The sequence below is a fragment of the Coffea arabica genome, chromosome 8e (assembly GCF_036785885.1).
Source record: "Coffea arabica cultivar ET-39 chromosome 8e, Coffea Arabica ET-39 HiFi, whole genome shotgun sequence".
NCBI classification, from domain to species: domain Eukaryota; kingdom Viridiplantae; phylum Streptophyta; class Magnoliopsida; order Gentianales; family Rubiaceae; genus Coffea; species Coffea arabica.
The window spans coordinates 50,784,077-50,892,350 of record NC_092324.1 but is presented as its reverse complement, the minus strand read 5'-3'; the positions used below and the strand labels follow the sequence as shown (position 1 = coordinate 50,892,350).

The 108,274-nt window shown below is 35.9% G+C and overlaps 14 protein-coding genes across 25 annotated transcripts; 9 read left to right on the top strand and 5 right to left on the bottom strand.

Moving 5' to 3' along the window:
• The first annotated feature begins 7,208 nt into the window (after positions 1–7,208).
• LOC140012577 (uncharacterized) lies at positions 7,209–11,164 on the top strand. Of its 4 annotated transcripts, XR_011819757.1 has the most exons (6): positions 7,209–7,496; positions 7,585–7,636; positions 8,282–8,377; positions 9,259–9,424; positions 10,037–10,133; positions 10,720–11,164. XR_011819757.1 is itself a non-coding variant. In XM_072060812.1 (4 exons), the coding sequence occupies exons 1-4, from the start codon at positions 7,310–7,312 to the stop codon at positions 10,933–10,935; spliced, it is 552 nt and encodes a 183-aa protein (XP_071916913.1). In that variant the 5' UTR covers positions 7,209–7,309; the 3' UTR covers positions 10,936–11,164. The 4 variants fall into 4 exon arrangements, 1 of the variants encoding a protein (XP_071916913.1); XR_011819758.1 differs by lacking the exon at positions 8,282–8,377; XR_011819756.1 differs by lacking the exon at positions 9,259–9,424.
• A 5,883-nt stretch (positions 11,165–17,047) lies between these two features.
• Positions 17,048–20,910, top strand: LOC113703941 (glutathione S-transferase T1-like). Its single transcript, XM_027225473.2, has 7 exons — positions 17,048–17,295; positions 17,429–17,502; positions 17,614–17,677; positions 18,398–18,451; positions 18,903–18,982; positions 19,683–19,888; positions 20,446–20,910. Exons 1-7 carry the CDS (start codon positions 17,231–17,233, stop codon positions 20,629–20,631), a joined length of 729 nt encoding a protein of 242 aa, XP_027081274.1. The 5' UTR covers positions 17,048–17,230; the 3' UTR covers positions 20,632–20,910.
• An 833-nt stretch (positions 20,911–21,743) lies between these two features.
• On the top strand, positions 21,744–24,015 carry LOC113702948 (glutathione S-transferase T1). Of its 2 annotated transcripts, none has more exons than XM_027224135.2 (7): positions 21,744–21,900; positions 21,997–22,070; positions 22,155–22,218; positions 22,653–22,706; positions 22,864–22,943; positions 23,186–23,394; positions 23,537–24,015. In XM_027224135.2, exons 1-7 carry the CDS (start codon positions 21,836–21,838, stop codon positions 23,720–23,722), a joined length of 732 nt encoding a protein of 243 aa, XP_027079936.1. In that variant the 5' UTR covers positions 21,744–21,835; the 3' UTR covers positions 23,723–24,015. The 2 variants fall into 2 exon arrangements, with proteins under 2 accessions (XP_027079936.1, XP_071916716.1); XM_072060615.1 differs by having other exon boundaries at positions 21,748–21,896.
• Positions 24,016–25,470: 1,455 nt separating this feature from the next.
• On the top strand, positions 25,471–31,303 carry LOC113703638 (glutathione S-transferase T1). The gene is made up of 9 exons (XM_027225071.2): positions 25,471–25,847; positions 25,947–26,022; positions 28,539–28,766; positions 28,905–28,978; positions 29,098–29,161; positions 29,576–29,629; positions 29,950–30,029; positions 30,244–30,449; positions 30,894–31,303. Exons 3-9 carry the CDS (start codon positions 28,702–28,704, stop codon positions 31,053–31,055), a joined length of 705 nt encoding a protein of 234 aa, XP_027080872.1. The 5' UTR covers positions 25,471–25,847; positions 25,947–26,022; positions 28,539–28,701; the 3' UTR covers positions 31,056–31,303.
• Positions 31,304–35,705: 4,402 nt separating this feature from the next.
• On the top strand, positions 35,706–38,636 carry LOC113703637 (glutathione S-transferase T1-like). Its single transcript, XM_027225070.2, has 7 exons — positions 35,706–35,871; positions 36,006–36,079; positions 36,204–36,267; positions 36,636–36,689; positions 37,050–37,129; positions 37,312–37,517; positions 38,233–38,636. Exons 1-7 carry the CDS (start codon positions 35,807–35,809, stop codon positions 38,392–38,394), a joined length of 705 nt encoding a protein of 234 aa, XP_027080871.1. The 5' UTR covers positions 35,706–35,806; the 3' UTR covers positions 38,395–38,636.
• A 1,800-nt stretch (positions 38,637–40,436) lies between these two features.
• On the top strand, positions 40,437–44,413 carry LOC113703636 (glutathione S-transferase T1). Of its 3 annotated transcripts, none has more exons than XM_072061461.1 (7): positions 40,437–40,888; positions 41,001–41,108; positions 41,225–41,285; positions 41,746–41,799; positions 42,269–42,348; positions 42,936–43,141; positions 43,930–44,413. In XM_072061461.1, the coding sequence occupies exons 3-7, from the start codon at positions 41,236–41,238 to the stop codon at positions 44,140–44,142; spliced, it is 603 nt and encodes a 200-aa protein (XP_071917562.1). In that variant the 5' UTR covers positions 40,437–40,888; positions 41,001–41,108; positions 41,225–41,235; the 3' UTR covers positions 44,143–44,413. The 3 variants fall into 3 exon arrangements, with proteins under 3 accessions (XP_071917562.1, XP_027080870.1, XP_071917561.1); XM_027225069.2 differs by having other exon boundaries at positions 40,437–40,928; positions 41,035–41,108; XM_072061460.1 differs by lacking the exons at positions 41,001–41,108; positions 41,225–41,285 and having other exon boundaries at positions 40,437–40,928.
• Positions 44,414–44,476: 63 nt separating this feature from the next.
• On the bottom strand, positions 44,477–51,928 carry LOC113703635 (probable copper-transporting ATPase HMA5). 3 transcript variants are annotated; one of them, XM_027225067.2, is made up of 8 exons: positions 51,794–51,928; positions 51,412–51,684; positions 48,711–48,991; positions 46,445–47,836; positions 46,065–46,319; positions 45,820–45,942; positions 45,217–45,696; positions 44,477–45,039 (listed from the first exon to the last, which is right to left on the bottom strand). In XM_027225067.2, exons 3-8 carry the CDS (start codon positions 48,963–48,965, stop codon positions 44,623–44,625), a joined length of 2,922 nt encoding a protein of 973 aa, XP_027080868.1. In that variant the 5' UTR covers positions 48,966–48,991; positions 51,412–51,684; positions 51,794–51,928; the 3' UTR covers positions 44,477–44,622. The 3 variants fall into 3 exon arrangements, with proteins under 3 accessions (XP_027080868.1, XP_027080869.1, XP_071917560.1); XM_027225068.2 differs by having other exon boundaries at positions 48,738–48,991; XM_072061459.1 differs by lacking the exons at positions 51,412–51,684; positions 51,794–51,928 and having other exon boundaries at positions 48,711–49,502.
• Positions 51,929–54,543: 2,615 nt separating this feature from the next.
• LOC113702673 (probable copper-transporting ATPase HMA5) lies at positions 54,544–60,316 on the bottom strand. Its single transcript, XM_027223789.2, has 6 exons — positions 59,857–60,316; positions 56,927–58,318; positions 56,571–56,825; positions 56,315–56,437; positions 55,439–55,918; positions 54,544–55,240 (listed from the first exon to the last, which is right to left on the bottom strand). The coding sequence occupies exons 1-6, from the start codon at positions 60,145–60,147 to the stop codon at positions 54,824–54,826; spliced, it is 2,958 nt and encodes a 985-aa protein (XP_027079590.1). The 5' UTR covers positions 60,148–60,316; the 3' UTR covers positions 54,544–54,823.
• A 6,056-nt stretch (positions 60,317–66,372) lies between these two features.
• On the top strand, positions 66,373–69,523 carry LOC113702796 (serine racemase). 3 transcript variants are annotated; one of them, XM_027223943.2, is made up of 8 exons: positions 66,383–66,517; positions 67,120–67,165; positions 67,456–67,632; positions 67,770–67,856; positions 67,942–68,172; positions 68,406–68,479; positions 68,562–68,748; positions 69,114–69,523. In XM_027223943.2, exons 3-8 carry the CDS (start codon positions 67,457–67,459, stop codon positions 69,367–69,369), a joined length of 1,011 nt encoding a protein of 336 aa, XP_027079744.1. In that variant the 5' UTR covers positions 66,383–66,517; positions 67,120–67,165; position 67,456; the 3' UTR covers positions 69,370–69,523. The 3 variants fall into 3 exon arrangements, with proteins under 3 accessions (XP_027079741.1, XP_027079744.1, XP_027079742.1); XM_027223941.2 differs by having other exon boundaries at positions 67,299–67,632; XM_027223940.2 differs by lacking the exon at positions 67,120–67,165 and having other exon boundaries at positions 66,373–66,517.
• An 8,724-nt stretch (positions 69,524–78,247) lies between these two features.
• Positions 78,248–78,637, bottom strand: LOC140012840 (uncharacterized). Its single transcript, XM_072061175.1, has one exon. The coding sequence runs from the start codon at positions 78,635–78,637 to the stop codon at positions 78,248–78,250; it is 390 nt and encodes a 129-aa protein (XP_071917276.1).
• A 3,572-nt stretch (positions 78,638–82,209) lies between these two features.
• Positions 82,210–86,523, top strand: LOC113703387 (RNA-binding NOB1-like protein). The gene is made up of 5 exons (XM_027224731.2): positions 82,210–82,609; positions 83,673–84,789; positions 85,002–85,170; positions 85,821–85,937; positions 86,058–86,523. The coding sequence occupies exons 1-5, from the start codon at positions 82,270–82,272 to the stop codon at positions 86,202–86,204; spliced, it is 1,890 nt and encodes a 629-aa protein (XP_027080532.1). The 5' UTR covers positions 82,210–82,269; the 3' UTR covers positions 86,205–86,523.
• A 306-nt stretch (positions 86,524–86,829) lies between these two features.
• LOC113703386 (probable LRR receptor-like serine/threonine-protein kinase At1g63430) lies at positions 86,830–92,070 on the bottom strand. The gene is made up of 13 exons (XM_027224730.2): positions 91,417–92,070; positions 91,035–91,173; positions 90,758–90,829; positions 90,520–90,663; positions 90,275–90,424; positions 89,627–89,743; positions 89,473–89,537; positions 88,888–89,148; positions 88,555–88,760; positions 88,329–88,461; positions 88,067–88,224; positions 87,518–87,733; positions 86,830–87,399 (listed from the first exon to the last, which is right to left on the bottom strand). Exons 1-13 carry the CDS (start codon positions 91,499–91,501, stop codon positions 87,154–87,156), a joined length of 1,992 nt encoding a protein of 663 aa, XP_027080531.1. The 5' UTR covers positions 91,502–92,070; the 3' UTR covers positions 86,830–87,153.
• Positions 92,071–99,434: 7,364 nt separating this feature from the next.
• Positions 99,435–102,818, bottom strand: LOC113703483 (uncharacterized). Of its 2 annotated transcripts, none has more exons than XM_027224860.2 (6): positions 102,314–102,818; positions 101,576–102,165; positions 100,636–100,828; positions 100,359–100,423; positions 100,058–100,268; positions 99,435–99,930 (listed from the first exon to the last, which is right to left on the bottom strand). In XM_027224860.2, exons 1-6 carry the CDS (start codon positions 102,458–102,460, stop codon positions 99,553–99,555), a joined length of 1,584 nt encoding a protein of 527 aa, XP_027080661.1. In that variant the 5' UTR covers positions 102,461–102,818; the 3' UTR covers positions 99,435–99,552. The 2 variants fall into 2 exon arrangements, with proteins under 2 accessions (XP_027080661.1, XP_027080662.1); XM_027224861.2 differs by having other exon boundaries at positions 101,576–102,144; positions 102,314–102,805.
• Positions 102,819–105,126: 2,308 nt separating this feature from the next.
• LOC113703484 (heavy metal-associated isoprenylated plant protein 39-like) lies at positions 105,127–106,334 on the top strand. The gene is made up of 3 exons (XM_027224862.2): positions 105,127–105,487; positions 105,665–105,746; positions 105,888–106,334. The coding sequence occupies exons 1-3, from the start codon at positions 105,479–105,481 to the stop codon at positions 106,079–106,081; spliced, it is 285 nt and encodes a 94-aa protein (XP_027080663.1). The 5' UTR covers positions 105,127–105,478; the 3' UTR covers positions 106,082–106,334.
• Positions 106,335–108,274: the final 1,940 nt, after the last annotated feature.

The window sequence follows — 108,274 nt, the reverse complement described above, 5'->3', positions numbered from 1 at the left end:
ATGCATAATGTAAGTGAAGGAAAAAATTCAGCTTCATTGTTCGATGATGATGAATTTGAGTTTTTAGATTTATTTGGTGTGAAATCCACGCTACACATTAACTGGTGTGATTGGCCAAAAGCAGCGTTGTCATGACTCTAAACAAATTGGGACATCATGATAGAATGCTGCAGAACATGCGGATGGATGTTCCTTCTTTCTTAAAGTTCTGTGAAATCTTACAAATAGGCAATTACATTAAACAAAATTATCGCAAAAGGGTTCAAACTGAAGAGGCTATAGACATGGCTTTACATTGTGTTGGCCATGATGAACGGCACCGAAATCTTGCCGAGAGATTTCAGCACTCCACTGAAACGATTCACAGGAATATTATGAAGGCATTGCAAGCTATTGTGCGGTTAGCCCCAATTGTCATAAGACCGATGAACGAGACTACTGTGCTTCCCAAAATATACAATAGCAACAAACTTCGATCCATGGTTTAAGGTATACTCTTCTATTTGTTCCAGCATTCCAACCTCTTGTCATGTCTGCAATTTCTGTAGAAAGAGATGCGATTGGTGTTTGATATCTAGCTTTTAGTACTAACATATACTTAAAACTGCCTACATAATAGGACTGTGTTGGTGTCCTAGATGGCACTCTGATTTCAGCTTCTGCGCCACTGAAACAACAACGTGTTTTTCGTAGTAGAAAGGGTGAAATTTCACAGAATATACTAGTTGCTTGTGACCACGACATGTGTTTCACTTATATTTATACTGGGATTGAAGGTAGTGCACATGACGCTAGAGTTTTTCAACATGCTGTCCTGTCCCTTGATTCTTCATTTTCAATGCCGCATGCAGGTTAAGTTAGCCTTCACCAATATGTTTATATTACCTTTCTCAAATTTGGATGATTCTACTCTATCATATCGTGCTATTAATTAACATTGTATGCTTTGATCTGTGTTAATTTCTAGATAAATACTATCTTGTCGACTCGACGTATAAGAATATGCCTGATTTTTTGGCCCCACATAAGGGCCACAGATACCAAAGATATCAGTTTGATGGCGGAGCAGGAGGACCAAGAGGTAAGTATGAGCTATTCAATCATCGGCACTTCGCAATGTCATTGAGCGGAGCTTCGGAGTGCTAAAGGCGATATTCCCGATCTTGAAAGAGCCAATGCCAAACTATATGATGAATAAACAAGTAGAATTGGTAATTACCTGTTGTGCATTACATAACTTCATTAGAGATGAGCATCCATAGGATGATTTGTTTGCAAGGGAGTCAGGCGAATATAAAAACATAAATATGGATCCCGATGCACAACCTCAACAAATAGACTTATCTACTACGGCACAACGGGATTAAAATGCTTCAGGATCGCCATAACTGATCATATGTACGACCACTGGAATGGGAGACTATAGTTAGGACTCAACATTTGAATGGTGGTGTGCCTACAATGTAGTCCCACTTTGTTATTTTTGTTGTTATATATAACAAATTTTGGCCATTTTTATGTGTTTAACGGGGAATAGATCTCCTGCTTTTCTGCTAGAATATGCCTAGTCCTTTTTTGGACAGAAATTACGATGTAAATTTGGTTCAAAAAATACTGTTGATGTATGAAAGTTTCTGATACATCATGTTTTTGCAAGATATATATGTATTGTACTCTAATGCTCGAACGGTGTGAATAGTTAAACGATCTTTGTTGTGTTGGCCATTTTGCTCGACCAGTGCTCAATTGCTGATATATATGTATCATGTTGGTCGTAACTGATTTGTTTAAAAAAGTCACAGATGTTTGTGTATAGAACATTATCGTAGCCAACTATTCAAATTAGCTTGTACCAACCCCGACACCAGTAATGGCGGGTGGATTTGCGCCGGTCTTTTTCTAGTTCGTAAAGGCTACCAACTATATAGAAGAACACCGGCGCCGATTTTGAACAACTTGCTTTACGCCGGTGTTCGTCTGCTGAGTAAAGACTGACAGTACTGGAATACGAGCCCCGGCGCCGATTTTGGGAGTGGTCATATGTTGATGAACTGTTATCCGCAAGTTCTCGGTACTTACCCCACACCTGTTTGTCACCACGACAGTAGTTGAGACGCTAAACTAATTTATGATGAATAAAGGCCCACAATTGTAACGTCTAATCCATGTTAATTTTTCATTTACCATTGCAATAAAAAAAATTAACAATAAAAAATTATTAAAAATTGTTATATTAGTTGCACCACATTTTTAGATACAAGCGTTAGGGACCGCCAAGGGTAGCTACAATTATGAAACAACCATGGATGAATAGCCAATTGTGAAAGTAAAAAAATCTTTTAATGCTAGAATCAACATTTCAAATCGAAAAGAGTCCAATATTTTAAAATTGTTGAGAATAGAAAAATTGAGAACTGTACTAGGGGGATAAAGAGCTGGTATTATATAGGGCCACTGCAGATCAAAAAACTGTGTTGCGTTGCTACTTCACCAATATTTTGCAACAGAGGGACATCGGTGATAACATCGACTTTAAAATTGGCGCCGGAGATTGACTGAAACCGGATATATGCATTTTTCACCATTTTATACCTCGACTCCCATTTGAAACTAGGCCGGCGTCTCTGCCACTACTCTATACTGCAGAACTCCATCGCTTAAGTACCACTTCACCATTCAATTCTTACCTCAACTGCATGGTCAAAATATAGCGTATCTTGATTGACAGAAAAGTTGTGATCAATTGATAGAGTGCCAATACTGCAGAACTGCGTACCTACCGAGCCCTAAGATTGCATTCCTTCGAACCAGACTGAATAAATTGGCGAGGCGATTTAGGAGAATTCGACGCTGACCAAGCTCTTCTCTCTAGTAAGTCGTCATATTTTCGTAGTTCTACTGTAATTACAAAGCCCTTTGGATTAAAATTTTCATGATTGGTTGCTGGAATGTGTGTTGCATATGTTGCTACATTATTTCAAGTTTTTACAGTTTCTAGACCTTAATGTATTATGTTTAGTAGTTGGTACTCTGTTTGGATTATGATGCATGTTCAAGGTCTTTGTACTTATGATCTGAGCCACATCGGTAATTAAACCTAGGCCTCTTGAAACTAGTTTGGTACTTCAGAATTTCTCATGACCACAGACCTAAGTAATGCATTCGGAGTGTTTTATTGGATTTGAAACAGAAATTGTGGTATTATAACCAGTTTAAACAGAAAAAGGAGAACAAGTTCGTAGCAGTAGTGTTCTTGGGCTGTTGAAACTAAATGTCTTGGATGTATCAATAGAAATGCTTAACAAGTAAGGCCGACTGTATTTTGGAATTTATGTAAATCAGGTAACAATGCCACTTAAGAGTAGAAATAGAAACGGTAGTAAAAGGAGTCAGGAACTAAACAGTAGTGATAGCACAAGTCAATTCCCAAACTTTGATGCATCTAGGTTCAGTTGTATTGAAAATCAAAATTGGTACGTCATTCGTGCTAATAATACGGTTCTAGCTGAAGTCGACCTTGATCCTAGCTTTGATGACCTATATCGTTTTCGAGAGAAGTTTGCTAGGATGGGGTGGGACTGTATGTTGAATTTATTTTGACTGTATTACCCGACTTTGGTGCGGCAATTCTATGCCAACATTTCGAACAAAGAAATTGCCAGTTCCGTCGAACGAGAGAGTTATGTTAAAGGTGTACATATAGTTCTAACAAGACAGTCTTTGTCTGAGATTTTGGGAGCAATGGATGAGGGTCCCGTGTTTAAACATAGAAAGTGCATTGTCCAAGGGGATCCAACATGACAATTCGAGTTGACTCTCCCTAAGTATAGCACTAGCTTTAATGCTTTTAAACAGATAGCGGATCCTGTGATTGAGGACGTAAGAATGGAATCAGCACATATTCCTACTAAGAGTCTAATTCTTCTGATTTCAAGCAGCAAGAATGAAGTCCGAATAATGGATGTGTACTTCTTAGACAAATTAGAGGCTGGATTAGGCAATATATTAGGGTTTTCGATATCTACAATCATACTCGGGACTATGTCAAGAACTGTAGCTTTTAAGGGGGCTAAAAAAGCACTACCCTATGCTAGGACTTTGACGCGTATTTTTGAGTACTTCAATGTAGATTTGACAGGTGAATCATATAGCACTGCTTCAACTATTGTGAACCAAGCCACAATCAATCGAATCGCCTATCGACAAGAACAGGAATTGGGAGACGAAAAGCAAGAAGATGAAGAGGAACACATACATTCCGGCGATGCAGCAGGCTCATCTCAGGCTACCACTCGCCCGACCGTTTACGACCTGCTTCAAATTGTGATTAGCGAGGTTCGTGGCATGCGTGAAGTACTTGATAGGTTGGATGGGAGAGTGAATGCTGTTGAAGGTCGATTGTCTACCATTGAAGACAATTTGGCGGCATGGATTCGAGGCCAAAACACTTTTAATTAACATGAGAAATCAACATAGATGTTAGGGGTTTGAGTAGGCTGATCCTTTTATCATTTGTTGCATAGAATTTGCTACCCAACTGTTACTTATGGACCGCAAGGGTGGTCCAGTTATTCTACCGATCAATGACACTAATTTTGTACATGTTGTGCTTGATCTGCTGCCTATCCATTGACAAATTGTAAACTGCCCTATTTGCTGCTCTACCCTGTGAAACAGACATATAATTGCTTCGAACATGTTTAACGATTATGCATTCAAACGTGGTGGCATTCACAGCAAACTTTCAAGTTAATTTTTGCTTATGCAGTAGATTGGATGCCCATAAAATTACACGTCATGAAATCATATAAGGATGGTCCAAGCACACTAATTGACTATTTGTGATTAGCTATATGTTCAATCCAGATGCTAGTTGCTAGCTCCTAAGCACTTGGCACTGTTAGATGCTGCAGAAAGACATTATTTGCAAAAGGTGATTAGCTATGTAACCAACTAGACTACAGTTTGTACAACGTTGAGTTGTTTTGGAAACTGGGGTCTGGCTAGTAATATTACCAAGTTTGAATTGCCATAATGTATTGAATGTTAATTAGCCATGAATGTTTATAGGTAGCTTTGATCTGTCGCAAATTTCTCACCACCGAAATCGTGTTTGCAAAACATATCATTGTTTGAGGATACTGTTATGCAAGGTATTCACAACACAATTTGGATGATGATTTTTATTGAGGGGCCTCATAGCCTTCATCCCATTGTATATTATACATGCGTTTGGGGGCCTTATTATGGAACCAAACCGAAGCGAACTCGAATCTTTAGTAAAGAACGAAAGACCATATATAGGACTAGCATATGGTTGGCCCTGTATAAAATGAAAAGAAAGGCAATTGGTTGCCTAACTAACAATCAAAAATTATGGCGCGCGTACTTTTTGGTGAAAAATCATGCATTCTAAACAACATATTTGAACAATCGCAATCCAAACAAGTTTCTGCATTTTTCGTCGGAAAACTACAGTGATTTTCCATTAAAAAATCGCAATCCAAACGCAACGTAAAATCGTTAAACTCCTATGGGATTAAATCACTCTAAAGCGGCTAATTTCTCAGATTATAGCAAAAAAAATAAAAAGTCGGTAAATTATTGCTCTGACAAAACCCATGTGTAAACTATACCTGCCGTGCTGGCCAAGGCTACCGTACTTACTAAGCACGGCGGCCAATATTTAGGACGCAACCAAGAAATAAGAACGCAGCCAATAATTAGGACGCACGGCAATCAAATAATTTTTTTTAAAAAAATGACTAAGCATGACTGCCAATAATTAGAACCAAGGCTGTTTTGTGGATGTAGAAAAGGACGCAACTAAGAAACTGTGGTTGAATTTTGGTCTGGTCTAGTCTAGTCTAATAGTACTAGGCAGCAAAGCCGAGAAGATGGGAGTAAGTAATTACAATGGATAATTTCAGAAGCCTTCCCTGACATTTTCATTATTTTATTTAGTTTTCTTGAAATTTTAAAAATTATACTTGTCTTCTTTAATTTGATACTTTGGTAATCAAACCTTGAAATAGAGTAAAAAATTTAATAAATACCCTTATCTTATAAAGTTTAAATTTGTTTTTCTAAATAATTGTAAAGTAATTTGACACAATTGTTAAAGAAAAAAGTCTCAAGTTTTTCACGCCAATATTTATTATTTGATAATTAACTATAACAATAAATCTTTTGCTATAATAGACTATTTTATAGTGCTTTATTGGGGATGTAGATTTTTTTAAAATAGAAAAAAAGGTCATATCTTTTTTTAAAAAGTTTATAGACTATTTTTTTAATAAAAGTTTATGAACTACCATAATTTGATAGTAATTTTGGGCCATTTAGTTTTAATTATTATTGATTTATTCTTAATTTTGATACAAAAAATGAGTTACAAAGAAATTGGATGATATTAAAGTTATCAAAAAAATATTACTCGTTTAGCATTTGATCTGGATAGATATTTGGAATTAAAAGTTGTAAAAACATTGGATAATATTAAAAATTATTAAAAAACCAGTTTTATTAAAATATTAAAGTTGGTATTGTTATTTTAAATTGGTAATGAAAGTTAATGTAATTTTTAAAATTTTAAGTGAGTCAAGTGGAATTATTAAAAACCTCAAGGGAGGTTTCTAAAATTATCCTTAATTATAAGCCAAAAAGGAGGAAGAAAGATAATGCCAGATTAAATTCTTTGTGCGGTTTGAAGAAAGGATGCATGCTCGATTAATCTCCACAACAACAACCATATCTTTAATCTTTACCAAATCCCAAAGGTTCTTCTCTTATCATCTCAATACTTGTAGCTCTTGTATTACTACTTTCGTTAACTTTTTCCCTCTACTTCTTCAACTATTGTCCTTTTGGCCCATTGCTTATAGTGGCTGTGGGCTTAGGCTACCGTGCAGCCAATGCCTCATTATTGGCTGCCGTGTTTAGGAAGTACGGTAGCATTTGGCATTTAAAAAAAAAATAGCTACCTTGCCGTGCTGACAAAGCAACAATTTACCGACTTTTTATTTTTTTGGCTATAATTAACATATATATAAAAGGGCGAATGCAATGGCCGAATTGAGTGCTTGTGTTGGTGATGTGGCCAATTGTGATTGGCTAAAGAGTGTTCGTCCAAATTTTTTATTCCCATGGTATTGTTCACCGCATGCTCTGCAGGTGACTTTTTTTGGCCTTTTATACCACAGATTTGATTGACTGGGAGAATTAGGTTAGAATTTGGGAGAAGTAGGTTACTTGCTCTCGGCTTTTTCAGTGACAGTAGCAATGGGAATGGGCTCGAGATTTTTCTGATATGACAAACATAAAAAATTTTCCTCCCCCATTTCTCTCTCCAACCATCTTCTACGCTTCCATTTCCCCAAATCCTTCTACCTCTCCTTCCCTGCCAGTCTCATCATCTGAATCTTGGGTAAACTGGGCTATCCACCATCATAAAAGAAAAAAAATTGCTAAGATTGCTTCTCCTTTTAAACTCCCAGGTACTCCCCTTCTCAAAAATTCTCAGAGCATTATCATCATTGAGTTTTTTTTTTTAATTACTTGATTGTACTTTTTATGGTGTTGTAGGTGGAAGGTTGTGTATTTCTCTAATGCTTCCCAAAGATGACTCCAAATCAGAGTGAGCGTTTTCCATGATTATCCCTATCTCTGAGACTCTCAATTATTTTTCTCATCTGCCTTTGCATTTTTTATTTGTTTAGTTCATGTTTTCAATTTCCTTTTTTTTATCTATTTTTTTGCCTCTTATGTCTCTTTTTTTTTTTTTGTCTGAGACATTTTTGTTTTTGTACGTCTTTATGTTTCAATTTGAAACTTTTTTTTAGGGGAAAAGAAGTAGAAAAAAACATGTTTGTCATTCTGGGGGGTTAAAAAGTAAATAAACTTTTGAAGTAAAATAAAAATCGCAGGTAATTTGCTAAATTGATTGGTGCAGAATGTGACAAAATAAACTTTCAAAATTGATTAGTGCACTTTTTTTCTGTCGAGGTTGAAAATTTTTTTCTTCGTTGTTTCTTTTTCCAATGTGATATCTGCCATGATTGGTCAACTAATGATGGAATTTTTTTTCTTTGATTTCTCAATTTATTCAAATTCCAATTTGCTAAGAGCTTATTGAAAAGTCATAGCATTATTCAGGATAAGATCTATGTGAAGAATTGTTAAAATTCATAGCTTGTTTGTTTTTTATTTTTATCTCTGATGCCTTTAAATGATTTTTTCCCCTCGGCTCTGTTGTCTAAGGTATAATTTTTTGGTATTACAGATCCGATATTTGGAATTTTTTTTCAGTCCTTTTTGAGAACTACTCCAGATTATAGCAGGATTCAACACCGTATCCAACCTACTTTGTGTAAAATTAGTGAGTAGTTTGATTGTGCCTTCTTCTATTCATGTGTATTTTATTGCAGTTTGTACTCTAGTGTTGTACCCCTTTTCCTTTGTTCTTTGCAGAAGAGGTTACCTCGAACTTTATTACTTTTTGCTTTCCTATTATTACAGGTCTTTTGCTTTCTTTTTCTTTTCATAATTTCAATTGTTATTCATTAAATTGTTCATTTGTGGTGACTAAAATTGTTTCAGTGAGCAGAGTTCTACTTGTTTTCCTGAAATTATGGAATTCAAAAAAATTAATATTTTATGTACTGTATTTATAGTATGTAATCATTGAGACAAATCGTGTTTATTCATTAGTGATATTGGTATCTTCTTGATTTTGAATGTGAGTGAATATGGTGTAGTTTGATGGTTTCTTGACCATGAATACTAAAATTTTTCAGCTCCTGTTCAGTTGCCGGAGCTTCTATTTTGTTCCCTCTACGTTTCAGTTAGTTCTGAAATGATTAACTCTCTTGGTTCTTGATCTGGCTTTCACTTGTTAGACTATTGCATGATCCATTTTTCTTTCTACCTTTTTGATCATTCTTCCCTCGTGATGGCTACTAAAGCACTTACGAGTGAGGCAATTTTTCTCACAGGAAAGAAAATGGATATGACTTCAATGCTACCCCATAGTGTCATGTAGTTGTTTGATCAAATGTGTACAAGGGATCCGAATGTTATTAACCTTCATATCAGATATGTAAAAGTTAGTACTAGAAAATTGCAATTTATATTCCTCTATTTCCTTACTAAAAGATTAATATTAGTAAGTTTTCTAGCATGTATCATGTAACTTATGCTTGTCGGGTTTTCTTGTTGAGTTTTATTGCAATGATTGTTTAATTCTAAATATGTTATCAGGTTTGACAAAATATGTAGTATGGAAATTAATTGGCCAATGGAGTGAGACGAATCTTCACATGGGAAAGAACACACATATAAGGCATGTTGATCATTGCAAATTGATAGAGCAACTTTGGCAGGTCTTGGGGTCTGGGAGTTATTCACCTTTTCTACCAAATATTTGGCAAGTCTGGGGTTCCTTCATACTACCAAATATTTCAATTTTGTTCACTACCAAGTATTATAAGGGATAGGATTTTCATTTTTGTGTTCTACTTCCCAATGCATAATGTTGCTTCCCGAATAAGGTCTGTTAGAAATGTAATCACAAAAATTTCTTATTATTCGGTGGTGTCCTAGGTTGTGCTAAGACTACCCTTAGCAATTGTGGGCTTTACATGGTTTTAGAGTCTGTATTCTCCTTAATTATGGCATTGCCTATAAGGCAATATAAGCTTTTCCTTTGACGAACTTAAGCTTATAGATTACCTCAAATAATTTTGCGAGTTGAATCATCTAGGAAATTTTTTTCCCATGATGTTGTTCTGTTGTAGATAGTTTATGGTATTCTTACCTTTATCTGAGACTCCGGTAAGATGGAAGTCTCAAAACTTGAGTGCTCTCGTAAATTATTTCACCTACTTATGTACCTATAATTTACTGAAGAAAATGACCATCTGTTTTCTCATATGATGTCTTACGTATTCAACTTAACCTAAGCTTTTGTCTTTTTATTTCGTTTGCTTAACATTAAAATGTTCTAATGTTTTGCACTAATTTTTTTCCAATTTCACAGAATGTTAGTGCATGGTGATATTACACTTGATAATCTCTTGGTAGCTACTTCTGGGATTGTGAAGATTGGTGATTTTAGTGTTAGTCAACTTGTTGAGGTAATGCACTGCGATTTTCCCAATATTTTTACATTAAGATGGATTCTTACTTGGTAGAAGAACTATGTGCCTGTGCCTGCACACTGACATCTGGATGTTGTTGTATATTCCTCTCCATAAGATCTTTGTCTCACTAAATTGACTGTAGCTTTTTTCATCTTGTATATCATACTCAGTTATTACCAGAAAGACAGAATTTAAAAAGGTTATTTTTGTTGTGTGGTTGTTGAAGAATTTCCAGAATGTCTGATCATGGTCCACTGAGGTGGTTTTGTGCACACCTAGAAATGCCTTTCAGTTAAGGCATATAAGAAAGATTAAATAAGACAAAAATTTTTCTCTAGACAAAAAAATGCCAAACAATAAAGCAAAAACAGTTTTTCTTTTTGCAATAGCACGTCCTTGTTACCCTTTCATTGTTAGAAATAACCCTCCATTTTGTTGGATTGTGAGGATCTCCTATTAAGCAATATGGCATGCACCTTCTAATGGGTCTGTTTTTGTGACCAGTGATTGTTGTTTTATTTTATATCTTTGCATTCTAATTTTGGTTTGTCATGTTCTCTTAACCTGCTTTTACTTTTAGGATGATAACGATGAACTTTGCTGCTCTACTGGGATTCCTATTTTTACCACATTAGAGTGCCGTATAGGTGGTTGTACGATTGATACTGAAAGTATGCTAGACTTGAGGCTTCACTTTTGCATACTTACAGAAGTACTTGGCCCAATGTATTTACATCTCTTTTTTGCGTATAATTATGTTCAACCTATCATAGCAAAGTTGCTGCCGTGTGGGTAGTTGGGTTCACACGCATGATAATGTATTCCCACTGCCTCCTCACTTACGTGCAAATGTCCTGTAAAGAACAAGAATGCTTGTTAGTTTTTTTGTGCCTTGTTCATTTACTGGTTTCTATAGTTGTTTATAATTGGAGATTTGCACTTTTCACACTGTTAATAACCCCTTGTATATTCCTAATGGAATGAATCCCCTGCTAAAGGACTTGATTGAGGGGTTTTTCTACAAAGGTTTGTCTCTAGACTATTAGTGCTCCACGTCTTTGATTAGCTGATGATGCTTCGCAATTGATTTCCACACATATACTGTTATTCCATTCTTGTGCTCTCTTTTCCTTCTCATATGGTTTTAGTTCATGTGAATCATTGAGAAGGAGATTACAAACTTCGAAAACAATCTCTTTTCTACAAAAATTTTAAAAGTTGATAATTTTAATATTTGTCCCTGACTTTTTGGTGGTGTATGGCAAGGTCTATACTTGTTGGTTAGATGAAATTTGGCCAGGACCCTTGAGAAGCAAAAAATAGGCTAAAGAAGGAAAAAATAGGAAATTAAAAAGAAGGGAAAAAAAACACACAAGGCCAGAGAAAAAAAAAGGAAAAAGAGATTTTGAACTGAAGCAAAAAATCCAAACCATATCTTTGGTTTTGTTGTTGTCGATCAGAGTAAGCGAAGGATAAGAGAGGAAAAGGGACTTCAAAAGGGGAAAAAACCTTACAAAATAGCATGAGGACGATGGCGAAAATCTCTGATTGGACATTGCGATGTGAGAGAGGCTTGTATCTCCAATAACTACTGCTTTGAGCAATATTAAGCTTTTAAATAAAAGTAAATCTGCATTGCCTGCTTGGCAGTGGCAGCATTCCTTTTATTTTTGTCTCGTATACAATAATTTCTGCTCTCAGAACAAATGTTACCAACTAGCGGTTGGGGGAACATTAGCTGTAGATTGGATTGTGATCAAAGTTAATGAGGTTTCTGAGATTAAATTGCTCTATTACTGCCCAAGTACACAACAAATGTCAGTTTGCAATTTTGAATTAGTGTTATACACTTGGAGAGTGGATATGATTTACTTTGACATGAAACGGGTAACTTTCTGTTAGTAGTTTCATACATGTTGTTTCAACCTTTTTTGCTGCTAAGATAACATTCTGCTAGAGGGTTTCAGGAGCCATGTAACTGCCACATCCTAATAGTATTTAGAAATCATGTAACGAGTGTTTAGAGAAGCAACAATAAGAAATAGATAAGAAGCCGAAAGAGGGGATGGTATGGAGCATTTCTATCCTTGATAAGGGTCTGTAGTGGTTTTGCAAAAAGGTCCAAGATCTCTATAGGACTTGTTACCTGACATATTTTAGTATTGCTTACAGAATGTTGAGCTTTCTCTTGAATTTGTTCACGAGTGACTCAAAACAAAGACATTTCTGTGCATATCAAATCAGTGCAAACACAATTAGCAGATGCAAGGCAGCACTACACAGTGATATAGTATTCTGAAACTAATGACATTGCCACTTTTGTCCAGTTAGCAGGTAGCGCAAAAAAAGACCCTTTGTCACTTAGCCATCAAGCTGAGATTGTGGAGTTCTTGACTCCGAGTAGATGAACACTCAATTGAACTTGTAATACACACTTGTCTTTTCCTAAAGGCAAATTGCAGGAGAAGCCAATGGTTCTTCAAAAGCTTCCCTTGACTCGCTGAAAAGTTCGATAATACGGATAATGTCGAAGGGGATGACTCTTAAAATACGGACAGTTGCTCCACCAAGAAAACAAGATTAAGTTGAATTCATACTATTCAACTTCTGTACAACTCAAACTTGATACTTTTTGCCTTCTTGGTCTGTCATTCTAGATTTGACAGATTGCTTAGAACTTTTGAAAGGATTATTGCTATATGGGAAAATGGCCATTTTCGTCCCTAAACTTTTTTCTAGAGTCGATTTAGTCATTAACTTTTATTTCTGGCCAATTTAATACATAAACTTAATTTTCGGATCCAATTAAGGACTTCTGCGGCGGCGCCACCACCTGAAAGCAATTTATCTCCTAATTTAATATTAAACAAGGGCATTTTTGGAAACTTCAAATTATCTCCTCTCCACTGTCAACCTCCGTCGCCAGTCACCCACCTCCTCCTCCTCCTCCTCCTCTTATCCTTCTCTTTTCATCCACCTTTGAGTTTACATTGTAATTGAGAAAGTAGAAGAGGAAATCTGTAAATGTAGACGAGTGGGTTTCTCAATATTCCAGCCCTCCATTTCTGAAGAACAAAAGTTGCACGATGTTCAACCCCCAAAACTCCCAGCACCAGCACCATCAGCACCGGCAAAACTCCCAAAATGATCTTCATCCTCAACAACCCAAGCTTGCTAGATCACCTTCTATTCTCCAACGTTTGAGGTCCATAAATTTCTACCACTACAGATCCCATGATTATAGTTCAATTGAAAACCATTTCAAAACCACCCCAGATTCAGACGCTTATTACGATTTTGAACGAACCCATCAATCCCAAAACCTCGGAGAGTCTCACTCCCAGTACATTTTTGAACAAGCCCATCAACCACAAGACCTTGGAGAATCTCACTCCCAATACATTTTTGAACAAACCCGTCAAGAGCAGCCAGCGTTGTTCTTGTCTTGCTTCGACATTCGGCATTCGAAAAGACTTGATTCGGCATGAAGACTTGATTCGGCATTTGGCATTCGGAAAGACTTGTCTTGCTTCGGCTTCGGCACCTTCTTGTCTTGATTCGGCATTCGGAAAATTGTGATTCAGCACCTTCTTCTTGTCTTGCTTCTGCTGAAGCCTCTGTAGCAGGCAAGCAATGAAAGACTAAGAAGGAACAACCCCACAACCACAGGCCAATCGACTGGGAAAGGCAGCCAACAAAAGCAGTAGCAGCTTCCAGTCAAGAGCAATGTTTTCAAACCCGGACCGTCAATCGAACCGGTGAGATGAAAGGGTCGAGGTTCAACCGATCGGACCGGTTCAACCGGGGTTCAATAAATAAATAAGTAAATAAATAAATAAATATATATATATATATAGAGACACACACCTATGCATAGAATAAGATATAAATGCTGAACCACAATAAATATAAGAGCAATAATAGCACAGAGATTTAAAGACATCAAATATACTTTTAAATAATAGCACAGAGATTTAAAGACATCAAATATACTTTTAAATAATAGCATAGAGATTTAAAGACATCAAATAACTTTCAAAGACATCAAATAAGTATACGATATGAGTCACTACAATGATGTATGAACTTAAAGCGGCAAATCCACACACAATATTAACTAGTCAAAAAACTCTTCCAAAATGAGTAGGCCTGCAAAAATAATGTCAAAAACTGATGCATCTTGTTAAAGAGGACAAACTAATTTATAGAGAAAACTTGCTAAATCAAGATTGTTACTGACAAGGCAAAAGGTTTTTAAAGTCTTTGAACTAATGATGGGCCAGTTGAATCACAATAAAAAAGTAGGCTTGTAGCAACTTGAAAAATGAAATAGAATTGTAGCAACTCAAAAACGGACCGATTCAATTTGTTTGTGATTAAGTTTCAAAGAAGCAAACCACCTAAAGAAATTGTGTAAACCACACATATAGATTATTATAAGAAACTAAAACCTCTAAAAGCAGATAACAAAACACCAATCACAGCTATACAGTCACTTAATTAAGGGAAAATCGCCAAATCCTGAGTTGAAAAGCTCGCTGCAGAATTGCTTTTGGAACACATTTTCTTCCTAGTAAACTTTCGGTTGCTGCACAGATTTTTTTTTCCCTCAGCCAAGGGTCCATTTTCCTAGCTAAATTCACAGGCAGCTTAAGTATCATGTATATTAGACGCGTAAGAGGTTATTACAGAATTTTACCTTCCCTTTTCCTCCTAGAATTTGAAAGTTGCAGCCTGCACTTTTAGTTCCTGCTTCAGTTCTTCCTAAGCCGCACCAGTCACTCATTTTTTCCTCACTTTTGGGTCACGGTTTCCAGGTTACAAGCGGGAGAAATAAAGCTAGCAAATTTTTAATTCTCTCCCTCACTCTCTCGGTTGCAAACTGGAAGCAAGGAGGAACCAGAAATGTTTTCTTTCTTCTTCAATTTTATGTTCCAGCTAAGCATTATAATTGCTACAATCTTCAAGCCAGGCAACAGAGCCAACTAACGAGTAAAAAAAAAATTTGCAGGACAAACAGACTTATCTAATTTGAGGACAAACCAGATTTTTTCCATTGATGAAGGAACTTAATAAAACTAGTGACGACGGTTCAAGAAGCAAGATACATATAGATCTCATTAAACCTTCAACCTAAAAGAACCCAGTTTCTGGAACACTCTCGTCAATGATTAGAAGAACGGCAGGCCGTCTGCGAGGAGAGAGCTACAGGGCCCACGTCCAGCTCCACTAAAGTAAGCAAAGACTCCCACAAAATCAAGAAACCACCAGTTGCACCGCTGCTGCACCACCTCAATCACCCTGCTCAGCCGCACCTTCAGCCCACAGTCGACAACGAGCACCGCCAACCAATGGTCATCTACGCCGTTTCTCCAAAAGTGATCCACACCACACTTTGGAGAAGGGATTAGAGATTTAGAGTAAGGGACTAAGGGGAGAAGGAAATAGAGATGGCGGCATGGCGCAGGCAAGGCAATTGTAGAGAGAGGAACCAGGACGACCGAAGCGGCGAAATGAAGTGCGAAGAGAAACTGAGGAAGACTGGAGCGGCGAACTAGCGAAGTGCCGAAGTGAGAAATGAAGAATGAAGATTAGGGTTCGGTCAAAATTGAAGTTTTTGTCAATTTTGACTCAAAAATTAGAAAACCGCGGTTCACGGTCCGACCCGATTTTGAAGATTTGAACGGTTTTTAACGGTTTTGACCGATTTTTTATAAAAGTCAACATAGGTTATAGACCGGACCGGACACATGGCCGGGTCGCGGTTGAACCGGTCGACCCGGCCGGTCCGGTCCGGGTTTGAAAACATTGGTCAAGAGGACAAGTTGGGCCCAACACTAACTGCTATGCAGGGTGATCGCCGCTCTCTTGAACTGTGCATCCATTTGATGTTAGATGAAAGTACTTGATCTCCTTAGACATCACATCTTTGGAGGGTTAACAGGAAAGAGGGGTGGCTGAGAAAATTAGTCGACAAGAAAGGAAAGGAAAGAAGGGGAGGCGGTGGCGGTGGCGGCAAGAAAGAAGAAGGGGTGAGGCAGAGGAAGAATTAAGAAGTTAATTAAAAATATTAAAAATCCCTTCAAAAAGTTTTAAATTTAAAAATACCCCAAATACTAATAATTTTTTTAATTTACTCAGTTTGATTACAATTCATACTTGAAGTTCCAAAAATACCCTTGTTTAATGTTAAATTAGGAGATAAATTGCTTTTAGGTGGTGGCCCCGCCGCAGAAGTCCTTAATTGGATTCGAAAATTAAGTTTATGTATTAAATTGGCCAGAAATAAAAGTTAGGGACTAAATCGACTCTAGAAAAAAGTTTAGGGACGAAAATGGCCATTTTCCCTTGCTATATCTACGAACTGTATACATTTGTGTGTAGTTATCCCTTAGGCAACTTTTGTGGCCTTGGTTGAACCATGTTTGGTCTCTAACTCTATCAATTTTAGATCTTCGTTCAGAAGACTGTGCTCCACCTCGATTATATGTCTTTTTTGTTTGTTCTATTTTCATTGTATGCAAAAACAAGTTACATCTCACATTTAACGCAGAAACAAGGAACATTTTACATTGTATTTAGAAACATGGAACGTCTTAATAATCTCAGTAATCTTCTTATTATATTGTCTTGCATTATCCTAACAAATTACTTATTTTCACTGCTTAATAAAATTACAAAAACATAATTACAAAAATATTAATATACCTTTATATAACTTTTCATACTTAATATTTGAATTTGAATAAATGGGTATTTTTGGTCGAGCCTAAAAATTACATCGCGCATCGTGCAGTGTACTCCTCCTAGTCTGAGAAATTAGCCAAAGGCTTAAACTTGTGTTTGAGCCACGTGGGCCCCAAGTGACGGACGTCCATTTAATTGTGGCGCTCTTTCGGCTGTCCCGGTCTTTCGGGTCTTTCAACGTTTTAAACAACTTTCATACTTGCTTTTCTCCGGATAAATTTCTATTGCTATGTTTATGTTTATATAAAGGCGAGTCCTCATTACTCATCAGATCTCAATTGCTATCTGCGAGAGCTCGAACCTCATCTCTAATCCCTCATTACTGACCACCCCTGAAGAGCAAGATGAAGTTAAAAGTGTTTGCTGATCGCGGCTCTCAGCCATCACGGGCAGTTCTCATATTCTGCAAGTAAGGATTTTTTAATGGATTTGTTCTTTTTTCTTGATTTCTAACTTCTCTCTCTCTGTCTCTCTCTCTCTTCTCATTTTGAGATTAATCAGTCTAAATTGTTTCCATGGCTCTTGGACTTGTCTGTGAAAAGGGCTAATGGGATTGAGTTTGAAGAAGTCCAAATCCAGCTGGCTAAAGGGGAGCACAAATCTCCTGAATACGAAGGTGAGTAAGTATGTTGCTGTACAGTCTTCTTGTATGTTGGGTCAAAATATAAAGACAGGATTTTTGCCTTTTCCTTTCTGGAATATAATCATGAATTTGATCTTGTTTCAGCAATCAATCCCATGAAGCAAGTCCCAGCAATAGAAGTTGATGGAAAATTCAGGCTCTTTGAGAGGTAATTTAAGTGTGAAGCTGGAAGATATGTATAGGACTCTTTAGTTTCTAATCATCAGATGGGAGAAAGAACCGTGATATGTTTTTATTCTTATGGTTTTGTGCGTTAATTTTTGCTTCTGGGCCAGCATCTAGTGCGATATAAAGGAAATTATAGTTTTCAAATTGCTAATTGTTATGTTTTAGAAAGATTTCTTTTGAAAAATTCTCAAAATTTTGAAGGGGTAAAACTAAATCTTTTGAATATTGGATAGCGGGTGCCCCTCTTATTCTCTCTGTGGGAAGTGTGATGATCCCGTGTGTCAAATGAAGGTTCTTCGTCATGCAAATTGTTATAGTTGATATAGGATGAAATTATAGTTATTGTTATAGTTGATATAGGATGAAATTATGTTGATTGAGACCGATCCAATGATGTCAATTTAGGTTCTTTTCTGTCTTACTGACATTGATTTGTAGTAATATACTAATAAGTTGAGACTTAGTTCCATTTCCATTTCTGGTACTGATGGCCTGCCTTCGTCTTCCCTGAAAGAAAGGAAAAATGAAAAGAAATGAAGGGAAAATAATGAACCACAAGCGGCTGCTCTGGTTTTTTCTGGATTTTTTTCCTAGTCTCCATTTATTTGATCTCATTTTCTCCTACCCGTGTTAGCTAACTGATCCCTTGACTTTCTGTGCGCAATATTAATGGAATTCACAAATCTAATGTCCTCTGCAGTCATGCTATTCTTCGATTTCTGGCAACTGCTTTTCCTGGAATTGCAGAACATTGGTAAGTCTCATCATTGTACTTGCTAGTTTAGAAGGTGTTTCACATTAAATAAACGCATGCTAGTTTCTAAGACAAATATGAATTCAGTCGTCCCCTGAATTTTATTTCAATATGCTAATGGACACCCAAAAGCAAGCACCGTTACAAGTGCCTCTATTTTTTGGCCAGTTATAGATCCTACATATGCTTTCACATCTGTTATTTTCTTTGGATATCCGTTCTAATCTTTCTTGATGCCCTAATTATGGACAATGGGAAAGGGTACAAAATCGGAAGTCAAGGTTTTCATGTATTTATATAAGTGGGCATGCTTCTAGAATACACGGATATTCCATACAAACTGGCTGTCCTAATCCTAGTTCTACATTCAGCCTTTCCACTAGCTTATGCTGGAATGTGCTCTAATTATTGATTTCACAGTTCTTATTACTCTGAACATTCATGTTCCAAGGTATCCTGCAGACGTGTTCAAAAGAGCACAGATTGACTCAGCTTTAGATTGGCATCACTCCACTATACGACGGGGTTCAGGTGCTAATCTTTGGTTTTGAAGCACTATATTATAACTATTCTTGTTCTATCTGTGGTCTGGTGTTATTGGAAAGCTATTTGTCACCAAATTACAAAAAAAATTAAACAGGGAATTGTAGGGTGAATCTTGATAATAATATAAGAAAGATCTGGGATGGTTTTGAATGAGCTCAATTTTCCTTGTGGGAATTCTGGGTTTTGACATCTACCTCTCATTTTTTGAACAAAAAGACATGAGATGAATGCGTGGTACATTGTTCTCGTCTCCTTGCTAGAGTCACTTAACAGACTGCAAAAAGATGAGTATATATGAGGGTCACTTAACACTTAAACGTCCATGACCAATTGGGCAAAAATGTCAAAACAAGCAAATACTTTGAACTTATTATCGAAACCCAAGTGCAGCATGTGAAGAAGTCTAAGAATCATGGTAGAGTTACTGGATATAGTAGAAATCTTAGTCTGAGTAAGCTGGCCTGTTCCCAAAATTTGGCAATTGGAGCAGTAAATGTTTGTTGGCCGCCCATCCCTTATTGAAGAACTGCAGAAGGAAAAATTAATCTTTTTGAATAACTGGATTTTTGTCTAAAAATGACCCAGTTACATATAGAGCAGTCTCATTTTTATTTTCCGTCTTCATGATCAGCACTGTTTACCTGTTAATGTTATACCACATTCTGAAGTATGCTTATCTTGACAGTTGGGGTAGTCCTCAATACTACGCTTGCACCTTTATTTGGCCGGCCTTTGGATCCTCAAGCAGCAGCAGAAGCTGAAAAGCTCCTGTCAGCTTCTTTAGCAAAGATTGAATCCTTTTGGCTCAAGGGTGATGGACCATTTCTGCTGGGAAATTCTGAACCTTCCATAGCAGACCTGAGTTTGGTCTGTGAAATTATGCAACTTGAGGTAAAAAAAGAAGGTGTCTTTCCTCTTGTTAGTTGTATTTCTTTGCAAACATTTTGATAGTTTCTATATCAACCTTGTGACAAGTGATTTAGATATTAAAAAAGCTGTACCTCTGAATGCCCAAGTGAAATAGTCATCATGTTGTTTCTGCTCGTCTTTAGCTAGGTTTCTCCTAGGATAGTAGTATCACTTGCTGGGATGCACATTTTAATAGAAAATTTTGAGTCCTTGTCGACTTCTAGAATAAAGTGATTACCCAATCTATGGCCATGATTCTGGTTCGCACCTTTTGTTTGTCGAGATGAGTCATGTTGATTGAGGTGGCTTATTGTCAATGCATGAAGAGCCATGGCTAAACTGGAACAACCGTCTTGATAGAGTTTTCTTGTTTCTGATCTTGGTTTCCTACTTTTTCACTTTTCTGGCGGTTAAACTTGAAGGCAAGGGCCCTTTTACGCCTTCTCTCGTTTCTTATATTTACCTTGACTACGAGAAGAAATCTTGTATGAACCGCTTTATTGTGACAAACTCTCATTTCAGCTTGGTTTTGAATGTAGCTTGTGGATGAGAAGCTTCAGAAACGGATATTGGACCCATATGCGAAAGTTCGGAAATGGGTTGAAGATACAAAGAAGGCAATACAACCTCATTTTGATGAAATTCATGTTGCCTTCTTCCAGATGAAAGAGATGATAAAGAAGGCGCGGGCTGGTGCGGGCAGTGGTGAGACAAAAACTGGCTGACAAGCTGCTTAGGATTCAAAATATGTGGGATTGCTGCTATGTGTTGAAGCCCTATAGAATTTCCAGAATCTTTTCCAATCATGATCTCAGATGTTGGTGTAAGAAATAAGGCAGTTTGGCAATAAGGGCAGTTTATGTTTGTAGTGTAAAAAAAACTGGAAACCGAGTATGTAGTGGGAATATGCATGTTAGAAGAGAGATTGTTACTGTTGCAGCTAATTTCAAGTAAAAGAATGTGAGAAATATCTGGTACAATAAGCTCCAGCCATACTTTTCCAACGCTGTTTCATGTCCGTCTAATTTGTTCAAATTTGCTCCATTTGTCTCTTTTCCAATGCTGTACTGAAAACGGGGGATTAGGGGTTGGGGAGTGAGGAGTCAACTACATGCAATGCAAAAATATAAAAAATAAAAAAAGGTTCCAAAGTTTTCATCGATTTACCTTTGATAATAAAGATTGGGAAAATGTTAATAGCATTTCATTTTTTTCATATTGGTCTTCTCACTATCTTTTTTTTATTATGTAGTTTAGTAAATAAAAATTATATAATAAAGATAATAGTGGGAGTGTCGTCATAAAATGTGAAGTATGATTAATATTTGTCAAAAGACTGTCATTCCCTACAAAACATACAAAAGAAGGCAATAACATCCAATTTGACAATACAACATAATGGTGATGATAATGCTGCAACCCATTTTTTGGTCCTACAATCATATGTGCACAAAAAGTCAAATCCAAATGCAATGTTTGGACTAATAAGGAGGGATAATTTTATTATTTCAATATAAATTTGTGGTGGAAATAAAATATGAATTGTGACATTAAATTTAATCCCCGGGCTCGGGGCATAGTTATCTGCCTTTGGAAATTTTGAGGAAATAAATGTTGCTAGAAAAAAGAATAGAAGCAGCATTGGTGCGGGATGGGCAGGCCCCAGAGATTGAGGGGAAAACTGAAAAGGAGTTCTCCTTTTTTTTTTTTTTCTCTCATATACAGTAAGAATCATAGCGTGCCACCTCGATTACTCGATAATTTCCACCGCTTGGGACCTCAATCATTGATTCTTCATTGACTTAACCGGTGCATATGTTTGACCCGAAAGATAATGCCAGAATGGTGCTACTGTCCTAGCACTAGTGCCTATTTATACGTAAAGCACTGGCACGCTTCAAAGGCTACGTTGCCACTGACCAAAGAGATATGAAGCTGAAACTATTTGTAGATCGTCTGTCTCAGCCATGTCGTGCAATTCTCATCTTCTGCAAGTAACAATTCATGATAATTGTAGTCTTATTTCTTGATGTCTAATCATTGGCTTTTCATTTCTAATTTTTTGGGTACTTGGAATTGTTTGTGGAAAGGTTAAACGGGATAGAGTTCGAGGAAGTCACGATTGATTTTTGCAAACGCGAAAACTTATCTCCTGAATATCAGAGTGAGTCGCGACTTTTGTTTTGAACTTGATAGTAATGAAAAAGGTTTCTCTTGAGATATAAACACCTCTCTGATTGTGCCTCAGAAATCAATCCTATGCAGCTAGTGCCAGCAATAGAAGTGGATGGAGAATTTAAGCTCTTTGAAAGGTACTACAAGGGTGTGAAGTTGGATCACTTTTATGTCTTTGCTCACAGAAAGGCAGAAGAAATCAGATGAAATGCTTTATTTGTTGTGTTTTTCGATGTCATATTATTTGCTTCGAGGAGGGAAAGTTTATACTGACATCGACAAAGTAGTGCAACTTGAATTCTGTTGCTAATCCAAAAGTGCAGATCTTTATTTTTCAGAAAGTATTTAAAACGAAAACCTCCATATTTTGAAGGGGCAAAAATCTTTCCTTTTGTTTCTTTGAGTGATGATCCTGTATAGGGATGCTCTTTCTGTTTTTTTATCATATTTCACTGAGGATGAACTAAATCTATCCTTAAATTTCCTTTTCTCGTCCTCATATTAGCTAGGTGATTTCTAAACCAGCTTTTCATGCATGGTATGGTGTTAACACATTTGGTGTCCACTGCAGTCATGCAATTCTGCGATTTCTGGCTTGTGCTTTCCCTGGAGTTGCTGATCATTGGTGAGTCTGTCCTGTACTAGATGATAGTTGAACTGCATTTTTCCATCCCAGGTCCATTCTGAGGCTTCATCTGGTAGTAATTTCCAAGCAATATGTGGAGTAGTATTTGATAATTGATATTGATAAGTCTTTTCCCTTACATTTTTCATACTTCAAGGTATCCTGCAGACCTGTTCGAAAGAGCACAGATCGACTCAGTTTTAGATTGGCATCATTCCAATCTGCGACATGGTACAAGTATGTATCTTTCCTTTGCTTTTATTTACTGGGAGGGAATTTTTGACAAAATTTGACATTGATACAAGAAATTAATTGCATTCGTCCCTTAACAAATATGTCCATCAGACCACACAAATGACAAAAAGTGAAGAAACAGGAAGAAGCCATCTTTGAATAATCCCTGATGACAAGTTAAATTTGTTGAGATTATCATATCTGTATTTATAGGATGGTACTCTGAACAATGCTTATGTTTACAGCTGGATTAGTCTTCAACAGTACCGTTGGACCTTTACTCGCTGGCCTGCCTCCGAATTTAGAAGCAGCAGCTGAAGCTAGAAAAGTCCTCCTAGCTTCTCTTCCAATGGTCGAATCCTTCTGGCTCAAGGGTGATGGACACTTTCTGCTGGGAAGATCTCAACCATCCATAGCAGACCTGATTTTAGTCTGTGAAATTATGCAACTTGAGGTGAAGATAGATGTCTTCTGCATCTCGTTTATTTGTTTATGAACCTATTTCTCTTGAGTGCAGAGATCCTACCTGCATTTTATCTTTTGAGTATATATGACAAAGGAATTATCCTCATTTCAAGACTATGGTTGAATTTTAGGTCTTAGATGAGAAGGTTCGCAAACAAATATTAGACCCATATAAAAAGATTGGGAAGTGGATTGACGATACAAGAAATGCAACTCAACCTTATTTTGATGAATTTCATGCCGTCCTCTTCCGAGCCAAAGAGAAGCTAATCAAGATACGGTCTACTGGAAGCAGTGATGAGACAAAAATCAAGTGAAATTCTGCTTGATACTCAGAGATGGAGGAATGCTGCTGCTGCTTGTTGAAATCCCACATGATTTTCAAGCTCCTCTCCAAACAGGATATGGGATCTTGGCGTATTAATAGTTAGTGAGAATCCAAAATAAAGACGATTCGTCTTGGTTGTGTTGTGAAAGTAGTAGTAATTTGTATTTTCTGGTTTGGTTGCTGGCCAGGCGATGTGATACAAAACAGCATATGAAACGAATTTGACACTGCTGTATTAAGCCAAGGCCAAATAAATCAATGTGAAAAATCTTTTGTGTATTATCCTATTAGATTCGCAATTTTTTTTTTTTTTTTTTTTTTTGGACAATAAGGTTGGAGGATAGGGAGGGTGCAAACCATACTTCTAGATTTTTTTTTGAGGCATTGTTTTTAATGGGAGATTTTGTTCCACCTCTCAACAAATGACTAGTGTCATCTTCTTTAAAGAAAAGCATTGAATGGTTAAGGTGCATTGCATTGAGATTGGAATGGAGTTTGTCATCAAGCACAAGTCAAAAAGAAAATCACCTACACCAACTACTTTTTGTGTCTTTTGCTTCTTTTATCCAACATTGCTTTATAGTTTATTGATAGTGGAGTATCTGTCTGTTTCCTCTCCTCCGGTTAGAAGTCATCTACAAGCCATGCAGTAAGAAGTCAAGAAATTATGGCCTAGTTCCTATAACAAGATTTGCTCCTTATAATTGAAAGGAAAATAAATTTCCTATTGAAAAAAATTTTGTATCACTATGTGATTAAATCGACATAGGCTTCTACTTGGAAAAAAAAAAAAAAAAAGAGACTTTGTCCAGTTATAAGTTACAACATTAAAGGGGGGCAAAGAGAGGAACAGCACAAAACTTAAATTTAAAGTTTAGAAATTTGTAACACACAAAAACTTCCCAAAAAAAAAATCGAGAAGAAAATGTTTGTGCTTATAGTTTCTTTTATTATTATAATTATTTTTTGAAACTCACCGTTTATTTTATCATATAGTATAATAAATGAAAATACAATAATAAAAATGATTGTTGGGGTGTGATTAATATAAATGAAGTGCAAATTAAGTGTGTTTGGATAGAGTATTATTTGAAATAATTACTGTAGTACATTTTGTGATATGATGTATGTGAGATAAAAAAATAATTAAGAAAATAAAAAGATGAATTGAAAAATGTGTTTATAATGCAAGCGAAATATTATATGAAATAATTCAACAATCCAAACACGTTTAAAGTTGTAGCGTTTACATGCATCTCGCCCAGGAAGTTTAGAGGCCCAAGTTTAAACAAGCCATGGTCTGAAAGATTCCGCTGCTAAATAGTTATCACTATCGAGGCCCAATATTTTAAGGCCTGACGGGTCCCACCTTAGCTACTGCTCCTCATCCGTAAAATTACTCCGCATTTTTTTGTTTGGGAGTAGAAGTGTGAGGTCCTGGACAACACCACCTGCCACTCAGGGAAAGGGTCAATGCGGTTGAGATCGGCTATGGTTGAATCCGATTGTTGTATTTTTTAAAAATATTATTTAGTGTATAATTACATTTCATTATTATATTCGAAATAAAAGTGATATATATAAATAAAATATCTGACATATATTTAGTACAATATTATAACATATTTGTACACAAAAAACTTAAATATATATAACGATAGGATGAAATAGTAGAAAACACAATTATATTGAGGGTATGTTTGGTACCCCATAGAATTGGGGTTTAGAATTGGAATTGGAACCCCAATTCTAATTCTTGTGTTTGGATGCTGCCTTTTCCATAGAATTAGCATTGAATTCTAATTCCAAGAGGTTCCAATTCCATGAATTGAATTCTTTACCAGATCAAAAGAATTCTAATTCCAATTCCACAATTAAACGGGTCCAAACGCGGATCTAATATGGATCAAAAATTAAAATCGGGTCAAGGGTATCGGCACCCCTCTCTTTCTATCTAACTCACCATTTTTCCTCAGCCGCAGGTGCTCTGCTCTCCACCATCGCTTCCACCTGCAACCCTTTCCCACCACCGTCTCCCCCCTGCCTTCCGTTTCTCTGGCCACTCATTTGGTCTAGATCCAAATGAATCTGACAACGATGGGAGAACTGCCCTGGTGTGTATATATATACTACTCTCATTTGACTCCTTAAAAATTATTTCTAGAATGCAATTCTGTCTTTTTGTTCATTCTACATCCTTTTTTTGTACTCAGCATATAGCTGCATCAAAAGGAAACGAGAATTGTGTGCTACTGCTTCTGGATTTTGGAGCGGACCCCAACAGCAGAGGTATCTCCAACTTTCATACTGCTTTAAGTTATGACGTCCAAATACTGCTATGGGAACCCAACTTTGTGATGATATAGAAGCAGGAAAACAATTTAAACAATTCACCTCATTATCAAGAGGGCTGTCCTCCTTGCACCCCCCACATCATTTGTCGCAAACTAATGACAATTATAATTTGCATGCCCCTTCTTCATGTTTTATAACTACAGTAATGGCAGCAATAGTAAAAACTTAGCGAAATGTGGCCCCTAATACTCTCCAGGCGTCAGTTTTATTTATTAATTTGAGCCGTCTTTGATTTAATTGCTAGTACTGTATGATTTACCCCTCATCCTGTCCGAGTGCGGACTGTATGGGCTGGCCCTCTTGCATCAGTGAGAAGTGAAAAATACCCTTTTGGTCATTCCGTACAAGTTGAAAATGGCTGAATCTGCATCTCCTAGACAACTGTAACACCAGTCTCATTTACTCTTTTAAAAGGTGTCTATATTTACTGCGATTGTCCATTTCATTTTGGTTTGCCTGTTGATCTGTATTTTTTTCATTTTGTATTTTGTTATTGCTGTTTTTGGGGGTTGTTGTACTCAAATCTTTTATAACTCCCTTCTCATATGGTTTGAGTTTTGGCTTTTTTAAGTGTAGAATTCTCCTTACTCATTAAAGAGACTAACATGCTCTCTACAAAATAATTGGTATCTTTGAGGCATAAATATCACTTCTGAATCTTGATGCCTTCTCTTAGTGAAAGTTCATTCGACATTTAAGGCAAATCATTTTTTTCTAGTTTTGTTTGAAGACAGCATAAGCAAAGAATTGGAATGTCCAGCCATAGTCATAGAACTTAAAATACAGGAATTCTGTTTACCTTTGATGGACGTTTCCCTTTATTTACTCTTCAATGATATGAAATCAATGTCCAGCCCAACACGTTTTTAAGTTTAGAGATCGATTGCCTTTCATGACTAGGTGCATATTTGCCTTTCATTTTTAGTTCTATAATGCAGTAGCTATTAAATATGTTCTTAAGAACATGACATTGTGATGTTTTTCTGGTGCATATCTGCCTCAGATATGGCATCTGAAGCAACATCTCAGTCAAAAGGGAAAGGCAAAGGGTATTTCACTTGGACTCCTGAAATGGATCGTGTAATGGGCACCTGTTTTATTGACCAAATGAACCAAGGAAACAAATTGGATGGTAAATGTGCATTGGTAATTGATTTTTTTTGGTAATCTCCAGTTGAAGTTGTTTTGTAGAAGAAGTTGAGCTGATTGCTGGAAGCCCAAGTAGAGCAAGTAGAAGTTGTTACTACTCCATCGTGTATCCATGACTTTTTAAATTCTGATGAGTTCTTTGTTTTTTATGTAATGGATCAAAACAAGATTATAGAAAGATTCTAGAGAGTATTTCAGCTATTTTCTCTGTTTTTGAGATGATAAGAATGGAACATTGGATCTTTTGTCTGATGAACTAGCATTTTAGATATTGAGATTAACATAGCTGCCTGTGTTGATGCCCTGACTTGTCCTTGAGTTACATGAACCTTTGCATTCTTTTTCAAAGTTAAGGAGATTTTGTATAAGTGCTCTTCCTGTATTCTGTTGGTTTTTATCTTCCACAAGTCTGCACACTCACTAAAGAATTGATGACAGATATTATTCTATTTAGCAAGTACTTGACTGTGTGTGAATTGGTCATCTGACAAAAGTAGGGTTTTAGCATTTTGATAGAGTAGGCTTTTGATTTTCTAAAATTTAAAGTTCTTAACTTTAAAAACGTATCAAGGTTTTAACTCGATAAATATTAACTACTTTTTAAGTTAGAATATACAATTATTTTTTATTTAATATAATTTAATTTTTTTTAAAAAAAAGAATTTTTTATTTTTGCAAAAAAGGAACTAATTTTTTTTCTTTTAAAGCTTTATTAACAATCAGTTAAATGCAAGAAAAAATAAATTATTAAAGGTACTAATTGGTTTTTTCCTTAAAGCTTTAGTAACAATTAGCTAAATGTTAAAAAATTATTATATAGTAAAAAAAAGAAATTTTTTATGTAAGGAAATATTAGTTGGAAACAATTCTAATTCCTAATGAATTCTTCTCTCATACAAACAAAGAATTTGGAATTTCAAATAAATTCCGTATCAATTCTATGCATTTCCCAAACGAAAGAATTGAAATGACTTGGAATTCCAATTCATAGAATTCCAATTCTATAGAATTTCAATTCTAATTCAATTCTAATTCTGTAGAACCAAACGTACCCTGAGTCCATTTCCTTCCATCTACAATGCCTTCTACTTTATTATTCAACCCAATCCTCCCCATTCTCCGTGCAATATGAACCACTTCGGTTTCATTTTTTTCCCTGAATTATGCATCGCATTTTCTTTTTCTTTCCTTGGGCACAAAAGTCATGAATGGCCTCGTTGACTCGAATTATTATTATTTTTTTTATCTTGCTCAGTCATGCATGATTTCATGGACATGATTAAGTATGCATGTTCCTGCAGGCCAAAAGCAACGAAGGTGCTCCTCTCTTAAATTATATATAGTAGCCACCCTCACTCTAGCCTTTCAAGCTAGGAAAACTGAAATAGTGGTAGCAATCAAGTAAATTATCAACTAGCAAAGTTGAAACTTGGAAGCCGGAGAGGGGAGTCACCAAAGAAAGAGATGAAGCTCAAATTGTTTGTACATCGTCTATCTCAGCCATCCCGTGCAGTTCTCATCTTCTGCAAGTACACTTAATTTTCCTTGTCCTTCACTAGTCTTTTTTACAAATCTCAAAATTTTTTTAACCCTTTTTGTAATATATATATACATGTATATGAATATGTGTATATATTTTGTTGTAACTTGATATTGCTCCTTAAAAGGTTAAATAAAATAGAGTTTGAGGAAGTCCAAATTGATCTCTCTAAAGGCGAGCACTTGTCTCCTGAATTTAAAGGTTAACGATTAATTCTTTTCCTTAAAAAATTTGTCTTTTGTTGGCATATATATAAAAACCATTCTTTTCCTTGTAATTTAGTTTATGAACTTGTAATATTGCTCGTATTTTTGCTTCAGAAATCAATCCCATGCAGAAGGTGCCAGCCATGGAAGTGGATGAAGGATTTAAGCTCTTTGAGAGGTAAGTATGCACTTCGCAGCTAAGAAAGAGATGAATTAATATGCATGATGCATGTTTGTTGGTGATAATAGCCTCCCCCCCCCCCCCCCCCCAAAACAACAAAAACCCCCTCTTTGGTCCCTTTGGATTGTTATGGCTAGTTTCGAAAAAGAAAAAAAAAAAAAAATGGAGCAGCAAAAGGGTAAATCTTCAAAATTCTAGCTTGGTCTTCAAAAGAACAAAGCAAAAAATTTAAGTCCAGTCAGAGCAATACGAGCTGCAGCCTAATATCGGGCTCGTTTTTTGCATCTGTCTTTTGCCATCTTTTATTTGTCTTTCCTCCTCCCAGTTTCATTTTGGCGAGGTCACTTCTAAATATGCTTTCCATAAAAGTAAATTTCTCTTCCAAACTTTTTATAATGTGATGTCTTGCAGTCATGCAATTCTACGATTTCTGGCTTGTGCTTCTCCTGGAGTTGCAGATCATTGGTGAGTCTCCTTACTGTACATGCCAGTTTATACGCTATCTGATACTACCATAAACATTTTGTTATAAAACGTAAAGTATCAGTAAAAAAGAAAGCACATATTAGTTTCTAATAAATATATGAACACCTCACAATCGAACTTCTTTCCTATTATCTCTTGATGTTTAATTATGAGAATATTCAATGTGACTAAATCCTGAAATTAACTGTTTCATACGGTTACGTGGGTCAAATATTGAACATGGCTTCTAAAGTATCAAACCAACAACTGATACTCGATCGTACCTCTTTTGATCACTTGTGCTTTTTCATACCAAAAAGGTACCCAGCAGACCTGTTCAAACGAGCTGAGATCAACTCAGTTTTAGACTGGCATCACGCCAATCTACGACATGGTTCAGGTGCCAATCTTAAGTTTTGGCTCTCTATTAAATTATTACTACTCTAGCTATACATTATTGGTTTGTCTTCCATTATCAAGAGAATTGGGATTTGTCTAGCGATGTCTAGATACAGTCATTCCAAGTTTCTTTTTCAGTATTTTGCTTATAAATGATAGGTTATCATCAATATTAATGTTGTACTCCTTGGTGCATGCGCTTATTTTTCTTACAGCTGGATTAGTCTTCCATAGCAAACTGGCACCACTTTTTGGTCTGCCTTCGGATGTACAAGCAGCAGCTGATTGCGAAAAAGTGCTCTCAGCTTCTCTTGCAAAGATCGAGTCTTTTTGGCTGAAGGAGGAAGGACAATTTCTGCTGGGAAATTCCAAACCTTCAATTGCAGACCTGAGTTTGGTCTGTGAAACCATGCAACTTGAGGTAAAGAGATAGAGACTGTCTTCTTGCTCTTCTCATTTGCAGTCTGTTATTTACTATATTATATGAATTTCTTTATCAACTTAACTTGAGAACAGAGATCAAGACGTTATATAGGATTCCGACTGAAAACCTAAATACTTCCATAATCTATTAACATTGTCTCCTCAGTTTCGCCAAAATTTTTGGTTATCCAAATGTCCTGAAACATGTTTTGTTTCTGGAGTTCATTTCTTTTTTTTTTTTTTTTAAATAGCATTTAATATCATTAGTATCAAGAGTACTGCTACATGATGTGATAACTTGAAACTTTCAAAGATCAAAAACTATGTATAGAATCAAGTGTTCGGTAATGGGGTATGGAGAGTACTATCTAGTCCACAAAATATACAAAGGAATTTATGACAAGCGAGATGTAACTGATTACAACTTCGCTGTGGAATTTAGGCCTTGGATGAGAAGGTTCGTCAACGGTTATTAGATCCACATGAGAAAGTTCGGAAGTGGATGGATGATACAAGGAATGCAATGCAACCTTACTTTGGAGAAATTCATGGCGTCCTATTTCAATTGAAAGACAAACTAAAGGAGATGGAGTCTGATGAGTGATGAGGCAAATTAAAATAAACTGATATATAGTCTGCTTAAAATAAAACAGATGCGGCATTGCAGCTATCTGTTTAGTTCCCTCAGTATGATTTCCAGGTTCTTTAAACCTTGAACAACCATATGATTACGTGCAACGTTGTGTAAGTTTGAGTTACAGTACTTTCTTTTTTTATGTTTTGTTTTTTAACGTTTTGTTGCTGGACCAAAGATGTTAATTGAATAAAATCTGTGTTGGGTCTTTGGGTAAATCTTTTGTATGTGTGATTTCAAGAACGAGAAAATGATTGTTGAGCGATCCAATGTGTCCAGCGCTGGTTTTGTTGGAAGATGCCCTTCAAGCCATGAACACTTTCTCATGTTACCCACAACTAGCAAATTGCTTCACTGGTGCTTGTATATGAAAGACTTAAATTCCGAACTCTGGGAAGCTTGTATATAGTATTATTGCTCGAGTGTGGATAATCTAGGAAGCAGAATTTTTGAAAGCTCTTTTTTTTTTTTTTTCTCGTTTTTAGTGATTAATACCAAATTAAGCCTAAATTGGACTACAAACCTTTAACAGTCAGACTGTTTACCCAAAAAAAAAATATACTAATAATAATAACAGAATACATCTAGAAAATCTCGACTTAGACTCTGTTTGACAATTTAATTCAGCACTTAAATTTAATGGATTCAGATCTGAACATATTAAAACGTGTTTGATAACAAAAAATAAAACATCTAAATTAATTAAATTGTACTAATTTCTCTAGGTAAAACATAATCCCAAAAATAGGTAATAAGTTATTCACTCATTATTTAATGTGATACATACTCAAATGTATCAAATTTAGACCCTGTTTGATAACTCAATTTAACACTTAAAATTTAATGGGTCTAGACGCATTTTAATAACAAAAAATAGAACATCTAAATTAATAATTAAGTTGCACTGAATTTCTTGAGTTTTTTTTTTTTACCAAAATAACACTCTTGCTAAAAAATATTCCCAATGTGATTCACTTTTAAATTTTTTTCCCATAATGATATTATTATTGTCATCTAGTTATCCTGATTGTCGTGTAGGATAACAAGAAAGGAAAGTTCTAATCTAGTTTATAGTTTCCAACATCAACTAATATTTTAAATTTTTTTATTATAGAGTCACAAGAAGATTGCATAACTTTTATAATTTCCTTATAATTATTTAAAATAAATTCTATCATTATTGACCTTGCTATTATTGGTCTCTGAATTTTTTTTGAAATGTATCAAACCTATTGCATATTTTTTTTCAAAAAATAAATTTTAAAAATACAAAAATTGCAACAAAATTGCAACGAAAATTGTAAGCAATTCCAAAAACTTCAATGCTTTATATTTGTTTATGATATCCTTTCTACTCTTTGAAAAGACAAGAGAATAATTTTCATTTGCCTTAAGATTATCGACTCGAGAAGCATATTTTTTAGATGCTGTTAATATAAATATTAGTTTCTTAGATTATGTTTGACAAGGGAAAGATAATGAAAAAAAAAATGCGGGAAAGTTTAGATAGAAATTTGGAGAAGATATTAAATGAGAAAGAGAAATGGAAGGTGTCTTTATCTCCATCCTGAAGCAGATGCAGCCTAAGTGGTAAAAAAAGAATCATAAAGGTAATAAATTTTAAAATTAGATTACTTTGGGTATATGTTTTGGAAGAAGAGTTATTTTGGCAATAAACTCGAATTTTCTAGGTAAAACTTACTCCAAAAAATAAGTGATAAACTATTCACTTATCAATTAAATGTATCATATTTAGCATTTAACGATTCAGTAATTTAATAAATTTAGATTTTGGTTTTCAGATTTCAGATTTTAGTTTTCAAATATTAGTTTTATCAAACGCGCCATTAGTACTTAATAATTTAGTAACTTAAAGGATTTGGATATCAGATTTCATATTTCTTATTTCAATTTTTAGACTCAATCTTATCAAACGTACCTTTAATGAATTTCTCTAACCCCAAATGAACAATCAATTATCATAACCTGTGTTTGCAACACTTATTAATGATTATAACTGAGTAAATCCAATCAAATTTTTTATAAGAGATCACAAAGGTTCCAAAAAAAGGAAAATGAGAAAAAGATTGATTCCAAAAAGACAGAAAATTTTTCGAATTCACTGCCAAGCAAAAAATGTTAGGCATTGTGCAATTGTTGCTCGTCACCAGAGATTTGGAAAGATCCTACAAGAAAGCGAGAGAGAATAGAAAAAGGGCAAAAAAAAAAATTTATTAAATCATTATTCATAGTTCAGAGATGGATAGTTGTGCTGCTGGATTCTGACAATTTAACAAGTCGTATTGACCCAGCCCAGATTTTATTTCTAGGGGCCCATGTTCATCTGAGGACCCAAACGGCAGCCGGCTCTGTCGTCCACAGATCTGCAGGCAGTGGTGAGACGAAAACCAGCTGACAAGCTGGTTAGGATTCAAAAGATGTGGGATTGCTGCTATATGTTGAAGCCCTATAGAATTTCCAGAATATTTTCCAACCATGATCTCAGATCTTGGTGTAAGAAACAAGGCAGTTTGGCAATAAGGGCAGTTTACGTTTGTAGTGTAAAGTAATAATCCAGTTTCCTATTTGGTAACTGGAAACAGAGTATGTAGTGGGAATATGCTAGGAGAGAAATTGTTACTGTTGCAGCTAATTTCCAGTAAACGAATGTGAACTATCTCGTACAATACAATAAGCTTATGTATTTCCAGCCTCTCTCAAGTGAAATTCTGCTTGATACTCAGAGATGGAGGAATGCTGCTGCTGCTGCTTGTTAAAATCCCACATGATTTTCAAGCTCCTCTCCAAACAGGATATGGGATGTTGGCGTATTAATGGTTAGTGAGAATCCAAAATAAAGACGATTCGTCTTGGTTGTGTTGTGAAAGTAGTAGTAATTTGTATTTTCTGGTTTGGTCGCTGGCCAGGCGATGGGATACAACAGCATATGAAACGAATTTGACACTGCTGTATTAAGCCAAGGCCAAATAAATCTTCTGCGTATTAGACTCGCTTTTTTTTTTTTTTTTTGGACAATAAGGTTGAAGGATAAGGAGGGTGCAAACAATACTTCTAGATTTTTTTTTTTTTTTGAGGCATTGTTTTTAATGGTAGAATTTGTTGCATGTCTCAACAAATGACTAGTGTCATCTTCTTTAAAGAAAAGCATTGAATGGTTAAGATACATTGCATTGAGATTGGAATGGAGTTTGTCAAAAGAAAATCACCTACTCCAACTACTTTTTGTGTCTTTTGCTTCTTTCATCCAACATTGCTTTATAGTTTATTGATAGGGGAGTTAAAGTCATCTACAATCCATGCAGTAAGGAATCAAGAACTCATGGCCACATTCCTATAACAAGATTTGCTCATTATAATTGAAAAGAAAATAAATTTCCTCTTGAAAAAATTTTGCATCACTCTGTGATTAAATCGACACAGGCTTCTACTTGAAAAAAAAAAAAATGACTTTGTCCAGTTGCAAGTTACAACTTTAAAGGGGGGCAAAAAGAGGAGCAGCACAAAATTAAATTTAACGTTTGTGCTTATAGTTTCTTTTGTTATTATAATTATTTTTGGAAACTCACAATTTATTTTATCATGTAATCTAAATAAATGAAAATACTATGATAAAAATGATTGTTGAAGTGTGATTAATAAAAATTGAAATGCAAATAACATTTTTCTTATTTTTTTTAATGTTATTTGATATTATTTCGTTTAAAGTTGTAGTGCCGAGAGGCATCTCGGCCCAAGTTGAAACAAGCCCTGGTCAGAAGGACTCCTCTGCTAAGCAGTTCTCACTATCGAGGCCCAATATTTTAAGACCTTATGGGTCCCATTCTAGCTGCTGCTCCTCATATGTAAAGTTACAGCAATGATCTTCTCCGTGCATTTTTTAATTCTTTTTGGGTGTATAAGTGTGAGGTCTTAGACAAGACCCCCTACTTAGGGAAAGGGTTAGTGCGATTGAGAACTGGTATGGTTGATCTCATTGTTGTATATTTTTTTTTATATATTATTTGATGTATAATTACATCAAATTATTATATTCAAAATAAAAGTGATGCCTGTGAATAAAATATTTGACATATATTTAGTATAATATTTTAATATATTTGTACACAAAAAATTTTAAAATGGATGACGGCCGGACAAAACTGCATAAAAAATATAATTATATTCGGTCCATGCCAGTTTGCTTGTAATTTTTTTCACTTTATTATCCAACCCAACCCTTCCCATTGTCAGTGCAATATGAATAACTTCCGTTTCAACTTTTTTTTTTTTTCCTGAATTATGCATCGCATTTTCTTTCCTTGGGCGAAAAAGTCATGAATGGCCTCTTTGACTTGTTCCCAAATTTTCTTACGAAAGTAAAATTTTTTTTGTAAATAAATCTAATCCCCACAGTAACTTCAAAAGCCGGCAACTTTTGAAGTCCTGCGAGGGACTTATGAATGGCCTCTTTGACTCGAATCGTTTTTTTTCTCTTGCTCTGTCATGCATGACTTCATGAACTTGATTAAGTGTGCATGTTCCTGCAGGCCAAAAGCAACGAAGGTGCTCCTCTCTTAAATTAATATATAGTAGCCGCCCTCACGCTAGCCTTTCAAGCTAGGAAATCTAAAATAAATGGTAGCAATCAAGTAAATTATCAACTAGCAAAGTTTGAAACTTGGAAGCCAAAGAGCCAGAGAGGGGAGTCACCAAGGAGAGAGATGAAGCTCAAATTGTTTGTAGATCGTCTATCTCAGCCATGCCGTGCAATTCTCATCTTCTGCAAGTAAACTTAATTTTCCTTGTCCTTCACTAGTCTTTTTTACAAATCTCATTTTTTTTTCCTTTTCCTACTATATACATACATGTATATGAATATGCGTATATATTTTGTTGTAACTTGATATTGCTCCTTAAAAGGATGAATAAAATAGAGTTTGTGGAAGTTCGAATTGAGCTTTCTAAAGGCGAGCAGTTGTCTCCTGAATTTAAAGGTCAACTATTAATTCTGTTCCTTAAAAATTTTGTTGTCTTTTGTTGGCATATATATAAAAACCATTTTTTCTTATAATTTAGTTTATGAAAATGTAAGTAACATTGCTCGTATTTTTGCTTCAGAAATCAATCCCATGCAGAAAGTGCCAGCCATGAAAGTGGATGAAAGATTTAGGCTCTTTGAGAGGTAAGTGTGCACTTTGCAGCTAAGAAAGAGACGAATTAATTATGTATGATGCATGTTTGTTGGTGATAATAGTCCCCCCCCCCCTCCCCCTCCCCCTCCCCCTTTTTTTGGTCCCTCTGGATTTTTATGACTAGTTTCGAAAAAGAAAAGAAAAAAAAAAAAAGTAGCAGCAAAAGGGTAAATCTTCAAAATCCTAGATTGGTCTTCAAAAGATCAAAACAAAAAAGTTTAAGTCCAGTCAGAGCAATACGAGCTGCAGCCTAATATCGGGCTCGTTCCCAGTTTCATCTTGGCGAGGTCATTTCTAAATCTGCTTTCCATAGAAGTAAATTTCTCTTCCAAACTTTTTATAATGTGATCTTTCGCAGTCATGCAATTCTACGGTTTCTGGCTGGTGCATTTCCTGGAGTTGCAGATCATTGGTGAGTCTCCCAAGTGTACATGATGGTTAATAATAAACTTTTTGTTATAAAACGTAAAGCATCAGTTATAAAGAAAGCACACATTAGTTTCTAATAAATATATGAACGGCTCATAATCGAACTTCTTTCCTGTTATCTCTTGATGTTTAATTATGAGAATATTCAATGTGACTAAATCCTGAAATTAACCGTTTCATATGGTTATGTGGGTCAAATATTGAAAATGGCTTCTAAAGTATCAGACCCAATCCTAGACTGAACCTGCATCGTACAAAAGCTAAGTGAATATTTGGAATTAAATCAACAACTGATACTCGATCGTCCCTCTTTTGATCACTTGTGCTTCTTCATACCGAAAAGGTACCCAGCAGACCTGTTCAAACGAGCTGAGATCGACTCAGTTTTAGACTGGCATCACGCCAATCTACGACATGGTTCAGGTGCCAATCTTAAGTTTTGGCTCTCTATTAAATTATTACTGCTCTAGCCATACATTATGGGTTTGTCTTCCATTATCAAGAGAATTGGGATTTGTCTCTTTTTCAGTATTTTGCTTATAATGATACGTTATCATCAATATTAATGTTGTACTCCTTGATGCATGCGCTTATTTTTGTTACAGCTGGATTAGTCTTCCATAGCAAACTGGCACGTCTTTCTGGTAGGCCTTTGGATTTACGAGCAGCAGCTGATTGTGAAAAAGTGCTCTCAGCTTCTCTTGCAAAGATCGAGTCCGTTTGGCTCAAGGAGGAAGGACAATTTCTGCTGGGAAATTCCAAACCTTCTATTGCAGACCTGAGTTTGGTCTGTGAAACTATGCAACTTGAGGTAAAGAGATACAGAATGTCTTCTTCATCTCCTCATTTGCACTCTGTTATTTACTATATTATATGAATTTCTTTATCAACTTAACTTGAGAAAAAAGACATTATAGAGGATTCCGACTGAAAACCTAAATACTTCCATAGCCTATTAACATAACCTAAATACTTCCATAACCTAAATACTTCCATAACCTATTAACATTGTCTCCTCAGTTTCGCCAAACTTTTTAGTTATCCAAATATCCTGAAACATTTATGTTTGGATCCTTCATTTTTTAAAAAACTAGTTTTTCAAATACTATAAAAATTTTTAAAAGGTACTCTAAAAAGTAGTCTAAATTTTTTTTAATGTTTAAAAAATATTCTAAAAAATATTTTAAAAACTCTCCTGCTCTTAAATATTCCAATATATTTTCTGAAAATATTCCAAAATATACTCTAAAAATTCTACTATAATAAAATTTTTTAAAAACACTCCCAAAAACAGCTAATCCAAACTGCAGAGATTTTTTTTTTTTTTTTTTTTGAGATAGCATTTAATATCATTTGTATCAAGAGTTCTGCTACATGATAACTTGAAACTTTCAAAGAACAATAACCGTGTATAGAATCAAGTGTTCAGTAATGGGGTACGGAGAGTACCATCTTGTCCATATAATATGCAAAGGTTTTTATGAACAGCTAGATGTAATTGATTACAACTTCATTGTGGAATATAGGCCTTGGATGAGAAGGATCGTAAACGATTATTAGACCCACATGAGAAAGTTCGGAAGTGGATGGATGACACAAGGAACGCAACGCAACCTTACTTTGATGAAATTCATGGCGTCCTATTTCAAGTGAAAGACAAACTAAAGGAGATGGAGTCTGATGAGTGATGAGGCAAATTGACTGATATATAGTCTGCTTAAAATCCAACAGATGCGGCATTGCAGCTCTCTGTTTAGTTCCCTCATTATGATTTCCAGGTTCTTTAAACCTTGAACAATCATATCATTACGTGCAACGTTGTGTAAGTTTGAGTTACACTACTTTCTTCTTTTATGTTTTGTTTTTTAACGTTTTGTTGCTGGACAAAAGATGTTAATTGAATAAAATCTGTGTTAGGTCTTTGGGGAAATCTTTTGTATGTGTGATTTCAAGAACGAGAAAATGATTGTTTAGAGATCCTACGTGTCCAGCGCTGGTTTTGTTGGTAGATGCCCTTCAAGCCATGAACACTTTCTCATGTTACCCACAACTTGCAAATTGCTTCACTGGCGCATGTATATAAAAGACTAAATTCCAGACTCTGGGAAGCTTGTAAGTGTAGTATTATTGCGCGATTGTGGATAATCTGGGAAGAAGAATTTTTGAAAGCTCATTTTTCATCTTGTTTTTAGGGATTAATAGCAAATTAAGCCTAAATTGGACTACAACCCTTCAACAGTTAGAATGTTTACCCCCAAAAAAATTTCTAATAATAATAAAAGAACACCTCCAGAAAACCTACACTTAGGGTCTGTTTGATAACATAAAAAAGTGCTGAATCTGAATTTTTTCAGACATTCAGATGTTTTGAGTGTTTGATAAATGAAAATCTATTTGCTGAATTTGTTAAGCAGTGCTGAACCTGTGTGTATTTTTTTCAGCACAAGAATCCTAACTGAATGCTTAATTCTGATAAGAATCAATAGAATTACTTTAGCTATCTTATCTTTTCTACCAAATCTACTCTTGTTTATTAATTATATTCAAAATTCTTATCTAATTAAATAACTTAATATTCTCTATCTAATGATTTTCTATTTCTCTTTTCTACCTTTTTTAATGACTTTCACATATTCTCTATACTTATCATATAATATATTTCATCTTTTATATTACTTTGATTTAAAAATAAATATTGTTATTTTCATACTTAAAAATTTTAAGCTAATTAAATCATAGGTTCTATTTCTTTTTTTGGATGAAAAGATATAAGGGCAAAATTGTTAAATTTAACTTATTAAGTATTCAGTTATAAATGTTTATCAAACAGTATAAATAGGTTCAGCATTAAAATTCAAACATTCATATATTTCTTTTCAATGCTTAAAATTCAATAAATTAAATTATTTCAGTATTTAGATTTCAGATTTCAGAATTCAGAATTCAGATTCGGCTTTATCAAACGGAACCTTAGGCCCTATTTGACAATTTAATTTAATATTTAAACTTAATAGATTCAGATTTTAACATGTTCACACGCGTTTGATAACAAAAAATAGGATATCTGAATTAATTAAATGGTATTAAATTTTTTTGATAAAACTTGCTCTCAAAAATAGGTGATAAGTTATTTACTTGTCATTTATGTGATATTTACTCAAATGTATCAAATTTAAATCTTATTTGATAAATCAATTTAATACTTAAACTTAATGAATCTAGATGCATTTGATAACAAAAAATAGAACATCTAAATTAATAATTAAGTGGTACTGAATTTTTTAATCAAAACTTGCTCTAAAAAATAAGTGATAAACTATTCACTTATCATTTAAATATATTATATTTAGTCCTTAATAATGCCATAAATTAATGGATCCGGACTTCGATTTTCAAATTTCAGATTTTAGTTTTGAAATATCAGTTTTATCAAACGCACCATTAGTGCTTCATAATTCAATAGCTTAAAGGATAAACTTCAAATTTTGTATTTCAGATTTTAATTTTCACATTTCAATTTTATCAAACGTACCCTTAATGAATTTCTCTAACCCCAAGTGAATAATCAATTATCATAAATTGTTTAATGATTATAACCGCGTAAATCCAATCAAATTTTTTTTAAGAGATCAAAAAGGTTCCAAAAAAAAGGGAAAATGATAAAAAAGATTGATTCCGAAAAGACAGAACATTTTTCGAATTCATTACCAATCAAAAAATGTTAGGCATTGTGCAATTGTTGCTTGTCACCAGAGATTTGGAAAGATCCTACGAGAAAGCGAGAGAGATTAGAAAATGGGAGAAAAAAAAGTTATTAAACGATTGTTCATAGTTCAGAGATGGATAATTGTGCTGCTGGACCCAGCCTAGATTTTTTTTCTTAAGGCCCATCTATTAATTGAGGACCCAAATTGCAGACGGCTCTGTCGTCCACCGTTCTACAGGCCCAATACCCTTCGTGCTACGAGGTCCCACTTTATCTGCCAGATTCTCCTTTCTAACTCCACCGTGCAGCTGACTTCTTCCTCTCCGGTTATCTGTTCCTCTCCTAGAAACAAAGCCAGCAAAGTTCAAAACTTTGTCTCATCATTCATTACGTTCTCTGTGTATATACCAGCGTGTGTTAGTGCGTGAGAAAAGAAAGAAACTATAGCAAAATGAAGTTGAAATTGTATGCAGATCGTATGTCTCAACCGTCACGTGCGGTTCTCATCTTCTGCAGGTAAATTTATTCATTGCCTCCCTAAATTCAACTTTTCTAATGCCTTGCTCCCTTTTTCTTGTTCTTAATTAGATTTTCCTTGGTTCTGGGGCTTATATGTGTAAAGGGTAAATGGGATAGACTTTGAGGAAGTTAAAGTTGACATTTCTAAACGCCAGCAATTAACTCCTGAATTTGCAGGTTAGTTTTCCCTCAAGAAATCTTCTTTAAATGGTGCATAGTGACAAAAATTGTTTGTTTTTTTTCTTGTTATTGTTTTTGTTTAATATTAAAGTTTGGCTATGATGCTGTTTCAGAAATCAATCCCATGAAGAAAGTACCAGCGATAGTCGACGGAAGATTTAAGCTCTTTGAGAGGTAGTATTATAGAGTGATATTAATTGAATGCACCATGAGATGGATTTAGGATGATATGCTTCTAGTTCTAGTTCCAATTCCACGTTTTTGCCTTTAGGCCCTGGTTAAGAAATTTATATTCTATGAACTATGCACCAAAAGAAAAGGATGAATGTCATGGGGAGCATGACGGCCGATGATCTTGATTCTTGAGTAAGAACTCAACTTCTTTAGGCTTATCAATCATTATTAGATAGTAATGCATTTCAGAGTTTAGGAGTTGGTTACTTGTTGCATTTTACATGGCCTAGTTTCCCCAAAGATGCAAGTATAAGAAGCAGAAGGGGCTACTGACTGTGATATTCTCTATTTTGTCGGTTTCTCTTTTATTGATTTCCTTTTTTTAACTCCCATTATGATCTAGGATTCCTTTACCTGCTTTTCAAAATGAGTTTTATTCATTGGGATCTCTTCTTTTCAGCCATGCAATTCTTCAATATCTGGCTTCTGCTTTTCCTGGAGTTGCTGATCATTGGTAAGTCTGGTTTTTTGAACTCTGGGTTACTGGTTAGAGATCTCTCACATTAAAATTCATGTTTCGTGCAACTATAAGCATCAGTGACAGGAATCAGAAATATATTTTAATTCCTAAAAGAAATGTTTTTTGGTCGGAACTTATAACTCAAACTTTGAATCAAATATGTTACAGGACCTTGAAACCTGACCACGTCTCACAATTTCTTTTAATTCTTCACCAGCCTGACATCCTCTATAAATGTGATCTGTTTGTTGGTTTTTTCCTATGGCTTTGGCTGTACCACTTTTTACAATTTGTTGCTAATCAACATAAGCTAGAAATTACTGCCACAATTTTTTTATATCATGTCTTCATTCAATGCTTTTATCCTAATTGTAGAATAACCTTGCATCTTCTAACCACTTGGCATTGGGCGTTGTCAATGGATATTCCTGATCATCTTTCTGTTTGCTCTTCCTATTGGAAGGTATCCTGCAGACCTCTTCAAAAGAGCAAAAATCAACTCGGTTTTAGATTGGCATCATTCGAATTTACGCCGTGGTGCAGGTACCTTGTCTTTAACTTTGGCCATGTATTGAATTTGTAAGATTGCTTTCTCTTTGCTTGCTTGGTTATCTTTTAAGGAGTTATGGTACAAAATCTTTCACGTCCAAATCCAACTTGAGCAGAACAATCTAGCAATAAATCCCTGAATGTTAATCTTCATGATTGAATTTGAGTAGGTATGTAATATGTTATGCCCTCATCAGAGTCCATCAATGGTCTCAATATGATATGCATGAATCATAATGTTAGTCTTGCAACCCAAATAATTTGCATAAGGTACCCAACCAACCATAGTAGGCTACAAGATGATTGTGGGTCCTTCCTCCTTATCATGTCAAGGCTGCTAGTCCTTATGAAGGGAATTTGGAGGCTTAATAATGTATGGATACCTGTTGATTAGGCTGAGCACGTTTTCTGTTAATTATGCAAAGTAAAAAGGAAAGTTTTTTTGAAGAATTGGGGATCTTCCAATGATGGCAAGTCACGTTAATTTGCAATATCTATACTGTCTCTAACATTAAGCAGTTATTGATGCCAGACCCTTGCTTCATTAGGATAATGACCTTAAAGCTGTTTTATGTTTACAGCTCCACTTGTTCTTAACAAAGCACTTGCTCCTGCACTTGGTCTGCCTTTGAATCCAAAAGCAGCAGCTGAAGCTGAAATAATCCTGTCAGCTTCTCTTGCAAAGATAGAATCCTTTTGGCTCAAGGGGAATGGGCGGTTTTTGCTGGGAAGCTTGCAACCTTCCATAGCAGACCTGAGTTTAGTCTGTGAAATTATGCAACTGGAGGTAAACAAAGATGTTATTTTCATCGTGTTAATTTATTATTTTTGAATTTCATAGAACATTATTTACCACGTTTTCAGCCAAATCATTACTTGACCAAAATAGTAATTCTTCTAAATGACAGATATTATCCTTGTAGTATTACTAAGTCTAGCTAGGTACTTTTTACAATCTAATGTCCAGCCTAGAAATGCACCAGTGCTATAAAAATCTGGAATGGGTTCTTATTTTTGAATGAGATACTATGACGAAGCAGCAATGTACGTCAATGGAACTCTAGTTTCACTGCTTATTGAGCTGATGCCAGCTTTTGTGTGTTTTGACGTTACGTAAATCGCTTCCCCATGGATGCATGCAGAGTTCATTAGCGCTAGTCATGAATATAAAACTTGGTGTCTGCAACCTCCCCTGTCTTGTACTTGAGTGACTTTGTCTTTACTCCTCTCAACACTGTTTCAGCATTTTTTTTTCCTTTTCTGATGCTGTGAACAGTTAAGACCTTATAGAAATAATGTCAACTAATATAATAATTTACCAGGTGTTCTCGTGCTTCTGGTTTGTAATCTCTTCTAGTCAGCGGTACTGTGGGGGAATTTCTTTGCCGCACAGTCGAGCATTCTTAGTTTGTAGCTTTATTTTCTATGATTATGTTTTCTATAAGTAAAATTGTTGTTGGGAAGCTCCCCCGGCTTTTTCTTTTCTCCTCATTTAGATGAGCTTGATTGATAATTTAACTGTAAAAAGCTTATACTATAATAAGCTGAAATTCCAACTCCACCTTTCCAATGTAGGTCTTGGATGACGAGGTTCGTGCAAGAATTTTAGGCCCACACAAGAAAGTTATCAAGTGGATTGATGACACAAGAAATGCTACTCAACCTCATTTTGATGAGATGCATGCCATTCTCTTCAAAGCAAAAGAGAAGCTATTGAAGATGCACTCAGATGCAGGCAGTGATCAGACAGAAAGTAGCAGAAAACCAGCTTTGCCTTCAAAGATCTGAGAATGCAGCTCTAATGGTCAAGTAGCGTGTCATTTTCTGGTTGTATGTCAGCCAACAAGCCGCCGGATCTGGTATGTAAAAGGAAATCCAGAATGCAGACATGCTGTTGTCAGTTTCTGGGTAATAATTCGGTTATTTCTAAGGATCTTAACACGCCATATGCTTGAACTAAAGCTTTTTGTATTCGTTGTACACATGGTAGCTAGTGCAATAACGTGATTCGAATATCTTCTTACCTTGTGATACATGATTCTTGTCTTTTACCCTGTTATCTTGTCTTTTTGTTAATATAATTACCACTTCAGAATCTTGTAGCAATGGGCAACATCTCAGATGAAAAAGAAAGCAGACTGACAATATTTACAAGTTTCTTTATACTTTAACTACAACATAGCCTGGAAATCAGACGCATGATGGAAAAGTTATCCACAATTGAGGGAGCGGGAGATATCATAGTTCTTATATTTGTTTCATGCATCTTCACTCTACAGTTAATCCTTGCAACTCCAGAGCATCTAACTTCTTAGGTCTCCGATAGTTCTTCAACAAAAGGGAGCAGCAAACAACAGTCAGAGAAGAAGCTGCCATTGCAGCCCCAGCAACCCATGGGGGTAAGCAAATTCCAGTAGACGGAAAAAGTGCCCCAGCAGCAACCGGAATGGCAATGAGATTATATGCCAAAGCCCAAATATAGTTGAGGCAAATTCGACGAAAAGTGTACCGAGAAAGGTCTATGGCAGTAATAACATCCTCCAAATTGCTTTTCATGAGTACTATGTCAGCTGCTTCAATAGCTATGTCTGTACCAGCACCAATTGCCATTCCAATATCCGCTGCTACAAGTGCTGGTGAATCATTAATTCCGTCTCCCACCATTGCCACAACAAAGTTCAAAGCCTGTGAACATGTCCAAATCATGAGAACAATGTCTAATTAAAAATGTGGAATTCTTTATAAATAATTGAGACTGTGGGACTAGGAGATGGCTCTAACTAGGTCATTTGTGACTTATCCATCTATAATTTTACAACGGTAAGAGCATTGTTGTTTATTGAACCAACCCCTGGTTTGTACCTGCAAATCCTTCACTTTTTCTGCTTTCACCTCTGGCTTGGCTTCTGCAATGACGGTACCAATTCCAACTTCTTTGGCAACGGCATGAGCAGTTCCCCAGTTGTCACCTGTAACCAATATACTCTTGATTTGCATGGAAGTGAGAATGGAAATGACTTCTTGAGCTTCGGGTTTCACTGGATCAGATATTGCAACAACTCCAACTAGCTCATGATCAATTGACACAAGAATTCCAGTCTGAGCAAACCCTTCTGTTTCCTCCAGAAAATTTTCAGCACTAACTGGAATTGCTACATTCTTTTTTAACATTAAGTGCTTGTTTCCTACAATTACTTCCCTATTTCGAACAACAGCCATCACGCCCTGCCCTGTTATTGACTCAAATTGCTTCACTTCGGGCCAGACATTGCTCTCTTCTTCTTCTCTAAATTTTTTAGCATATTCAACAATTGCCTTGGCTAAAGGGTGCTCGCTGTTCACCTGATGAATCACAATGGACCACTAAATGTCAAGTCCAATTTTGAGTTCTGTTATTTCTAACACTGAATTTAATCAAGCAGCATTAAAGCAAATTAGAGTAGTCATGAATAGGTAAAAGTTTACCTCCACAGCAGCAACCATTTCATAAAATTCTCGAAGTGCCATACTTTTCAAAAGCCTCGTCTCGACAACCATTGGCTTGCCAATTGTGAGAGTCCCAGTCTTATCAAAAACTATACACTCTACCTGTTAAATCATGCAGATATTTAATGTGAAAGTTTATGAAGCATTATGAAAATCTTTAGCGCTAGGATATATCCAGTTTTCATCGTTGGAATTGGCTGAAATTATAATTACCAGCTTCTAACCTTATGTGCACTTTCTAATGCCTGACCACCTTTAATCAGGACACCCTGAGAAGCACCAACTCCAGTACCAACCATAACAGCCGTTGGAGTGGCAAGGCCAAGGGCACATGGGCAGGCTATTACCATGACAGAAATGCCAAATTGGAGGGCAAGCTGGAAGCTATCCATAGAGGATGGAATCAAAGATTTTGGGTAGGCATTAAGTTTTCCAGCTAAAAACCAGGCAAGCCAAGTTGAAAATGAAAGAAAAACAACCTGTGTAATGTGAAACACAGATAGTTGTTAAAATTCCAAAAATAAAACTCAAGCTACTTCCAGTTATTCTTGATGTAGAATAATGTGTGAAAGAATCCCAGATTTGGAAATAGCTATACACTTACAAGAGGTACGAAGAACTTTGAGATACGATCAGCAAATTTTTGCACGGGAGCTTTAGCCATTTGCGCTGACTCAACAAGTCGAACTATCTGGGAAAGAGCGCTTTCTGATCCAACCTTTGTTGCCATTATATGTAGCACCCCATTCTCGTTGAAAGTTCCTCCAATGACCGCATCGCCCTTCCTTTTTATGACAGGTCTTGGCTCTCCAGTTATCATGCTCTCATTTACATTACTTTCTCCCCAGATAACAAAACCATCACAAGCCACTTTTGCACCAGGAATGATTTTAATCACATCATTCTTTTGTATTAGTTGACTCTCTATTTCTTCTTCTTTTGTCACATTGCCTTCATCATCAAGGGTTAACAATATTGCTGTCTCTGGAGCCAAGTCCATGAGCTTGGTGATGGCCTGACATGTTTTGCCCTTTGCCAGAACCTCAAGATACTTGCCAAGTAAAATGAATGAAATAAGCATTGAACTGGTCTCAAAAAAATCAGTAGACTTAAAATTTGGGGAGCTTGCAGCTCTCAATACTGAGTATACCGAATAGAAGTATGCTGCATTTGTTCCCAGGGCAACCAGAACATCCATGTTTGGGGAACCATTACGTAATGCTTTATAAGAGCCAGCATAAAATCGTCGGCCTATTATGAACTGCACTGGTGTAGACAGCGCCCACCTCAAAACTTCTCCAATGCTGAGCATGTTAACAATTTTCATATCTAGTCCATCCTTAAGAACTGGGATGTACATGAAGATCATGGAGGTCAAGAAAACAGGAATGCTAAAAACCAAGCTCCACAGCAATGAATTGTAATACTGTATGATTTCTTCTTGCTTATGGGTTCCTCTTCCTCCCCTCTCAGGAAATATCGTTGCCTTGAAATGTCCTGATCCAGTTGATTCAATAACTCGAATGAAATTTCTTGGTCCTGTTACATCTGCTAGATATGAAATGGAAACTTTATGAAGCTCAGCCTCGACGTGTATATCCTGTATTCCTGGCTGTCCTTCGAGAGAGCTTACTATCATTTGCATGTTATTTTCATTATACAGTCCATCAACTTTGAGCTGTATTTTATTTCTACTCTCCCCTGTACCAACAATAATGGCTTCAAACCCTATATCATCTATTGCCTGCAAAAGTTCTTTGCAGCTTAACAACTTGGGATCACATTTCACTTCAGCCTCTCCTGTTGCTAAAGCAACTCGCGCTCTCTGTACACCAGGAACAAGCTTTAACACGGATTCAACAGCACCGGAGCAAGAAGTGCAAGCCATTCCGACAATCCTTATCCTGCATACCAAAATACATTTCTGGTTTGCCGTTTCCTCTATTAATGTAGCCTTGAATCCTATGTCTTCAATGGTCTGACGGATTGTTTCCTCCTGAATGTTGATGGACAAGATTGTCAAGCATCTTGCAAACTATACTCTAGAAGACGAGCAAATTGGAACGCATCGCTCTTGGGCTCCTTATATAAGTGTCTATAAGTAAACGTGGTTTGGCGAGAGTTTGTGTAGCATAAAATATAACTCAACAGCAGCAGATAATTGTTCCCTTGAAATCCCTGATTCTAAATTTTAGTACTTAAACTTTTTTTCTTTTACAAGTAAAAGCTATTTAAATAACGTTTAGATGCAATTCTGACCAGTGATTTATCCTATTTTAAGTTGAAAAAAGTTATCACAAACCATTTTGGCTTTCCAAAAAAAACAAATCTTTCAAATCCTATAGAAATACGTTTCAGAATTAACATGGTGGAGCTAGGAATTTAGATGCTTTATATTACTTAGAATTTAGACGTTAGTTCCAATTTCCTCTCTCTAAGACTTCACCTCTCTGTTCTATAAGACAGTTTATATTCAAATCCTCCCCCTTTTACCCCACCCCCTGATTTCCAAATGAATTACTTCACTTTCTTTCAATTTCTCCATTTCACCACAATGTGCCAGTAACACAATTTAGAGAGTGCTTTTTACACTTGCACTCTATTTAATTTTCGTAGCTGATGGTTTTTTCTGCAAAATTTTTGCTTTCAAACACACGAAAATTCAGATTCACAATTGGCCCTCAAAGTTGATGGGGATGAAAACAGCGCTGATGTTTATATATGGTATAAACTATAAAACATATCTGTTTAGTCGATAAAAGAGAATGAAGGAAACTTAGTAGCAGTGCAAAGCTACGAACTAAAAACAGGCTAAAACATTCTCATGTCAAGAATATAACAGAACTAAAATGTCTTTAATGTTGACTTACATTGACAGAACTTGGACAGAAAATGACCTGCGTTCTATCTTTCAAGACATCAACTGCCACCTCTTTGATCCCTGGAAGTCTTTTGATGGCTTTCTCAACCGAGCCAGCACATGCAGAGCAAGTCATGCCTATAACTGAGAACAAAGCCTTGGTTTCTGATTCCTGCATGCTCTTCTCTTCATCAGATGAAACTCCTTTTGGGTACTCGGGCATTGAAGAACAGCCTTGGTGACGAATCCTACTCTCTACCCTCATTTCTCATGCATACCGCTGATTGCAACCTACATTCAGTACACTGAGGAATCCTTCATCTTGATCTTTGACATATTTATAGTGCAAAATTTACCCTTTCGGTTAAATTTTTTAAATGAACACTTTGATCATGACTACACATGAATGAGTCACTGGCAAGTTCACGCTCTCTCGCTCAAAAAAAAAAAAATTCTCAAAAAAAAAGAGAAAAAGTTCAAGCTCCCTCTGATTATGACGACATCAAAATCTTTGTCCCGTTGTTTATTCAATCTGCAGGGTGAGTATTTTCAGTTGCATTGAAAGTAAAGTAGCTTTATGATGATTCCGACTTGATTTGATGGATTCCCATTGCTGTCTTCTTCGTTTTTCTCAATCTTAGACCAGGCCATGCACTAGTACTGTTACAGTCAGAATCTATTCTTGATTTTGTTGGATGGAAACCTGGACACTCAATTTGGAACAATATTTGGCAGTGATATAATGGATCTCTCTCGAAAATAATCTAAGTTTGTAATGCCTCGTCTTGAAATTTGAAGGTATGGTTGTGTATAACTAATCGTTGACCAATCTTTCTAGTACATTTTCACCTTCTTTTCCAATAATAGGATATCAATATAGATATAGAACGCTACAAGATGCTAGTGCAACAACTCACCAAGGACGTAATAAAATATGCATTAAAAAGAAATAAGAAAATCACTTCCTTTGCCTCTTGTTTCATGTTTTTTTTAATTGTTTTAATTTGTATAAATAAAAAGAATGCATTATTGCAACTTCAATGAAAATAAAAAATACTCCACTAATTTGGCGACCGAATTGCTTGACATGTCAAAAGGGCACTCTCGTGATTATATTTTGTGTAAGTAGTATGCTTGCCACTTTCCAAAGGCAAAGTGTCCAAAATAGTGCCTTTTTTGTGTTTTGTACAATTGGAAGATATATATTTGTGTTTGGATAGAGTATTATTTGAAATATTACTTGAAATAATTACTGTAACATTTTTTGTGATATGATGTATGTGAGATAAAAAGGTAGTTGAAAATATAAAAAGGTGGATTGAAAAATGTGTTTATAATGCAAGCGAAATATTATATGAAATAATTTAGCAATCCAAACACACTGTGCGCTAAAAAAGTGCATTTGCATGCTTGAATTGCTCTAATTTTTTTATTATTTGTCTCACTTTTGGATGTACGCTAAAAAATTGAATTATATTATGTTTAAATAAAAGATACTACTAAAAAAACATCATACTAATTCAATTATTTTGGGCAAAAGATCTTCTGTTACGCTTTTGTTATGTGACATCCTATACCTCCAAGGATGTAGTTGGGTTGCTTGATTTTTCCTGGATAATGATAAAAGTTTGTTAACACTTCGGCCTTTTGTTGCTGGGCCCGTAATCCAACTTTCCCAAAGCTGATTTACTTTATACTTTATAGGAGGCCCAGCCACTAATGGAGTGAGCAATTACCACCAGAAAATGCTTAATCACTCTCTTTCGAATTTTATTTTTTCAAAATAGAAAATGAACCCAATCATGTCATGGTATGGTTCCTTCCAGTGTAGATTTCCACTTTCCCCGCAATGTGAGTGAAAAGAAAAAAAAAGAAAGATAATTTAGGTACGAAAGGAATACAAGGCATTAAAGAAAGGGAAGACTTCATAGTAAAAAAGCTTTAATTAGAAGACCTACATATCAATTTGGTGAAAAACAGTGGGAAAAAAGGTTTGGTTGCTCTATTCATGTGTTTGCTAGGTTATGATCTTTTGGATAATTCTCTTTGAAATTAATTTGTATATATTGACAATAGATACATACACTAGCGATGCCAGCTAATTGATGATATATATATATATATATATATATATATATATATATATAGACTAGCAATGCAACTTAATTTTAAATTGAATTCGAACTCAATTTTTGTACATGTGATATAGTGTATACATTGTTAATATATACAAAATTAATATTTTTTTAGTGATAAATTCTTTTAGACAATATGGTACACGTCCCATTTATGCGTTATTGCAGTCATATCATCTGCAATGTGAGAAATTCCACTATAGCAGCATCAATGAAGAAAAGCTTTTGTTCTAAGAAACCATTTTGGTAAGAAAAGAGGTCCAAAAGTCCTTAATAGAAATTAATCTTTCCTTTCTCAATCACCGTACAAGGTGTTAATCTTTAGTGAATGGCATAACCCATTCAATCAAAATGCTGATTGTTCAAAGCACTAGAACTATCCTCCCACCTCCTTTTTCCCGGAGTAAAACAGAAATTTATGGAACCATGACAAGGAACGTGAGAAATAAGACTAAGCAAGATTTAAATAAGGACGATATGGACGATGAAAAGATCCAACATCCAAGAGCAAATCAGTGGATAAAACATCAATTCCACTCAAGAGAAAAAGATGTCCTGATTTATAGAACACTTTACCTAGTTTGAAAGTGCATCCATTGATCTTCAGATGACTGAAAATAACTGTTCAGGCTTGAAAATCCAACTGAAGCAAAGATACAGCTGCCGTGCGCAGCTTGCTTTGCCACACCTTGTCATTTGTGTATATATGCTCCCAATAATTAGCTAAGCCTGGAATGAAATCTCACTATCTGATGGTAACAAAGAAGGGTTATCTTTCTGTTTGTCTCTTAACAGCTTTTCTTTGATTCTCCCTTGCTGTGTGTGTTGCTGTTGCTGTTGCGTTCTACCCTGAAACCGCACATTGAATTAAAGCAAAAAACTCTTTGGCCCTTTACTTTTGATCAGCCCTTTATACATAATAAATTGGACAGCGTACCAATGAGACGCCTCATGTTACCTTTTAACGTTTCGCACTAAAATTGCAGGTCTCTCTCATTTTTGCTTCGCCACGTTAAACTCTCCCGCATGCATTGGATAATTGATGAGAGTCACCAAGAAGATAGGTTATTTCTCAAGCAAATTCCATTTTCTGCGTCTTAAATTTGCATGATTGGTTTCTACCTTTTACCCAATCATGTACTCGATCTAGCCAATCTTTACATACACTACAGGAAAAAAAAAAGAAAAAAGAAAAAAAAGGGTGAGGGAAAGAAAAAGGCAAGAATTTGAGAGAGGAATCTTATTATTATGTGGTTGATGTGGCCACTGGTCGGGTGCTTTTATTGACCATCCAATAACAATCCCACTTTCATTCCATGGTTGTGCCGAAAGGCTGAGAACTCAAAGGATTGGTCTTAGACCAAATCCCAGTCTGGAGAACTGTTTCAAATGAGATTCTTCTCATATCCAAATAAATGGAGCATAACTGTAATGGCATGAGCAGTTTCTAGCTATAAAATGTGTAAGCAAATATGTTGAATTCCCCAAGATCATGTACAGCATCAAATTAACCAAACAGTAGATTTATCTTTGTGACAGCCCCACCTCCCCCTAAGGCGAACCAAAGGGTTCGGCGGACCGTCTGCCCAACTCTCGCCGGGACTCACTACAGTTCTCAAATAAATTACAACACTCACATCCAATAACATAGGGTACAACCTCAATAATAAATGAAATAACATTTCCCAAGCTTAGAACGTATACTTACATACATAACAAATCTCAAGTAGTGGTACAATTCTCCGAATAAAATCAAAAGTTCTCAGTTCTCAAATCAATTACAATTACAATATCAGCCTCAAATATTACATCAAATACTCATCAAGTGAATCGAATTCAAATTATACATGAGATAACCCTTCAGACACTCTAATAACTTATCACACGCACTTCCTTTGCCTCGAGCCCTGTGGAGGAGAAAAATGTTTTGGGGTGAGCTAGACGCTCAGCGAGTGTCCAGTAAAATCAATAATCAATTACATTTCACAATAATGCATTTAGATGATGGCATGATCCAGTGATCAAATGCAAGTTTGTTGCTCTTGTAAGCCAGTAAAATCCTCGTACTTAGAACTCCAACGCTCAAACGGATCAATTAACAATCAAATAGTAATAGGAACCATCGGTGCTCCAAATAAACAGTGGTGGAGACGTTGAGTTTAAGCACAAGACTTCCCAAAAACTCATTGGAGCCAAATCATTTCATGATACACATGCAAGCACTCATGATATGCAATCGAGTAAGCAATGCAAGAAATAGTTCGGAAGTAACTTTGGAAATAGTTGTGGAATCACTCACCAACCACAGCTCATGTTCCATCCATCATAGATCATTGTCTTGATCAAGTCCAAGCCCTAGATTACAAATATCATGTCAAGCAAAGGAAATTCTAAAATCAGCAAGTTCCTATCACCTTTTGGCATTTTAATCACAATTGAAGCTACACTTATCCGATTGAAACGAATCTTATGGCGTTATGAAGCTAAGACAGATACCAACATTTCTTATGAAGACCTCCAAAGCCAAATTATACATTTTCATGGTCAAAAATCGAAATCTTAGAGAAAAATGGAAACTGTCCGTGAAACAGGGTTTAAGGGAAGTCAAGGGTATTTCGGTCATTTCACATGCTACAGTACTCCAATTGATCTGAAATTTTGCAGGTAGATAGCTAACTCAAATCTCTACAACTTTCATGTTTTGTCCAACAGCTAGTTCGGTCTAAAACATGGATAAATTTGCAGTCCAAGTTGAGTCCAGAAACAAGGTAAAACTGAAATTACACTTCTAAACTAACCTTTGCATATAACTACAATTACACATACGAATCATAATATACACCACATATCTAATTAGGCCACAATGCCTCTTCACTTGAGCCAATTGATAGCTCCAAAACCAATCACAATTAAACCCCAATTCAAAACCCTAAAATTGAAATTTTCCGCACAAATCTGAAATTTTTCGCAAACAACCACAACTAACATACAAAGGCGCCATTTGACACCATATCAAGCTATCATCCCATGACCAACCAACAATTATCATATAAAATCAGAAAATTCACTAATAAATCAGAAAGTTGTCAAACTCCACTTAAAATCATGAAATCATCCACAAAATAGCATATATAACATCTCTAATCCACCAATTAACAATCACTTGAAGTAGATAAGAAGTTCTTAGCAAGATACCTTCAAATCTCAAGAAAATTGGTAGCTTAGTGCTTCCTCCTCCAAAACAACTCCACCAATAGCTTTAAACCTCCTTAGTGAGCACTTGTATGGAATAGATTGCAAAACTAGCGGTTAAGACTCAAGATTTGAGCAAGAAAGTGAAGTAGAAAATGAAGTTTTTCCTCTCTTATTTTCTCTTCTCAAAACAGCCGGCCAAGCCAAGGAAAGAAATGAGTGAAATCTCAGCCAAAGGCAAGATAAGAACGTTGGAAAACAACCGGTCAAACCTGGCTGCTGAGGTACCACGTCACAATCCGGCCAAGATGCCGGCCGGATTGCTGGCCGGATTCGTGGCAGTGGCGAAATCCAAATTTTTTCAAAACTCCAAGCCAATCCGGCCAGGTATCCGGCCAAGAACTGGCCGGATTTCCGGCCGGATTCTCCAAAAACATTTCTAACCAGAAATTTTTCTTTCTTCGTCTTTCGAGGCTTCACAATCTTGCTGTACACATGAATAATAATGCTAGGAAGGATCGTAAAAGATAGTAAGATGCTTGCTATAAGGAAACAGAATTGCAAGTTGCAATGGAAAACCATAGCGTTGGTACGTTAAAACTAACGAAAGAGAACTTTCTAACATGAAATAGAAAGCTGCCTTGCTTCTTTTACAGGTTTGCTTCCTTTTCATGTATACAAGCTAGCCTAAAAAGTGGATCTGAATTCTGAAGTAAAACCATGGACACCATGGATATTTACAACTCAGGAATTTAACGTCAATTACTAATTGCATCCTTTATTCCATTGCTAATGTTCATTCCACAGTTATTCCTCGCATCTCTAAAGTATCCAACTTCTTGGGTCTTCGATAATTCTTCAACAGAAGTGAGCAGCAAACAACGCTCACAGAAGAGGCCGCCATTGCTGCTCCAGCAATCCATGGTGGTAACCGAAATCCAGTTGATGGAAAAAGTGCCCCAGCAGCAATTGGGATGCCAAGGAGATTATAGCCCAAAGCCCAGATGTAGTTCCAACGGATTCGGCGGAAGGTGCTTCTGGAAAGATCTATGGCAGTAATGACATCTTCCAAGTTGCTTTTCATGAGAACAATGTCAGCTGCTTCAATGGCTATGTCTGTTCCTGCACCAATAGCCATCCCAACATCGGCTGCTACAAGCGCTGGTGAATCATTGATTCCATCTCCAACCATTGCCACAACAGAATTTGAAGCCTAAAAATGTGTTAAGCGTAAAAACAATGCTTGCATTGGCAATGTGAGAATGGGCATGTAGAATTTAAATAAACAAATGCAAACAAATTGAAGTACACAAATGCACTATAACTAGATATCTACAAAGTACAAGCCATGTTTCAAAAAGGATGCAGAGAGTAAACAATCATTTATTAAAGCAGACTTGACTATCTTTACCTGCAATTCCTTAACTTTCTCTGCTTTATGCTCGGGTTTGGCTTCTGCGATAACAGTATCAATTCCAACTTCCTTGGCAACAGCATGAGCTGTTCCCCAGTTGTCTCCAGTAACTAATATAGTCTTGATCCTCATGGAATTAAGAATGGAAATGACTTCTTGAGCCCCAGGTTTCAGTGGATCAGATATGGCAAGAACTCCAACTAGTTCGTGATCAATTGATACAAGAATTGCTGTTTGAGCTGAGCTTTCAGTTTCTGATAGGATTTCTTCAGCATCAAGTGAAATACCAATGTTGTTATTCAACATTAAGCTCTTGTTTCCCACAATAACTTCCCTGTTTGTAACAACAGCCTTCACACCATGGCCGGTTATGGACTCGAAATCCTTCACTGCAGGCCATATATTTGTCTCTTCTTCTCCTCTAAATTTTTTAGCATATTCAACAATTGCCTTCGCTAAAGGATGCTCACTATTGACCTGATCAATTACAGCAAACATCAAACAGTCAACTTTTAATTTTGGAGTGTGTAGTGGGTTTTGTTATTTGTAGCTTTGGTTTAATCGAACAGCAGCCATGCTTTCTAGCTTCTTTTGCCTAGTTCCTTTTGGTTTTCTTGTTTTATTTTTGAAGTCTCCAAAAACAGATTATTGTTTTTTTGTTTCAAATTTCAAAAGTACAAGCGTCAAATTTCAAACAGTTAACTCACTATAGTATAACCAAAACAGAAGTACTTCAAACACAATAAGAATATGACAGCCGCAGCATATGAAGAGGCAGTAGACAAGTTCTCAGTTATGCCACAATGTTGGTTACAGCCTTACAGGTTGTCTACTCAGCTCAAGTTAAACAGTTCAAATTTGACGAGAATTTACCTCAGCTGCAGCAACCAGTTCACAAAATTCTCGAAGTACCATATTTTTCAAAAGCCTTGTACTAACAACCACTGGCTTGCCCTTTGTGAGAGTCCCTGTCTTGTCAAAAACTATGCAGTTCACCTGTTAAATAAGGCAAAGTTACGGTGATAGTGAGCAGTTAAGGACATCTTCAACACCACATTAGACTGGTGTTCTTCTTTTAAGTTCCAAGTCATTTTCTCTAATCAACAGGAGCAATTGTACAGTTTCTAACCTTATGTGCACTTTCTAATGCATGACCACCTTTAATCAGGACACCCTGAGAAGCACCAACTCCAGTACCGACCATAACAGCAGTTGGAGTAGCAAGACCAAGGGCACAAGGACAGGCTATGACCATGACAGATATGCCAAATTGGAGGGCAAGCTGAAAGCTGTCCATAGCGGATGGGATCCATGACTTTGGGTAGCCACTGAACTTTCCAGCTAAAAACCAGGCAAGCCAAGTTGAAAAGGATAGAACAATTACCTGTGGATTGTGAAACACCAATAGTTGTCAACTGTTCACAAGTAAAAAAATTTAAATTTCATGTTGAATAGTATGGATTTAATAATCAATATTACACTTACAAGAGGCACAAAGAATTTTGATATGCGATCAGCAAATTTTTGCACAGGAGCTTTAGCCATTTGAGCAGATTCGACAAGTCGAACAATCTGGGAAAGAGCACTTTCTGATCCAACCTTTGTTGCCTTAATATGTAGCACCCCATTCTCATTTACTGTTCCTCCAATAACAACATCATCCTTTCTTTTAGCTGCTGGTCTTGATTCTCCAGTAATCATGCTCTCATTTACATGGCTCTGTCCCCAGATGACAAATCCATCACAAGCTACTTTTGCACCAGGGATGATTTTAATCACGTCATTCTTTTGGATCAAGCGGCTATCTATTTCTTCTTCATTTATCACACTTCCTTCATGATCAAGGGTTAAAAGGATTGCTGTCTCAGGAGCCAAGTCCATGAGTTTGGCAATGGCATCAGATGTCTTCCCCTTTGCCAAAACCTCAAGATACTTGCCCAGTAAAATGAAAGAAATGAGCATTGAACTAGTCTCAAAAAAGTCAGTGGACTCAAAATTTGGAGAGCTTGCAGCTCTCACTACTGAGTAGACTGAATAAAAGTATGCTGTATTTGTTCCTAGAGCAATCAAAACATCCATATTAGCAGATCCATGGCGTAATGCTTTATATGAGCCAGTATAGAATCGTCGGCCTATGATGAACTGTACCGGTGTAGATAATGCCCACCTCAATACCTCCCCAACAGTGAGCATGTTGACAACTTTGGTATCTAGTACATGCTTGAGACCTGGAATATACATGAAAACCATGGAGGTTAAGAAAACAGGAATCGTAAAAACCAAGCTCCAGAGGAATGATTTGTAATATTGTTGAATTTCCTCCTTCTTGTGTGCATCTCTTCCTCCCCCTTCAGGATATAATTTTGCTTTATAGCGTCCTGATCCAGTTGACTCAATCACTTTCATGAAGTTTCTTGGTCCTGTCACATCTGCTTTGTATGAAAGGGATAATTTCTGCAGTTCAGGCTCAATATTTATATCTTCGACTCCTGGTAGAGCTCGAAGAGAATTTACAATTATCCTCATCGAATTTTCAGAGCGTATACCATCAACTTTCAACTGTATTTTGTTTCTGTCCTCCCCGGTACTAACAAGGACGGCTTCAAACCCAGTATCTTCTATGGCTTGCAAAAGGTCATTGCAGCTCAAAATTTTTGGATCGAAATGGACTTCAGCCTCTTCTGTTGCCAAAGCAACTCGTGCTTTCAGCACTCCCGGAATAACCTGCAATGCAGATTCAACAGTACTTGAGCAAGAAGTGCACGTCATTCCTCTGATGCTTATCCTGCACACTTGAGTGGATTTCTCATTTGCATCTTCTTCGATTAGTGTAGCCTGAAATCCAACATCTTCAATGGTTTCACGGATTGTCTCCTCCTGAATGGCAATATACATTGTGAATAGCCAGAGAGATTTAAGAGACATATTATACACTTCTGGACTACACTTGTTTAAAAAGTAAATTTCAATTCACTTCTTGTATATCAAGACATTTAAGTGGTCTCAAATGAGTTTGTTTAATGTGTCTATTACTCCTAAAAAGGAAAACTCATGTCTGAACTGGGTAATAAAGATGTACCCGAGGTGCTCAAAGTTCATATGCACAATCTTAATAATGATCTAACAGATTCCGTTGCATTTTCTGATTTACATTGCTCAACTTAATAGATGCTTCATCTGAATATTTGGTTAAAACCACAACATACATGCCAGTATGCTTCTGAAAGATTTAAGAAATACCAACAATAGGTCAGATTTCATCAACCTGCAATATGAATGAAGGTTCAAGTCCACTTAATATCACAAAGTGCCGCTGAATATGCTTCACAATTCATATAGTCCACAGTTTTCTATTTGTGCAGGATCTGTTTTTGGTGTCTCAGGCCTTAAAGATCTTTTCAGCGAGTCATTACAAACATATATGGTGCATTCAAATATTATCTTTTACTCAGCAAGAATATCATGCTCTATGAATTATTATGAAGTTCTAAGTGTATATGTTGATAACGAGCAATTCAAAACCAAATATAGCAGATAAGAAAGGAAGAGTTCTCTCTAGTCTTACTAAGCAGCCTGATAAAATTAACATTTCAATCTGGGCAATGAACCATATAACGTCCATACAAGCAAGGCCAGGAGCATCTAGCCACCACTTTGAGTTTCAATTTACCATAACGTCCATCACTATTAACTAGACCAAGAAGCCAAATCTTGATTGGCATCAGATCGTTTATGTATACTCTAATTTGTGTAATCTTTGACTTTTCTGGTCAAAATCAAATTTATTATTCCCAAAGCCCGCCAATGTATCCAAACTAAACTAAAAGTTATCCTACTGAAATTTCCAGATTCCTAAGAGGGAACAAAAAGAAAATTTGAAACCACCAAGCGGCTGTAATTCCGTGTGAGGGCTCATCTCAGTAAAGCATAGACTTTTCCAGCAGTGCAAGCATTGTCCCACTAACAATATATTGATTCTCCATAGCTTTGAAATTCAGCAACTACTTGCAACCACTACCTTAACCTTTTTTTAATTATAAAAAGGAATAGGTAGACAGTGCTATCACAAAAATCTTACGTTTTTTTAATTAAATTGTATAATTTGTAGTTTATATAGCTGCTTAACTAAATGCAGCAAAATCTAAACAATCTCAAACGTTTAAAACTTCTGATCCCAAAATTGTAGCAGCAAAACTACGTAAGATAGAATTATATTAAGCCACATGCACAATTGCAATCCCACAAGGGAAAATTGAATTTCGCCTTATCACAATTTAATTAAACCTAAAAAAAAAGCCAAAAATACATAAACAGACGAATAGCAATGCACACACTAATTTTCCCAATTTTGCAAAACATGCATGATAAAAAGACATAGCCCGAGAAAAAAAAGAGAATGCCTAAGGGTAACTCACGTTCACAAAGCTGGGGTAAAACATGACTTGGGCTTTGTTATTCAAGACATCAACCACGGCTTCTTTGATCCCTGGAAGCCTTTTGATGGCTTTCTCGACCGAGCCAGCACATGCAGAGCAATTCATGCCTATAACGGAGAACAAAGCCTTGGATTCTGATCCCTGCATGTTCTTCTCTTCATCAGAAGAAACCCCTTTGGGATACCTGGGCATTGATGGATAGTGCGGCCTCGGAGACAAATCCCTGCTTTCATTTCTTATGCATGCCAGCGACAGAAACTTGGTAGCCATAATGGATCTCAATAGCCCTTCTCTGATTTCTTCTTTGCTTCCTTGTTGTTTTTGGCTGCTGGAGAATGGAGTTCTGAAATTCTCAGGAGAGCTTTTCGCTTGTTTTGGTTAATGGCGGTGTTTGCTTGTTTTCGAATTGCGTGTGGCTTTATACTACTGACGCGCTGCGTATGGGTTTTAAAGCAAAACGCACCGCCGGACTTTCACACATGACGGAGAAATAAGGTATAAAATATTTAATTCATTTCAAATGACAAATGGATCCTTCTCATTAGTTTTGATAACGGGGTCTCTAAGACCCATTCAACCGACCGAGATGTAATTCATTATCTAGTATTTATGACAAATAATTCTTCCCGAGAATATCAAGAGGCACGATTTTGATTTTTTTTTTTTTTTTTAAGTGAATGACTTCAAATTCGGAATCTTCTACTTACATTCTCTTTCTTTTGTATTATCATCCAACCAATTTCTTTCCCTAAATTTTGTAATATTGCATAAAGTAATAAATTGAATTTAAAAGAAAACTATTACTTCAAAGATTGACCGAGAGGATAGACTCGTGCGCATTGATTGCTCAATATTATATACTTATATTTTATCATTACTCAAAAGGTTAACTTGTGAAAAAATGAAATATTTTGTGAAGAAATAACCTGCGTCAATGAGAGTTTAATAACATAAGCATATATCTAAAAATCATGCAAGGTCGAGATTTTCTATTTGTTTGATAACTAAAAGGTGGATACTCATACTTCACCTTTGTTCAAATGGAGAAAGTGGTGTTTCATTTTCGATCAATGGTAAAGATTTGTGATTCATATTTGCTCAATAGTAGAGATTGATTCTGGTAACATCTTCTGAAACTAATAACTTAAAATATTAAAAATAGAGTATACCACTCATTATTCTATTTACGCTAAGAAATATGTACACCTAAAGCATCCTAACAAAAATATTGTAACCAAATTAATGATAGGCGGTCTGATTTGTTTGAATTGCCTTTTTTTCTAAAAATTTTTTACGTTTCATGAATACATTTATCAATTATCTTCTTACTTTATATATATCAAATCACTATGTCATATTTTTCTATTAAAACTCCAGAAGACAGTAACTCGAATGGGCTCACAAGTATATTCCTAATCAAGATTCAAGATGCGTTTGATAAATTCTTTGACATCATAATGTCATAGAATGTTGCAAATATAATGCATGTTCTTAAAGGTGCAAAGATAAAGCGAAACAAATACAGTACTTCTTTCAGTAGATAATCCATATCAGCGCATTAAGTGCAGATAAGCAAATCAACAACTTAATGAAAATCCAATACAAAATAATTTGGTCCCCCATTATTTAACATCTCCAAATTAATGGCTCCCTTAAACATGTGAACATGGACACTTTCGTGATTATGTTTACTTTGGGGAGTAGCAGTAGTTGGGTTGCGAAAGCAAAGAGTGCAGAAATGAACGCCACATAAAACTCTTATGCTTTTCTGGCGCAGACATCCGACGGCTATGATTTACTGGGTCCAAATCAGAATTTTGCGATCATCATAAATGTGCGATTGCGATGATGTAAGCATCGTAACCAAAGGATGAGGTGAAGTTGCATGTCGGGTCCATCAGTGCGCGTGATTAACGCTTAGCTGGTGAGGATTAAGCATAAAGTTGATACGGTTTTCTTCCATTGAAAGCGGACCTCTAGCGCTTGGCCCGAGATCCATATTTTCCGGGCTTGTTGAGTATCGTTTTGACTTTGAAGCAGGCCCATCCACTAATACATTATGCATAAATGTTTAATCATATTCTTTTCACGTAGTATTTTATTAACTTTAGGATAATGCGCTGTGAATTATTGAATTGGAGGTACCCATTTCAGCCGCCATGAGGTCAGACCAATAGGTTTGGATGGAAGTTTTAGAATTTCAAAATTTTATCAGAAATTTAGAATTATGTACTTTAATTAAGATGTGAAGGTATGTGTTACTAGTTCCATTTACAAAGGAAAATGGAAGACATGCGAAATCTCTACTGATTTTTGCATGCCACATCCGGGGAAAAACTAAGATTGACAGATTCTTCTCTGGATTTTTAACAATGATACACAAGATAAAAAGTATGTCATTAAGTATGTTAGTGATCGAAATCATGATGCATATAACTATTTCTTTTATTGACGGACGTTAATTTATTTCAGGGAAATTCATTCAAAACGTCCATCACACTTCATTAAATGACTTTTTTCACCATTCATTTTTTAAATGTTAACTTTACATCCTTACAAATTCAGATTATCAGTTTTTTGTTCCAACTTAAGTTTTCGACCACTTTTAAGTTTAAAATCATACATGCAATCATTTTTTATGTAGAAAAAGATCATATCTTATTTTTTTAGTGACAAAAATAAATATAAATTGGGTTAGATCTCGCTTTGTTATCGGTAAAAATGAATATGGTTCAAGATATATCCTACTCAGATTATTTAATGTACTATAAATGGTATTTAACCTTTCTATTTCTAAAAAAATGACCATGTCTAAGTCACATAATAGATTCAGAGTAAAAACATTTATTGAATGATTAAAATTTTCTGTCTCATTTACTTACTTTACTGTAAATGGGATGTAACTTAATTAAGGAACGTAAGTTACCATTTTAAAAAGGAAGGACAAAAAATTCATTTGACGAGATGTAAGAGACGTTTTGAATGATTTTTCCTTTTGTTTTAATGCGTTACTGATAATCGAAAAGTTAGGCATGATATTTTGGCATTGTAACAACCAGGCCTTTCTTGTCGAAGTGGTCAGCCAAAGTTGTGGTTTCTGTATGTTTTCTTGGAAATTCATATCTGCATTTAAAAGTCAAAGCTGAACTAAACACATTCCAGGTGAAGCTCGAGACCAATGGCGTGGTTTCTCAAACAGTAGGTTTCTATGAACGATATTCAACTTACCACAGACTAACCTGCAATAGTCCCTAATAAATTGGAATCATATCGCCATCAATTTGAGTTGGGCAACGTCAGGTGTAGCCTGCCTGTATATGCTGAAGTACTGAAAACGGTACCTGGGCAGGCTTCATACAAAGCTGGCCGTAATCAAATATTCAACTCCTTTGCAGCAGGGAGAAAGATTCCTCATTTCGGACTCAGATAGATTCGAAGGAATCACTTCGTTTATCAATTCGAAGGAATCAAATATGTACCTAGATCACTTGGTCTTTACTCTGTTTCTGATTATTCTTTTGTTCTCATACGTCTTTGGACTTGGGCGAAAATGAACACCCCAGATGATCCTAGTTCATTTAATTATTTTCCCCAGAAACAACTATTGCAATCAAATTATTAGCTAATAAGTTGTAGTAATCAACTTTACTGCAACATTCATTGACTTTAGATTGAGAATAAAAATTAAACCAGTCTGATGACTAATCTTCTTAATGTTAAAGATTGGTCTCTCTCTCTCTCGGTTCCCATCAACCTTGTCTGCGGATGATATATGACTTCTTCATTAGTGATCATATGTTCTTCATTTAATTAAAGCCGTCCATTAATGTTTTTCCGCAATATATGACTTATTAATGTTTTTCCGCAATAGTCTAGCAGTAGTTCTGTTGCATAAATGTATGCTAATCGGCTATTCCCTTCTCGGTTGAAACGTCTGTCCTACTCCCTCCGTCCCACTTTGATAGTCCTGTTTTCCTTTTTCGTCTGTCCCAAATTATAGTCCATTTTCCAATTGAATAATATAGTTGTATTTTAATTTTTTTAAAATACCCTTATTCAATGTAAGTTGTTGTTACTATAAACCTACCCCATTTAATGAGAGTTGATTCTTTTTTTACCATCTATTTAAGTTCTCATAAAGTTGTACTCTAATTAATGTGAGGGTATTTTAGAAAAATAGCTATCTAAATTGATTTTGTTCCAACAAAGTTAACTACTTTTTTCTTAAACTGCATGAAAAAAAATCAGGACTATCAAAGTGGGACGGAGGGAGTAGTATTTTTCTCAAAAAACCGTCCAGATACAAAGAACACTCGATCTTCTTTGTTAATATAGATTGGCTCAATTAACAAGAACGATCTACTTTTTCATAAATCGTCATGTGTTCGAATTTTGCTATCGATATGAAAGTTGTGTTAGTGGGTGATTTGTAAAAGTTTTTGTAAACGATTTATAATTTCGGTGACATGCCTTAACCCGTGATTCTGATTGGAGTTGAATCTGCTTAAATTTTTATTTACCAAAAGAAGAAAAAAGTCAACTTTCTTTCTGTCAAAATGTCTATTGTCTTCCCCTTGTTCCCACCAAAAAAAACAAAAAAGATCTTTTCCCTTGTCTTCCTCTTTATATACGAAACTTTGCCGAATAAATATATAATGTTTGGTTAGAAGGTCAACTTTGGTCTCTGTCATTTTTCCTCCTGTTTATTATCTAGCCGGGCTCAATCTCTTATACGGCAGCATAAAAGGATTATCTTACTTTCTCCCCAAGAAACTATTTCAGATTATTTCTTGTTACGTACCCGAATCTAAAACCTTAAACATAACCATCAACTCGACCAAATACCGGTTTAATTAATCTACAGCAAATTGAAGTCACCAATTAGTTGCAAGCAGCTAATCCAAATTTAGTAAACGCTATCTATTATTATTATTATTATTATTATCCCAGGAAAGATACGTCTCATAACCAAAATGCAGGAGGGAAGCTGATATCATGCTCTAATTTGGAGTGTTATCATCTTGTACTAGTATATGATATAAATTGCAAACTGTTGTTTTCAAAAATTATATAGATGTCTGTTGTGATGCTTTTACTCAGACCCAAATTCGAAGTGTTTTTTTTTTTTAAAAAAAACAACAATAATAATAATATCAAATTATAAAAATATTAATAATAATTGAATTAATGTTTCATAAACTGTCAGTATAAACATTAGTGGGTTTAAAAATATGTCACATCAGCAAAACGTGAAATTCAAATTCAAATATGAATTATGTAGCATGCATCTAATGGTTAGTTTGGCAGTAGTCGTGGTTGTGTTGTGGGTACTGTTTGCAGAGGTGGTGAGCAACGGTCAGACTCTTAACATTCTCCGGGAAAATCTTCAAGACACCGCGGGTTTATTCATAGATCAGCTCAGGAATCGGCATGAAAGGGGCAAAAACCTTCTATTAAGCAGAGACGGGGAGAAGGGAGAGGGGAATCAAACACTGGAGCCTGGAGGAAGGGGAGGGGGGGAAGCAGTGGGCTTGCTGGTGGGGAGGAGAAGAAGATTGACGGTGAAAACTGAAAATACAAAGAAGTTCGGGAATGTAAGTTAAATGGGTTAATTGGGTTTGATAAATTATCCAATTATACCCATTTAATAAATGGGTATAATTGGATAACCCATTTATACCTATATATAAAAATTTAATGTACCCATATGACGGGTATGGGTAAAATTAATTAAATGGGTTTATTTGACACCTCTACTGCTAATATATACACTAATATTGTACGGAAGGATTAACCTATAACTCAAAGAGTTTTTTTTTTTTTTTTTTGGGTCAGAAAGGAGGCCAAAAGCCTAGGTTATACTGAAATCTGCCGCTAAAAATTGACAAACTCGAGCAGAAATCATCATTCAAACTTGGTTCCAAAGTGACATCCTTCTTTTGGGCTGATTGAAGATGGGGAGTTGGGCTACGAAAGTAGGGAAACCCATTAAAAGAAAAATCTTATTTACGAGCATAAAATTTTGACCTTGAAAAATTGTTTTAATACTAAATGATTCCTACTTAAGAGTATAATTTTCATAAAACTTATCTCCAGGCTTCAATTTTTTGCTAGTGCTTCTAGATTGCTCACTTGTGAAGCATCCATTTAGTTGGTTTATTTTCTCAACTTTTACAATTTTCTCATTATTAATTATGGCTTTGTTTATCCTTTTTACGAATGACAGGAAGAAACTATAGTCCAAAGGCGTGATCACAATCTCTTTGGAAACTAGACGCTTTCTAGAGCTGTGATTGTCTACGACCTTTTCAGCAGCAGAGGCGTGATATTGGTTTCAGTTTCCCCTGTCAACGCCTTCTCTGTGGTGATTTAGCATCTCCTGAAGGAAGGCGTGAAACAGTTCCCTTGTATCCGATCGCAAGGTGAAATCATATAGGTCCTCGAAGGCGGGCCAGATCTGGCCTTAACAATTCGCGCCTTTGTCTTTTTCCGTGTAACTCTCTCTTTTCCTCTAAAAACACCCTCTTCCCAAATAATTCTCTCTCTCTTAAATACAGGGCAAGCAGAGATCCTCTTCCACCCCGGTTCCCCCAGCCAAAGGCCAGGAGAGAGAGAATTCAAATTTTACTTATCTGCAGCAGTAAGTTCTTCGATACCTACGAAAATGCATTCCCACTGACAACAATTATCTTTCTTTTGTAGAGATTTTCTAATTCTGCTTTGACATTTTTCTTTCTATTCCCTCTTCCTTTTACTGGAATCCCAATTTTTATCTTGCTATGCAGAAATACTATGTTGTATTTGAAAAAGAAGGTCGTGGTAATTTGTTACAGCTTTGTCCTACTGGGTTTCATTACTAGCCTGATTATTAAAGAACCCCATGTAGCATAAATGCTGGTAAATTTATTGACTGTGACTGGTTCACTGTTCTGGGTTTTCAGGAACACCATTTGCTTCAAGATGGTAGCTTTAGATAACCCTTTACTGTTTTTTCGCCTTTCTGAAATTTGAGATTTTATTTTATTTCGCAATTTGTGAGGCTCGCTTTAGCTATATAAGAAATCCTTGTGCTTAATTATTTCTTCTTATGGTAATAGGAAGCTTCATTGTTGCATCTCTTGTGTTGGTTCTTGGTATAATAATAGTAGTGAAGCATGATAAACTGGAAAGTTACTGGGGTTTATGATTAATTTACCTATCTTAAGCTGATACCTTTGTTGATCATAATCTGGGTTAATGCAGGAAATACATGAGATGGCCTCTTTGGATCTTGTTAAGATGATTATAGGTGAAACATTATAGTTCGTGTTTTCTATAGTTCTAGTAAAATGTGACTATCATTGTCAAAGTGTTTGCTGACTTCTTTGTCTGTTCGTTAAGACAATTGTGGTGAATACTTTTCTCTATGTTTCAACTTTCAGCTGTTGCAAGCTTTCACCAATTCATTTTTTTGATTTCCTGCCAAGATTTCGACCCTTCATCATGCTAATGAACTGGTCACATTGAAATTCGAGGTTTGAGAAGTTAAATTTGGTTGAAATATCATATTTAAAAGTCTATATCTCATCGAAATTGTAGGATGGAAGCGGATAGTCTAACATCCACTAAGAAATATGCTGCTGATATTTCTTCCATTAGAGAAGCACAACTCCGTATCAATTCATATGCGCACAAAACTCCAGTCCTTTCCTCAGAAACCTTAAATTCCTTCTGTGGAAGAAAGCTATATTTTAAATGTGAATGTTTCCAAAAGGGGTAAGAAGTCTATGCTCAGTGGTAGTCTCATTGAAACTTATTGTTCTGTCCGTGATTATATAGCATTTTCTAGTTGTGCAATTTTTAGAGCATCTCTGTGTATTAACTAGGGTCCTATTATTTTTCCTGATTTTTAGTGGAGCATTTAAATTTAGAGGGGCCTGCAATGCAATATTGTCACTTGATGATAGTCAGGCAGCAAAAGGGGTGGTAACTCATAGCAGGTTTTTCCCATGCTTGTTGGTTCCTTGTTTTTATCATCCCCGATAGCTATATCTGAATATTGCCTGATTTGATATTCCAACATAGCGGTAATCATGCTGCAGCACTTTCTCTGGCTGCAAAAATACGCGGCATTCCTGCGTATGTTGTCATGCCTAAAAATGCTCCAAAATGCAAAGTGGAGAATGTCAGGCGTTATGGTGGCCAGATTATCTGGAGTGAGGCTGCCATTGAGTCCAGGGAAGAAACTGCAACAAAGGTACTACAAGAAACCGGTGCTGTGATGATTCATCCATATAATGATGGACGAATTATAAGGTTCTCCTCATCATTTACTTGTCTCTTTCTGTTACCGTCGTTGTTGTTTTCCTTTTTTCTTGTTTGCCATTTGGATGGTCTCAGTGTGGTTAGTTCAAACAGCATTATCCTTTAACTACGTATAAAGTTACAAGTGCTATTTGCAAATAGTAATTTGCTCAAGCAACTTGGCTTGAATAAAGTTAAGAGAAGAGGAAGCTCTACAATTGTAACAGCGTGCTTTGTCTTTGCAGTGGGCAAGGTACTATTTCACTGGAGCTCTTGGAGCAGGTGCTAGAAATTGACACAATCATAGTCCCAGTTAGCGGTATGTTATTTTCAAGGCACTACTGGTGACAATTTATATTTGTTTTGGTAAATGACAGATTTTTGTAACCTCTATCTTATAGGTGGTGGATTGATTTCTGGGGTGGCTATAGCTGCTAAGTCCCTAAAACCTTCCATTCGAATTTTGGCAGCTGAACCTAAGGGAGCAGATGATGCAGCTCAGTCAAAAGCAGCTGGTGAGATTGTTAAATTACCTGAAACGAAAACCATAGCTGATGGGCTTCGAGCTTTTCTTGGAGAATTCACATGGTAACCATGATTTCTATGCTATGAGAAGGGAAAAGGGTTTAATGCAAGTCTTTTTCTGCCAATGGAGCACAGTCTTTATCGTTTTTTGAGAATTTATTTGGTATGAACATGAAGGCCTGTCAACAAACATGTCTACATGCATTAACTTGTGACATTTTAATCAGCCAATTGTTGCTCCCATTATGCAGATATTGCTCATCAATATGCTTTGCTAATTTGTCTTTCCTACATGCATTAACCATGTTTATGAAATGATGTTCCTAAAGGCATTTTTTCCCCTCATAACCGATGGATGTTTTGTTCTTTTTTTGGTACACTATTATGGATTTTATTAAGTGCCAACATTCTCCCTTTATTTTGAGCAGGCCTGTTGTCCGGGATTTGGTTGATGATATCATTGTGGTTGAGGATGGTGAGATAGTGGAAGCCATGAGGCATTGTTATGAGATTTTGAAGGTTGCAGTTGAGCCAAGTGGAGCCATTGGTCTTGCAGCTGTATTATCTGATAGCTTCAGGAACAATCCTGCTTGGAAGGACAGCGAGCATATAGGAATAATAGTTTCAGGGGGCAATCTCGATTTAGGCATACTTTGGGATTCCCTGTGCAAAGCAGAATTGTAACATATTCTGCCATGCTTCTCATCACAGCAAAAGTTGCAGTGGCTGGATCCTGCTTTGTCATTCTTAAACTTGCTCAACCATTATTATCAGAAGATGTTTATTGTCACCAGACTCAAACGGGCCAATACTAGCAAATCGTTGCATCTTTTTTCTACCTTTGAATATTAACTAAGGAATTCATTAACTCTATAACCTTTGTGTTTCGAGCTTCTACCCTTTATTGTTAACTAGGAGAGGAACACGGAAAACATGCAAATGGCCCAACCCTGCACGTCTAAGTTACAAATTGTTGTGGGCAAAAAATCTGCATCCATGCTTATACTGTTATACACATATTATGAAATAATAATTTAGAGCTAAATCAGTATTTCATTAAAGAAATTGCATTACAAATATGAGAGACTGTAGTTTATTTACAAGATTCATTTGTAGAGGTCATAATTATATGTTTTACGGGAAAGAGTTTAATTAATGTGAAATATATATTTTAAAAAATGTGCTACTTATTTCAAAGTTTTATTAATTCTGAATTCTTTTAATTTTTTTTATCTTTATTCTCTTCGCATGCTTGTTTTTTGGTAGGAGACTTTCTTTGAGAAAAAAATCTTTATTAAGTCTTAGATGAATGTGTAAAACAAAATTAAATTAGTATAAATTATTTTTTTAAAAAAAATTAAATGATAAAGCACCCCGAGTTGGCGATGAAAATAAAGTAAAAAAATTGGACAATGTTACACATTCCTTCTACCTCTCGTAAGTTTTACGCCCAAAAGTTGCCTGCTTGGAAGAAAGTACTTTTGTTTTTTTTTTTCGTTTTTATATATAATATAAATGAGAGAGTTCAAATCGAAAATTTCTTACTTATACTTTCTCTCTCTGAACCATTCAATCTATTCCTTTCATCAATTATTGTATTTTGTATGATCACTATTTATATACATGTCACACTTGTACAGTCAAATATTAAAAAAAAATTATTTTCTCTGTCTCTGGAACTCCAAATAGACAAAAATCATTTATTTTTTTCATTACTTGAAGCCGATTGAACAATTTCTAACACGGTAATCAGATTTCGACTATTTCCTCAAAAACCCGTCTTAATTAAATGGTAACAATCAACATGCCAGCGAATTTTCACTCTTGTGTCGTGCCAATAATAGATATGTATCTGACTGCTCCCTTAATTCCATTTTCACAGTCTTATTTTTCTTTTTTCATCTCAAATTATAGTGCAATTAGAAGAATATAGTTAATTTTTAGCTTCTCTAAAGTCTAAAGTATCCTTATTTAATACACTTCTTTATCATTAAATACAGCCTATCTTATTTAATACGGTCAATTTTTCCACTAACAATTGCTTCAATATATGTCTTGAATGGTGCAATATAGACTCATTATTATTGTTGTAATTAATGCAAAGGTATAATGATTAGTGATATTTCTAATATTAATATAAGAGTGTTTTAGAAAAATATTAGGCTAAATTTAGTTTTCCAACAAAATTAACTAATTTTTCTTAAATTGTGTAAAAAAATTTTAAAACTATCAAAATGAGAAAGAGGGAGCATTTCTTTTTTTTTTTTAAAGCAAGAAAGAGGGAGTATTTCTTGTGAATGCCAAAACGTCTAGTTACTCATGGAAAATGTTACTAAAATAGTAGATGTGAAACTAACCTTAGACAGAGTGCGTTGATTCAGAAATGGAGATGAATAAAGTGGCCCTACAGCGTTTTCTTGTTTCTGTTATTCATACGCAATTAGGAGGCAAGTCTGGGAAACTAGCAGGCCAGAATTGGATTTTACATAAGGCCAAGCCTGCAATTTTCATCTTAGAGCCTAAAAGTCTTGTGCTTATAGCTGCGGTGCTTTTTTGCTTTGAAAAAAATATATATTTTTGAAGAATATTATAGTATTCGGTGAATATATCATTTCTTAAATTTAATAGTAGAGTTTTTGCAATAAGCAAATTTAGCACAAATGCAAATTTGATATTTTTAGAACAACATTCGTGTTTTAAAAAAAAATGAAGAATTAACTTTAACCATTTATGATAAAAAAAATTTTGAGCTAAAATGAAGAGATAAATGTTTCAAAGACTTAGAAATTAGACATTATCAAATAGAGAAAAGATACTTAAAATTATGTTTTCAGAACCGGGCAGGATATCGACTCGGTCGAGCTCAGGGGTCAGGGTCAACGGGTTCAACCGGGTTCGATCGGAGTTGAACCGGATGACGTCATAATAAAAATTATTTAAAAATTAAAATATTATATGTAAAATACCTAATAACATGTTAATATTAATAAAGGTGTATTCATATATATTTGATATTTCAAATATATTTAACAAGAAAATACAAAAAAATTAGAATAATTAAGTAGCAATTTATATTATTTAACGAGCATTAACAAGTTTAGAATTAAAATTATGGATTTAATTGAAAAATAACACCAAACTTTAAGACAATATTTATAAAGTATGAAATATTTAAAGTATATTAAAAATTTTTAACAATCTAGGGGTCAAAACATAATATTAAAAATATTTTGATCTTTCAAAAAAAAATTTAAAAAAAAAAAGAATTGATCTAGCACGAATTGTTATCTTCTTTTGTTGACTGAACCTCTTGTATACTTTTGACCTAAAAGATTTGACCAATTATTCTATGACTGGGCCGTAGCCTAGTGCGCAAAAAAAGAGCTACCCGTGCACGGAAGTTTCCCAGATGAATGTTAGCTTTGAGAAAAGAAAATAGCCCGGTTCTTATTTTTCCAGTCAAATCGGGTCAAACCCGGTTTTTGGCCTGGTTTGACCGAGTTCTTAATTCTCCGATTTTTAGAATTGACTCGGACCGGACCATGGCCGATTCCTCGTTCGATCGGTTGGTCCGGTCCGAGTTTAGAACAGAGGGCCTCAACTGAACCCCAAGAACAGTTACTGAAAGAATCAATTAGTTATGGCAGTTATGGATAGTGACCGACTATATTATTCTTTATAAATACGGAAGTTTCCACTACATTTGAGTTAAAACATATCGAACAGAAAAACCTGTCATCTTCTCTTCTAGTAAATTTTAGATTTTATGCACCTATTATGGACAATGGTGAACCAGAAGTCTTCATCACGCCTTGGCAATGTTACGAATGCAAGCAAGAGTTTGATACGAAGAAGGACTTTGATAGGCATAACAGTAACAGGCATTCCGGCGACAAATTTGTCTGCCCCGTTTGCAAGACTCATTTCTGATATGCCACCGATCTCGGCAATCATCTTGAAAATGAGGTATCTTTTTTTTTTAATTTCGCATTTTTCAAGTCATTGTGCTCTTGAATTGTATTTCTATAATTTTCCTATCGCTAATTGATTCTGTTGCAGGGAAGCAAGTGAGCAGGATACTGAGGTATTCTCTTTTTTCACTTTAGCCTCTTCCTGCTTCCCCAATTCCAAGAAATCCCCCTAAATCCCTGTTTTTATTTTCGTAGTCTAATTTTGCAATTGTTCTGTGTAGTTTTCTGCATTGTATTCTTGTTTATCTTTCTCAAGAAATGGGATCTTTGGATATTTGTTTGTGGAAATTGCCTGAGAAAGTGTCTTGTTGCAATTTTATTTGGTGGTCTGAGCCCTTTAATGTGACATGCGGAGTATTTTTTCTCTACTGACTCTGTTCATTCTGAATGGAAATACTGTTGTTTTCGATGAGGTTTGTTGGAAATTAAAGACAAGAGTAAGTTTGAGTTACCTTACTCCGAAACTTTGATCGCAGCAGATTTTTCAACTTCAATATTTCTGCTGAATCACATGCTCTTGATCGGTTGTGAATCACAGTGGAAGTCACACACTTTCCACAACCCAAATCCTAGACTATATTTTTAGTTCTTCTATTTTATAGAGGAGGAGAAAACTGGATGAAGGATTCGAAAGCTCTTGGTCTTTCTCGCCTCTGCTATTGACTCTTATAGAGACGTTTGTTGGTATCTGTTTCTTTCTTCTTTTTTCAATGGGGCGGTGGAAAAGATTACCGGTACATTCCTTTTCCTTTCTTTTCATTTTGTTCCTACTTTCAGGTAAAAAATTGGTAGGACAATCCATCATGGTAGGATAACTCATCATGGGCGTCCACCTATTTTTCCCACATTCTCCCACTCACACATGATGGGATAGATCCATCTAAAATCTTTTCAAACTCTATTTTCAAGAACACTATAACCTTCATACAGGAAAGTGGGTCGTGCGACCTATGAGCATACTTGCATTTTGGGAGCCCAAAAAAAAAAACTATGCACCTGTTAGGGAGGACATAGCGGTTTCAACCCGAAAAAAAATACAAGAATATATTATTTTGTTGTGCCCCAGACTCATTTCATCATACCATCATAGTATACCCAATCTCTCAAAAGTCATACTTGATATCCATATTTCACAATGCATTCACAATTGTATTACATCTCAAATAGTAAATACAATTGGTCGACCAGTGAATACATGTGAAAGGTGTGACCAAACCAGTTTTCTTATTGCACATATGTCACTTGGTAACGCACAAATGACTTTCTCAGTCATGCCCGGAAGGTTGAATCAATCATAACCATAAGGAACATGCTAGAGTAGCAAACATTTATTTATCACCTTGTAACATTGTCAAAGGTCACATAGGACACATTTGAAAGAACTCATACAAGTAAGGAGGCAGAGATTTTTCAAATGAAAACTCACTCACTTTCTTTCTATGGTCGTCATAGCACATGTGGTATGAATCACATGTTATGGTGAGTAACTCTTTATAAACAGAGCATATGTCTTTACTTTTAAAATATACCACCATACGAATTTTGACTCAATCGCTATCACATAAGCGCTTAGTCTGAAACCTTTAATAGTCGCTATTCTAAGCGTCTCATTAAAATTTCGCATTCAGCTATAATCCAAACTTACATGATCGTGGGATATCATGTCTGGTCTGCTTTATTTAGACCTCATCTTGACTTTGGTTAAGGCGACATTTCTATTGTATAGTCATAAGTGACACGAAGTTGTCAACTAATCAAAAACTGTAATTTAGTCTCATCTCAACTCGCTCTCGTAGCGTTTGAGGCGGTCACTTGTATGAGAAAGTCGACCAATGCTTGGAGACATATTCATTAAAATATATATATCAGTGCTTACAAATGTAAATAACAAACAACATATCTATTTCATTATAGATATGAAATATTTACATTACTAAAAAAAACATAAATCTTATCATAATCTACGCAAGCCAAGAGTCTTGACATGATACAAGAAGACATCTCTTGGAATCGGCTTGGTAAGAAGATCTGCAACCATCTTATGTGTAGATATATGTTGTAAGATTATTTTCTTTTGCGCGATAATATCTCTAACAAAATGATATTTAGTGTCTATATGCTTTGTTTTACCATAATATTTGGGATCTCTGGTATAGTCAATAGCTGCTTGACTATCATAATTAATCACAATAGATACAGAGGAATTGACACCAATCCACAAATTTTGTAAAAACCTCTTTAGCCAAATAGTTTCTTGTACAGCTGCAGCACATGCAACGAACTCAGCTTTCATAGTAGATAAGGCTATGCATGATTGTTTCTTGCTACTCCAAGATATGACGCCATTATTTAGCAAGAATACGTATCTTGACGTAGATTTTCGTTCATCTAGGTCTCCACTCCAATCTGCATCAGAATAACCTACCAAATATAGATTACCACCTTGATAGCACAAAACATAATTGGAGGTACCTTTAAGATATCTCAATATCCTTTTTACTACTCGCCAATGAGCTGGTCCAGGATTTGACTGATATCGACTTGCTATTCCAACCGCATAGCAGATGTCAGGACGAGTACACATCATGGCATACATTAAACTTCCCACAGCACTCGCATATGGAACTCTTTCCATATATTTTATTTCTTCTGAAGTCTTAGGACACATTTCTTTACTAAGGGAATTGCCTTTCATTACAGGTGTGTCAATAGGTTTGCAATTTTGAATATTAAATCGTTCGAGAATTTTTAACACATAACGCTCCTGTGAGAGAGCAAGAAATTTCTTCGAACGATCTCTAAGTATTTTCACACCAAGAATATATGCTGCCTCGCCCATATCTTTCATTTCAAACTAGAAAGATAACCATTTTTTAATGACAACTACAACATTTATATTGTTTGCAGCCAATAGAATATCATCCACATAAAGTGACAATATTACAAAGTTATCTTCAAACTGCTTTATATAGACACAATGATCCTCATCAATCATCGTAAACCCATAAGAAGTTATGGCTCGATGAAAATTTAAGTACCATTGTCTGGATGATTGTTTAAGACCATATATTGATTTAAGGAATTTGCAAACTTTGCGCTCCTGATCTTTAGTAATGAAATCTACAGACTATTGCATATAGATTTCTTCATCTAATTCTCCATTAAGAAAAGTAGTTTTAACATCCATTTGGTGCAATTCAAGGTCCAAATGGGCAACAATAACTAAGATAAGACGAATTGAGGCAAACCTTACAACAGGCGAAAAAGTTTTTTCATAATCAATACCCTCTTGTTGGGTATATCCTTTAACTACCAAACGTGCCTCGAATTTTTCAATGGATTCATCTGTCTTGCGTTTTATTTTGAGAACCCACTTGTTCCTAATAGCCTTACGCTCTGGAGGCAGATCAACTAGATCCCAAACATGATTTAATTTCATAGACTCCATTTCTTCTTCCATAGCTTTCTTCCATTCTGTATTATCAATTGATGAAAGAGCTTCTTCAATAGTTTTAGGTTCACTTTCATCATGTGGTACAATCATAAAAGTTTCTCCTTCAATTCCAAAACGACGACGAGGAGTGCTCTTACGATTGCTTCTACGTAGTTGAATTTCCTGTGAAATTGATTCATTTGATGGAATGTTACTCCCACTCGGTTCAAGAGAATAAGGAATCTCCTTATGTCTCATATTAGAATTACTTGGGGTACTTTCATTATTAGGATCTTCCATTTCATATAAATCAAGATCCTTGTCAATTTCACCTCCAGTTGGAAATTCATTTTCCAAGAACTGGACATCTCTTGATTCTATTTCAGTTACACTTTCATCCGCGTGTTCACCAATGAACACATATCCTTTTGAATGTTCAGAGTATCTTATAAAGATACATTTTTTTCCTCTAGGACCCAATTTTTCATACATATGACTTGGATCATGAACATATGCTGCTGACCCCCAGGGTCGCAAATTGCTTAAATCAAGCTTTCGTTTTGTCCAAAGCACATATGGAGTAGAAGTAACTGATTTAGTTGACACACGATTAAGTATATATGTGGCAGTTAACAAAGCATCTCCCCAATAGGAGATTGACAAATTTGCTTGTGCTATCATCGACCTAACCATATCCAATTAGGTCCTATTCCTCCTTTCAGAAACATCATTTTGTTGCGGAGTACCAGGAATGGTTAATTGTCTATTTATTCCTTTTTACCACATAAATTTTTAAATTGATCTGACAGATATTCACGTCCATGATCTGTTCTCAATGTTTTAATCGTTTGATCTAATTGATTCTCAACCAAATTCAAATACCGTCTGAAGCAATCTAATGCTTCTGACTTATGGAAAATCAAATAAATATGACCATAACGAGTAAAATCATCGATAAAAGTGATAAAATAATAGGTTTCATGTCTTGCCCTAACGTTCATTGGACCACATATATCAGAATGGATCAGTTGTAGCGGAAGTTCTGCTTTAGTTCCTTTACCAAATGATTTTCTTGTTGCTTTTTCTGCTAAATAATATGCACATATTGACAAGTTTACTTTTGAGATATCACCCAAAAGTCCTTTTTTTGCTAGCCTATTCATTCTTTCTTGCCCAATATGGCCAAGTCTAGCATGCCATGTATTTGCATCAATATTCTGAATACCAGAAGATGCAATAAAAAAAATAGTTATAATTTATATTTTCTTGTACCACATATAGCACAAGAAAGTTATCCAAAAGATGTGCGGAACCAACATATTGAGTGCCAAGACATATATTTACATCATGACCATGAAGACTCATGCAAAAATTCAAACGCATAAGGACAGTAACTGAAACCAAGTTTCGCCGAATGTCTGGTGCGTACAGCACATCATGTAGGAATAAGGTTTGGTCATTTGTCAAACATAGTTTACAAGTGCCAATGCCTTTAACTGTAACTTTGGCATTGTTTCCTACATATACCCATTTTGTATTTGCTGGAATTCGGCGATACTCGACAAAAGCTCCTCTTTCTCTAACTATATGGTCTATGGCTCTTGAATCTAGAGTCCAAAAAGAATTCGTTTCAGCGAGTATTACAGTGCTAGAAACAAAATTATAATTAAGAGGAGATTTGAGCAATACCTTTTTAGCTTTAGTGCATTCACGAGTATAGTGACCTAATTTGCCACAATTATAACAAGATTGATTGCTCTTGTCCTTTTTCTTACCACCGCACTTACTTCTCTTGCGGTTGCCTGTCTGAGTTTTCTTAAATTTTGGGATAGCCTTTTTGAACACCTTTCTTTTCTTGTTACGCTTGAAGTCACGTTTGAAGTCAGAGGGCTTACTAGTATTTGACTCAGCAACATAAGCCTGTCCGAAAGATCTAGCTGCCTCTAGGCGCTCATCCTCCAATTCAACATGATGTCTTGCATCTTCAAATGTTTTGATGCTAATGTTATGGGTCATGTTGACTTTCATATGCTCCCAATTCTAGGGAAGTGATCTAATGATAGCTTGTACTTGTTGCTTATTAGTCAATATATGTCCAGCAGACTTCAACTCGGTAATCATGTTTGACATTTCTCAGATGCTGTTTTATCGAGTGATGTTATTTTTTCACATAAGTGTCAAACTTGATTGTCAGCTGTCTGACTTTAGTAGATGAAGTCGCTCCAAACTTTGCCTTCAAAGCAGTCCACAGTTCATGAGCTGTTGGATAATTCTCATACTCCACCATCAGATCATCTTGCATACTGCTCAGTAGCGTGATGCGAGTATTACTATTTTTCTTTTTCCAGGCTTGATAAGCCTCTAGATTCTTCTGATGGTGAGGAGTATCCCCATACTCTGGTTCACTCATGGTATGATGGAGAGTCTCCAAATATTCTTGCTCTTCAAGAATATACTGAACCCTTCGATGCCAAACATCGAAATTATCTCCGTTCAGTTTCTCTCCTTTGTTTAATTCAGCCACAATATTTTTTGTCGCAATAGCCATATTCTCAATCAAGCTACATATAGACAAAAATCGCAAAAAAAAAAAAAAAAGTAGCACTAAAAATATATATTATTCATTTGCAGCTAATATTACTGAAATAATATTTACTAGAAGTAATTAGTATAAGATCGAAAGTTCGCATAGCGTCCAATCATCTCTTGTAAACTAAAACTTCTTAAAGTAGTATTATTTCAATATATATTCATGCTAATTTTGGGTGAAAATTTTAACTTGACCAACCCATGCATCCCACTTGAATAAAACATATATAGCAAGAGAGCAAAAAATCAGGAAAAATTTGGTGCAAGAATCACATTTTTCTGATTCATAGATGATTTTCTGCAAAAAATCAAAGAAAATCATTGTTGTTGCTTTTTTTTTTTCAACTAAGATAGCCCCACCGCACAACATGGCATGTGTTTTCACGTGCCTTTCATCTTCTTCAGTAGTTCACGTACGTCAATGAAGAGTTATAAACTATGCGACTAGGGACTTTTTAACCTCAGATTTCTCATTGTCTGAGCATCCGTTTTGCACACATAATATAGTGTTGGAAAGCTTGTTCAGAGTACTACATAAATATGAAATAAAACATATTTAATTCTGCACACACAGTTCGCAGAAATTCTCCGAAAATAGCCTCTCAACACATATGTAAATTTCAAAAAACTCATCAACAAGAGAGAATTAAATCATGAAATTTTGCAGGTATCTTTTAACCCATATAAGAAACATATTCTATGAATTTCATGGCTTGAAATTATGTGTGCCAAAATCAGCCATTAAAGCTCATGCTCTTTACTTTAAAAAAAAAAACACAAAACACCTTTCAGAGCATGACTAAGCATGAATTCAGCCTTAAAAGCTCTGATACCATTGTTGTAAATTAAAGACAAGAGTAAGTTTGGGTTACCTCACTCCGAAACTTTGATCGCAACAGATTTTTCAACTTCAATATTTCGGCTGAATCATATGCTCTTGATCGGGTGTGAATCACAGTGGAAGTCACACACTTTCCACAACCCAAATCCTAGACTATATTTTTATTTCTTCTATTTTGTAGAGGAGGAGAAAACTGGATGAAGGATTCGAAAGCTCTTGGTCTTTCTCGCCTCTGCTATTGATTCTTATAAAGATGTTTGTCGGTCTTTGTTTCTTTCTTCGTTTTTCAATGGGGCGGTGGAAAAGATTACCGGTACATTCCTTTTCCTTTCTTTTCATTTTGTTTCTACTTTTAGGTAGAAAACTTTCCCGGTACATTCCTTTTCCTTTCTTTTCATTTTGTTTCTACTTTCAGGTAGAAAACTGGTAGGACAATCCATCATGGTAGGATAACCCATCATGGGTGTCCACCTATTTTTCCCACAAGGTTGTTTATTGATTGCTTGATGATAAAGAGTGACCATCTTGGAGGAAAAAATTGATGGCCTAATGATGAAGTGGCTCGCTCATTGATAGTTCATACTTTTTGCCTCATGATACTGGTTTATCATACTAATGGTATATTTTGCACGTATGTACAATTACTTTTGCAGAGCCGTGTAAATGAGAGCATGATTACTGGAGAATCAAGACTGGTATCTAAAAGAAAGGATGATTTTGTTATTGGAGGAACAGTAAATAAGAATGGGGTGCTACATATTAAGCAACAAAGGTTGGATCAGAAAGCGCTCTTTCCCAGATTGTTCGACTTGTCGAATCTGCACAAATGGCTAAAGATCCTGTGCAAAAATTTGCTGATCGCATATCAAAATTCTTTGTGCCTCTTGTAAATGTAATATTGATTATTAAATCCTTACTATTCAACATGAAATTTAAGTTTTTATACTTGTGAACAGTTGACAACTATTGGTGTTTCGCAATCCACAGGTAATTGTTCAATCCTTTTCAACTTGGCTTGCCTGGTTTTTAGTTGGAAAGTTCAGTGGCTACCCAAAGTCATGGATCCCATTTGCTATGGACAGCTTTCAGCTTGCCCTCCAATTTGGCATATCTGTCATGGTCATAGCCTGTCCTTGTGCCCTTGGTCTTGCTACTCCAACTGCTGTTAGGGTCGGTACTGGAGTTGGTGCTTCAACAGATTTGCTTACACATTACAGGTATTCTACATTTGGCGCATAATTTGGATATTAGAAGAACCTCGTTTGAAACAGTTCTCCAGACTGGCATTTGGTCTAAGACCAATCCTTTGTGTTCTCAGCCTCTCGGCACTACGATAGAATGAAAGTGGGATTGTTATTGGATGGTCAATGAAAGCACCCGACCAGTGGCCACATCAACCACATAATAATAAGATTCCTCTCTCAAATTCTTGCCTTTTTTTCTTTCCCTTTCCCTTTCCCTTTCCTCGACAGTTATGAGATGTTGTTGAAGAGTGGGTTTTATTACATTCCTGTTCATATATAGTTCTGGTAGTATCCCAAATTTATGGGATATAATTGCTTCTATAGTTATTACTAAAGAAATTGAAATGGTTTTATTCCTTTCTTACCTCTGAGAATGCTTAGTTTTGTGAACCAATCTGATGCATTGAAACAAAATTTGTTTGCTACATTTACAAACAAAACCACTTATTTACAAACACAATGTCTACAATTATATGTATAAAAAATGAAGCTAATACATAATCACTGCAGATCCACGTACGACAGATGTAGAAATAACTTCAATCTTGATTCTAGGGGTGTATGGCACTTCAATCATGATAATGCAAGGGAAATAGTAAGAGTTCTTTCTTTCACTCTTCTGTTTTTGACCCATTGCTAAGCGAAACAAGCCAAACAAATCATGAAGCATTGTCTCAAATAATGTACTTAATTTGAACTCAGGCCACACAATCAAATAACAAGTATAATGATGTCTGATTGGGGCTAGAGCAACAAAGCCTAAAGAAGTGTGAGGTTTTTCAATGAGGTACTTTAGTCTCCCTATCTTGACTAATAACCTACACATAAAACAACAGAACATGTTTCAAGCAAAGTGAAGACAGATTCTCTTAACAAAATTTAGCAGGTTAGCAAAATGTAGAACTCAAAGTTACAGCTCAAGAAATTCTCGTCAATCCATTTTAGTTGTGAGGAATAAAGACAAGCTACATTAAATAGCTATCAACGGTACGAAGTGTGTTTACTTTGGATAGTAGATTACTTGGAATAATTTTTTGAAAAAAAAAATTGTAGCATATTTTTTATATAATATATGTGAGATAAAAAAATGATTTGAAAAATGTATGGTTAATGCAAGCAAATAAATGACTATCCAAAATGATTAAAATTGCTATTTCTAGTTACTCCTTTCATGGGAACACATACATGAGAATTTTACGAAATCGCCCTTGAGTGTTTCAACAAATTTGTTGGCTACATTAGAAGTATTAATAATAAAATTAATCGAATTAATCTAACTACCGGTTGACTTTTGTTAGGGTTGTGGTTTGGATGAGTTTTAACCGACTGACATTTGTGAGGGATGTAAAATCAGCATTTTATATAATGTAAGGTATGGAAAATTATTTTCATGTAACATGAGGGACGTTTTCCGCAATTTTCCAAGCATGCAAATAGCCCACTAATTTCAGTACATACGGCGCTAGGGCTCAGCGAGGGTTCAACGAACACGCACAGTCCACAGCCATGGAGGTCCAAGCCTCACCTCAACCAATTTGGAGCAACCTTCTCAAGCATCAACAGCCTCCGGTGCCGGACCACCTCTCTGCCACCTCCTCCGCCCCTCCTAAGTCGACTCAAGGATTAGCTGTTGGGAGCTGCAAGTCGACTAAGGGAATAGCGGTAGCAGTAGTGGACGCCAACGCTATAATTCAAGGCGGGCAATCGCTGGCCCCCATAGCCGACCGTTTCGTTTCGGTTTCTGAAGTTATCAGCGAAATTCGTGACCCCACCTCTCGTCATTCCCTCAATTTCCTACCTTTCTCGGTTGATACCTTGGAGCCCTCCCCTGATGCCCTCAAAAAAGGTAGTTGATTAAAGACCGAGATTTTTTTTTTTTGGCTTTTGATTGTCAATCGAGCTATTGGATGTGTTTTTCGGCATATGAATGATAATTTTGCTAGCTTTTACTTAGTTTTTTTTAGCTTAGAATGTTCAACGCTGTATGTCTGCTTCTCTACTTCGGCTGTTATAGGTGGTTTTTGATTGCAATTTTGGGGCGAGTAGCTGAAATGAGTGAAACAAGAAATAAAGTAGATTACTTTTTTTCTTAGGGTACTTTTGTTCATGTCGAATTGTTAATTTTCTTTGGTTATTTAGAATGATGGATAGGAAGACAGTAGTATTTTAGGAATAGCAGAACTGGGTTATTGTTAGTCAGAGTGATTTTTGAGTGACCAAGTAGAATCATTGTTGGTTAGAATCTGAATTGGACAAGCTCATTGAAGTGGCGATATATTAACATCGATTTCGGTAGTCGCCAAAGTTTTGGATGCGATTTTGCTGTATATGGTTGTGTTTCAGTATTCCTGATGCAGTATTGGTCTTGTTGGAATAAGAGCTGGAGAGCTGTGCTAATTCTAGACCTGTTTTTTTCCCTGATTTCCTGTTCCAGTAATAACGATAAAGTCTAGGCATTGATGCAAAATACTTTTAATTCATTGATATGCAATAAAGCTTGTTATTGTGGCACCTTGTGCGACAAGTCTTGTAATTATGACTGGATTCATTTATTGGTGATGGTGTTTCTTGTTTCCTGTTGGTATCTCTCACTTTGACAATGTTGTAGTTTTCTGTAGCTGAACCATTGTTCTATTCCAGTGAGTTGAACAAAATCAGGAGGAGAGTAATCCAAAACACATACTTCCCAACCCCTAATACTCTTTCCCTATCTCTATGTTAGGTAATCATGGCTCATGAAATAGTGTTCATCTCATCTACAAAAAGGCTTTTGGTGGATTTTGGCAGTTTACTTTAGTGCCTAATTTTGTCTTAAAGGTCAAACTGTTAAAACAGATGCACAAGTTCATTCCTGTTCTTTAGATGATTCTCACTTCTATCATTGATTTCTCTCTTGTGCAACTTTACAGTTATCCACTTTGCTAGGGCAACTGGTGATCTGCAGACACTTTCAGATGTGGATCTTAAGCTCATTGCTTTAACATATACATTGGAGGCTCAAACCCATGGAACCCAGCATCTCAGAGATAGTCCTCCACCTATTCACACTGTTAGTGTAAAAAAGCTGCCTGAAAAAGACATGCCTGGATGGGGCTCTAATGTTCCTAATCTGGAAGAGTGGGAAGCATTGGAGCATGTGGCAGAGGATGAGTCAAACTACGAGTCAAAAATTCTTCCCCTGAAAGATTTGAGCCTGAATGTAGTTCCCAAAGATCAACATATGGAAGATGGTTTGACCGGCCATTGTGGAGAATGTCATTCTGAAAATCAAGAGGTATCAAATGGCAATCTTAGGCGGCAAAAGAAATACTCAAGTAAGAAAGTTGAGGTTAAGGTTGAAGGGAAGAAGATGGTGGCAGATGGAAATGATGCAACAAAAGGGGAATTTGGTGATGATGTTGGGGATTGGCTGCCTGCTGTGAGTCGAAGTACACGTAGAAGATATCTGAGAAGAAAAGCTAGACGTGAACTGCATGGGGCATTGTCTGATGAAGTTGTTAAAGATGATGCATCTCATAATGTGGAAAGTGGAGAAGTTGATGACACACAACGCCCTGAGCTGCTAGCGGAAGAATGTGCTGAAGAGGTTGCTGATGGGAGTTTAGGTGAGAATGCCACCGGTGAAGTGAATGACAATGATAAGGATGTCTCTGCAATTTTGCACCAAATGCATCTTGATGAAGAATCTTCGGTTGCTCTTCATGCTGATGAGGATTTGCAAGTACCCTCTAGGGGGCTCATTTCCAATGATTTTGAAGCTACTTCTGATAATTCCGAAAGTGCTATCATTGGAGGTGAAGGCGAAGTGACAGGGATCAATGGTGGACTCGATAACTTGAGCCTGAATAGTGAAAGAATTGGTGCATCACTGGATGATAATAGCAGTGAGCAGAGCTGGATGCTTCGGTCTCTGTCTGAATCAAGCGTGGCCTGTGTAACTAGTGACTATGCAATGCAAAATGTAATTCTGCAGATGGGTTTACGCCTCCTAGCACCCGGAGGAATGCAAATACGAGAGCTGCACCGGTATGTAGAATAAATTTTTGCTTCTTTCTGTCACTGTGCCTTTCCTCAATCTTTTTTTTTTTGTTTTAATTATTATTTTTTTCAGTGGTAGTGCAATTTTGCCTGTAATTGCTGCATGTATCAGTGTTCTAAGTTAGGTTTGGATGCTTCTTCTCTGGCCTCATAAATTGAGAGAAATGCATACTGACTTTTGTCTAAATTTGTAACTTTAGGTGGGTGCTTAAGTGCCATGCATGCTACAAGGTCACTACGGATATTGGTAGAGTTTTCTGTCCAAACTGTGGAAATGGAGGCACTTTGCGCAAAGTTGCTGTTACTGTTGGTGAAAATGGTATCATACTTGCAGCACGTCGACCACGTGTATCAGTGCGTGGAACAAAAGTGAGTACCTGGGTTAATTTTTTTCTCTTTGAAGAATTTTTAGGAAGCATACTGTGTATATGTTGGATCATTATAAATATCATTACCTTTTAAGTTGTGAGAAGGAAAATGGGGGAAAAAGGGCTCACTTATCGTGACTTATTAAACATTGGAATTTTTCCCTGGTGTAAATTTTTTTCAGACAAGAAATTGGTTCCTTAGTTATTCTTTTCCCCTCCCTTTGCGCCTTTTCAAGTTCAGGATTTATGGTTTTTAAATCCTTGCTAATGTTAGCTGGCTTATAAGCATTATTAAGTACTGTTGATGAATCTAATTTTGCAGCTACATATTTTTGTTCTTGTTACCTGTTGAATTAGATGGAATGATGTTGTTTTATGCTTCTCTTTGATTTGTTAAAAACAATTATTTGTCCATTGATGTTTGTGAGAGTAACAAGAAAAACAACTAAGGAAGAAAAACTTGAAGCATTAGGCTGATTGGGTAAATAATACAAGAAATTATCTGGATTCAATCAGTATCTATGGCTGAATTTTGAGTGTTTGAATTTGATCTTATGGTTTATAATGAATTTGGCAATAATTGGCAGATATAAGCATCATTATTTTACATTTGATGGTAATTATCTTGTTTTGGTTTGCGGTATGTTGCAGTTTTCCCTGCCTTTACCTCAAGGGGGCAGAGATGCTATCACCAAGAATCCAATTTTACGTGAAGATCAGCTTCCGCAGAAGTTTCTGTATCCAAAAACAAAGAAAAAGAATAAGCAGGTGGTATCAAAATTGTTTTATTTCTCCCCATCTGCAGCAATTATCTTTTGGTTGCCTATCTTAATTTTGTTTCTTAATTTCTTCCTTCTGACTTAGAACACGGGGTACTTTGTTCTGTAGGGGGATGATATCTTTGCTTCTGATGACATATTTATCCACCATACGGATAAGAGAGCTCCTCTTCAGCCTCCTGTGAGGAAAGCACTTGCCGTTTTTAGCGGCAAGAGGAATCCTAATGATAACCATTTTTCTCGTGCCAAGCACTGAACTTCCCTGCACTTTTTGCTGCTGCTTTTAAAATTCACTTAAAAGGGATTTTGTACCGATCTAAGCTGATGAAAATAGGGTTTTAATGAGTTAAAGATGTGATCTACAGGCTTTTTGGGTATTATTTAGTGCCGATGGCCTCTTAAGCTTTGTGGGATTGTGTGTGGAATTCATTTGCATGTCATCCACCAGGAAAATTTTTCCCACGGGCTTAGTATAGTCCTTTGATAGCAAAGTACGAGGTGTACGTATAAGTGGGGCTTGGAATGTGATTTCAATTTTCATCAATTTAAGGTTGCTTCAGTTTTTTTGTTCTAAAGGCGTGTCCATGTACGTAGGTTTGATCCTTGCTAGACCCTCCTTGTTGTAACTAACAAGCAAAAGGACATGTTCATCATGCAGGCCTGGAACTTATAGCACGCATGACATTGCTCAGTGTCAACTGAAAGCCAGCATTTGGTACATAATCTGATAATGATGTACGAGAAAATCTATATGTTCCGCATAAGATGCCTTGGAAAGATCATTCAGTCTTGTTAGTACTTCCAACTAAATGATCCAGTGTTCTGAAGTTCCTTCTGTAAATTATTGCCTGGTAGCATTTCAAGGCAATATAACCAAGTACTGACTTAATTGCGATTGGCTTCATAAAAAGGTTAAAAAGTGTTAAAACAATTATCAAGAAGTGAAGTACCTTCTGCAACATGGGTTCATCTACTATTTGACATCAAAATCTCTAACCGATCAAAATCTCTAACCGACCAACGGTATACAATTAATTGATATTAGTCATATGTGAGACTGTCTGTCCTTATAGCACGCATGTACATGACTTCACTCAAATCTATAAAAGAACTAGCAAGAAGGAAAGAAAAAGGAGGGAAAAATTGAAGGTGAAAGGCAAACTATAAAGTCTATATTCAGATTTACAGTGTCAGCTTCCTATTAGTTATGATGAAAGTGCAAGCTCAGCCCATGCCAAGGAAGATGCCCTCATCTCTGCAGATACGGAGGTGTCAATACCACTTTCCAGCATAGCACACAAGTCTTGCATGGATGTTCTACTGTTAGAACTTGACTGGATGCAGATGTTGACAACATCGCATATCACTTTAAGGTCTTCATATCTGAAATGTTTTAACTCAGGATCCACCACATAAGACATTACTTCTGGCATCTCAAGATACTCTTTGGCCTGCACAGGCAAAAGGAAACATAAAACTCATGGCAAATATTTGTTCTCCATTTACAGATCCATGCATTAGTTGGGAAACCAGGGCCAGAGGGGGAAAATTCAAAGATCGGGTTCTTACCCAATCCACCAAGCATCCCTTGTCCTCACAGTAGGGAGGTCTCCCGCTCACGATTTCCAGAAGAAGGATTCCAAAAGCATAAATGTTTCCATGTATATCCAGATGCCTTGCCTCTAAACCATTTGGAAGGACGCAAATTGCACCTTCATTGCTGATGCTGCCAGAATTCTTTTCCGATCTAGAATGGATTGACTTCCAGCTTTCAAAATCAACCAGCTGCAGCAGTTTTTCAGGAAGATTATTCAGAAAGCAATAATCAATAGCGGCAGAATTTTGATGTGCATGCGAGTATGCTAGACATTTTACAAGGCACCTACTATTCCCAGCTGGGAGGTGCCAGAACTCATTAATCTTCACAAGACCAGGCTAATAACTGTATCCACTGCCTTACTCAAATACCATATTGAACAATCTTACATTTATATGAAATTTATGGCTTTAATTGGGAAGAGAGATTTAGCCATTCATGCTCAATCTTGAAGTCTGTGAAACAGAAAACCCTAAGGCAAGTTCTTTTGGTTAGTAGGTGATGTAAGCCTCAGGATTTACCTTTGGAGAAAAATCATCTGTCAAGTATACTGCACTAGAATTCAATTCTGATATGGTAAATGGTGGATGAAGTTCTGTATGCAGATACTTTAGTCCCTTGGCAGTGCCAATAACAATTCTCATTCGCCGTGTCCAAGATAGTTGGCAACCTTCTCCATCTACAGAGTAAAAAGCAGTGAGATTCAGCAAATGGAACATGTTTGGAAATGATTAAACCTCACAAATTTGAGAAAAGGGAGACAGACAACAATGATTTCCTTACAATGGAGGTGCTCATACAAGGTCCCATTTGATGCATACTCGAAGACCAGCATTCTTGTGAAAGGACTGCTCTCCCGACAGTACCCCAGTAATTTCCCTGTGTGCTCATGATTTAATCTTGCCAAATCTGCCACCTGAATCCATAACATCAAATCCTTATGGCAGAACAAAAATAAACAAATTTCAAATCCTCCAAGCTAAATGTGAAGGGCACAACATGTTTTGACCTCTTTTTGGAAATAAAGCTCTAGAAAGCCCGTCCAATGCTCTTCTTTGACGCAAAGGGATATAACAGCAATTTCAGGTCCACCTTTCATGGTTCCTTTATAGACTTGGCTATCTGAAGAGGATCCAATAATGTTGCTAAAATCTTCACAAGCTACTTCCAGTTCTTGTCTGCTTAACTTTGTTACACCCCTCAGTGATTCAGGATCTGTAAAATCATTTCAATAAAATGATAATGTAAATTGAGCTATGGATAAATGCACCACATCAAATATCACTAAAAGCTGATAAATGGTCTTCAAATCATATCGCAAAAACAGTAGATGTACACCAACCTATGAAAATGGCTGTATAATCCTTTCCACTAGCTGATTTCTTCCATGGGATAATTATGGAGGGTCTGTTTTGCCACTTATGAAGTGCAGAGACAAGAACCACGAGTAAGAGAGCACCAACCATCACGCCAGTTACTATTTCCAGGGCTAAAAGCCAGGCAGGTCTTGAAGTACTGGTCTGATGCTTGGAATTATGTTCAACAGGATGGTGCCTGGTATTCGCTACTGGATGGCTTTTTGGTGTTGGAGCACCACCTGTAACTGAAGTCAAAAAACAAGAAAGTTGGTACTAACAAAGATGCTGAAAACAGGTGACTCGAGGGCCATTTTGATACTGTTTTCTGAAAATTTACCAAGAAAAAAAATTACTACAATAATAGTTTAAGATGATTGAACTCGAAAGCAATTATAAAGCAAACACCAGTCTATATTCACCCAGAGCTCAAAGTAGGCACTTCAAAAAGATATAAACTATTTGGTCTATTAAATTTTGTTTTTAAACTGAAGGTACTTAAGAGAAGATCTCCAAGTCTTGGCTCTAGCAACGCTGCTTTACATGAAAAACACACAGGATATGACATATACCACACTGTACTGCAGAGCGCTGCTTAGGATCTTTATCATCCAGACAATTCCCTTGAAAGCTTGACCTGCAGAAGAATATAAACACATCATGCAGAAAGAATTAGCAAAGAAGACAGGAAAAGAAACACTAAACAGCAAACAGGGGAAACACTACCTTGGAAGATATTCCAAGCACTTTGGTATGCTTCCAATGAAGAAGTTGTATGAAAGATCTACAAATTTTAGTTGAGATGAGCGGCACAAACCTGTTGGCTGCATACTGGAGACATACCTGATAGACAGTAAAAAGGGGCTCTTTAAGAACCAAAAAAAAAAAAAATCCAACATAGATAAATTTAAAATGACAAAAGTCACAAAACACACAATAACTTCAAAGTAAGACTAAAAATGAGCTTTTGGCTGCAATTGGATTGAGGTACTCAATATCATATATCCGGTTTGCAAAAATTTCACTATGGAACTATACAAACAATGCTCATTAAAAATGTAAAAAGAAGTTTTGGTTTCTACTTCAAAAGAATGGCATTTAGAAGTTGACAAATTTTCTTTCTTTTTTGGAGAAAAAAGAAAACTAAGTTACTAAGCAAAAAAGAAGCTGACAAATTATTAAGCAAACAAAGTTACTGTCCTTAAAGAAAACCCTATATTGCAAGAAAAAAAAAGATTGAGTTGAAAAATAAACAAAAATTGACGTTATGTAGGATACATTCACTAAGCAAAAGACACCCCACCCCACCCCCCCCACCAAAAAAAAAAAAGAAACAAAGAACAGGAAAGGATTCATAAATTTTATTCCACTAACATTCCATGTAAATCATCAGCAAAATCTGAGCCATTACTGGCAGGGACAGTTCCCTGGAGCCTATTCCTATCAAGTCGAAGTTCCTCAAGGTATTTCAGACTACCAAGCTCTGGAGGCAACCTCCCTGTCAACCCATTCGATTGAAGATTTCTGCATAAAGCACAAGAAGACTTCAATTGTTAAGCAGAAGTCCAAACACAAATAAGATAACAAAGCTCAGTTTCTAATGCTACACATGTACTGACATTTTCACAATGCTGGATAACTTTCCAATCTCTGGAGGAATTGGTCCTGTAAGCTGGTTTGCACCCAAATCTAGGACCTTGAGATTTTTCAACAAGCCAATCTCTTTTGGTATTGTACCAATCAGTGAATTGCTATGCAGAATTCTAGAAATCACCAGCATCGAATATTAACCTCCATTTACATGTTCTCAGAAAATGAAATGAAAAGTAAATGTGGTAGAATTGAGAAAAACCGTACAGTTCTTGCAAAGAAGACAATAGATACAACTCCGGTGCAAGAAAACCTTTCAGAGATGCTCCAGAAACATTTCTGCAACACCCAAGTCGCAATTTAATTAACAATAAAAACTTTTACACAAATTAAATAGCATATCAATACCACCAAGAAATTGGCACAATTAACTGCCATCCAATTAGGTACACGGAACAATGACACACACGAAAACATGAAAATTGGACTAAAGTAGACAAAATGTTTCCGTCGAACAACTAAATAAGAAGATAGGAATTCTTACAGCTTGATGACGTGATCTCGAGCCACTGAGCAAGAAATGCCAGGCCAGTCACAAGGATCTGAATCTAATGCTTGCCAATTTGACAAAACGAGAAGTGGATCCTCATATATAGCTTCTTTAAAGGTCTTGAGGGCATAAACTGCAGAAAATAGCACCATTTCACTATCCGAAAAATCTACATCAACAGTGGACTATGGCACTTCTAGTTACATAATCGCAACCATAGTCAACTATCGCAATTAAGCCTAATAATATCCTACATTAAGATTGGTAACTTAATTAATACAACATTACAATGAATTTACTCACAAATTCTTGAATTTTAAAGAGAGTACAATACAAGATCTAAGAACACAATAAGAACTGTAATGCCGAGCCACACCTTCATTTAAGGGAAAGGCCAAATTAGTCCCAGCAATGAGTCCTAGACTCAGTAAAAAGACTTGAAGAAATTCAAAATTCCTCATGTTTCTCCAAGTCCGTTAACAGCTTCAAGAAACAGTTGCTGATTCAGACAACCCCAGAACTCCAAGAACCCATAAAAAATAACATTGAGCAAGAAATTTTAAAGAAAATGAAGAAGTTGGTTCTTCAAGAAACAGGAAAACAAGGTGCAATTAGCAAAGAATTCAGCTTACACTGGTAGGATAAGAAAAAAAAGAATACTGAAGAAAAATGGAAAATAAGGCCAAAGAAAGAAAAGGGATTTCTTTGTGGGGCAAAACTAATGGCATAAAGCAGAGTTAAGAGTGAAAGTATGAATCTTTGGTCTGCAACAATTGCCCTGAAAGCAAAGGAAAGCAAGGCAAAGAAGTGGGAAGTGACAGAGTGAAGTTAGAAAAATTGGAAAAGAAAAAAAAAAGATTAAAAAGGAAATCTTGGACTGAAAGAGAGGTTTGGTGTCAGAGAAATACTACAGAGTTCAAAATAAGATTTTGCGCAAGGAATGGATAGAATATGATCATATGCACTGATGCTACAATGTAGAATAGAAATCAATTGGTTACTTGCTCTGTTGGAAAAGTGAGAGAAAGACAGGGAAAAGAGAGATTTTGATGGTGAACTGTTACAGTGGTATGTTTTTGTTTTTTCTGTTTGATCAATTGAATTGGGCGGTTCTTGCTTTTCAGTTTTTTATCTAATTTTTTTCCCCTATACTCAAAAAGGTATACTACTAGTATAACTTCCTTTTCTGATGGAGATGCGTTGTAATATAGGAAAATACTACTGTTTCTTTTTGGTACGGTATACATGACTCTAATCCACTCATATTTTTCACTATTATTTAGTGATTTAAATTCTTGAAATAATTGAAGGATTAATAATTCTTATTCTATATTTTACTGTGAATTTAATCTCATCGATACAGTATCCAAATCATAGAACTCTCTAGTAGTAAAAAGTCCAGTAGTACTTTACAACAGCTGAGTATTATTTATTTATTTTGTTTGGTTAATGCAAAAATATTTTTTTTTTCTTTTTACAAGGGAAAAGTAGATTTGGGAAGGGAAAGGATAAAGAATCAAGTTAGGATATTTGGTTGATGTTCTTACTAATTGAGTTTGGATTTCTTGGTCGATATTTTGATCAATTGAGTTACAAACATTTAATAAAGAATGGGTTTTGATGGATAATCTAAGCTTTGATTAACGTTCCAGCAATAATAAGTGGTGTTATTTCCCTAGCTGGATATTTCATTAGCGCCTGCTAATGATTTATTAAGCGTGGTAAAAGTAGGTATCCCTGTCCAAAATACCCACCAAGAACAGAATGGAAAATAATCAAGTTCCAATTGATCAAAATTTAAGGCCGACCAACACTGGTTTGTTCTTTGTGCGCGAAACTTCATAGCCAATGTAAATTATTAATCTGAATTACTTTTCATAGCTTGCTTGAATGCTCTTTTGACGTATACGCTAATAAACATTCTTCTTAAAGCTCCACCTCGAAAATGATGTTTTGTTAACTTCTCAGTATCTAAAAGACATGCATCAACTACAATATGCCATGGTATTTGTTTTCTTGGCAAAAGGAAATAAATGTAGGTGCCTGGAGGAGGAATAAGTTCCTTTCGGGTTTTTCGATTGTCTTGACGTTCGGACTTCAGATAATTTCAGATTGCATAAGAACGTATTGACAAATTATCACCGACGAGCTTCAGTTAACCCAAAGCACTATTCTTTTGCCCACTAAATACCACTTATTACAGCTTCAACAGGTTTCCATTGCCAGCAAAATGTAGAAGCAAACAAAGGCTTAATAATCTAAATAGACAATTAGTCATGGATCGAACAGTAGAGCCGAATATGCATGTCCCGCACAACAGTGAAGGCGAGTGTGTAGAGTATACGTGACTGGGGCTAGCTACATCCATGCATGATGCTTATTGCCAGAACCCAGAAATCACTATCCATCGCCCGAGCTTCTTCCTACCCCTTTGCAGCCATAATCATAATTTCCACAATTATTACTCTCACCTACCATGCACTAATTTCTAATGGTTCACTAGTTACCACCCCGTGCTACTTTTCTTCCTTATTTCTTCTTCGTGCAGCCACATCAATCGTTTACCCTTTTTTTTTTTTTTTATCAATCGTCATTTTTATCTATAATATCCTATACTATTCTAATATAAGGGAAGACTCAACTGGATCTAAGGGGGCCGGTGAGGACTGGATTCAATCGAGTTTAGGGGAGACATCAGTCGCTTACCTTACCTCAGTCACTTTATCTCCTAATAGTAGTATCTACCACACTTCATTACATTTCTCATCTTGGATGTATATATATTAAGCATCTTATGACCTCTATGTGTTGTTAAAATCAAAATGCATGCTGTGGTTAACTCCTTCGGTTGACTAGAAATTGTGAATTGAAGGAGCTAATCTTATTAAACGGATTCACTCAATGAAAAATTCTCGTACTAATTAGACTGATTGGACCACTTTTAGGCTCAAGCTTCATATCTAATTGCTTAGGCAAGGTTGTTTAATTACATGCTACCATCTGCATGGTGACCACTCCTATGTGCGTGTGCATGCATGCGCAGGGGTTTTGGAAGGTCTGCCGAATCCACAATACATGCCCAAAGGCCTCAAACCATATCACAGAATTTTTGGCAGAATTACCCCAAAAAAAAAAAAAGAAGGAGAGAGCATCAGGTGTCTCCTTTGCTAGTGACATCTTAGACCCCCAAAACCTGCCCTCCTTTCAGTGTGGTAGGGCAGGGAACGCAGCTGACAAAGTTGACTTTCGTGCAATTCGAACTCCTATGATGATCAGCTGATGCACGTAGCTTCAAACCAAGGCCAGCATTAATACAAGAACACCATTATTAAAGACAAGAAAACTACTTAAGGCCTCCGATTGGAAGGGTTATGCCTAATTCTTGATCAAGTTACCGACCCCCCACCCCCATGTTTAATTATTACTATACGATTTAATAAGACTGCAGAGTTGGGGGAGAAAAAGAAAAAAGGCTGCAGAGTTGAGCTAGTGGTGATTGAGCAAAAAATAACTAAATTATCTGGGCTTCCAAGATAAGAAATAACAAAAAAAGAAACTAAAGTTCTGACATCTTCTGAAGGTATTAAAATATCAAAGGGATGGTGAAAGTTGAACTTAAGGGATTTATTTTGAGAACAAAAAGGTATGGGTTTCGGTCAATATTGGGTTTCCTCAAATATCAGTACTCTCACTTTTGGTAAATAACGGATCATTTCCATAAATGTAAGGTAGACAAGGAAGTAAAGGAACAAATTGGTTCCTGGAGAAGTAAGAATTAAGAAAGACTAAAGCCAGCTAGAGAACAAGATGTTTTTGGAAAGAGCAAATATAAATCAAGAAACTATCCCATGGGAATGTTGGACCCCAAATTCTATTCTACGCTTTCTCAAAAATAACCAAAATAAAAAATAAAAAAATTCCACTGTATGGCTTCTCCAGTTGCGCCAAAGTCCATCCAGAGTATGCACCAAGACTCCAAATTCTATTCTACGCTTTCTTTATAAAGAGAAAAAAAAATCATTCAATGGCTAAAAGTAAAAGGTGATATAAATTTTCTTCAATTGACAGGTTGTTTACCACGATCATTAAAGGGGAACCATATGGTCTTCCGGTCTTAGTTGATAATTGGTGATTCCCAACACAGCCCGTCCAGCACACTAGCTAGGAAAACGTCAAATTTGAATGTCCAAAAAGTAGTCAAACCATCGAATAAGGGTAATATTTTTTACAACTCCTACCACTGATTTTCACTTTTTACCTCATCCTCTTCACGAATGAGAGAAGGCAAAGACCAAGAAGCAAAATGACATGCAGACAGACGAGACAGAGAGACTTTTTTTTTTACATAATTTTAGGTTCTTAAATCTTTTACAAATATATTATTGTGCTGTTAGAATGGGGTGATATGTTCGAAATATTTTGGGGGTGACGCTCTATGATTATTTTTTGACATTGATAATAGTCAAAATCCATTTGTATATTCTGGAGTGACGAAAGGACAAGGAGATTGTTTAAACACAAAGGCTCCTCATCGACGGTGCTTCCAAGCAAGACACTTACAAGACTAGACAAATTTTAAAATAACGCTTTTAAATGATTGTCCAAATTTCTAAATGGTTTTGAAAACTATACATGCTCCCATCATGTACTAGTCCTACCCTCTTTGACTTGTCATACATCTCCAATAATGATTTGTCGAGGGCAAAAAGAAATTAGAAGGGGGAAGCACTATAGGGTCCATCTCAATTCTTACTGATTATAAATTCAAATTAAAAAAAATATATGGTCCTAGTCTTGAAAGTTTTCCTCCTTTTTTTTTTCTGGTAGTAAGTTCAAATGTTGGTTTTACACTTTAACCATTATTGTTTTAGACTTCTACTACTGGTAGTTCAACTAGTTAAGTTGGTTAGGACGTTAATCTGATTATATACTAGGTGCCAGTTCAAAATTTTTTTGGCAAATAGACAAATTTCTTTTGAGCCATTCTTAGATGAAAATAAGAAAAGAAGAAGAAGAAGAAGAGTAAGAAGAAAATTCAACAATATATAAGTTAGGAAGAAAACCTAAAGAAACAAAACATCAGGACAAAAATCCAAGTAGTCGTACAAATATTTAGCATGATTATACGGTCGAAGAGACTTTGATCTAACAACTAAAGTTGAATATTCAGAAATTAAATATATTGGGTTGAAATATAATCTCTCTCGTGTTAGAAAAAAATTTTAAAAATTACCATGAATATATGCGTTATACTTTGCTAGTCATATTAGAAAAACTCTCTGATAGTTATCTTTCTTATTGTGACAAGGTTGGGAGCTTATAATAATAATGTTGACGTGAATGATACTCAACAACAAACGCATTATCAAAACATAGGACAAAAATGGTCTTCACTCTCCAGCAGCTAATTTAATTACACTCTCTAAGGTGGTAATTTGCTGCTTTTGTAAAGCCATCTTGATGATGTGGTGGAGGGGTTCCTTTTTGTCTTCCTCCTTCTTGATTACTGATCTGGAACTTTCCCTTGTCGGGCCCTATGTGTTGGGTTTGTTTAATCTACTGCATGAAACACTTGCAATTAATTAGTTGTTTCCTTTCCTTTTCAAACGTCTTATGAGCATAGTTTTTAAAACCAACAAACGTAAGAAACTTTAGTGAGTGATGAGGCCTAGCGTTCATGGTGGGTCGGGACAGGACAAGTCGAAGTTTAATTCAAATCTACCCCGACATGTTTGAATTGAGAGGGGTTATAAGTCGTATGTGGGTTGTCTTGAAAAACTTTCCCCATCTATACAAAAGGAATAAAGAAAAAGTAAATTTGGGGACAGTTTGATAGACAATTAGGTTTTGATAGACAATTAGGTTAATTATGCTTAGATGTGCTTGTTAACTCAATTGAGATCATTCTAAGTTTTCTTGCAGTTTAGCAATTTTTATGTCACTTCTATCCTTTACTCTCCGAAGATTAATGATGTCGGCCTTGTTTGGCAAGCAAGTTTTTGGCTAAATTTATCTGCTACAAGTTTTTTAACCGTTTTAACTACAGTAACTTTAAAAAATTTCTCAAAATTTTTAAACTATGCACTTTAAAATATTCAAAAATTTACGTACTTTAAATTTTTTTTTTACAATTTCTACAGTAAATTACAATAAAATTTTAGAAACAAACACCTAAAAAACTCATTTGACAAACGGGCCGTCATTTCCCTCATTTGTTGGTGCCTTATCTATATATATATATATAATTCCAATTATTGAAAATTCAACATCCTTATTATCTTAAAATAACATTAGATATGCAAAAAGGATTTAACATCCTTTATTTGATTTATAGGCAAATAGTGTACTACTTAGTAGCACATCAGCTCCGGATCAAAGTAAACTTCCGCTGACTTCTTTAGAGTTTGTTCCAAGCAAAAAGGAAATTCATAGTCATTCCTAAGCCGGATTGTAAAAGCGCGACTATTGACTTTCCTTAGACATGAAATAGAATAAATTAATGTGCCTAGACTAAAATGAAAACTACCAGGATCTGCAGCTTCATCTTAGAAGAACAGATTCGTCTTTCTCTTTTCCTTCACTTTCGCTTTTAACTGAATTCAATCCAGACTAAGAACTGAATTTTAAGCAACTGGGCAAAACGTAACATCTGTCCTTTTTGGCTTAACATAGTATTAGAAAATATATATAAATTTAGTACGCATTTGGAAATCTATGCATGATTGGTATTACACCAATGTTTCATACGTTTGATCTGAAATTGGAGGGGTTGGTATGCTGTCATGTTCAGCAAGATTAGCAAAATTAGAGAGCAAGAAATTTGAAAGAGGCGTTAAACAAATGAAAGCAAGAAAGCGCAGCATTTGGTGAAAAAGAAAGAAAGAAAGAACTAGTTCGCTAATTGGTTTCCTGGTCACATCAAAACTGTTAAAAAGCGGGGCAGTTGGTTAAACGTTTTATTAGCCTTGGACATTTGTCATGTACTGGAAAAGGGACCGTGGATGAATCTCTAAGCTTTCGTTTCCTAAAGCATGGCCCTAGTTCAAGTTTGCTCAAAAGACAAAATGATCCTAACTGTGCGGGCGGGATCGAACCGAGCTTCCAACCTGCAAACACACCATAACGAGAGGCACAAAGCCAGGAAAAATCCCATGGGGAGACTCTGATATTTAAATCAGATGATAGGGAGTTTAGGAGTAGAAGACGAGTATATAGGTCGACAAGTAGATATTACATTTGAGTGTAAGGAGGAGAGGTATTTATACCTGCAAGCCACAGTATGGATCTCGAAAATTGAGGATGATGCGACAGCTACAAGGGCACCGTAGGTCAACTTTATACAAGTAGTATATGTCGAGTGTCAGATTAGATGTTAGATGCGGACGTTAGTCACATCTCAATGAAAAACGACTCAATAAAGTCGAGATAATGTGAGGCACCTTCGGGTGGCGAACGCGTTGACTAGGGATTCCACACTGTCATTATCAAAATGGTCGTATTATTTCAAATAAATAAGTTCGGCAAATTCGTTGATGCCTATGAATGGTTATATGATTAGAAGATTAGTAGTAAATAGAGGGACTCTTTTTTGTTTTTCTTTTTTTTTTCCAGGAAACCTTTCAGAAGTTCAATTTTATTTCTTGCCAGGTTTATTAAATGTCCAGCAATAAATGAAGTGATTGTTGGAATGGAATTGTCTAAAGTTAATATGCTTCATCAATCAACTATAAAACCCAAGCAAGAGAAAACATTCCAATTTTACTCAAAATTCTTGGGTTAGGTACGGTGCATTGAGTATGCTCACACCAGAAGGGCCCAAGACAAGGTAGATGAGATGGGCCTCAATTTATGAAGCCACGTCCCCAGCAGACGGGTTTTGACGACGGACGCTAAATTCAGATCAAGTGTCGTTTCACTTCTCAGCCCAATGCGTGCTGGTTGTTTATTTGGCTGTTGTACAATTCGTAGGTGTAAACAATTCTCAACCAGAAATCATATATCCAAAATAATTAGGGTCTGTAATTCATGTGTTAAATTTTTTCAAAAATAAAATTAATTAGAGAAAGTGTATAAAAGCAAGAACAAGGTAATAATTATTAGCGTGTGCATTCATATGATAAATTGAGTATGAGTTAGGTATATTAATAAATGCTCATTAGCTATCCGTTAAAAAAAAACCTATAAAAAATACAACTTCTTCTACCTGTATAGCAAAAAAAAAAAAGAAGAAATATTTGTACAAGATTAGGATTAACTAGTCATTAATCACTGCTTTCTACGGAAGTTACTTATTGTGTTTAAGTAGAGATTGCTAATACGCTAATTAAAACAAAAAAAAAAAATAGTTCTCTTTTTTGTTAGTATATATAGTACCATCTCGAAAGAAATTGTATATTTTGACTTGCAGTTTTATGCCGGTGTTCTCTCAAGGCCACAAGAATAATCAATATGAGGCCTCGAAAAGAAATTAAAGACCAAAAAAAAAAAAAAAAAAGCCCCAAGTCTTGTCAGCCTAAGAAGTTTTGCTCTTGCTACCATTTTCAAGGCTCTCATAGAAATTGTTTTCCCAGGTCTCCACTTGCCGGATTGAATTAGCTTTCCTTCTGAGAAAGGTTCCAAGAACGAGAGGTTCATAAGGAGGGGGCAGACTGCATGGAGAATTCTCGGATGGACTCTTCACCAAGGACTCCAACATGAACTTCTTTTCCGTTCCATTTGAATGGCAAGCCATTGTTTCTGAACATATTTCCATTGCTCCTTCTGGGATTTTTGGCTCAAACCTCAAAAGCTTTGCATACTCATACAATAAATGAAACATGTAATCGTAAACAAACTCCATCTTGAGCTCTTCTTGAATGAAATCACTAGCAGCTTTTCCAATTGCCTGTGCCTGCAAGTATTCAACAGTAATCCGCCATCTAGTCTCCAAATGCAAAAGGGCTAACAAACGAATTTGCTTATAGTCCACATCTGATAAATTAAGCAAATGTGAAAAGCATAGATCAAACATCAAGTACCTTTTGTTTATGGCTGTTACCCCAGTCTACAGCAAACTTGAGCGATCTGCACTTGTCATCATTTCTTATAGGCCAGTAATGGTGTACAGGTTGCATGCTTCTCAAGAAAAAATCATAGAAATTGGTATTTACAAGCAATGTGGGGGAGTCACAGGCTAAAATGTACTTCTCGCTAACAGACCATGCATATCCCTCAATGTATATCTTGTATCTGAAGCAAGAAAATTCACTATCCAAATGTTACTTTCATAAGAAGTTAACAGTACCAGGTATATGTATGGTAATTAAGAAAGAAGTGTACCTGTAAGTGCATTGATTTGCAAGGTCTGATTGCCTATACCCTTGTTCATACTCACGGATCCAGTCCTACAAAATGTACAATATCACACAAAAACTTGTTCAATCAAGAAAGGATCGATATGATTAATCCATTAAAATGTCAATCTTCACTATCTAAATCCGGGTCAAAAGTGTGATGATTGAGTTTGAATTTTGTAGCTACTTTACATAATGCTTCAATTCACTAATGATGACAGTCATACGAGGTTCCCCATGGAAATTAATTGGATAAAAGTTACTTGGATGAAGAGGCGAGCATTCCAGTCCTCTTTGTCCGAGACATTGCACTTAAGGAGGTCTTTTCTGGTGTCAGCTACAAAAGGGTTTCCCTTCCAGTAGGCATATGGTTCCCTCTTCATCCACTTGATCCTGTTGTTCCCATCTTTTAACTCCTTCAATATATTCTCCCACGGTTTTATGTTAATTTCAGCCCTGCACCCATTCTTTCGGTTCAGCAATTAGCCACAGGAGCCCATCTTCTGAAATGAGAAAATGACACCCACTTTGTGGAAAATAATATCTAGATGTGGGCGCGGAATTGATCCATTAAAGGACAAAATATAATATTACTACTACTCATTATAATGTGGCTTGTATAGTGTATTTATTTATTATCTTCACCACCACTCATTCCTGGCCAAAAGACAATGGACTTCTGGACCTACTACCTACCATTATTCTTGTTCTACGGCCATCATTCCATTAAAAAGCTCCACAGCAATAGGGACCAGATTAAAGCAAATTCAACAGCAGCATTTTTCACAACAGAAGTTACATTAGCGGTTACTGTTAATCAGTGAAAAGGTAGCCTTAGAGGAAAAGTTATTAGTGGTAACCTCCGTTTACCCTAATCAATAAGTATGAGTTGACATATGCTTTCACGATTGAATATGCATTAATTATTTAGTTGTCAAGTTTTTATTGAAATTTGAGCAACTTATGAATTGTCCCATAAGTTGATCATAGTAAAATTTACCGAAACATGTATGCGCAAACATACAGAAGAAAAAGTTAACACCGTAGCCAAGAGAAAATAAATATAAATGTATGCATTTAATAAGTCATACAAATCCCGTCTATCATGCTTGTTATTCATTAGTATTTTGGAAGAAAATAATGGCAAAAAAAGGGCATGTAAAGAGTTAACCACCAAAGAAAGAAAGGGTTAGAAGAACTTACCAACCCCAAAAAGACCAATCAGGGAAGACCATGTCCAGTGTCCACGGGTCCCCACAATACCGAAATAATGGTGGTGGCGCTTTTGCATTTGGTCCACGATGGCTGCTCGATTGGATAACCGGCCGATCATCACAATCAAACATGAGCTCCAAGTCCGGTAACCTTCCGGGATACCGTCTCAAAAGCTGCAGAATCCCCCACAACGTAAACACATCTCTAGTCTGTATTGATTTCTTGTATTTTTCCACATAGACCTTCCCCTTCACTATTACCAACCTGAAATGGGCAGTCCCTTTAGCTCTTTCCACCATGTCTCTAGTAATCCCCGTGGACTTAAATGGCTTTAGATCTTCATGGATCCAGCGGAAATAATCAGGGCACGTCACATTTGACAATCCATCGTCAGTTTCAGTGAAACCAAACGTTGTTGGATAATTTGACGGACATGTTTGTGTCAAATTTCCCAAGGAACAATTAAGTGACACTTCAATCTTCCTCTTTGCAGAATTCCTCTGCGGCGTAGAAACAATCATTTGTTGCTTTCTTTCATTACTTACAGCCAAAGTTGTCTGCACAACAACAGAAAAGTACTGGTACTAAGATTTTCAGACAAAGGTAAATTAGATTAGTTTTGAGGTTTCAAGATCTAGCAAGAACAAATATGCCATTTAATTCTTCATGCGTCCATATGGGACGCAGTACTATGTTGAATTGTCTAGATGAGTTCTGAAAACTTACAGAGTTAATCCATGAAGAAGAAATCCACACTGCTACGAGAAGAAAGAGGAGGACCATGATGGTTGCAGAGGTTCTTGGACCCTTTTTCATTGGTGACCTCCAAAACTTTGCGCTTGACAGATCTCTATAAAATCCAGAATTTTGCATGCTTTCAGTTGATGACGACTCTGTACAACCACCAAGATATGCTTTCAATATTTCGGAGAGGCCGAAGTGGTGATGGGAGTCGGATTGAGTAAACGCCTCACTGTTTTTTTCATGTCTTAGATTCCTAAAGCACTGTAGTTATCATTACTTTCTATGATGGGACTCTTTGTGAGTGGCGAAAATTAGTGAAGCATTTATGTGATCAATTGTCATTAACGTTGTGCTAAATTGGGCTTCTACTTGAAGATATAGTAGTAGCAACTAGCGAGTGGTATTTTGTGATTTCGGCAGAAAAGTCAAAACAAGCCAATAATTATTCATCTTGGTGCCTAAATTGTCGGTCCAACAAATCAGCCCCTTGAAGAAGGTTTGTATTAGCCCCTTGCCTGCGAAATCACATGCACATTCATTCTTGGATGGAATTTTTCGTCATAATTTACTAATCACAGACCCTTCTATCCCCAAATTGTGGTTTGTGTTAAGTTTATCCTATACGTATTAGACTACATTTATAGAGGAGATAATTCCTAATTCCAATTCCGGAGTAAAATGAAACCACAATTTTTTAGAATAATAGTGCCCATATTTTTCTTTTGTTTTTTTCTAATTTTTGAGTCTTTAGAATTATAGTGCAATACCTCACGTTGGTACAAGCTTTTTATTTTAGCCGACATAGGCCAAGAAACAAAGAATTTTGTGATGAATAAGAGTCAACGCTCCTCCACAACTGGGGATCTGTTTGACTTTTTGCAGAGTTCCAGAATTTGGTGTTGCTGCAAAGCTCAATCCAAGAATATAGCTAGCAGTTTATGGGAGCATAGATCTCAATGTCTCGGAATGCTTAACCAGATCCATGATCAGCCTAACTATTTGGTGGATAAAAATACATTACCTAAGCCTTTTTAAACAAAAAATATTGAAGGTTTTTAAGTATTGAGGTCATTTTTCCCCCCTAATCAAGTATATATATTGTTTTGTACAGGGAAGCAATAAATTTTTAGTTATTTTTTCATCTCCAGTTAGATAATGTCTTGTCTCACTACATTTTGATACATCTGGCCGAAGAAGCGCGTTGCATCAATATTATTATTATTTTATCTCTACCTAACAAAGATTTGGGAGACATGAGTAGACTGATGTCCTATTGTGAATTCGCACTTATCTTTGCAAAAAGATTAGCATAAGAACTCCCTTATCATATGCCAATAGAAGTGAAATAAAGCCAATTGTGGTTTGAAAATTCCATATTTTTTTGGTAGCAAATGGAAAAACTTCTTGTAATCTTTGGACAAGCTGAATGCCTGCCTACCTGAGAATTCAGGCTCCATCTCAAGAACACGGAAACTCTTACACCAAAAGGAGACTTTGCCAAATGGTCGATCAATAAAAAGGTAAACTGTTCGGAACGTAACATCGAAAATAATAAAATAGTATCAACAATGTTTAAGTGTTATAGAGGATTATTTGAAAAAATATATTTAGAATAATACTATATGTATTTTTTTTTATAATGTGATATATGTATGATAAAAAAAGTGATTATAAAAGATAAAAAATGATTATAAATATATTTATAATGTAAGTAAAATAATATTCACAAATAATGACCATTTCAAGCACCAACATCGTGATTTTGCGAATAGACCGGCAATTTTGTGACTTGTGATCCATCTCTTATTCATTTCCGGCATAGGTCCTGTCTACCGAATAAAGTTCTACATGGGTTTCCCCAAAATCAATGAAATGTCTTGGCCCATTGTCACATCCAATGAAATGAACATATCCTGCCTTGTAATGGGCTCAGTGCGGATGCAGTGGAAAATGCAACAGGATCATCCGGTCCAACGTAGGAGAAGTGTTCAACAGAGAATTAATCTGCTCTTGGGTATGAGAGGAGAAACTCCAAGTTCTACTTCCTTTTTTTTTTTTTTTTTTTTTTGACATTTTCACATGATTGAAGGTCCTTTTTCCCACACCCCACTCTCCCCCTCCCCCCCCCCCCCCCCCCCCCCCCACCCAAAAAAAAAAAAAAGAAAAAGAAAAAAAGGCTGCTCCCTTCAAACTGAAAACTCAAAAAAGAAAAAACACCGTCCTTGGGTTTAATGCAGTCTTTGTGTATTTGATTGATGCTGCATGAGACTAGTTAAAAGGAAAATATTATCTGCACTCTCATTTTTGTTAATCATATTCTCAATATCATTTAGTTATATAGTTTTCATTTATTAAATTATATGATAAAACAAATGACGGGAGTGCAAATAATAAAAAATGGAGTTCAAATAATACTTTGCAAGTTAAAATTTTCAAATTGTTTAATGGGTAATTTGTTCGTCTGGTAACGGGGCTGAGCTGTAGACACCAATGTTGTTAGGCTACTAGTATCATCGGTTTTCACAAATAAGAAATCAGATTAAAGTTGTGTGTAATTGTTATATTGGTTTCAAGAATATTTTGCAGACAACAAAAAAAAAAATAAAATAATGTACTAATAAAACATTGCTTGTTTTGTCATTAAGCTACTATTCAAGCGTTGAATTTTTGCCTGCATGATAATCTTTGCTGTATGAGCTGGAACGCGGAAGGGAGACGTGCGATGGTCAGCCAGGCCTACAAATTGCATTATTTGCAATTACAAGAGCAACGACTGTCCTTCAATCCGAGGACAGTAACTAAAAAAATTGCCAAGAGGAAATGACTAAACATAACGTTTAATTCAAAGTAGAGAAACACTGTTTGTTTGTAGCTTTTTCATGAATCAAACTATGGGAAGATGAATCGGTTCTTCGATTCCTTGCCCGGAGGAAATGCCAAAGAAGCCTGAAAATAGCAGGTGGTTGGATTACGTACCAAAATATGCCTGACATTGACCATATCTCTTGTTTAAAATTCAGGAGCCTGCCCACGAAAGGTACAAGTTAGGAGTTCAAGAGTACCCTTCATTCCACTTCTCCAAATATCTCAGCCAATATTCTGGTGGCATCCTCTTGAAATTCTGTGGAATTTGTTTCAACAAGAAACATGGAACAGGTATCAATTAATTCATTTCGACAAAATTTCATCTCATGTTCCAGTCTGCTGATTATTACTTTTGTTTTATTGTTAATAATTATCATCATTTTTGCTAATCGTATTGATTGTGAACGATATGAAACATGTTGCTTCATATCTGCAAATTTTGACCTTATTTTTGGATAATGGATACAGCAAAAGGTGGTGCTGAAACTCATGACCATGAGTGACGAGAAGACTAAGCAAAAAGCGATGGAGGCCGTAGCTGACATTTACGGTAGGTTTCATCAAATATCTTGCTGAACCCTTCAGTTCTTGTATAGCTAGTTTAGAAAACTATGATGTTCTTCCTTTCTTTAACTCATTTGTTGTTTGATTCTGAAATTGAAAACTCTCTCTACGTTACATCGATGGACAGGAGTCGATTCGATTGCCGTTGATATGAAGGAGCAGAAGATAACGGTAACAGGTCAAATGGATACGGTTGCAATTGCAAAAAAGTTGAAGAAAGTTGGAAAAATAGAGATAGTATCAGTTGGTCCTGCCAAAGAAGAGAAGAAAGAGGAGAAAAAAGAAGAGAAGAAGGAAGACAAAAAAGATGACACGAAATGACGAAACAAGCTTAGGGGCAAATTAGTACCAGTGCCTGCAACTCTTGCGCTCCCATATTGAGTTTCAGGTCTCCCCATTTCCTAGAATATAACGTAACTTTGGAATTTTTTGTTTGGGAAAGGCCCCCCCGGCGGCGGGGATATAGTTATATACTTCTTCTTTTGCCAATCTCTCTTTATTATTTGTGACAGAACTATATAGATGTAGTGAGATCAACCTCCTCTGTTTGTACTCTTTCATCCTCATTGCTATTGTGTGCACTTGAAGAATTAAAAAAATTAATTCCATCTCGAAATTTTCGTTGCAAAATGAGCTTCATTAGCGTCTACTGGGGAATTCCCCTTGCAACTTTAGATGAAACATGAACAATTAGCCTAGTATTGCGCCAGCATTCTATAGAAGAGTGCAAATCATATGGGCCTAACTAGAGATCAAATAACTAGAGATTAGTCACTCCGCTTGTCAGTCTGTACAGAATTTTCAAACATATTAAATCGGGAAATGCATGGTATCAGTATGTAGTTACTCTTTCTTTATCTTAAATCTTTACAAGATTCATAAGAACTTCCCAAATCGCGTAAGATCTGACAAAAGATTCGAAGGTTTCATAACGTTCCTTGTTGCATAAGTTCATGTGAGCACAGAAACATAACATGGGAACAATCACGCATCTTGCTGAGTCATTTTGAGGCTATAGCAGTATGATATCAAGACTTTTTCCGACCTACCTTTCTTATTACGTACTCCTTTAACTTTCTTTATCTAGCTGCATTTGTCAGCATGAGTCATACAGCATGAAGGAATCCGACTCATGCCCTATTAGACAAGTACGTCAATGCCTTGGCATACGACCATTGCTGCCTCAGGAATGTAGTTCAATGCCTTGGCAAACGACCCTGAAATGCACTTAAAAAATAAGCACATTGCATATACAATTCGAATTAGAGGAACTTTTAACTAACCAAAAGGATGACTAGTGCTGATAGCAACGTTTTACTGTGGTGCCTTTGTTTATTCAGTTGGATACTCCTTACCTATATCATTGTTTGATCATTGCAAACCATTGAGAGTTCACATTAGTTACATCAAATATATGATTTAAGTTCTCTAAAAGCACAAATAGCAAGTATCATTTTCTTGTTGAAACCACTATTATTTGATACCGTACCTTACTTAAGACCGAGATTGACAGATTCACGAGTTAATTTTGGTAGATGCATGACATTAAGTTGTTAATTAACAGGGTTTTGAATTACTTTTCTAACATTATTCCTTGTCCAAACATGTAATCTCCTATACTGCTGATTACAGCATTTTGTTCAAGAATACTTGAACAGATTAAAACTGCCGATTGATTATTCTTTTTTTTAGTTGGACTTGTATATTAGATTTTCTCACGTATGAAATGGAGGCAAACCCACAGGTGGTGTCACAAAAAGAAACTCTTACCTGACACTTTGTCATAGCTCTCATGCAGCTAATAATGGAGATATGTTTTGGCTCTATTGTATTATTTGCATCCCCATGTCATGAGAAGAGCCGGGTAGTTTGATAGATTGTAAACAACTAGTAGGCTGCAATGTTTGGCCACTTTATATGAACTACCTCAGATCCACATGATCGGTTGTAATGTCTTCGAATTATTTACTGTTTCTGTTCTAAGAAAATTATCGCATTACTCCTACTTCTGGTAAACATGGACAGTTCATTATTCGTTAATAATCCGAGTCTGTCAGGAGAATTCAGGTTTTTTTTTTTTTTTTTTAAAATTTCTTCTTCTTCAATCCCCCCCCCCAACCCCACCCCTCTTTTATGGGGAGGGGATTTGGGGTGGTAAAATCTTGACATTGCTTCATACTCATTTTTATTAGGTCTGCCTTTTTTTTTTTTTTTGGGGGAGGGGTAGATGCATACTGTACAATAAAGGAATAAGCCAAAAAGCCAATTAGTTCCAAACTTAGTTACAAACTCTCCGTTAAAGTATATAGACTTTATAGCTGAGACGTAGTCATCCCTTGACACACATTATACAAGGGCTAAGAAGCTGCAAGTGGACTAATTAACTGATGGAGTTAGAAGTAGATAAGATAATTATATTGGCTAAATGCAGCACTAATGTTAAGGTTATCATTGATTTAGGTGCCAATTATCCAATTACATTTATTTTTTGCCCATAAAAAGGTATTAGGGCCA

Bases quoted from the DNA above. Each gene is read 5' to 3' on its own strand.
- LOC113703637 (XM_027225070.2), top strand. From the start codon at position 35,807: ATGAAGCTCAAATTGTTTGTAGATCGTCTATCTCAGCCATGCCGTGCA. The intron at 36,268-36,635 runs GTAAGTGTGCAC...GATCTTTCGCAG, and splicing joins AGATTTAGGCTCTTTGAGAG to TCATGCAATTCTACGGTTTC. The intron at 36,690-37,049 runs GTGAGTCTCCCA...CATACCGAAAAG, and splicing joins CCTGGAGTTGCAGATCATTG to GTACCCAGCAGACCTGTTCA.
- LOC113703941 (XM_027225473.2), top strand. From the start codon at position 17,231: ATGAAGTTAAAAGTGTTTGCTGATCGCGGCTCTCAGCCATCACGGGCA. The intron at 18,983-19,682 runs GTGCTAATCTTT...TTATCTTGACAG, and splicing joins CACTATACGACGGGGTTCAG to TTGGGGTAGTCCTCAATACT. The intron at 19,889-20,445 runs GTAAAAAAAGAA...TTTTGAATGTAG, and splicing joins GTGAAATTATGCAACTTGAG to CTTGTGGATGAGAAGCTTCA.
- LOC113703635 (XM_027225067.2), bottom strand. From the start codon at position 48,965: ATGAGGGTAGAGAGTAGGATTCGTCACCAAGGCTGTTCTTCAATGCCC. The intron at 47,837-48,710 runs GTAAGTCAACAT...ATCAACATTCAG, and splicing joins TCTGTCCAAGTTCTGTCAAT to GAGGAAACAATCCGTCAGAC. The intron at 46,320-46,444 runs GTAAGTGTATAG...CACATTACACAG, and splicing joins CAAAGTTCTTCGTACCTCTT to GTTGTTTTTCTTTCATTTTC.
- LOC113703483 (XM_027224860.2), bottom strand. From the start codon at position 102,460: ATGCAAAATTCTGGATTTTATAGAGATCTGTCAAGCGCAAAGTTTTGG. The intron at 100,829-101,575 runs GTAAGTTCTTCT...GAATGGGTGCAG, and splicing joins GATTGGTCTTTTTGGGGTTG to GGCTGAAATTAACATAAAAC. The intron at 100,424-100,635 runs GTAACTTTTATC...TACATTTTGTAG, and splicing joins ATGCTCGCCTCTTCATCCAA to GACTGGATCCGTGAGTATGA.
- LOC113702796 (XM_027223940.2), top strand. From the start codon at position 67,457: ATGGAAGCGGATAGTCTAACATCCACTAAGAAATATGCTGCTGATATT. The intron at 67,857-67,941 runs GTTTTTCCCATG...ATTCCAACATAG, and splicing joins GGGGTGGTAACTCATAGCAG to CGGTAATCATGCTGCAGCAC. The intron at 68,480-68,561 runs GTATGTTATTTT...TCTATCTTATAG, and splicing joins AATCATAGTCCCAGTTAGCG to GTGGTGGATTGATTTCTGGG.
- LOC140012577 (XM_072060812.1), top strand. From the start codon at position 7,310: ATGACAAACATAAAAAATTTTCCTCCCCCATTTCTCTCTCCAACCATC. The intron at 7,497-7,584 runs GTACTCCCCTTC...ATGGTGTTGTAG, and splicing joins TTCTCCTTTTAAACTCCCAG to GTGGAAGGTTGTGTATTTCT. The intron at 7,637-10,036 runs GTGAGCGTTTTC...CCAATTTCACAG, and splicing joins AAAGATGACTCCAAATCAGA to AATGTTAGTGCATGGTGATA.
- LOC113703386 (XM_027224730.2), bottom strand. From the start codon at position 91,501: ATGAGGAATTTTGAATTTCTTCAAGTCTTTTTACTGAGTCTAGGACTC. The intron at 90,830-91,034 runs GTAAGAATTCCT...TGGGTGTTGCAG, and splicing joins CGAGATCACGTCATCAAGCT to AAATGTTTCTGGAGCATCTC. The intron at 90,425-90,519 runs GTCAGTACATGT...TGCTTTATGCAG, and splicing joins TTATCCAGCATTGTGAAAAT to AAATCTTCAATCGAATGGGT.
- LOC113702673 (XM_027223789.2), bottom strand. From the start codon at position 60,147: ATGGCTACCAAGTTTCTGTCGCTGGCATGCATAAGAAATGAAAGCAGG. The intron at 58,319-59,856 runs GTGAGTTACCCT...ATTGCCATTCAG, and splicing joins TTTACCCCAGCTTTGTGAAC to GAGGAGACAATCCGTGAAAC. The intron at 56,826-56,926 runs GTAAGTGTAATA...CACAATCCACAG, and splicing joins CAAAATTCTTTGTGCCTCTT to GTAATTGTTCTATCCTTTTC.
- LOC113702948 (XM_027224135.2), top strand. From the start codon at position 21,836: ATGAAGCTGAAACTATTTGTAGATCGTCTGTCTCAGCCATGTCGTGCA. The intron at 21,901-21,996 runs GTAACAATTCAT...GTTTGTGGAAAG, and splicing joins GCAATTCTCATCTTCTGCAA to GTTAAACGGGATAGAGTTCG. The intron at 22,071-22,154 runs GTGAGTCGCGAC...ATTGTGCCTCAG, and splicing joins CTTATCTCCTGAATATCAGA to AAATCAATCCTATGCAGCTA.
- LOC113703484 (XM_027224862.2), top strand. The intron at 105,747-105,887 runs GTAGGTTTCATC...ATCGATGGACAG, and splicing joins GGCCGTAGCTGACATTTACG to GAGTCGATTCGATTGCCGTT.
- LOC113703387 (XM_027224731.2), top strand. From the start codon at position 82,270: ATGGAGGTCCAAGCCTCACCTCAACCAATTTGGAGCAACCTTCTCAAG. The intron at 84,790-85,001 runs GTATGTAGAATA...TTGTAACTTTAG, and splicing joins CAAATACGAGAGCTGCACCG to GTGGGTGCTTAAGTGCCATG. The intron at 85,938-86,057 runs GTGGTATCAAAA...TTTGTTCTGTAG, and splicing joins CAAAGAAAAAGAATAAGCAG to GGGGATGATATCTTTGCTTC.
- LOC113703636 (XM_027225069.2), top strand. From the start codon at position 40,864: ATGAAGTTGAAATTGTATGCAGATCGTATGTCTCAACCGTCACGTGCG. The intron at 40,929-41,034 runs GTAAATTTATTC...ATATGTGTAAAG, and splicing joins GCGGTTCTCATCTTCTGCAG to GGTAAATGGGATAGACTTTG. The intron at 43,142-43,929 runs GTAAACAAAGAT...TTTCCAATGTAG, and splicing joins GTGAAATTATGCAACTGGAG to GTCTTGGATGACGAGGTTCG.
- LOC140012840 (XM_072061175.1), bottom strand. From the start codon at position 78,637: ATGGCTATTGCGACAAAAAATATTGTGGCTGAATTAAACAAAGGAGAG.
- LOC113703638 (XM_027225071.2), top strand. From the start codon at position 28,702: ATGAAGCTCAAATTGTTTGTACATCGTCTATCTCAGCCATCCCGTGCA. The intron at 28,979-29,097 runs GTTAACGATTAA...TTTTTGCTTCAG, and splicing joins CTTGTCTCCTGAATTTAAAG to AAATCAATCCCATGCAGAAG. The intron at 30,450-30,893 runs GTAAAGAGATAG...TGTGGAATTTAG, and splicing joins GTGAAACCATGCAACTTGAG to GCCTTGGATGAGAAGGTTCG.